The 118,665-nt window shown below is 36.2% G+C and overlaps 1 protein-coding gene and 1 pseudogene across 8 annotated transcripts; both read right to left on the bottom strand.

Annotated features, from left to right (window-relative positions):
* Positions 1-6,424: 6,424 nt before the first annotated feature.
* On the bottom strand, positions 6,425-113,938 carry PALS2 (protein associated with LIN7 2, MAGUK p55 family member). 8 transcript variants are annotated; one of them, XM_023250444.2, is made up of 13 exons: positions 113,821-113,938; positions 67,196-67,314; positions 47,443-47,595; positions 43,706-43,858; positions 42,707-42,934; positions 32,180-32,221; positions 30,546-30,677; positions 28,384-28,483; positions 27,993-28,061; positions 26,074-26,235; positions 14,692-14,894; positions 13,575-13,703; positions 6,425-6,646 (listed from the first exon to the last, which is right to left on the bottom strand). In XM_023250444.2, exons 2-13 carry the CDS (start codon positions 67,310-67,312, stop codon positions 6,470-6,472), a joined length of 1,665 nt encoding a protein of 554 aa, XP_023106212.2. In that variant the 5' UTR covers positions 67,313-67,314; positions 113,821-113,938; the 3' UTR covers positions 6,425-6,469. The 8 variants fall into 8 exon arrangements, with proteins under 8 accessions (XP_023106212.2, XP_023106213.2, XP_023106214.2 ...); XM_023250445.2 differs by lacking the exon at positions 113,821-113,938 and adding an exon at positions 113,121-113,246; XM_023250446.2 differs by lacking the exon at positions 113,821-113,938 and adding an exon at positions 112,642-112,865.
* LOC102900271 lies at positions 6,654-7,444 on the bottom strand (annotated as a pseudogene).
* Positions 113,939-118,665: the final 4,727 nt, after the last annotated feature.

Genomic DNA, 118,665 nt, shown 5'->3' with positions numbered 1-118,665 from the left:
AATATTTATTTTTATATATACAAAAATAGTTTACCTGGAATATACAATCTCCCATGTTTGGACAGGATATGGAAATATGCAAAAAAATTTATAGGGACAGTTTCTGAAAACTCAATACTTAATTGTACTGCAGGAAAATTTTATTTATACAAGGACAGCAGTAATGTTTCTTTTATACAGGAATAATACAATTACTTGGAAAGCAGCAGCAATCAAATTTTATTTTTAAACTTTTTCATTAGAAAACTTAAGCAGCTTGTTCAGCTTTTATTTTTAGGTTGCTAACAAGCATTTTGTCTTCTGTTAAAAAAAAAAAAAAAGCTCTACAACCATTTCAAAGACTAGAGGTTAAAAACAGCATGCATTTGTGTTCAAAATAGAGATATACCAAACTGAAATGGGGAGGGGGGGCCCCAAAGCAAGGTTTTCACATCAAATACTCACCATGGGCTCTAACAGAACTCAACATGCAGAAAACTACACTTGTTTTGCTGAACCCTAGTGCTCATTCTTCTCCAGCAAAACCCTAGATCCCACTTCCTTAAAAGTCAACATTACCAAAGAAACAGCAGTTGGTTGTTCTTTTTCAAAGAGGACACACAACCAAAAGGAATATTTATCTTATATTTCAATTACAGATGAGATGAGCTATTCTTCAAATTTGGTTCTACCTGAAAAGATGAAGGCATTCCTCATTTGGACCACGTTTACCAGAACAAGCTTTATGTCTTCAAAGCAACATTATTTGTCCCACTGCCCGTCTCTCCTATTTAAGAATAAGACAAAACCCACATATGTTAACTGGTGATGACTTCTGGTTTAATAGTGGTAATTTATAGCTGAGGAGTTTTGAGTGCTCTGCTTTTTTCCACTTCCTCCAAGCTCTCAGGCCACCTTGACTGATAGGAGGAAAGCTAAATTTCAGGTATGGCCTGCCATATTTGTAGGTTTCTGCCCCCAGAGTTTGCTGTGGCTAAAGTACAACAAAAATATCCAGTCCAACTTTTAAGATCAGACCTTTTAGCTTCTGCTTTGTGGCAACAACAATACCTATTCAGTAGGATTCAAGACAGGTTTACAAGCATGGAGTCAATTGCTCTCCCAAGTATTAAGTGGCATTTACATTAACTGTAGCTGTGTTCATTCAGTTTGTGCTAGAAATTAGAAAACAGTAAAAACTAGTAGGGGAAAAAAGGGAAGGAACTGTCACTTCTGGCTGACTGGCATGTGGAGGCAAGTCACATTCATCACAGCACAGCATTATCAGCCAACAGTCACGAAGCTAGGAGAAAGAATGCAACTAAGATATCTTCATATCGGATTCAAGGTCCACTAAGTGGGTCTAGCCAAACATTTCTCCCTATAAATAAACAGAGGCCTTTTAAACTTAATACTATGGGCTAAACAATAGGGCCGCAGTGATAAATTTCAGCCATAAGAATTAAGGTAGGGCAGCTTTAAGGGGGGCAAAGATTAGAATGTGGTTGGATGTAAGAGAGTACTGGATTGCTTAAATTTTCTGAGTAACAGCAAGAATTCGCTAAAGGTTAGGACTTAGAGGTGGCATTCTAAACTAAATGACTCTCCTGACCAACGCCACTGAGAAGAGAAAAGGCCCTCTTCCAAGGCTGGAACTACAACCTCAGAGCTGTTTTAAAACTGGAGGTAAGATTCTTGAATGGTATGTACCATTCATTATGTAACCTCTGAAAGAGATGCACTTTTAAAAAAAACTAAATGGTAAACAACCTCAATATAAGTGAATACATAAAATAAATGGATAAAGCAGCCTAATAAGGATTTCCCAGTCTAGCATTTACTATATCAGAGATACAAATTGCTTCTTGTAATTTAAGGTGAAGACAAATATTAAGCTAGCCTTATTTAACTAGTGGAATATTAAAAGTAAAGGGAGATATAAATTTTATCAAAGGTCAGGTGGTCAAGAATCAGAATTAGGATCTCAGCTAGAAGTACACCATCTCTATTTTTAACAAAAGAGATTATTTTAAAGAAAGTACTGCCATGTACTGCAGGAGTGGTAGAGAACCATGCTTTAAAATTCTTACCTTGGAAATGAGATATCGTTCCTTCACTTTTTACTGTGTTAAAGACTCATTTTTGATTCTGTGCACTAAATAATTCCAGGAACACAAAAAAGTAACATAATGGATGGGCAATATTTAAAAAGGAATAAAACTTGAAGCTAACAAAAAATTTAAAAATCTTACCTTAAAGAATTAAAGAGTTATCTCCTTTAGATATGCAATGTATACTCAAAAACTCATTGCTGAATTATTAGTTGTATTCTTAAAAGTTTGTGAATAGGGGCACCTGGGTGGCTCAGTCAGTTAAGCGTCTGACTTCGGCTCAGGTCATGATCTCACGGTTTGTGAGTTCAAGGCCTGTGTCAGGCTCTGTGCTGAGAGATCAGAGCCTGGAGCCTGCTTTGGATTCTGTGTCTCCCTCTCTCTCTGCTCTTCCCCTGCTCATGCGCTCTCTCTCTCAAAAATAAATAAACATTAAAAAAGTTTGTGAATATTCACATGTACTATATACAATGCCATTATTTAAAATACTGAATTTCTCCCAAAACTCAAAATGCAGATATTATTACACAGATATTTTCACAGCAAATCCATTGGAAGAGGAGGGCAGTTACCCCAATCTCTAAATCTGAGTCATATCACAAATTCATTTGAAAGCTTAAATAAGTATTTCCCAAGACAATGCCATTTAGAACTCTGTCCTTTTTCCTTAAGGAAATTGTTATAGTGATAATTTTCTGATCTGAATTTCATCATACATTTTTTTCAAAAAGGAGATTAGTATCTGCCTCAAGGTAAAACCAGAGTCTTATAAAACAACATCAAAAAAAAATTTTTTTTCAGAAGGTCTAAGAATTTGGGAGTAAACATTTAAGAACACTAGCTATAATTACATGGGTAAACACATTTAGTTTTATTATTCATGTAGTTTGGGAGAGTTTTACATATTATACATATGGCTGTATATATATTATATATGGTGACTGAGACATTTAAAAAATGACCTATATATGTACATAAAAGTTCAGGATTTCTTTTTTCATATTTAGTATAAAGATTCATTACTACAAAATTATTGGCTCCCTATCCTGTGATTTCTGGAAAATGGAGTGTTGTTTCAGAAGTCATAAAAGTACAATGTTAAGTAGATCGCTATTTTGACCAATTTTTAGAACTTGATGTTCAATATTTACCAGTTTAAAGTAATTGTACCTAACTCCATGGCTATCCATCTTGAAAATCAACTCCAATTACTAGATTATGACACTTGTTGTTTTACCTAACAATAAGTAGCAATTTAATGAATTGTTAAAGCAAAGATCATCTTTTATTGTCATTGAGAAAGTATGGTCAAAGCAGTTAGTATCTGGCCATAATCTATAATGCTACCCTATTGTATTTTATTGCTAATTTGCATTATTTTCTAAATTTGTGTTAATCAATTTGCTCTTTTAAAGAAAAGTTGTCCTTATAAGTTACTATAAGTAAATTTACTAGATTCTAGAATCTAGATCCAGGCTACTATTGCTGTAGTCGTTCATGGGCTTATGATTTCTATTTTAAAAAGCTGTGTTCAGCAATTGTATAGTTAGAATTAATAAAAGTAAACAAAGTCCTGATGTATTGGATTGATATTATCCAAATACCAAACAGAAATAGAGACTGCATAATCAAGGCATGGCTAGAACAAAAGTGAAACTCTACTTGCAATGCATCGCATGTATTCCACTAGTTACAGTGTTATATGGCTTACCCAGGAACATCAATTCTATGGGTATTTGTACATTTGAAAATAAAATATATATATATATACACATAATATTTAGTTGTATGGAAATAGTCATGCCCTGAATGCTGAATGTGGACATTCATCTGTCTACAAAGAATGCTCATGTGCATTAACGTATTGGCACGTTTCCCAAAAGCATATGCAGGTGCATGTGTATTTTAACTATTATCAGTTGTTCAACATCACTTTAAACCATTTCTCTTCTGTAAAGCTCATTATTTTGTATATTTCCCACAAGAGAGATTCACATTTCCTTGATTACAACTATACTCTTGTTGCCTTGGGAGACTACTGGGGCCCTTGGGACTCCTTGCCCCAGCAGAGATCTGCCAGGTCCTGCAGACTCAGATGAGACTTCAGTTTCAAGTTCAATGACTCTATTGAGATACAATGAACTTCTCTGAATTTATTCTCTTCAGCTCTGGCATCTGGACTGAAATAACTTCTCTGAATTTATTCTCTTCAGCTCTGGCATCTTGACTGAAATTAACTAAAGAGCGTTATTTCATTTTATATTATGGGGAATCAAGTGTGTATTAATTAGTCATGAATACAATTTATAATAGAAATAATTCCTTTAAGTATAGACTATTTTCTAATATGCATTTTATGCTGGATGATAAAGCTAAAAATATATATGATGTAAAAATCATCTCTATCATGTCAAGACAGTTGAAATATTTTTGTGGATAAACTTGTGCTGTTACGATGATCGTACAGTTGTTCACAGAGGCTCCATGCAGCAGCATGAAGGCATACCATAGAAGACAGCACATTTCCTGAGAACATGAAAATGAAAATTCTCTTAAAATTTATAGTATGTTGAAACATTAAGTCATAAGATATTACCTTGACACTGTGCTTTGATTCAGGTTGCTTTGAGAAGCCAGAATTCTGATGTAAATATACGTCGTTTAAAAGTTACCAAAGTTATTAAAAGGGTATGATCCATTTTGCCACTGATGTCCTATGCTAGGACAAAGAACATTAATTTGTGTTCTGGATATGAAATTCTAGAAAAAAATACCTATAGATTTCCACTCTTAACCATACAGCAACTTGGGCGTTGTTTCATTATTAAAAAGATTTAAAGCAATGTGTGCATACTGCTAATTGCCTTGTATTTTCTCTTCCCTCTAAGTGCTCCTGGCTGGCATTCCATGTGACAGCTTTGTTGAGAAGAAAACAAATTCAACAGCCAGGTGTCTAATGCCTACCACTGACAAAGATGACCACTAATATTTAAGCACCTAACCTTTTAAGTGTGAATACTGTCCCTGTGAAAAGTTGGCAGCAATATAAAACATGGCTAACTTAGTTTAATGATGAGCTACATCTCTAAATATGTTTGAGGAAGAATATATACCATGTAAGAATCCTAAAGGGAGATACAAATGGAGATGAATCTTAAAAATCTGAGTATGTTAACGCATCTAAAGGAGGGGAGCTGTTTTGTTTTCCTAACCATTAAACAAAAAAGTACATTTCCTAACAGAAACGTAAAAACAATATATGAAACCTTTTTTAATATATATTATATAATACATACAATGTACATATTATATAATGTATATATTACATATGGATGAAACGGCTTACAGTTATTTGCAAATCTTATAAATTGTTCAATGGATTTGGTTCTCAACACAACAGATTTAACAAATATTCTAACAATCACATCCCACTTCAAAAAAAGCACACTGATTGTTCACCAAATCCCCCACTTGCAAACTTAGAGGCATTTTAAAGCATCAAAAAAATTTGCAGAGGCATAATACATTTGCTTACCGTATCCTAATGAAAACCTATTGAAAGCAGTAGGCTCATTTTTGTCAAATTTCTACATGTGAAAATATATCAACTTTGTGTCAGTTTACATGTTACAGGATAAGGCACTCTCTCAGCCTGCATGGCCTAGCTTGCTGGGGACACATTCACTCAAGCATCAGCCTGTCATGGCAACAAATGAGAGTGCCAACTATTGCTCTTCACTTTTCCCCTCAAGATAGAAATGAAGGGAAAAGAAACCAATATATTTGTTTAAATTAGAATGGATAGCCATCTATCTTTGAAATAATGAAGCCATGTAGTGTTGAGCAGACTTTCAATGTCAGCCTTGGATGGCACTGACGTTACAGTCCTGCTTCTGTAAGAACTTGTATTAGGAAAGAAGGCCAATAACTACAATTTTTTCCTAAGAGTAACTGACCCTTCACTAGTTGATACTGAACCAAAGGACAGCTTTACAAAACTATTTCAAGTATTCATTATCACAGTGAAAATGGGAGACCAATATGAGAATGAAGGATTTGAAAATTCCTTTGATGAAAAAGGCAAGGGTACTAAATCAAAACATATACAAAATGCTTCAACGCATTTCTTTATGTGGTATGAATAGAAATATTATCCATAAAAAGTTAGAAAAATTAAGATAAATTATATATTAGTACACCTTCCCAACCACATTTTATATAAAAATTCAGAATAGTGTACTGGTATTTCAATCTACACAATAAAAATGCCTAAACTTGGCAGATATTGTCTATCTGTGCATGTATTTTCTCAGTAGAAGGCTTATTTGTTGCAGTCACTTTTAAAAAGTTTTATTTCCATTCTGAACCTTAGTGAATCATCAGTAAACCCAGCTGATTGGGACCCACTGTGGCTCCATTCTCAGCTTCTCTATGGCAGTTTGTAGTTTTTCAAAGGCTTTGTCTAGATTGTCGTTTACGATGATCAAATCAAAATAGTGGTTGTATGCTCTCTGAATTCGTGCACTTTCATCCACGGTTTTCTTCAAGTCAGAGTCCTGTCAAAGAGTGTTAAAAGGAAATGTTTCTATCATAAGGTGTATTTACTTGCTCAAACACCAAAGTGAATGTCAGAACTAAGTACATTGGACTTTTATTTATGGTGATTAATATTAATTCTCAAAATCTAATTTATATAGTGTTGAAAAAAACATTACCATATGTTCATACCCTAGTCTTTACAGCAGAGTTCATGTTTGCTTTATGAGTATTCTCTATCTTCTATTTCATTGATCTTAGGAAAATATTCCTAATTAAACAACTGCTGATAATAAACTCAGGGTGAAATCTAAGGTAATAAAAGAATTATTTTAGGTTTCTAGCACAACTATAGCATCCTCTTCAAATGATTTTTTTTTTAATTTGAATATATGTATGACATCCTAGAAAAAGAATCCTAGAATTTTCCCTTTGTGTTTTTGTCTTGCTTCTTCATGATCCTGCATGCCAGCTGAGGTGGTCAGTACAATGAAACCAAACTGGTGGGACAGGAGATTATTCTGCCATTTTTCTAGATCTTTGAGTTGTACATAATATCTGGGGCTGATAACTCCACAGTTGTTTAACCTGCTTATGAGGTTTGTAACAATTTTCCCAGCTCTGTGATCATGAATGATTTCAAATTTGCCAGTGTAACCACGTTTCATCATCACAGTTTAGAAACTGGATAATGACTTTGGAGCATGGCCTAGTAAGAACCTGGCATTTGCCTCTCTTTTCAGCATTGTTAATGCTCTTAAGAGCATCTGCCAGGGCATTCATGTATACCAATATGGCGGCACAGAAAGATGGTGGAAAGAGTTCAAAAGATTTTTATCTTACAGGTTCTGTAGATCATGGAAACCATTCTGCAGTGACTTTTAAGCTCAAAGCCAAATCTGCTGCCTAATTCTAGGAAAGAGAATCTTAGAAATGTATTTTGAAGACTAACCACATGTTTCCCACCTCCAACAACATATACTCACACACACATTTATTTCTGTAGCTAGCATTGTTTATATTTTGTAAAATATTTTGGAATAATGTGGAGAATAAATAAGTAATGGGTTCTGCATGAGCAAGTGAAGCTTTTCATTAAATTGCAACTTTAAAAATGAAATTTCACATTTTTTCTATATGTTCTTCAAATATTTATTGAGTTCCTATTAAGGTGTCTACTATGTCTACTCCTCCAGTGGAGGAGAAAGATAAAGGGCAAATAAACACAAAAACTTCCAAGTTGTAATGAGTACTATAAAAGAAACCAACCAAGAACAAAGAATTTTGAGAATTCTACTTTAGAAAGAGTGATTACAAAGACACTGAGTAAATGACATTTAGCCTAAGAACTATAGTGGGGGGAAAGAGCATTCCAAGCAGAGGAAACACCAATGAAAAACCCAGGAGGGAAATGACCCTGATGTGTTTTAAGATACTGAAAGGTCAGGATGGACAGAGGGACTAAGGGTGGGGGTAACATGGAGATGAGTACAGGCTAGGTCCTGGAGGACCCACATGCAATGGAAAGGCATCTCTGGCTTGTGATGGAGAAAGAGGAGATGGAAATGACACCGGACTGGAAATATATTTTGGTGATAAAATCATCAATATTAGCTATGAATGTGAAAAGTGAGGAAAATGAATCAAGATGTGGAAGAAGTAATTGTAGAAAATGCAAAGTTGGGGGTGGGAGTAGGGAGAGCATAATTTTGGGGGGAAAATGTTCTACTTTGTGTATGTTAAGTTTAAGATGTCTTGGGTAACATCTAAGTGCTAAGTAGTGATAGGTTATGCAAGTCAGAGCTCGGCGGCCTGGATTACCTGTACATGAACTAGGAATCATCAATGTAACAATGGTACATAAAACCATTTTACCAATGGTAAAAACACCTAAAGGGAAGTGTAGAGAGACAAATGGGTTCCAAACTAGGCCTTAGGGACACTACTACTTATATTTTAGTTAACATCACTGACATCTCTAAATCAGTTTGAAACAACTAAAATATCTTTTATGATAGATGTACAGCCACAACTCACCTTGAAAATAATTTTTACCTATTACTGTCACTAGCAATCTGGTTCATTAAAAAAAAAAAAAAAAAAAAAAAAGGTTGTTTTGGGAAATAACAATCACATAACAATAGCAGAGTACAACATACAGATGGATCTCTAGACTATATTGGTAGGTGGAAAATGCAGGCAGACTACCGTATATAATAAGAGACTTTTTATGTAAGAAATAGGGGAGAAAGGATACACACATATACATACTTGCTTATATTAAAAACAAATAGTGAAAATGGCTACCTTTGTAGGTGGGTGTGTAGAGGACAGAGAAAAGCTAGATTTTTCTGTTAAGATTTACTTTAGAACTATTAAATGTATAGAATGATACAACAGAATTAAATTCACATGAAAAAAAGAACAATACCTGAAAATAAAAAGCAAAATGAAATAAACCAGTGTTTTAAGTTGATGGTTTAACTACACAGAAAGGAATTATTTCAGTAACATTAAAATTAAATAATACCCACTGGAAGAGATCTTAGGAAAAACTTTTTTAAAAGCCCAAAACTTAAAAGTTTTCAATAATCATACTATTGACATTAATACTGTTACTCAGAAATCATATACATAGTAGGTTCTCAGTTTATATGTAAAGTAAGAAATTATGTTATCAGGAACCAATATTTTCAGCATAAGAAAAATGACAAATACAGAGAAGTAAAATAATGTAAAGTTTAAATTGGAACCATCAAATTGAACTAATGATGTGTGTTTTCTGAAAAAGGAAAATATATTTCCTATATCTGGCTACCGAAAAGGCCTAGAAATAATGAGTAACTAAGTTGAATGCACAACTTTAGTACCTATATCGTCTCTAAATACCATTTCCCACTAAAAGGAACCAGGGATTTTGGATGGCTGGTTCCAGGTCTGGGCCAATAAATGTGTAAGAAACCTGGAACAGTTTGTTGTACTAGAAAGAAAAGAGTCGTCAAAGATTATTGGGGTTGTGTTAAAAAGACTCAGAAGACAAACTGAATATTCCCATGAGCTAAACATAGGCCAATTTAAACATCAAAACGAATGGTAAGTAGAGGCACCTAGGTGGCTCTGTCAGTTAAGTGCCTGACTAGATTTCAGCTCAGGTCATGATCTTATAGTTGTGAGATCAAACCTAGTGTCAGGCTTCTGTTAAGCATGGAGCCTCCTTAGGATTCTCTTTTTCCCTCTCTCTCAAAATATATAAACATTAAAAAAAAGAGTAATAACTAAGTACACAGAGAGGAAGTATTTCAAGGGACTTTAAACACAGTGATTTGACTGTATGTATTCAGGGGATAAACCCTAAGGACCAAAAAAAAAAAACCAAAAACAAAACAGTTCATGGTAATCATACCCCGTAGTGTCAGTATACTTATTCTCACACTGCTGTGTGTATACTGTGTGATTAAGTAAATGAGCAATTATATGATTATTTTAGGTCTAACATTCCCAGTGTTTCTGAGAACTGGGATACTCAGGGTAGGGGAATGGAGATATACATATAAAAGAGGTTAAATAAAAACCTTGTAATTCTGAATTTGAATGGGAAGTTTCAGTATGAATTTGACATAGTTTGCTTCAGACATACAACAGAAAAACATATAACCTACCTCTGTCTACCTGAAAGGTATAGCTAGAAACAATGATCAATCTTGTGACAATGTACACCCCTAGTATTATTATCTTAAAACACCATTTACCCTAAAAGGAACCAGAGCTTCTTGAAGAAACAGCTGATGCCTGGCCTAGAAAAGGAAATGTACAAGAGGAGCCTGGAATATCTGTCATACCAGATAGCAAGGAAGATATCAGAGACTATTGGGCTCATGAAATAAGGTCTCAAGGGCCAACTTGAATAAGCTCCTATTGGTCAAAGATGGGGCAATTTGAGCATCAGTAAGAACAATAACTGCGATAGAGTAACCATATCAAAAACTCATATCATGTGCTCATAATCAAACTAAAAAAAACAAAAAAAAAACCCTTATTTGATCGCCTGTTGCCTCTGGGTGCTCTTAAGGAACAAATCCATTATTCTGAAAAGTGACCCATAAAAAGGAAAGTATCAACATATACCCTGACCTTCCTATTTGAACTCTATTTCAGAGTAATCAACTAGTTGATAAGGAAAAGTTATTTCTTAGAAGAGCTCTAGTTTATAAATTCATAAAGAATGACAAACTTTGAATACTACCATTTTACAATCCCTGAAATAAGTGATCCAGGCAAAGATGAATAAAACTTGCTGAAATCATTAGGTAAAAAGCTACTACTTTATAGACTGGGCTAAGGACATTTGAACACACTGAGCATTCTTATCACAAAAAGAGCACCTTTAATATGCCTCATAATGTAACAAAACAAGAAGTATCACTTATTAATTATTCTTAAGAAATAAAAGTGAACCTATATCTGATCCATCAGTTCACAGGAAATACAAGGAATAGAGGGAAATGACACAATGGGGACAGAACTGGTGAAAATCTAGACTCTGGAGCACTCTATAGAATAACTGACTTCATTTTTTGAACAACTAAATTAGAAGGTTACAAGAGAGGAGAGGGAGGGAAGCAGTGAGAATTTACAGATTAGAACGGAATAAAGTGATGTCTACTGCCAGCTAAGATGTAGTAACAGATATTTGACTAACCCTCTTGTCTCACAATGAAAACAGACAGAATGTACAGAAAAAGTTTTTAAGACCTCATGCATGAGGCAACAAAAGACTGATATTTCAGAGAAGCAGAAAACAAATGAAGTGAGCCCTATGACCACCCCAGCTTACTGTCTTGAAAGACTTTCTAGGCTGCAGCACACAAGGTAGAACCCAGGAGGAGCCTACCCAACATTCTGAGTTGGGACAGAGCTGAGAGCCCAGGGAAACCAAGGGGGCAAGGGTTCTCAGGACAGAATACCTGAACAGAACAGCAGCATGGAGAGAGAACTTCAGAGACTTGCAAAGACCCATCCCCTTCCGGCATTCAGCTATATACCAATTAGGGCAGTGTAAACCTACCTGAGGCCGCCAAAGAACCACCAGAAAAAATGAGAGGTACTCAAGTTGAGCCAGGAACAGGACCTCTTCTCATCAGGCAGCACAGAAAACCTCGATGCAGAAGCCACTCAGAAGAGCCCTCAAATGGTCTTGCCTCACAGGTGAACAATAACTGCCCGTAAATCAAGAACTATTCTGGTCCTACCTAACACATTTTAAAAGCAAGACCTGAAAGGAACAAACTGTTTCCCAACAAGTGCATCTCAGAACAAAGCTCACAATGCCTGAAAGCAGCAGGAAAATAGGACCAATGTGAGAAGAAAAGTCATTCAAGTCAAAACTGATCCAGAACTGACATAAATGTCAGAATTAGTAAACAAGGACATGAAAACACTTATTATATTTCAGATATTCAAAAAGTGAAGCAGAAACATAGAGAAGCCTGAAAAAGAACAAAGCAGAGTAACACTACATGATTTCAAGGCTTATCAGCAACAGCGTGGGAAGAGAGAGATGCAGTGGAAAGGAAGGATTCTGAAGGGGCACAAGGGCATCTTTGGAGGTAATGGACATGTCTATTATCCTGACTGTGATGGCTTTATGGGTATATACATATGCCCAGACTTACCAAGTGGTACACTTTTAGTACGTAAAGTTTATTGTAAGTCAGTTATCTTTTGATTAAACCGCAGGGGTGGGTGGGGGGAAGAAGTTTAGAAGACATCAAGTAAATGAAATGTGTTGATCTTGTTTGGATCTGATTTGAATAAATCAACTGTAAAAAAATTCTAACTCTTGGAGAAATTCAAATATGGATGGTATATTTGATGATGTTAAAAGTTGCTCTCAGGGCTCCTGGGTGGCTCAGTCGGTTGAGCATCCAACTTCAGCTCAGGTCATGATCTCATGGTTTGAGGGTTCAAGCCCCACATCAGGCTTTGCGCTGACAGTATGGACCCTGCTTCGGATTCTTGGTCTCCCTCTCTCTCTCTCTGTCCCTCTCCCACTCGTACTCTCTCTCAAAAACAAATAACCATTAAAAAAAAAGAAGTTGCTCTTATTAATTTTTTTGTGTTAATGGTGTTACAGTTAGGTTTAAAAAAACCTTTATGTTTTAGAGATAGATACTGAAATATTTACTGCTGACATATCAAAGATTTGCTTTAAAATAATCCAAGTAAGGGAGGAAATGAAGAGAGGTCTAATTAAAACACAAATGGCATGTATTATTGAAGCTAGGTGATGGGCATATGGGAGTTCATTTTTTTTCCTCTTCTGTATATATTTTAAGTTTCCTATAATATGAAGAGAGAGAGTAGGAAAACAAAAGAAAACATGCAACAAAAACTAAAAGTCAGAACCTACTACCAGTAGTAAACCTTATGATGAATATGCTTGTTAATGGTCTTGGAGCCTTTTGCTCATTGGTAAAATGAGAGACGGATTAATATGCATATTTTAGTACTGTTCCCTTTCACTTACATAGAGGAAACAAACTTGTGTTTTATGTATGTATGTATGTATGTATGTATGTAAAGCTTATTTATTTATTTAGAAAGAACCAGTGGGGGAGGGGCATGAGGGGCACGGGGTGTGTGTGAGGGCGCAGACAGAGGATCCAAAGCAGGTTCTGTGCCATCAGCCAAGAAAGAGCCTGATGGGGGGCTCAAACACACAAACCGTGAGATCATGACCTGAGCTGAAGTCAGATGCTTAACCGACTGAACCACCCAGGAGCCCCTAAAGCCACACTGTCCCAGATCCTAGTGACATCTCATGAATGAATTTTTATTCTGTAATATATATTTATTTCGTGAATATTATTGGAATAAAACGTGTCCAAAATAAAACAGAAAAAATCTTAGGAAGACAATAATATTGTTAGCCTGAAAAGAACTGCTCACCGTCAAAAGCTTAGTAGTGATGCCAGCATCCACCACTGCCTTGTGCATGGCACGTAACGTCTCTAGTTCTGGAGCAGCAATAAATACAACATAGGGCATGAACTCGGATGTCCTCAGCACTTTCAAGGCCTGTGTAGAAGAACAATTACAAACCAACTTAGATGGGATTAGAATTTATGTTATCCTTTAATTTATACTAAATGCTAAATAATCAGTCTATCTGCCCTCTCACTAAGAATTAGGGCTGTAAATTAATACTTGCCCCCTTCTATCTTTTTGATTCCATACAGTACTTTCTCAGTGATCCAGTAACTATGTTCTGACCTCAGTCACATTACTCTTTAATCCTTTTGAACAAAGTAATTAAAAAAATCATCAAGAATGATGTAAATGCTTTATATGTTATTTGTAGAATTCTGTTAATATTGAAAAAGCAGAAATAATCTCAGTGTCTATTGAGAGTGGTATATAAATTAATATACATTTGTACTATGCAGCAATTACAAACAACTAAAAACAAAAGCTCTACAGTAACTCATGAAAACATTTTCAAGAGATACTGTTTAATGAAAAAAACTAAAGAATCTGTATAGAATTTCCTATTTATATAAAAAAATAGCCCATTAAAATTATAGATATATCTGTATTTAAGGTATATAAAATGACAAAGATATACACTGAACTAAATAATTATCTCTGAGTAGGGAAGTTAGGTGGAGTTGAATGTGGAGGGGTGGGAAGGGGTCGGTGAGAAAGACAGGGAATGAGAATGAAGAGATTGTTGTGTGTGAGTATGTGTGTTGGGTGGGAAGGGGTGTGACTTTAATCTTTTATTCTTTGTGTTGCAGCTTTGTTGAAAATTTAAAATTAACATTTCCTAACACATGCATTATATATTACTTGAGCAAGTAAGTAAATACTAAACTATCAAGTTCTATTGCTATCCAAGCCTCTATTGGCGAATTGATCAGAAATTATCATGTGGATGCATGATAAAGTTCTCTATCACCACCCTCACAATTTGAAACAAAACAAAACAAAACAAAAAACCCCAACAAACAAAAAACTCCACAGAAATCAAAATTTTAAAAACAGTTTTGGAATCCATGCAGCTTACTTGTGGGTTGACATCCAAGATGCAAGTTCGTCCAGTTTGGACAACTTCAAGAATAGAATCAATTTTGGTTCCATAGAGATTTCCTTCATATTCCCCATGTTCCAAATATTTTCCAGCTTTAATATCTGCTTCCATCTCAGAACGTGACACAAATTTATATGCCTGACCATCTTTTTCATCTTCCCTTGGTTTCCGTGAAGTAACTAAAATAATGTTGAGAATTTATACAAAGATGCAAATTGAGACTAAAATGCACAGGTAGCTTAGGATTTTTACATTTAGTGCAGGGTTTGGCAAATTATGGCCTATGGCCAAATCTGTTCTGCTTCTTATTTTTGTGAATAAAATTTGATTAGACCACAGCTATGGCTCATTTATTACCTAGGGTTTCATTCATTTCACAATTGTGTAGCAGTTTGTGACAGAGAATAGACGGCCTGCCAGGCCTAAAATATTTACTATGTGGCCTTGAATTAAAAAGTTTGCTGACCCATGGGGTACCTGGGTGGCTCAGTGGGTTAAGTGTCCAACTTCTGCTCAGGTCATGATCTTGTGGTTAATGGGTTCAAGCCCTGCAGCAGGCTCTGCACTGACAATGTGGAGTCTGCTTGGGATTCTCTGTCTCTCCCTCTCGCTCTGCCCCACCCCTGCTCTCACTCTCTCTCAAAATAAATAAATGTAAAAAAAAAAAAAAAAAAAAAAAAGTTTGCTGCCCCTTGACCTACAAGACTGTTTAAAGAGGTAGTCCCCCATACACAATTTATATTAAAAAAAAATGTGCTTTATAAAGTCAGCTTGAAACTCAAAATTATTTCCTAGAAGCAGAGCCCTAAATTTAAATTCTTAATTATAATGAATCCTACTAACTATGAGGTATATTGTAGGCGAATATCTTTTCCAGCTGCCACCAGCACTCCCCTTCTTCTTAAGGAATATCAATTATATTCTTTCTTTACGCTTGAACATTTCCTAATTGAGTGCCCAACAAGTGAGCAAAATTCTATTTTTAGTTCGTATTATCAATCTTCTGAAATGCAGTTTTACCCACAAATTATCTATCCTCTTTCTCACCCTAATACCAAACCTTTCTTTGGGCTTCCTGCTTACTGATAATCTGAAATGTTAATTGTTTGTTTTGTACCTTGGTGGTGGATCTAGCCAACACTTGATATTATTATGTTCTATTAACTTACTCTACTTTAACCTAAAGTGTTTTCTTCTGAGAGAATAACAGTGGATAGACCAAGTCAAAATTTAGAGGATGCTTTTGCTTGATATTTTAGGGTTCTGAATACTTCCAGGGATACAAACTCCTTTGCAACTTGGGCTAGCCTAGGAAAGGATATTCTCTTTAAAACTATTGCAAAGATGCAGAGTTAGTGTGTGTATGTGATTTTTCCAGTTTAGCCTTCACCTAGTTTTGGCTAGATTATATATAAAAAGTACTCTTTTACTAATCAAGTACTTACATGTAGATTATCTGATGAGATCATCAAGCACATGTAATTAAAAAGTAATCCAGATTAAAAGTTGACAGTACTTTGACTACTTATAATACCCATAGCACATCAAGAAAACTTTGATAAGAACAGAATGAAATTCAAATATAAGCTCAATAATAAGGGTCTAATTCATAAATGAGGTCATTAAGTACAACAGGACTCCCTTTCTTCTCCCGTTGTTTTCTGGCTCAGCCTTGAAGGTGATGATCCCAGACAACTGTGGAGAGCATTTATAAAGTAACTTAAAGATCTTCAAGATGCTATGATGGCATTTCATATTAAAAAATATGTGACGCCTAAGGTTTCTGAAATTATTCACCAAAGGTAGTATGAAAAAACTTCTAAAGCAATTTTAAACTCCCCAAATAAATACATACTAGGACTTAGCTCAATATTTGTGAATGTAATTTTAGAAGAGTACTATTTTTGGGTGAAACTCTACAGTGAAACCGTATACGGGAATGTACTACTTGAAATAAATATGTATAGGTGCATATATTGCCCCCATTGCCACCTCCAATGTGTTGAGGGAATCTTAATTCTTGGCAAAATGTTTTTAGTTTACAAGCAAATATTAACTATAATCCCATTCTCTAGTGAAAACTAGAAACAAAAATCTAACAAAACCCAGCAACAATACTGCCACATATTTAAGTCCCTTTCCATTCCCAGGACAGAGAAATTAGAATGGGGTGACTTTACTACAAATGATTCCTTAGGCTTATATACTAAGCAAACAAGTAATGTGATTTCTTAGAATTTAATTGTATGGCAAAATTCTAAATTTTTACAGCTCTTCAAATGAGAGAACAATCAACAAAGTAACATTTTTGGTGTTGTTAAACTCAAGATGTCAATGTTAAAGAGCAAACTTGATTCAGAAGGTAGCCCATCCCCCTGGATTAATAATTTTTTCTATTTTATTTTAGGATCATTTAATATATAAAGAAAAATCAACTTAATATAATGCCAGCGTTTACCTCCTTCCCTATGAGACTTTCTCGTCCATACCACCTGACAATATGCAGCACAATACTATATACCAGGAATTAGGCAAACTTGTCATAATTTTTTGGTGTTTCTTTTTTGTGTGGATTGTGAGATATAAAAAGAAAAACAAAAAACAAAGCAAAAAAACAAAACTAAGCTAGATGCTATATAAACGTGAATGATTTTAAGAGAAAACACACCTACATTATATGAAGAAGTGAGAGTTAACTTAACGTATGGATATATTTAAATCTTTCTATATAAAAATTCAGATTTGAAACTTTACTAAAGTAACAGTCTGAAGAAAGGTAAAATAAGTACATCTTTCTGGAAATTAATTTGGCACTAAGAAATCAAGAAATTAAAATTATCCATCTATCTAATAACTTTAAATTTTAGATTTATGTATACACATTTTATCATCTCTTGTAACAAAAATAACTACTCAAACTATATAAATGGGCAATAACAGTATACTTCTTTGCTGGAATATTAAGAAGCTGTTAAGATTTCTTTTAGGTTTACCAGGGTAAAGTAGACATAACATAAAATTGATCATTTTAACCATTTTTAAGTGTGCAATTTAGTGGCATTAATTATATTCACATTATTGTACAACCATCATCACCACTACCCATTTCCAGAACATCTTCATCATCTCAAACTGAAATTCTGTGTCCATTAAACGCTGACTTCCCATTATGCTCTCCCCTAGGCTCTGGTAATTACTACTCCACTTTCTGTCTCTATGAATTTGATTATTCTAGGTATCTCATACAAATGGAACTGTACAATATCTGTCCTTCTGTGTCTGGCTTATTTCAGCATAATGTTTTCAAGGTTCACCCATATGATAGCATGGATCAGAATTTCATTCTTTTTTAAGGCTGAATAATATTCCACTGTCCGTATATACCACTTAGTTTACTCATTCATGCACTGATGGACATCTACACTATTGCTATCTTTTGGTTATTGTAAATAATGCTATGAACACTCATGTACAAATATCTTACTCCCTGCTTTCAATTCCTTTGGGTATATTCCCACAAGCTGAATTGCTAGATCATATGGTAATTCTATGTTTATTTTTCTGAGGAACTGCTATACTGTTTTCCACAGCAGATAACACTATTTTACAGTCTCCTCAGTAACAAACACACGTTCTCATATCTCTACATCTTTGCCAGTACTTATTATTATCTGTTTTTTTAAAAATACATAATTCCATCCCCTAATGAGTATAAAGTGGTATATCATTGGGGTTTTGATTTGCATTTCCCTAATAATTAGTGATGTTCAGCATCTTTTTCCTGTGTTTACTGGCCATTTGTGTATCTTCTTTGGAGACATTTCTATTCGGATTCTTTGCCCATTTCTGAACTGGTTTATTTTGTTGTTGTTGTTGTAGGATTAATGTTTACTATATATATACACACACACACACACACACACACACACACACATAATACATACATATAATGACTTGTGGGGAAAAGCTCATGATATAATTTCATTCATCAAATACTTGTTGGGTGTATACTATGTGCTAGATCCTATTCTAGGGTCTACAGCAGTACAAAAGACAGAGCAGCTCTCTGTTCTCATGGGACATATTCTTGAATGTGGAGACAGTGAGCAGTCAAATGAGAATTTAAGTGTAAAACACAACCACTAAGTACTGGGGAGGCTATTTTAGATTGAATGGTCAGTAAAGGCCTCTGAGAAGGTGAGATCTGAATAAAAACTAAAATTCAAGCATTTGAAGATCTGGGAGGCAGTGTTCCACGCTAAGGGATCAACAAGAACAAAAAGTTGTGAATGATAAGTTTAAGTAAGGAGTTTGAAGAAAAGAAAGAAGTGTGTTAAGTAGGGAAAAAAGTAGGTGAATTTTATATGAATAATATAGTCACAATTCTGTGGTTAGTAGTTAGTTTAACTGTGTTCTCTATACTTATAAGCAAAATGCTGAATAAGACTTTTTTTTTTTTGGTAGTCTTACAGTATCCCTCAAGTCCCAAGTAGATGCTACAATGCCAAGGATCTACAGCTTCCTCTTTCAGGGTTTACCAAAAAGTGGCCAACATGGTCCTAGGACCGTCTGCTCACCTGCCTCTGTCTAATATATACTCAGAAAGAAGTCACTGACATTATGAATCATAGGTTCAGGGCAGAACGCTTTATTTTCTTCTCCTTTACCCCACAGTAAAATGATTCTCCCTGGGGAATTGTGAAAGCCCATGAGACATATCGTAGCAGTGGAGCGACTTGTACTCCCACTGTCTGGCAAAGCAGAAAGGCACTTCCTGTGGGCTGTGTGTGTAGGGATGTGTGTGTATTCAAAAGATAGCCTGGCCTGAACTTTTCTGAAGGTATCCTGCACAGAAAGACAAAATGAAAGGCAGAGAACCAAGCAAAAGAGAATATGAGATACAGGAATGGAGCTTGGCATGGGTCTCAAGGGGACAGCTGGAGATCATAATAGCCTGGCCAGGGAATTGCAAAGTAGAGAGGTCTTTACAGAGTCTCCAAAGAACCTAGCTACAAACAGGCCTCAAGGAAGAAAAGAGTATTCAGACATTTGTGACATAAAGAACTCTAGTCCCCAAAAGGCAAGATTTTACAGGACAGGCCTTTTATCCTCACTTCTTCTGCCCTGACCCTGAAAACCAGACACAGCAGAGCAGGATATGAAGGGAGAATAATAGAACAAACTATACCCTTCCCTTCCCAATGTAGGTCCTAAGCCAAGAGTCAGGAATGAGCTGTAAGGAAGGGAAAAATAGTGAATTGGATGCAACACTGAAGTTTTGAATTGGAGTAGCCTTATTTTTTTTCCATACCCAAAATAAAATCTTATTTGACAAAATGACATAATTCTCATAACTACAAGTGACTAGAAAGTTATAGAATCTCCCAGGGGACTGAAGGAAAAGAAGAGAGAAAGAAGATCTGATAGTGCATGTATGAAGTCAGTGACTGGATGAAAATAAAGCTCTTTCCCATTTGTGCTCCCAAAGAGCTCAGCCATCCAACAAACCAGTTAGTTATATGCTTGCCAGAAAAAATTAGTCGGGTGACCTAACTTCCTAAAGGTATTAGGAAATGAATGTGTATTCAAACCATGTGAGAAGGGATTTTAGTGGACTGATAGCTGTTTCCCCAAATTCAGGAAAAGATTTTAAATTAATGAATTATTGATGGATGCTAAAACAATTGGGTAAAAGTTTGCTGAGGAGAATACTTACACAGTTTCAAAGTATTTTTGAACACATTACTTATCAACAACAAATGGGAGAAAAATTATCTTTTACAGTGAAGAAATCTATCAGACATCACCTAAATCAATAATCAAAGTTAACATCATCAGTAATGGGACATATTGACAAGATGTACCTCCAGATGTGATGTTCAGAGAAGGATAAAACATGACTTCTGTTTTTCTAGTAACAATAATGCATGACCAGAACCTAATCACAGGGAAACAATCAGGTGAACTCCTAGTGGAGATCATTTACATTAAATGGATAAAAGACTCCAAATAAAAGGCAGAGGCTGGCAGAATGCATTAAAACAAATAAACAAAACAAAAACCATAATCCAACTATATGCTGTCTCCAAAAGACACACTTTAGATTCAAAGACACAAATAGGTTGAAAGTTAAAAAAAAAAAAAAAAAAAAAAAAAAGGAAAAATACCCCATACAAACAATAACACAAATAGACCTGGAATGCCTATACGTATGCCACACAAAATAAACCTAAAGACAAAGACTGTTACTAGAGACAAAGAAGAACATTTTATAATGATAAAAGTGTGAATCCATCAAAAGAATTTAAAAATTACAAACATATATGCATCTAACAACAGACTTCCCAAAACACATGCTGCAAAAACTGACAGAATTGAAGGGAGAAATAGTTAAGTCAATAATATTTGGAGACTTCAACACCACACTTTGAATAATGGATAGAACAAATAGGGAAGAAGATCAACAAGGAAATAAAAGGCTTAAATAATACTATAAACCAACTAAACATAACAGACATCTGTAGAACACTCTACCCAAAGATAGCAGAATACACATTGTTCCCAAGAGTACCTGGAACATTCTTCAAAACAGACTGTACCTGAGGTTATAAAGCCAGTCTCAATGAATTTAAAAAAAGTGAAATCATACACTATTTTCTCACCACAGTGGCATGAATTGGAATTCAGTAACAGAAGAAATTCAGGAAATTAACAAATACATGGAAATTAAACAATATGCTCCTTAACAACCAATGGGTCAAATAGGAAATCACACGTGTAAATAGAAAATACTTTGAGATAACTGAAAACAAAAACACAACACCAAATATTGGGAGATGCAGCAAAGCAGCTGCTTCTAGGAAACTTTACAGCTGCAAATGCCTACTTCAAAAGAGCTCAACCCAATAACCTAACCTCTACCCAAAGAAAATGAAAAAATAGCAAACTAAACCCAAAATAAGAAGGAAAGAATAAGGGCTATAACAAAAACTAATGAAATAGAGGATAGAAAATCAATACAGAAAATCAACAAAAGCAAATGTTGGTTTTATGAAAAGAACACCAAAAGTGATAAGCCTTTAGAAAAACTAAGAAAAGAAGAGAGAGGAATCAAATTACTGAAATCAGGAATAAAAGAGGGGGTATTACCATGAATGCTGCAGAAATTCTGAAACTGATTAAAAAGAAATAGAAAATCTCAGTAGACCTACAACATAGAACAAGACTGAATCAGTAGTCAAAATCTATAAAAATAACCCCAGGATAGCTTCAAGGGTAAAGTCTATGAAACATTTAAACAAGAATTAACATCAATCCCTTACAAACTCTTCCAAAAACAAAAAACAAACAAACAAACAAAAAAAACCAGAAGAAAAAGGAACACTTCCCAACTCAGCATATGAGTCCAGCATTAGCACAATTATCAACATTAGCCAATGTCATGAGAAATGAAATCTAGAGACTAGTACCTCTTATGAATATAGGTGCACAAATACTCAACAAAATACTAGCAAACTGATTCTAGAAGCATATAAAAAGGATTATACACTACAACTAATTGGGATTTACCACAGGAACACAATGTAAAAGACTAAAAAACAAAACTCATATTATTGTCTCAATAAACAAAGAATAAACATTTGGTAAAATCCAGTACTTTCTCATGATAAAAAAAAAAAAATCAATAAACTAGGAATAGAAGAGAATTTCTCCAACCTGAAGAAGGTTATCTACAAAAAACCCAGAGCTAACATCATACTTAGTGATGAAAGAGGTATCCCTCTAAGATCATGAATAAAATAAGGATGTCCATTTTTGCCACCTCTATTCCATACTGCACTGGAGATTCTAATCAGGGCAATTAGACAAGAAAAAAAAAATAATTGACAGCCAGTTTAGAGTAATAAGGAACACTATATTTGCAGATGACATAATCTTGTGTACAGAAAATCCCGAGAAATTTGCAAAAAAATAATTATAATAAATGAATTCAGCAAGGTTGAGGGATACAAAACTAATGCACAAAAATCAGCTGCATTTCTATACACTTGAAATAAACAATTTGAAAAGGAAATTAGGAAAATGGCTTTTATTATAGAGTCAAAAAGATTAATATACTTAGGAATAATCTGACAAAAGCAGCATAAGACTTGTTCACTGAAAATTACTGATATTATTGAAAGAAATTAAAGAAGAATAAACTAAAGTGTTTACAGAGCTATCCCCAGAACGCTGAAGACATTGAGGACTTTGAAGCAAGAAGCTAAAAATTTGAGTTGGGGGTATAATTGTGCATTTGGAGCAGGTCAATCCATATCCTCTCCCTCTTCTTGTGAAAGAACACTCTCAGCAGAGGGATATCTGAAAACTCTTCCCTGGAGAAATCTAACAGCTCCCTCCAAAAATATCTTATGCCCACTTTTTGACTCCCCAAACAAAACAGTTGTCTCCTTGCCCATCTCATAAATAAAGCTCAGCCATTTGTCAAGACTTGCTCAAGTATACAGAGCTTCCAATCAGTTTTAACACTTACTTTTAAGTATGGATGTACATCCAAGGATCAGTACCTAAAAGAAAAAATCCTCTAGCATAAAAGGGAAAACACACACAAACATAACACAAGCAGAAAAAGTAACCTGGAGGAAAGCAGAGATAATTTAGCCTATAGAAAAAAAAAAAAAAAACCTAAAAAAAGAATACACTATTTACTATTCTTAGAGATACACAAGATATACAAACAGACAATGCTGTGGAAAAAACAACCACCAAGAAATAGAAAATCCTAAAATGAAAAATATGATTACTTGTGATAAAACACTGAGGGAACAGAACAAAGAACTCACGGTAATCTTTTAAAGAGTAGAATAAAAAGATAAAGGGATAGACAACATGATATAAAAGAGATTGAGAAGATGAATCCAGGATGTTCAACATTCAACTAACAGAAATTCTAGAAAACATGAACAGAGAAAATATGGAGAAATCATCCAAGAAATAATAATTTCCCAGAATTGAGGGACATGAGTCTCTAGTCTGAAGAACCCACTAATCATCAGCACAATGAATAAAAAAAGATGCACACAGGGGCGCCTGTGTGGCTCAGTTGGTTGAGCGTCCGACTTGGGCTCAGGTCATGATCTCGCGGTTCATGAGTTTGAGCTTGGCATTGGGCTCTGTGCTGACAGCTCAGAGCCTGGAGCCTGCTTCGGATTCTGTGTCTCCCTCTCTCTCTGACCCTCCCCTGCTCAACTCTCTCTCTCTCCCTCAAAATAAGTAAACATTTAAAAAAATTATAAAAAAAAAAAAGATGCACACAAAGGCACAGCATTATTAAATTTCAAAATACTGAAAAACAACAGAATGAAACAAACAAAAGACCCTGAATATCTGTGAAAGAAGAATCAGGTCATGTATGAAAGAACAAGAATTACGATGGCACTGGACTTAATAGAACTGGATTCAAGAGTAATGTCTTTTGAGTTTTATAATCTAAAATTTCTATTCTCAGCTAAACAATCAATAGAGGGCAGAAAATATACATCTTTAAATACAAAGAGAAATTATACCTCATACACATTTCTTGTAAAGTAACAAGAGGATGTGTTCCAGCAAAACAAGGTTGCTGTCAACCCAGGACAGCAACAAAGGGAAGCTCTCCTGTGTTAACAGTGGGGCAGCCGGAATGGAGAGTGCGTAGTCCTCATTGAAGCAGGAAGACCTATGGTCCTGAGACAGGAAGCTCCAGGAAAATAAACATGACCTACTGGATGAATCTTTGGTTTAAAACAAATTTATACACATACATGCAAAAAAATCAAGGTAAAGACAGGAAGGAAAAAGGAATTCCAGCAACTGTTAGATGGAAGGAGAGAAAATCTGTTCAAAAAAGTAAAATGCAATGAACTGAAACTAGACCTATTTTTATATTGGGAAGAGTCAGCAAGTCAATAGATAAGGCCTACACTGGATAATGCAAGATATTACAGAATGGTGACATTATTAAGAAATGTGGAAGACTAACAAAATAAATAGCAACAAACATGAAAAGCAACTGTTTCCGGTAAGTAGGTTAAAGGTGGAATACAGCAAGACTGGAAGTTAATTTATCTATCACGTATCTTTAAGAACTACTTGATTAAAATACTGTACATGTATTAACTTGACAAACATGAAAAATAAAACACTTTAAAATACTTAAAATACTTTGGTCACAGCGAAGTTTTTATTTTCTTAACTATTTAACCAGTATTTGTCTGAATTTAGTGATATAAAGTGCTTACAATGGAATCCAAAGCCTTACCCCAAAGGGATTACAAATAGTACATGATTACTCCCCCAACCAATCCCTAAAAGTTTTAGCATTAAGACCACTCACTGAAAATTAAACCTCAAAACATACTAGATGCAAGAAGAGAAACTAGAAAATTCATCGACAAGAGATGGAGTGACATGAGGCTAAGAATTAGCTCAGAACAGCTTAATGGCATTAATATACCTAAAGAAATACTGTTAATCAAAAGGGGGCTTGGTCAGCAAAAGCAGCACAGAAAGGGGAGTTATAGAAGGTGAGGCTGGCTTGTCTCCTGCGTTGTTCAGGGGAAAGAGCGTGTAAATTCCCACATGTAAAGGCCCACACATATCCAAAATAAAGACAAATGTATACTAGTTCTTATAATAAGACTATGATATCATCTAACTCCTTAATGTGATTCCATTCTTATCAAGCATACTTCTGACATTATTTAACTTTCCATATAAATATGCAAATAGGGAAAAAATGCAAAGATGATAAAATGAATGTCGGGCTCATTTAATGGTTATACTTCTCCTATCAGTATTTTCATTTTATATGTCAACCTTTATAATCTTAATTAATGCTGCCTGCTCTGAAGATTCTCACTGTTGATGTGCTATCAAAAAATCAGGTTTACGACCTTGAAGGACAGAGCTACAAGAGAAAACGTACAAAATTCACAAAGGAATTGCCACACTGGAAGTGTCTGAGGATCCAGCAGATTTCCCTCTTTTCTTTACGCTAATGTGGGTAAAAAACACAACTTTTCAGATAGACATCAGTGGTACAAGAAAATACAAAGTGAATGCTGATTTTGCCACAACTCCTAGTACTTGCATTTAACTGACATCTCTGGACTCAGGAGCTTGGAGACACAAGGGCTGCAAGGCAGCAAGCCAACATGGCTACAGCATTATTTCAAGACCTCTGTAGAGTCATCGAGTTTTCCAGTATCTTCTATTTGCTTTCATATCAAAAATTATTAAGAAATAAAAAAAATAATAATCTGGCCCACCTACTCTTTGATGCCAATTAAACAGCAAAGAAAAGGGAGAAAAACTTACATGGCACTGTAGTTCCAAATCTAGTGGGATTCAACACTATGAACCTGTTTTTCAAGCTTCTTCGTCCCACACCTTGAGCACCTATCAATACTAAAGTCTTTCTCTGGAAGGGAGGCATTTTGGCTACTTCCTCATATATCTGGATTTCATGACGATCAAATTCTAAATGCAAAAGGAAATGCAAAATCATCATATTCACTTACCTTTTAGATGGATGAAAAACGTCTGCAATTCTGTTCAATAAGGGCTTCGTTGTCCTGACAAGTAAATATCACTTGAACTGTACTTAGTATAGATTTATTTTTTACAAATTTGGTAAAGTACAATAAATTATTTTTGATCTTGATTTAAACATCTGTTTTCAACCATTTGCCCTTAAAAATTTGGCTAAGGAAGCTAGAAAAACGCCATGTTTTATCTTCACCATATATTCTATCCATTAAAATGTTTCTTATCAATTTGTTATAGAAATAATTCTTTTAATATATACAATCAAACTGCAAATTATCTTTTATAATTTGTTCAGCCAAAAAGTGTATATCAGATATAAAGGACAGAAGTATAACTAGTGTGACTGCTTAAATAAGCCCCATAGAATGAGTATGGCCTTCCAAAAATATCAAAGAACAAATACCATGTGCTGACTTAGCAAATGCCAGTTGGATTAACAAAATGCAGACAAACATATTGATAATTAAACATTAAGATTCTGAATTTATGTACAAAATGAAATTTTGGATCCAAACTATTTTCAGTGAAAATATACTCCAAAATTAAATCTTAGTCAACGAGAAAATTGCAAGTTTTCTATTTTGCAAGAAAGCTTTAAGGACACACATTTAATGAATAATAAAGCCAAAGTGGATTTAAACTAGTATATTACCTGTCATTAGTATTATAACTCTCAATCTGTAGTGATAACACTTCTTCCTTAGGTTATTATCTTAACAGCAACTCTTTATTTGCACAATTTCTCCACCGATTAAACCAATATTGAGAGACTCTCTTTTCCCCTTTTATTATTATTATTATTATTATTATTATTATTATTATTCCCTTCAGAGTGTGCTATTTAGTTTAGTACCAGAAGAGAAGCAGCTCTGATGTCTAGCAAGTACTTTAAAAAATTATCAATTTCTTTCAGAAAGCCTTTTCATTCAAAGAGCTGCATTTCACTCCTATCTGCCTCTATAACTGAAAAGAATAACTATGGTAACTGGGATATTCACGTTTAAGTCTAAAAGATTTAAGAGAGAATCCTACTATATCAGACTAAGATTTGTTTGGTCTACTACTGTTTTCCCAAAAGTATCATGGACAATGCGATGACAGAATAGAGTTGCCCTGAATCATAACTCTTTTAATATCTTCATAAAGGCATTTCTTTAGAAATGACACACAGGGGCACCTGGGTGGCTCAGTTAGTTAAGCATCCGACTTTGGCTCAGGTCATGATCTCACTGTTTGTGGTTCGAGCCCCACATCCAGCTCTGTGCTGACAGCTCGGGAGCCTGGAGCCTGCTTCAGATTCTATGTCTTCCTCTCTTTCTCTGCCCCACCCTCCCCCACTGTCAAAAATAAACATTAAAAAAAAATTAAAAAAAAAGAAAAAAAATGACACATAGTATCAAAGTTCTTTGAAGAAAGTTTTAATAAGATTGTTCCTTCACTAATATAATCATAAATCCTAACCAATTCATTTTATTGTAAATTATAGAATAAAACTCACTGGTGACATATTGAGATTTAAATAATGTCTCCCTATTATACTGGGCCATGTGTTCAAGTGACAGCCCCTTAAAACTGGGTATTCATCTGAATTAGCTTCTTTTAAAATTATTTGTTTAGAGTTTATGCCATATTAATTAATGATATAAAGCTATCTCACTCAGACTTCTCAAAAAGTATTTAAAACATACCTGCATTTCTGGTTGTGAGATACATCATCTTTTTCTTTTTTTTGCTACTTATGGTTCCACAAAAAGGTCCTGAAGGATGACAAGACAAATATAACTTAAAACAGTGTGCTGGAATAGGATAAAACTGCCCTGTGGTATTCTAGAGGTGGGAGTGTTGTGTCCTACACAGCAGAAGGGGGCAGAAGTGAGTTGAGCCACTGAATTCTGATACTATACCGGCAGGTGGCAGAAAGGGATCAAAGAGTTTACTTTTGAGGGCGTTAAAATAAAGTACAGGGGCTGGATTATTTTAGATGCATTTTAAATAAATTCATTTGCTGACTCAGAGGAAAGAGGCAAAGAAAGGTAACCACAAAGGACTACTTGTTACACATTGTGTTAAGCTCATCACCTGAATTGTCCCAGTCTCTTCTAACAAATGCCTTTCTCTTCTCTTCCAGGAACTGGCTTGGAATGAGTCCAGCACTTCCTCCCTCTTTTACATGGCTAGCCTAGAATCAAATGAATGAATTGTATATCTCAGTGACCAAAATTTGAGACCATATTCTAATAAGTAGGACAATCAATAGTCAGTAACAATATACCACATTTGCTCTTAAAGGCTGACCTTGAGATTTAAATCCATGGCACTGTCAGTAAAGATATTTAAACACTTAGCACTAAGGAATCAATTGGCACCTAATCGATCTGCCATCTTGTGTTGAAATTTGGGGACCAAAATACAAAGGTACATAGGATCTTTAAATTATGTCAACTTTTAATTTATAATGCTTAGTCAAAGAATGGACAGGATAAACACTATTTTTAACAGGACATTTCATTTGCATTCTTAGTAAGGTATCACTACCAACCATAATCCCACGAGAGAGAGAGAGAGAGAGAGAGAGAGAGAGAGAGAGAGAGAGAGGGAGGGACGGAGGGAGGAAGGGAGGGTGGAGAGACAAAGAGAGAGAGGGAAGGAAGACCCGAATATCTTAAATTTAAAATAGGTAAAATTACACTGTCAAGAAACTAAGTTTTGAAATCCCCAAAAGTGCTATTTTAAAATAGCGGCTAAAGAACTGGCTGTTAGTGGCTTATCCCACAAAATTAGTGTCTTTATCTTTATAATTAGCATAGAAAAATTTGGTATCTTTTTTCACAATTAACATCCTAAAAAGTAGAATTAAAGTAATACATCACCAAGTGCAAGAAGGGACTGAAATAATGGTGACGGTATGAGAAGAGAGTAAAAGAGGACATTCCCCAAAAGGAGGACTCCTGCAAGAGTTCAATAAAGGAAACAACTACAGAAAGTTTTTTGATGAGAGTTCTAAAAAATTCAGTGGACACCTCTCAAGATTACAGACTCTGTTTATCTGTTTTTTGGTTCTCTCACCTCACAGTGCGCTTGCACATAATAATGTCTTAATTTAAATTTAAGGACACATTAGTAAGATTGGCCTCATTCTTATTATTCATTCCCCCTTAGAAGTCAATATAACTTTTCAGAGTTAATGTGAGTTACTACCATCTCCACTTAGAGTTTAGAGGTGGGTCTTGGGTCCCTTCCTCATACACCTTGCTTTTTAATGAGACAGTTTAAGGAATTTTAAGCTTTCTGATCTGTCAGTTTCTCCAGCTCTGAATACTGTGGTTGTTAGCTGGGGTCAGCAATTACAAAAACAGACTTATTACTCCTGCTAGAGATTTCTGAAAGCTGTATTAGGGGAAAGGAAAAAGAACATGATCACACAGATCTTTAGAAAATGAAGCAGAGGTGGGGTGCCTGCATGGCTCAGTGGGTTAAATGACTGACTCTTGATTTTTCAGCTCAGGTCATGATCTCAGGGTTCGTGAGACTGTGAGATCGAGCCCTGTGTCAGGCTCTGTTCTGAGAGCATGGAGCCTGCTTGGGATTCTCTCTCTCTCTCATTCTCTCTGCCCCTCCCCTGTTTGCACATACTCTCTCTCAAAACAAATAAACATTAAAAAGAAAAAAAGAAAAAAAGGAAATGAAGTGGGGAAAATATGGTGATAACACACATCCCTTTCCACATATACAGATTTCAATCCACGACCGACTAACACTGATCATAAAGCAAACCTTCATTTCACAGTAACTGAGAACAGGTGGGGAAACAGATTTAAGAGTTTAAGAAACTATGTTTTATTTGCCATGAATGTACATACAGAGAGAGGACATGAGAGAGATGCTACCATACACATAGTATAACACTTCTAGTTAAGACAAGCAAAAACAAACACTGAGAAGGGATGACCCCAATATCATATTTTACTGCAATTATTGATGTGGAAGAACCGTTCTGATCCCTAAACCAATGGAATATCTCCACAGGCTAATTAATTCTGCATTTATTAACAGCTACTCACAAATTCCCTCTCAATTTGATCTTCTGTCCACAAAATTAGCAGCCATGAAGCAGGAGCTGTTCATGTGGGAAAAATCATTGGAACAAATGCTAATACCTTCTTCCTGAACATTCAGCTATTGGCCAGATCTAAGATTGAAAATAAAAAAGCAATTGAGGAAATTATGAGAAGCATACTAACCTGCCACCAGTTTGGATCTTCTCTGTTTACAATTTGAAGAATTTCTCCTTTTGAAAACTTCAATCCTGCTTCTTTGCAGGGTATCAGGTTATCATTGTATGGATTATAATCAAAATGACATTTCACAAATACCTAAAACACATAGCACAATTTAAGATAGTAGAGGTGTATCATTTGTCACTAGATTTTTGAAATCTTTTTCAAATAACTGTGATTTAATTGTAATTGACAATGCATTTAGTACTTCAACTAAGGAACTGGTTTCATTCAGATAGAAATCAATTTCTAGACATTAATACTTAGGTATCAGAAAAGAAAAAAATAAACATTAGTACTACAATTAACATTTTGTTTCTATTTTAGCTTCTAATTTTAAATCAACAGAGTTTGACAATCATTTTACTCCACCATTCTTACACTTTCCCTCAATCTTTTCACATGATTTTCTAAATAATGTTGCATAATTTTGAATACAATTAAATGCTACTTTCTGATTAATGTCCAGAAACAATATATGCAGCTGATTTAAGGCATATATTTCAGGTACATTAGGACCTTTTTTTTTTTTTTTTTTTTTTTAGGACTGACTTTATGAAAGAGCCCTGAAACCAAAGTTAAACAATGAAAGTGAATGTTGAAGTCAGACCTGAAATACAGTTAGTAACTTAAAAAAAAAAAAAAAAAAATTAAAAAACCAACTTTCATCACTGGTAATATATAGTTTTTAATCACACAGATTTACACTGGCCAAAACAAGGGTGGAAAATATTTTTTTTTGAAATCATCTTGCTCTAATTTAAATACTTAGCATTAAATTAATTGTAAGAAAAATACTGAAAAAGACTTGAAACTACTTCCCAATTTAAATTCATTGAAATATTCATTGAATATTTCTTTAAAATATATTTTATTAATAAAAGTATGCCAGTTACCACTATTAGTTATTATCTCCAATCACAGGAATATTTTGCTTATTCACTTGAAATTCTATTAAGCATTTTCAGTATTTGATGGCAATTTCAGAATGATTATATTCTTAAAACTTTTCATGCATATTTATAAAAATTCAAATGTTATTTACTGAAGAAATGACCTGGCATTAATCAGGTAAACTGTAACAAGCAGAAAAGCACAAAATTAGTAAAAATGGCAATGTTATCATACTTCTACAAATGTAACCAAACCAGATATTCAGGTAACACAAGCAGATACATAATATTAGTGGGGTAAAATGCAATGTGATGGATGCATATTAAAATCATTTAGAAGTAACTAAGTCTGGGTACATGTGACAAAATTTTAGTTATTTACAATTAGATGATTTTGAGAGAACGCATTCAGAACATTTTCAATAACTCTGTAAAGTCTAAATATTGTTTAACAACTCAGAAAGCCAATAATTCTTTTGATACACAATTTTAGAAATATTGAAGAAGCAAGCATACAAACAATATTAAGATTGCTAAAATGTGACAACTGGCTAAATTGACAATGGCATGCAGCTCAATGTTTTGGCAATGGAAAAAAAAAAAAAAAAGCCCAAAATTTTAAGTTTATTTAATCAAGGTAAATTTAGTTGGCTGATAAGACAGAAAAACTGGAGTACCAGAGAATGTCCTGGAATGACATCATACCTGACGGACGTGTGCTGGATGCCTCTCCATATTGATGCAACTCTAAAAATATATTTTTCATTGCATAAATAAAGCCAGACTTTAAACTAAATTAATTAACAAAACATAAACAAACTACTGGACCATTTTATTACCTCACTCTTTGGTAAAGTAACTACTCCCCTAATTAATTGTCCATAGGGTATAATCCCTGAAAATTATAAATGACAGAAGCAAAAAGATAGAGGCGCTTGAGATGAGGCAGAGCAAAAGGATGGGTATGCAAAGTGTAAAAATACTTGGATACTCCTTATTTCTCAAGAAAGCTACACCAAATGAATAGTAAGAGCATGCTGCCATCTAACCAGGAATTTCATTCTTATCTGTGGGAAAACATACATTTTGTAACCATAAATTCAGACTTTCTGAGATAGCCCAAATTTCAAGTATCTATTCCCCTATTCCCAAATTGTTCTGGAAATGTCATTATTTGTGGAACAAAACACACACTCAGATGTAAAAAGGTTTCTAAAAGAGAACAATTCTTATTTTTTCATTTATTAAACTAATTTTAGAACATTACTTTCATGCTCAAAATCTCAGATTAACCTGGTTTTACTTTGAATTTTAAAAATCTATCTGAAAAATTAACCCAGGTTTTTATCTAAACATTTTGTAATGACCTTAAAAGTCATCAGAGATTTAACTAGATTTAGTATAATTACATTTTATTAAGTACACTGTAAAGTGTTTTACTATAGACCATACATTAATGGTTCATTCATTACTAAGTTACTAAACACAACCTACTAAAATATGTGAATCTCATATTCTTATCACCAAAGAAAACACTGAATGACCAATAATCTAAAGTAGATGAAACAGAGAACAGGAAGTACAAATAGCTTTTAAACACAAGAGAACTGTATTTTAATAACATTTTCTTCCTGTCAGATTAGCAGAAATCCAAATACTTGATAACATTCTGTAGATAGGACTATGGTCCAACAGGCATTTTCCTAACAGGCTGATGGAAGATCTGGTTTAATCCGTTGGGAGAACAATTTGACAAAAGCTATCAGAATTACAAATGCAAAAATCCTCTGACCTAGTAATCCACCTCTGGGAATGTATTAAACAGCAATGTTGCTCAGACATATGCAAAATGACCTCCATACAAGACTATTAACTACTAAATTATTCCTAATAGCCAAAGATTAGAAGCAACCTAATTGTTTAACAACAGGTAAGTGGCTAAAACTCTAGAAAGACTAAAAAGCATGGTTTCTTTTTTTAAAAAAAAATTTATTTATTTCGGGGGGAGGGGAGGACAGTATGAGTAGGGGAGGGGCAGAGAGAGAAGGAGAGAGAGAATCCCAAGCGGTCTGCACTGACAATGCAGGGCTTGACCCCACGAACCATGAGATCATGACCTGAGCTGAAATCAAGAGTCTGATGCTTAACCAATGAAGTCACCCAGGTGCCCCATAATAGCATGGTTTCTTATGGGGAGTAAGGACTAGGTTGACAGTGGATTTTTTGAAAGAGAGATTTCAATTGAATACCTACATATATTTCTTGAATTTTGAAACATGGGAATGATTCACCTATTTAAAAATTTCTTATTGTAATACAAGATAAAAGAGGACTCTCACTTGTGACTAAGATGAAGGAATAAAGGCCCCTCCAGCCTGAAACAACTAAAATATCAGATAAAATTTTACAAACCACTTTTTAATACATCAGACAATGAAGTCAGCAATCCCTAAAAAAATGGAAACAAGTTGAACTATTCAGATGCCCTAGCTAACGGCATAAAAAAAATTTTCCAGGTTGCAAGTCAGGAAGGAAGAATCTAGGTGGAGCCTGGCAGTCTCCAAGTTGAGGAGATGAGCTGGGTGACCAGGGAGATCGGGTGGCTACAGTGTACAGAACCGAGTAATCAGTGAGGAAAGGGTTGCACAGAGAAAGGACTCAAGAACTGCAAAGTGCTTCCTTCAGTCTTCAGCAGAGCACTGATCTGCGCATGGGTATAAGGGAACTACTCAAATTCACGTAAAGAACCAGCACAATAGGTAGCAATATCAGCAGGTCATACAGGGTCAGGAATAGTTTCTGTTCTCATCAAGGTGAGTGGAAAAGTCTCATAATTCATGAGGCATTGAGTAATCAGAAGGATTATGCCCTAGACTTAATCCTGCTCTGGCTGCACCTAAAGCTTAAAAAGCAAGATCTGAAAGGATTAAACTGCTCTTAAGTAACTTAAATACCCTAGAAGAGTTTAAGAAAAATTCTAAGATACAAAAATATTCAGCATTTAATAAGGTAAAATTTGTGATGTCTGACAGCCAATCAAAAATAACCAGGCATGCAAATAAGCAGGAAAACATAATCTAAAATGTAGAGAAAAATCAATTAATGATACAGAAGAAAAAAGTGATCCATGAATGATAAATATGATAGAATTAGTAGAAAAGGACATTAAAATAGTTATTTTTAACTTTACATATTATATTCTTATGTTCAAGAAACTAGAGGAAGGACTGGGCATGTTGGGTAGAAACATGGCAGATATAAAGACGACTCAATTTAGATTTCTGGAGATGAAACCCAAAATATCTCAGATGAAAAAGTATACCAGAAGTGATTAACAGATTGAAGACATTGAAGAAAACAAGATTAGTAAACTTGAAGGCATAGCAATTAGAAATTAAGATTAAAAAAAAAAAAAAACAGGGAAGAAACAAGACTGAAATAAATGAACAGAGTATCACTGAGCAAGGGGATAACTTCAAGGAGCCTAATATATGTGGAAGTGATGGCATCAAAGGGCAAGAGAAACAGGAATAGAAAAATAAGCTGAAGAGATAATAGTCAAAATTTTTCCAAATCTGATGAAAGAAACTGTCTCTTCAACAAATGGAACTGGAAAACTGGGTATCTGTATGCATTTCCCACTTTCATCCAGATCTTACACCATATACAAAAGCTCGTAGAGTAAATGGATCCTAGGACTAGATGTAAAGCATAAAACTATACAACTTTTAGAAAAAAATACAGAAGAAAACCTTTATGACCTATGGTTCTACAAAAATATTCTACACAGAATACAAGCATGATCTATAAAAGAAAACTGGACTTCATCAGAATTGAGAACTGCTACTCTTTATATTACACCATTAAGAGAATGAAAAGATAAGCCTTTTCACTGTGAGAAAATCCTTGTAAATCATAATTCAGATAAAATACTTACATTAAAAAAAACATAAAGAACTCTCAAAACTAAATGAAAAACAACTCGGCAAAAAATGGATGAGATCTGAAAACAACCAAAACAGACATTAAAAAATAAGCACATGAAAAGATGCTCAAAATTAGGTAGTCTGTAAGGAAATGCAATCATATTGAGATCCCACTACACAGCTATTTGAGTGTCTAAAATTGTAAGGACTGACCACACCAAATGTTGGTGAAGATGTACAGTATGCTGATGAGAATGTATACGGGTGCAACCACTTTTGAAAGTAGTTTGGACACTTCTTTAAAAGTTCAACATGAAAAATAAATAAAAGTTCAATATGGACCTACCATGACCTAATCCTTCAATTCCTAGGTATTCACCCAAGGAACTTACATGTAAATGTCCACAGCATCTTTTATTTATAATAGCCTTGAACTGGAAACAATTAAAGTGTTCATCAGCCAGTTAATGGATAAACTGGTATAGCCAAGCAATGGAATACCACTCATCAACAGAAAGGAATCAACTGCTAATACACATAAAAAGATTGATGAATCCCAAAAGAATTATGTGAAAGACGACATATTTTAAAAAAACACAGCAAATAAAAGATTCATGTGCATGCTTTCATTTATATAAAAATAAGGAAAAAGTAAACTAAGCTATAGAAACAGAATGCAAAGCAGTGCTTGCCTGGAATGCAGGGGAGGAGGGAAGGATTATAAATGGATACAAAGAAACTTCTGGACATGATAGATATTAACATATATATATATATATGTTGTCTTGATTGTGTTAATGGTTTCACAGGTATGTATGTGTATGTGTCTACATTTATCAAACTGTACACTTTAAATATATGCTATTTATAGAAGCTTTATCTCAAAGATATTTTTTTAAAGTTTATTTATTTTGAGAGATAGATGAGAGTTGCGTGAGCAAGGAAGGGGCAGAGAGAGAGAGAGAGAGAGAGAGAGAGAGAGAGAGAGAGAGACACACACACACACACACACACAGACAGACAGACAGACAGACAGACAAACCCAAGCAGGCTTCACGCTCAGCATGGAGTTTGACATGAGGCTTGGTCTCCCAACTGTGAGGTCATGATCTGAGCCAATATCAAGAGTCAGACACTTAACCAACAGAGCCGCCCAGGCGCACCTCAAAGATATTTTTTAAAAGGAAAGATAAAAACTGTAAAAGTATGGGGCACCTGGGTTGCTCAGTCAGGTAAGTATCTGACTATTGGTTTCGGCTCAGGTCATGATCTCACAATTTGTGAGCTCGAGGGTTGTGTCAGGCTCTGCACTGATGGTGTGACACCTGCTTGGGATTCTCTCTTCCTCTCTCTGTCCCTCCACCCCCTAAAAAATAAACAAACATTTTTTAAAAACTGTAAAAGTACTGAAAAAATAAGATATCGCACAGGATTATGCTGGGCCTATGCAAATGACAATAATTAACTGGAGAAAATAATTGTATGAAATGGCTGGAGAAACAGCTCTACCATGACTCTTATGTTAAGCCAGAAGGTGGCTGGTAATTTGTTTGGGAATATGTTGTCTGAACATAGAGCAAGAGTTTCTCACACACCCTCAGTCTCAACACATATTTTCAGGTCCATATGAATTTGCAATCAGAATGAGTTACAAGGTGGTGAATGCAGCAATCATAGTTGCTATGAAGTTCACTATGACAATATCAGGATGATTAAGGATGTTATTTTTCTAAAGATTTTCCAAGTACATGACCTCATCTTATTCAGTTACATGATGCCACACACATATTTTGAAACGAGCAGGGAGGCTGGAATATATGTTTGGTTACAAAAGCTTTGAGGGACAATTCACACTCCTATTTGGTAACTATCCATCTGTGGGCCACACACTTAAGCTTCCGTCAAAAAATTTGTTTAAAAAAATCTATTAAACTACACTGTTCAGGTTAATTATTCTTAATTTACATCACACTTGATTCACTGGTTCACGCAAAACCTACTTTTGGTTATTTTATTTCTTTTAATAATGTGAAAAATAGCCTTAACTTATACTCAAAACAGAGGCTACAACCCTAAGTGGGGCTCCTGCTCTCATTCCATCCATTTGATCACTTTGGCTTGCCAGCTAGGGTAACCCTTATCCTGAATCTTGTGCTCATTAACACCTTGCTTTCCTTTTGTATAGTTTTATTGTACATATATAGGCGTTCCTTAAACTATGCAGCTATTTTAAACATAAAAAATAGCATCACACTATAGCATAAAATCTTTTGATATTTCCAGGCTTAAGATGTTTCCAGCCGTACATACATATGAATTGCTCTAGGAATTCGTTTTGATATATGTGAACACTCAACTCTGATAATGCTGAACTTTCCCCTACCCAGAGTGCTTATACCAATTTACACTGCCACTAGCAGTGCAGAAGAGATACTGTAGAATCACATGTATGTTCTTGCCAACTGAATGGTATAAAATGGTATTTTACACTGTGATTTTTAGTATCTCTTCATATGTTCACCGATACTGTGTCCTTTTACTTGATTTGTGTATGTAAATTGACAGGAACACAACTTGATACATTATCCACATTTAATAACCAGTTTCATCCACTGAATAGTCTCTCCTCACTGAAAGATACATCATCAAAGTAGTACATGTGTTACCTCTCTTTCTGAACTCTTTATTCCAGTGATCATTCTATCTGTTCCTATGCCAATAATACAATGGTACTTAATTTCTACATATGAGTAAATGCTACATTCCTGCTTTTCTGCCTCACAAGTGTCTTGGCTATTCATCTTACTAAATACCAAGAACAAGCTTATTGGAATTTGTATTGAATTTCACTGAATCTAAAAGATTTTGAGAAAAACTGCTATGTTCACAATACTGTATTCCTGCCCATGAACAGGATATATTTATTTAGGATGATATAATTCATCACAATTTGTGTGTGTGTGTGTGTGTGTGTGTGTGTGTGTGTGTGTGTAGGGGCCTTGAATATTTTTGTTAGATTTATTCCTAGACATAAATGTGACATTCTATGACTCTGCTGTAAACGATGTTTGTCTTAGTTACATTTCTTGATGTTTGTTGATGACATACAGAAATAGAGGTGACTTGTGCATATTAATCTTATTTTCAAATATTTTGCTAAACTCTCTTATTTCTAATAATTTATAGTCTTGGGGTGTTCTTTGCAAAAAAAAAAATCATGCTACTTAAAAATACGAAGTTTTATTTTCTCCTTTCCAAATTTCTTGCTTCTATAATTTGCCTTTTTGTGCTTATGAAACTCTCAATAAAATATTAAATAGAAGTAGTGTTAGTGAACATCCTTCTCCTAGTTCTTACTTTTTTAACTAGGTAAAGACTTTATTAATCATTCTTTTAAACTTCATATTCTGGCTTCTTTGGCTTAACTAACTACAAACAAATAATGGCGTATAAGCAATAACTAAAAAGCAGAATTTAAAATACTATAGGTTTCTATACTTCAACATTATATATATTCATCCTAAACAAAAATTTTTAAAGCAGTCAAAATTATTGAAGCTTTATTATTATTTTTTAAACAAATTTAGTCAATTGTTTGCCTAATTATTGGAAGCCTCATCAAAATCCTGAACAAGATCACCCTTCTCCCCAATAGCAAGTGGTGCTTTTCCATCTAGCCACTGCGGTGTCCTTAAGCTTTGCAATACCACACTGGTCTAAGAAGCTGGGTGGCATTTCTGTCAGCTGCTATGTCTTGACACGGCTGGTAATGGTAAAAATGTTTGCTTCTAGAAATGTCTGAACATTAGGATTATTAAAGTAGATAACCATTCCCTAGTCTGCAAATATACTTACCTCCTTAATATCAGAGATACTGTTTATTCTTAGTTTCTTTAAGAAGAACTGAAAAATGATATCACTTATTATAACAGATATTTGTTATGTCATCTGTTACTCTGTATACCATCTCAGGGCAGTTCTTTTTTTACCACTGCATAATAATGTCTGAAGTCTGCAAGCTTCTCTTAGTTTATGATAGGTTCTTACATCTTGTTGGAGTAGAAATGAGGCTTTGTGGGGGAATGGGGTTGCACCCAAATGGTCTTAGGCAGACCAGCTGAGATTTCAGTTCCTGATATTAAAGAGAATGATTCTAATATTTACCTATCCAGAATAGTATTTTATCTAGTGTATTTTAAAAATTAAGATTAAGGAACTTCCCTCTTGTTCTCAATTTACTTATCCTTTTAAAAAACATCATGAATATGTATTAAATTTTATCAAATTCTGCACTGAGGTTTTTCTCTTTAAATCTGCTAATGTGCTTGGTTACACATATTGATTTCCAGTATGAAACCATCCTACCACACATGGGACAAATCCAACTTGGACATATCCTGTTATCTTTTTATACATCATGAAATTTCGTTTGCTAATATTTTGTTGAAAAATTTTACATGCATATCCTTGAGTGAAATGGAACCATAATTTATTTTCTTATATTTTTGGCACCTAGCTCATGGTGGCCTCAAAGATGAATAAGAGAATTCCTATCAGTTTGGCTTTAATGAACAAATGGAATTATGAACAGCCTTTCGGAACAAACCCATTTTACATAAGTCGAAGAACTTCAGAATTAGCTACAACTTCTAATTCACCTTGGTCTCAAATTTAAAATTATAGATCCTCAGGCCTAATGAAAAATTTTGGATTTTTAATAAGCACCTCAAATGATTCTGATAAAAATGATCTACTGCTCATGCTTTGAAACACACCACCAGGGAGAGGGAGCTCCTGGCTTCCCTTTGCTCTCCCAGCAGTTCAGAGGAAGAGTTAAGATAGGCCCACCAGGACTACATGATGAAGCTTCTATTGAAAGAGTTGAAGAGGCTAAATTCTCTTGCCTCTCCATAACTTTTCTTAGGAAAGATGACCATGGTTTGCTCAGGAGAGGCACTGGTAATGCCTTTTGTTCCAACATAATTAGTAATCATTTCCTTACTCACTTTAAACATGTTCTATTTAGCTCTCCTTTGGAAGCCTTCATATTATATATAGTCTCTTTTCTTTTTTATCCTAGGATAGGCCCAAGAACTGCCTCAGGCTTGGATGACCTCTCCTAACCCATTAAATCTTTTCTCCCAGTTCTAAAGGCTAGTAAAAGAGTTTGAGAAGGCATGGGATGGGGATAAATTTATGCCTAAGACAGGACTAAATATACTGGCACTTCACACTATTCAGATCAGTTCACAAGGTGCAGAATCTACAAAGGAATTTGAGCCAAAGTGCTAACATGTAACAATATTATAAAAATTTATCTTGCCTGTAAAAATCCAGGACGGCCTTGGTAAACTGGGAAGATTCCTGGTTTAAACCACAGGGAGGGAAAGATAATATTCCTATCACAACATAATAAAAATAATAAATAAATCTTAGATTCTACTTTTCCATACTACTCAGGTCCAAAAGGAAATGTGCCAGTTGAGAAATGCAGGTGGTCTGAGAGGTACTACTGATGTGAAATGTCTAATTTCAAATACCCATTTCTTTTCATGATTCTTTTCTCTGAAGGCAAGATCTCTACCTTCACCTCAACCAAAGTTCATGACAAACCTATTTATTTTCAGAAGTCAAATATACATAATAAAATCCATGACTAAATATTCTATCCTATTGAAGGAGGATGGTGGAGGAGTAGGAGGTCCCTAGGCTTGCCTTATCCTACGAATACAACTACATAACTATCAAATCATCCTAAATACACCAGAAATCTACCTGAAGAGTGGCAGAACAAATTCCACAACTAAAGGTACAGAAGAGGCCACAGTAAAGAAGGTAGGAAGTATGGAGACAAGACCTGGAGAGAAAAGGATCCTGGCCACTGCGATGGGGAGGGAGCCGTGGTCATGGAGGAGGGAAGAGACAGACATGCACACAGGGAAGCACATGGGGAAAATGAATCCCTGCAGCAACTGGCTTGGAAAGGGAGAGCATCCAAAGTTCATGAGTTCTTGCAACCAGTGAGGCCTAAATAAAGCCTGGAGTTGTAAAGGTTAGCATGCTTACCTCTGGGAGAACTCAGAGCTATCCTATCCTTCAATGAACAATGTACAACAGGTATTTAACATGTTATCCATATATTTCAAAGAATTATATAGACTTTTAAATTCTCATATTGAAAATAAGACCATTGGCAGTATCTTACGTAAAAACTTACAACTTCACTTACTCATGAAACAATAAATTTGTGGAATAAAGTTGAAAAATTAAAGGCATCAATCTGAAACATGGATAGATATTTCCTATGTCTATATTATCTAGGTTTGAAAATCTCCTCAGTTCCAACACCCCACCATGACTGCCAAATATTTTTCTGCAATCACATTTTTACTTTTCTTTCTTTACAATTCTATTACACCACCACTACCTCATCATCACCATCACAACAATAGCAGCAGCTATGTGTTGAGCGCTATGTGCCAGGCACAGCTATGAGAGTATGAAGTATGAATTAACTCATTTAATCCTAATATCTTTTGAGAAAATAAATATTATCCCTAACTACATACATGAGACAACCAAGCATGAGAGAGGCTAAGCTAGTAAGTGGCAGCATTGGTATTTGAACTCAGTATTAACTTTCCATTAGAGTTGTCTCTCACAAATCACCTCCTCACATCTCTAAAATTCTGCTTCTGGGTTACACAGTATCATTTCTCTCTGTTTGGAAGTTCACTTAACATGATGAAGTTAGATGAAAAGTGTCATTAAAACGTTCCCCTGTTCAATAATCTACTTTACCTAAAAGTTAGTTATAAAAATCAGGTCAAATGTGTACAAACCACGTATTCAAGGTTTTTCTCAATCTATACCCATCCTCTCTTTCTGGCCACATTCCCAATTTAGCCCATCACATGAATACTAAGCAAGAGCTAATTGGAGCTATATCTTATCCTCTCACAGGGCCTAATACAATGCCCAGAACATGACAGGTATCAAAAATGTTCGCTAGATTAATGACTAAAAGGCTTCATGATTTTTCTGATACCGAGCCATAGATTTTATAATACTAAGGTTCATAGTGCTCACAAAGACATTTCTTTATCCTTCCTTTATAATAAGATCGTGTTAACTGTTTAAAAATTTAAAAATTCAAAAATTCACTCCTGACAAAATAAGGCAATTCAGAACATGGAAATCATTGTTTTCTCTTTAGCAAAAAAAAGTATCAAGTGGCAGTTATACCCAACAGTGTGATTAAAGAAATGAAAGTATTCTTAATATTACCAAGAATTTTATTGCTAACCTGTTGAGGAGTTATGGTATCTCTATAGCTTGGTAAAATTTTTAGGGTGACACTTCCACTAATATTTTTCAATAATTCTTGTAATTCCTTTGGATTGTTTCCAACCTCATGGCCATTGACTTCTTTAATGATGTCTCCCACATGAAGCAGACCTTGTCGATCTATCATTCCCCCATGAAGGATTCGGGCAATTACCAGGTCATTATTTTCGACCCTAAATGTTACACCCTAAAGGAAATAAAAAACAGAATTATCACTGATTTTATATTATCAGGAAGAAATCTTAAATATTCATGAATATGTATATAAAAAACTAATACTAAAAGTAGGTGAATTGTTCCCATTTTTTCCCATGTTCTCTCCTCTCCCAATATAATATTTTCTTAAATATTTTTTTAATGTTTACTTATTTTTGAGAGAGAGAGAGAGAGAGAGAGAGCGTGAGAGAGCATGAGCGCATGAGTGGAGGAGGGGCAAAGAGAGAGGGAGACACAGAAGCCAAAGCAGGCTCCAGGCTATGAGCTGTCAGCACAGAGCCAGATGTGGGGTTTGAACTCACGAACTGTGAGATCATGACCTGAGCTCAAGTCAAACACTTAACCGACTGAGCCACCCAGGTGCCCCAATGCCTTCACTTTTTAATAACTTTCTTCTGTATTTTGATACTATAATTAGCAAGCAACTTGAGTTCATTTCTTCAAAGGGTATAGGAAGAAATGGAGTATCGTTATCTCCTGTAATTTTTGCTGCCCATTAGCAAACTTCTGGCCTCTATTCAGTTTAACTTTTTTTTTTTTGCTTAATTTTGTATGCTATATTAAGTTGAGAGAGCATCAGTTGTGTATTTATATACAAGCCAAAAAACACTGATAAAACAGATAAACATGAATTAAAATTTTCATAGTAATACAAATTAGGAAAAAGAAAAAAATGAGATAGTGAATAAGCCACAAATATGTCAGATTTCAAATTTTAAAAGGCATTGATATATTTACTCACCAATGGCTCCCCAGCTCTTTTGTGAATACCAAGAATACGAATGGCATCTACTGGTAATAACTGATTATTGATAGAAGAATTATTCATTTCTGGGCTTGATGGAGGTGAATCATAACATTTTGATGCCACAATATCATGGGCCTCCAAGAGTGACTATAAGGATTCAAAATAGCCTGTGGTTATTGGTTATTGATGGAATAAGTTATTAAAAAATAAAGGGTTAATTATCCCAGTGGAGTGCTAAAATATTCCAAGGCACACATTAAATTCTAAAATATGAGTTAAATCAAAGGCAACAGAACCTTTTAAATAAATATAAATAGTTTCAGTAACGTAAATAGTATTATATTCCTTGTTTTAAAAGATTTGGAGAGATTGACAGAGTTTTATGATTTTTAAAAAAAAAAATGTTCAGAGGAAACTGAACCTAGTCTTCAAAGTGAGGTGCACTGAAGGCACTGGCTTTCACTGCTGCCATTGTCATCAGCAATATCATCATTATTTATCATCAATCCCTGTTTATTAGGTATCATACAAATTCAAATGGTACAGACCCTCATTTTTACTCTAAAATTGTTATATTAATTCTTTACATGTACAAAATGTCTGCTAAAAAGATATCCAATAGAAAATGGATAAATATTTGCATATCAGTGATAAGAGATTTTCTATTACTGAGAAAGGCTTAGTCTGTAAAACATATATTTTAAGGGAAAAAAAAAACTAATGAGCTAGTAATGGTCCTGAATATAATTTTACCTCCTACATTTACTATGTGGTATCATAAAGGATGACTTTGATCTAGCTTTCTAGGAATTTCTTACAAGTTTTTGTGTATTTATTTTAGTTTTTCATTTATACTATAATTGTGTATACCCAACATAAAACTGAGCTAAAAAGTTATTTTTGTGAGTGGATGCAATGCAAGTTCAAAGACAAATCAAAATAGAAAGAAGGAAGAAAATGTCAACAGATTCAGAATAGAAGCAATCAGGATATGAGTTTAATTGGTAATTTCTGGTCATTTCATGAAAATATGCTGTAAGTGACTAAAGAAAATTTCCAAAAGAAAAATTCACTAATCCACATGTAAAGATTATTCTTATAAAAGCTAGAAGGTGCTGAAACCTCTAACCTGGGCTGTTTAGTTTTCATCCTTTGCCCTCTTCTTAGGTAATATTATCTACTCCTGTGACTGCACCACTACTTACACATTGATAACTTCCAGAACTCTCATGAGCTTCAGATTCATAGACTAAAAATTTGTCCACAACTAGCCAAAGTCATGATAACCTCAAAATCAAAAAGAGTAAGGACTGTAGCATATTGAAACATACTGAATTGATGAAAAATCCATAATTGCACAATTCTATTTCAAAAACAGAAGGACTGAAAAACTCATCTGTTACCATTTGAGACTGCTATTTTAAACAATTCTTTACTTTGAAAATTGGTGAAGGGAAGGATCAGGCACTTCTCTTTTATGAAATGCATTATGTGATAAGTAAATAACCCAGTTGAAAAGGAAACACTCTACTCTTTATACAAGAATACCAGCTATAAAATATAAAATGAGTGAAACAGAAAAATGTCATTTTGAAGCCTCTAATGAAAATACTGATTCAGGCAAGCATTAATTTGTGTTGATAAGTAGATAAATGGTTGGACAAGAAAAAGCATTTGTATAATGCTAGAATAATAACACACTAGATTATGTCCTAGTGAAGAATATTTCAAAAGAAGGATTAGACTGTCTTTGCCTTTAATCAAGGGACCAATCTCAGCGTTAATAATGGTGGGCTAACTAGGTGTCACACATCTTCTGATGTAGTTTAATTCATGTTGCATCACATCACTAATGATGCATTCTAATTCCAAATAATTAACTTGAATCATCAACCTTTTAGAACTTCTATTTACAGAAAATAGAAGGGATAACTAAGCAACACAGCAAAGAGACTACCAGACTCATCCGGAGAGTGGGATATTCTGGAGGGCAGTGGCCTGGTCTCTTAAGAGGTCAACATCATAATCAAGGGAGAATAGATGGTCCAATCAAATGCCAAACATGGGTCTAGGTTGGAAACCCATAAGTACAAACCAGCTGTAAAGAATATTTTGTTGTCAAATGGAGATGAATAGAATATGCATATTACATGAGATAAAGATTCACTGAAATGGAAAAGTGGAAATTAATGACTGGAAAAAAAAAGGTAAGTTACAAAATACCTTGTGCAAAAGGATCTCAATCACTAAAGAAAAAAATACATATGTATATGCACAGAAAAAGTATGGAGGAATATGCACTAGAATAGGACAGTAGTGTTCTGGGTACTAAGAATGCAATGTCTTAATTTAAAAATTTTTGTTTGTATTTTCTAATTATATTTATTGAACTTTATATAAATTCATATACTTATTAAATTTTATATATTTATGAAAAATATATAGCATGCCTGAAAGCTTTACCAGATGCTTGAGATATCACAAACTTAACATGGCCAGTTACCTTAACATTAACATATCAGTTTCTTCTAGAGTGTTCCTCATCTCAGTGAGGGCCACCAATTATTTTTCAGAAATCTTACCCTTGTCAACTTCCCACATCCCTCTTCTGCAACTACACCACATGTAACCAATCACCAAGTCCTGTTGATTTTATGGGTTAAAACTTGAAAATCCTTACATACTCCTCTTTTTTCCCCTCTCATGGTTTCCCACTGTTCTCAGTATCGATAAGGTCCAAATAGTTCACTCTGACTTATAAAACCTTAATCAACTAGTACCAACATAAGATGTCTCCAAAAACTGTCCTTTTTTTTTTTTTTGTACTTAATATCCTGATTCATGGAGAAATCATTTCACTATCAACCTTCATATTTTGCAGCCACATTGTTGAAGGGTCATAGAAAGTTCCGGAGAAAAACCAAAGGGGTTTTGCCATTTGATTTTCAATGTTAAGATTTGCAGTGAAAGCAGGTGACACTTTATTCTTCTATCCCAGCACCACTTATTGAACGGTCCATTCTTTATCCCCTAAAATGCAGTATCTCTGTCATAAATCAAGCTGCCGTATGTATGTGGATATATTTCTGGGATTTTTATTCTCTTCTATTCATTTATTTTTCGAACACTGTCTCAATACCACACTTAATTATGGGTTTATAAGAAACCTCCCCACCCCCTTCCCTTTCTCTTCTGAAACTGACTCTTTGTTAAACAGGTTAACTCTTCACTGATACAGGCCAATGCTTCAATTGTATTTATTTTTTTGCACCTGTGGAGGATATGCTATGGATAAGTTTCTATTCTTACACAGTCCTCTCTTATTCCAAGGTCATCGATTGCATTTCAGTCTCAGAAGCAATACTGCAACAGCTTTAACAAGGAAGGCTGTGAAACTGGTAGTGAGGAATAAAAATCCATTATCACAGTAAGAAAAACATCTTTAGCATGCGTTCTGATGGTGAATCAAGGCTGGTTTCAATTACACAAAGGAAAATCCATTCTGATGTCTTTTTGCTATACATTTATGTACTGTGTTTTAGTTATGTGTGTATGTTTTTGTATCCTCAGTATATCAGGGTAGTAAAATACCTAAGTTGGAATTCACATATTTACAAAATATGGCTCTAAAAAATCTTAAATATATCACCTTAAGCTGAACCTTAACTATTAAAAGAGAATACTTTGGGAATACAGGGGACTTGGGAAGAAGAATAATAGGCAAAGTTTACCTGGAAGTGAGGCTCTTTGAGTATACCAACCAGTTCTGCCACATTTTCATCCACATTTATTAAAGGAGTGATATCTTCAAGAATTTCATTGACTAATTCTAAGTTATTGTCACTGACAGCTTCTAGTTTTGAATCTTCTAGCCTCTCATGAGCCTGAAAAGATAACCGTATATTAAAGTCATAACACACATTGTCTTGCTCCAGACCATGGTTTTCTTCTTGATTTCTTTTTCAAAAAGAATGTTTTAAAAAATGTTATTCCAAGGTTTGGTTCATTGAAACCAAATTTAATAGTCCAATCAGAGGCAATATATAGATTCTGTAGTAAATGTTATCATGCAGTATAATAAATCTTGGCTTCTATTCCTAACCTAAAAGTCATGGAAAACTTTTTTTAATTAAACCATGAAAAACTGAGCAGGTATGGGGAGCCTGGGTGGCTCAATCCATTGAGCGTCCACCTGTGGCTCAGGTCACGATCTCATGGTTCATGAGTTCCAGCCATGTGTCGGGCTCTGTGCTGAAAGCTCAAAGCCTGGAGCCTGCCTCAGATTCTGTGTCTCCCTCTCTCTCTGCCCCTCCCCCACTCATGTTTTCTTTCTTTCTCTCTCTCAAATAAACATTAAAAAATGTTTTGTTTTTTTTTTAAATTTTTTAAAAAAAGGAAAAAGAAAAAACTGAATAGGTCAAATGACAATTTAAAAAACATTTTCTAGCCAATATAAATTCCTCATGACTTTCTTATCTAGGCTCAAACTCTAGATGATACTGCATATGCTTCATGAAAATAAACGATTATAAATAAAAACAAAAAATAGGAATATAATCATTATATGGACTGCCATTAAAAAATAATAAAAACCATTCTGGGAGCACCAGAATCCTAAAGCTACCATTTTCCAACTTTGAAAATCAGCAAAATAGTGTCAATTCAGGGAAGGTAGCTCTTGAACTGGACCTTGAAAGACTGTATGATTTTGTTAGGGGAGTGACCCTCTCGCATTTCTGTATTAAGTTGCCTTTTTTTTTAATTTAATCTCACAATCTTTTCCATGCAAAATGGACTGTGAATCGCACTGTCACAGAAAATAAGTAGGTTTCAAAAGTGAGGGTAAAGCAGAGTTTTAAATTCAAACTGGAGGGGCACCTGGAATGCTCAGTCAGATGAGCCTCTGACTCTTTATTTCAGCTCAGGACACGATCCCAGGGTCTTGGGATCAAGCCCTCGCTGGGCTCCACACTAAGCCTGGAGCCTGCTTAAGATTCTCTCATCGTCTCTCCCTCCTTCCCTAACCTTACTCCCTCTGACCCCCTCCCCTGCTTGCACGCTTACAAAATCGCTTTCTAAAAAAAAAAAAAAATTCAAACTGGAAATGAATGCTAAATATTCTCTATTTTTTAAAAATGTTTATTTATTTATTTTGAGACAGAAAGAGTGAGTAGGGGAGGTGCAGAGAGAAGGAGAGAGAAAGCATCCCAAACAGGCTCTGTGTCATCAACACAGAGCCCAGTGTAGGGCTCAAACCCACAAACTGTGAAATCATGACCTGAGCCGAAACCAAGAGTCAGATGCTCAACAGACTGAGCCACCCAGGTGCCCGGCATTCTCTCTCTTTTAATTGCTCTCTGTTTTTCTGATAAATGGTTGCTGTCTGATTTTGAAGACAAAGCAGAGCATAACTGTTAAGATTTAATGTATAAATGAAACGATGTAAGATCACAAACCTTATATTTAATATTTTAAGATCAATTTCTCTACTCAGGAAAAATCCAAGTTTCAAGTGGTAACAGTATCAGTTAAACTTTATCTGCACCTATAATACTTCAGCTGTTATTTTTACCACAGAGTGGATCCTTCAAAGACAAATACAGATTCTAATTTTTAAAATGCAATTTTTTTCATTTAAATGTATTTCCTCTAAGTGACTCACAAGAGTGAAGTAAGAGCTTAAGTAGAAGAGGCGGACATATATTAAGCAACATTTCTAAGAAATACCTCAAAGAAATTTAAGTCATATGAAGACAGAAGAAATTATAACTGTTATTAAACGAAGAAAAATGTCAAAAGACCAAATGTAATTTAGAGAAAGCAGTTTCTATTACATTTGGATAAGAAAAAAATAGATAAAAAAATTAAGATTAGAAAACGTCACAGGGGCGCCTGGGTGGCGCAGTCGGTTAAGCGTCCGACTTCAGCCAGGTCACGATCTCGCGGTCTGTGAGTTCGAGCCCCGCGTCGGGCTCTGGGCTGATGGCTCAGAGCCTGGAGCCTGTTTCCAATTCTGTGTCTCCCTCTCTCTCTGCCCCTCCCCCGTTCATGCTCTGTCTCTCTCTGTCCCAAAAATAAATAAAGGCTGAAAAAAAAAAAAATTAAAAAAAAAAAAAAAAAAAAAGAAAACGTCACAAAGAACGAAACGGATAAATTTGTAATTTTCTGAAAGCATAACACAAGCCTAATAAGGATAAGATGATGAGGACACTCAATATGTATCATAAAATGATTATCACCATTGGAAAAAAACTAAAATAACAGACATAAGTAGCTAACTCTTACAAAACAAACTAGACTTGCTTATTACTTTAATACAAATATTCGCTGTTAACAAATACTGAATTTAGCATCATTAACCTTGCTAACCTTGTTTAACCTCTTATGGTAGTATAAGAAAGTTTAAGCAAAAAAAAGGAAAGAAGCTTAACATTTATTGAGGGCTGTGTATGTGTGTGAGGGAGGGAGGGAGGGAGAAAGAGAGACACCATGTTCTCAGTGCTGTGTGAGTGAATGAGTGTGTGTATATGTGTATATCAAACAAAGATAGATGTGTTATTATCTTCACCTTATAAACACTCATGCAAAGTAAGATAAAGTGATTTGCTTGAATTCATACTACTGATAAGTGGCAGTCAGGTAGTCTAATATCAAGGCATATCTGACTTGATCACTACATAGACAGCCACTGTGGTTAATTATTCCATCTACTATATGATGTATCATTCTAACTCATTTTAACTGTGTGAGATATGCTCTCATTGACTGCTAGTTGAGTTGCTGCTTCTTAGCATGTTTTTCTAGTCCAGATGTGGTGTTAATTATGTTCTACTACATCTGTCCTCATAGTTGTTTTATACTCCTATGGTTCAGAATAAAACCCACCCCTTCAACCTGTACCCTTTGTGCTCCAAATAAGAGGTATAAAAACACCACCTATTTCTCCAGGAAAACAGATAATGACTGGCTTACAGTTTTCAGGTAGTAAGTCAGTATATTTTCTATAACATCCTATGATTATGTAACATTATCAATTCAAGACACTGGGACAAGTAAAGAAACCAAAATGATCATTGACTTGAGAACTCTAATAAACCCTTCGTTTCTATGTTCATCTACCTTACTGCTCCCAAATTGGGTGAGGACACATGGGAATGTGGAAAGACCCACAAAAAAGAGGAAGTAAGTAGGAGGACAGAATTATGTTATAAAAACAAACATACCTGAAGGTTTTTTCTCATGAACTGCACAGACTGGTTCCGTAGTAGGAGAAGAATATCACCACACAATAAAGAAATTCTCAGAAAAAAGCTTTTTAGTGAAACTGTAGCTGTAATTATATTAACACAGAAAGCCAATTTCTTAAAAAATATTTTCATAATGTTTATTTTTGAGAGAGAGCGCAAGTGGTGGAGGGGCAGAGAGAGAGGTGGACAGAGATGTGAAGCGGTTCTCCGCTGACAGCAGTGAGCACAGTGCAGAGCTTGAACCCATGAACTGCAAGACCATGACCTGAGCCGAACTCGGATGCTCAACCAACTAAGCCACCCAGGCACCCCGGAAAGCTCATTCCTGAAATACAGTTGGGGCTATCAAGATCAACTTTAGTTATTCCAGAAAGCAAGTGTAGGTCCATATTTGTTAACTACGTAGATGTTTAAGCTCTAAGATACTGTGAAAGAAGAAGCTGGGACCTCTATTCATTTTAAAGTCAGAATATATTTACTAGCTTTTTTTTTTTTTTAATTTTTTTTTCAACGTTTATTTATTTTTGGGACAGAGAGAGACAGAGCATGAACGGGGGAGGGGCAGAGAGAGAGGGAGACACAGAATCGGAAACAGGCTCCAGGCTCTGAGCCATCAGCCCAGAGCCTGACGCAGGGCTCGAACTCACGGACCGCGAGATCGTGACCTGGCTGAAGTCGGACGCTTAACCGACTGCGCCACCCAGGCGCCCCTATATTTACTAGCTTTTAAGAGGCAAGTACCAACTTGAATTTAACTAATCCAACCAAAAAAAAAAAAAAAAAAAGGAAATACTAAAAACTGACCAGAAGGACAGATGAATCATTAGCTATTTGAATAAATGGGTCTTGTTTCCTTTAAGAAAAAGCATTATTAGAAAGCTAGCATAATTGGGGCACCCAGGTGGCTCAGGTCATGATCTCACTGTTCGTGGGTTCAAGCCCCACGATGGGCTCTGTGCTGACAGCTCAGAGCCTGGAGCCTGCTTTGGATTCTGTGTCTCCCTCTCTCTCTGTTTCCCTCTGCTTGCGTTCTCAAAAATAAAGACTGAAGGGGTGCCTGGGTGCCTCAGTCGGTTAAGCGTCTGACTTCAGCTCGGATCATGATCTTGCAGTTCTCGGGTTGGAGCCCCAAGAGGGGCTCTGTGCTGACAGTTCAGGGCCTACAGCCTGCTTCGGATTCTGTGTCTCCCTCTCTCTCTGCCCCTCACTGCTCGCTCACACACACACACACACACACACACACACACACTCTCTCTCTCTCTCTCTCTCAAAAATAAACATTAAAAATTTAAAAAGATTAAAAAAAAGAAAAAAAACGAGCATAACTTAATAAAAATATATTCCACTTGCCACAAGGGTTGAAAGAACATGCCACAACTGGCTTTGTAGAACACCTGGAGCTGACACAAATATGGCCTAATCTACCTGGTAGGTCCAGTTCTGAGAAACCTATTCACCACTGCATCTTAGAAAAATGACCTACAGAGAGGAAAAAGTTCTTTCAGGACTTTTAGGTATTTTATATTGGCATAGTCTAACCATGCTTGCAAGCAAATAATAATAATAATAATAATAATAATAATAATAATAAAAAGTCTAACAGAAGCTGTGGGCTATAATAAAGAGATAAATATTACTATTTATTACATTGTATCTAATACTATTATCATTTTGTGTAGTAACCTTTTCTCCCTTAAAAGCAAGGACCAAAATACCACAAAATTTTTAAAATATTTGTATTTTTAGGAGAGAGAGAGAGAGAGCACGTGCACATGCATACACAAGGTGGGGGAGAGACAGAGAGAGAGGAAGACAGAGGATCTGGAGCAGGCTCCATGCTGTGAGCGCAGAGCCCAAAACAAGGCTTGAAAAGCTAAGTACATGAGAAATAAGCTTGGCTGTGGTCAAAGAGTTATCCTCTTCTATTCTAGACATTTAGGACAAGAAAGATCAAGAGAAGCAGCCCACAAATGGTCTAAAATAAATAAGAATTTGAGCAGAAAGTAGAAATGAGAATAGAAAGCAATTTCTAATTTGCTTCTGCATACATTATATCAAAGAGAATGAGATTTGTTTTGAACTACAAAGATGAAATAAGTATAAATAAATTAGAACTGAATTCTCTAATGAGTAAAGAACTTGTCAGAAATTTAGTTAACCAAAGAGGTCAAATTCTTACGTTAGATAAATTGTATATCAAAGTACTCAGGGAACTTCTAAATAACGTTGCTAAGCCATTCTTAGAGGTATCTGTAGAATCAGGAGAACCACACAGATGTCAAAAAACTAGAAATGGGAATCTGTTATGCTTTTAAAAATGAGAAAAACCGTTTTTTTTTTTTTAAAGCTTGGCTTTAACAGTATTCAGAGAAAATATAAAAGATACTTTTTATAATCTTTGAGTGGGAAAGACCTTTCTAACTTATGTTGCAAAATCTGGAAAAGCCATAATTTAAGCAAAAAAGGCCCAATAAAATTAACATTTAAAATTTCAAATTTCTTGTTAAAAATTAGCAAAGTCAAAAAACAAGTGAAAAACTAGGGTTAAAATACTTACAAATCATAATATAGACAAAGGGTTAATTTCCTTATATATAAAGGACTTCTACAAACCAATAAGAAAAAGATCAACACATTAAGAGAAATAAGCAAATAATATGAAAAATTCACAGAAAAGGAAATTCAAACTCTTAAACATATGAAAAGATGCACAGCCACATTCATGAGAAGTATAAGCAAATTATAATATTCTTTTTTTTTATCAGATTGCCAAAGATAAAAATTCTGGTAACATACCATGTTAGTGAGAATAGGGTAGAAGACAGACACTCTGATACATTTTTTCCCCCCCTGGTGGGAACATACTAGTGCGCAGAGTACACATTTATCTCAAGCTCACATGGATCATTTCCCAAGACAGACCACAGTAAGGGCCATAAAACACATCTTAAAAAGTTTGTAAGAATAAAAATTATATAGAGTATGCTCTCAGACCACAATGGGATTAAATCGAAACTCAGTAATAGAAAAACAGCCAGAAACCCATGAAACACTTGGAGACAAAGCAACACATTTTTTTTTTTTAATGTTTATTCATTTTTAAGAGACAGAGACAGAGCGCAATTGGGGGTGGGGCAGAAAGGGAGGGAGACACAGAATCTGAAGCAGCCTCCAGTCTCTGAGCTGTCAGTACAGAGCCTGATGTGGGGCTCGAACTCACAAACCGTGAGATCATGATCTGAGCTGAGATCAGATGCTTAACCGACTGAGCCACCCAGGTCCCCCAAAGCAACACATTTCTGACAATACACAGGTCCAAGAAGTCTTAAGAAAAATTTACAAATATATCAACCAAGTGAAAATAAAACTTACCAAATTTGGGGGGATGCAGCAAAGGCCATATTTAAAGAGAAATTTATAGCAGTGAATGCATAGTTAGGAAAGAAAAAAGACCTAAAATCAATAATCTAAACATCCACCTTACAATATAACTCAAAAAAGAGCAAATTAAATACAAAGTAGAAGAAAAGAAAAATTTAAAGCACAAATCAATCAACTGAAAAGAGAAAATCAATAAAAGTTAATGAAACCAAAAGCTGGTTCTTTGAAAAGATTAAAATTCCAGCTTAACTAAGAAAAAAGAGAGAAGACAGAGATTTACTAATAACAGAAATGAAAGGGGGGGCCATTACTACTGACGCTATCAATAAAGGAATAATATGAACAATTGTAAGCCCAGAAATTTGATAACCTACATGAAATGGATCGATTCCTTTAAATACACAATCCAACAAAACACACAAAAGGAAGTATAGATAACTTGAATAGTCCTATATCTGTTAAAAAATTATATCAATAATTAATAACCTTCCCAAACAGAAAGCACCAGGCCCACATGGGTTTGCTGGTAAATTCTACCACACATTTAAGGAAGAAATTATACTGATTCTCTACAATCTCTTCCAGGAAGCTGAAGAAAAATTTAATTCATTCTATAAGGAGAGCATTACTCTAATACCAAAACTGGACAAAACTTTAATTTGTCATTATACAGTTATTAAAACCCAGACAGACATATTCAACACAAAGTATGAACACTAATGTACACTATGCACTTTAGCTAATAAAGTTTTAAATAGAAAAACTGAAAAGAAAGTACAGAGAATTTCCATGTATCTGCCTCATCCTAGTTTCCCTTATTCACACCTCGCATTAGTGTGATATGTTTGTTATAAGTCAATTTGATATACTATTACTAACTAAAGCCTATAGTTTACATTGAGATCCATTCTTAATGTTGTATAGTTCCATGGTTTTTGACAAATGCATAATGTCATCTATGCACGTTTACAGTATCATATAGAATAACAGTTCCACTGCCCTAAAAATGCTCCATGCTCCACCTACTCACCCTCTCTTGTACTTTCCCAAACCCTGGCAACTATGGATTGTTTTGTATTGTCTCTATAACTTTTGCTTTTTCCAGAATGTAATATAGTTGGAATCATATAGTATATACTCTTCTAAGACTGGCTTCTTTCATCTAGCAACATGTATTTAAGGTTCCTCTGTAGTTTTTTTGAAGCTTGATAGTTCAATTCTTTTTACTGCTTAATAATATTCCATTGTATGGATACATCACACTTTATGCTATTAAAGACATCATGGTTTGCTTTCAAGTTTTGATAATTATGAATAAAGACACTATAAACATTCACATGTAGATTTCTATGTATACATAAATTATCAACTCACTTGGGTAACTATCAAGGAGTGCAACTGGGGCACCTGGGTGGCTCAGTTGGTTAAGCGTCTGAATTCGGCTCAGGTCATGATCTCACAGTTTGTGGGTTCAAGCCCTGCATCAGGCTCTGTGCTGACGGCTCAGAACCTGGAGCCTGCTTCAGATTCTGTGTGTGTGTCTCTCTCTCTCTGCTCCTCCTCCCCTCACACACACACACACACTCTCAAAAATAAACACTAATTTTTTTTTTTTTAATTAAAGGAGTGCAGCTGCTGGATTGTATGGTAATACCATGTTAGCTTTCTAAGAAACTGCCAAAGCATCTTCCAAAGTAGTTGTGCTATTTGCAATACTAACAGCAATGAACAAATAGCTTCCTTTTTATAATATAGGCCTACTTCAGAGATACTGTGGGTTTGGTTCCAGACTAACACAATAAAGATAACATTGCAATAAAGAGAATATCGCAGTAAAGCCAGTCAAATGAATTTTTTGGTGTTCCAGTGCTTATAAAGTTACTATAGTCTATTAAGTGTGCAATAGCATTGTGTCTGAAAAAAAATGTGTACACCAACTTAATTAAAAGTTACCTTATCACTAAAAACTGCTAACCATCATCTGAGCTTTTGATGAGTCATAATATTTTTGCTGAGAGACTCACACCTCGATGCTGATGGCTGCTAACTGCTCAGTGTGGTATTCCTGAAGGTCTGGGTAGCTGTGGCAATTTCTTAAAATAAGACAAAATGAAGTCTACTGCATTGATGGACTCTTCCTTTTACAAATGATTTTTTTTTTTTTTTGTAACAGGAGATTCTGTTTGCCAGTTTTTCCCCTACAGTAGAACTTCTTACAAAATTTAGAGTTAATCCTCTCACACCCACCATTGCATTATCATCTGTTGCTGTCATTTGAACAATCTTCACAGCATCTTCATCAGTAGACCCCATCTCAAGAAACCACTTTCTTTGCTCACCCATAAGAAGCAACACCTCATCCATTAAAAAGTTTATCATGAGACTGCAGCAATTCAAATATTATAATGAAAAAGTGCAAATATCTTGAGAATTACCAAAATGTGATACAGAGACATGAAACAAATGCTGTTGGAAAAATGATACAAATAGATATGCTTAATGCAGTGTTGCCACAAAGCTTCATTTTTTTTTTTTTTTTTTTTAGAAAACCCACAGTATCTGTGAAGGGCAACAAAAAGAAGCACAAGAAAATGAGGTATGCCCGTGTACATTTTGCAAATATTTCCCCCCAATCAGTAGCTAGCCGTTTCATTCTCTTAAAGAGGAAATTTTAAAATTTTGATAAAATCTAATTAATTTTTCATTATGCTTCATGCTTTTTTTTTTTTTCAACGTTTATTTATTTTTGGGACAGAGAGAGACAGAGCTCGAACGGGGGAGGGGCAGAGAGAGAGGGAGACACAGAATCGGAAACAGGCTCCAGGCTCTGAGCCATCAGCCCAGAGCCTGACGCGAGGCTCGAACTCATGGACCGCGAGATCGTGACCTGGCTGAAGTCGGACGCTTAACCGACTGCGCCACCCAGGCGCCCCTGCTTCATGCTTTTTATGTTTTACCTATGAAGTCTTTCTCTAACCCAAAGTTGCTAAGTTTTTATGTATTCTTTTAGATGTTTTAAAATCTTAGTTCTTACTTTTAGATCTATGATTTGTTTTGAGGTAATTGTTGTATATAATGTGAGGAATAAGATATTGTTGATTTTTTTGCATATAAATATTCTATTGTTCCAGCAACACTTAAAGAACTATCATTTCTTCATTGAATTACCATGGTATTATTAATAAAAACCAGTTGACCATACATGTGTTGGTCTCTATCTGGGCTCTAACCTGTGCCACTGATCTATACCAACATTACACTGTTTTCTTTACTGTAGGGTAACAGTAATCCTGGACATCATGTTGTAGAGAACATCAAATTTTGTTCTTTTTTAAAACTGTTTTTGTTAGAGTAGGTCCTTGATAAATTTCACTATCATCATGTCAGCCTGAAATTTTGACTGCTATTATAGGGATTCTATAGATCAGTTTGGGGAGAACTGACATGTTAAAGACAAATGAACCTTCCAAACCCTGTATGTATATATGTATGTATGCCTTTAATTTCAGCATTTTTTTAATAGTTTCCAGTGTACAGGTCTAGCACACATTATTACATTTACTATTTCTTTAATTTACAATTTGATTCATTGCTAGTATATAAAAATACAATTGATTTATGTAGATCAATCTTGTATCCTGTGACCTTGCTAAACTCACTTGTTAGTTCTAGAAGGTGTGTTTCCCCTCGCGCCCCCCCCCCCCCTTCTGGTAGATTCTTAGGGTTTCAACAGAGACAATGATGTCATCCTTGAATAAAGATAGTTTATTTTTTCCTCTTTAATCTGTATGCCTGTTCCTTCCACTGGCTAGTACCTCCAGGTATAGAAGTGAATGGAAGTAATGAAGGCTGAACAGGAGTGATCACAGAAAGACAGCATTCTATGTTCCACCAAGAATTATGATGTTAACTATGGTTCTTTTTTAATAGATGTCCTTTATCAGGTTGAGGCAATTTCCTTTTAAATTTACCAAGTTTTATCAGGAATGAATAACGTTCAATTTTGTAAGATGCTTTTCCTGTGACATAATCACATGATTTTTTTTTTATGTTATCATTAAAATGCTGACATTTATTGGTTTTCAAATGTTAAGGCAGTCTTGAATTTTTGAGCCAAAACTCACTTAATGGAGTATTTCCTTTCTTGAAATGTCTTTAGCTGGCTTTGCTATTAGCGTAACAATAAGCCTCATAAAAGTAAATGTTCCTTTCTCTTCCTTTGAGGAAGAAATCAAGTAGAATTGGTATTACTTCTTCCTTAAAAGTTTGACAGAATATTACTGGGAAGCGATTTAGGCTGGAGCTTCGAGAAAGGTTTCAAACTGAAAATATTCAGTTCAAAAAAATAAATACAAGGCTATTCAGGTTGTCTATTCTTACATAGGTTTTAGTTGTATCTTTTAAGGAAGTAGTCAATTTCACCTAAGTTGTCAGATCTATTGTCATAAAGTTCTTCATAATATTATTCTTGCAATATCTGTTGGATTTGTACTGATGTCCTTTTTCATTTCTGATACTATAATGTGTGCCTAGCTAGAGGTTTACTTATTTTACAGTTATATTCAAAGTTATATTGACTTTTTCTATTTTTGTCTTTTATAGGTTCAAACTTATTTTCATTATGTACTTCTTTGTCCCTATTTTGAATTTGTTCTTTTTCTATTTTTTGGAGGTGACTTATCACTTAGATGACGGACTTATATATTCTCTTCTAACTAGACATTTTCCTCCAAGCATTGCTTTGACATGTATTTTCATTTTCATTCAATTCAAAATAGTTTTTTTTAATGTTTCTTTGTGATTTCTGCTTTGACCCAAGGCTATTTAAAAGTATGCTGTTTAATTTCCAGATATTTGGTAATTTTTCAGATAACTCTGCTACTGAATTTTAGTTTAATTTTGCTTTAGTTTCATAGGTCTGCTACAACAAACTGGGGTGAATTCTGCCCAATGTACTGTGTAGTATGAGGACTCTCCACTCAGGCTGGTGAGAACGCAAACTATTCTCCATCCTTTGTGATCTCTGGAAATTGTTTGGCCTACTGTGCTTTCCAGGGGATCTTCCTTCGAACTCTAGAGGCTTACTTCATATATATACAGGTCAGTACTCAGCCAAAGATTTGAGGGCAGATTCTAGAGCCCTTTTTGTGTTCAGCTTCCTCCTCCCTGATTCCAGTCAGTCACTTCAATCTCCCCAGATTCTGACCTCTCTGAAGACTACTGGCTGGTTGTGTTTCCTCTTGCTGTACTGCAGCCTGAAAACTATACTCAACTCAGTTTCAAAATGCTCACTTCATTTGTTTCCTTTCTGTCAGGCATCATGGTCCTATGCTGCCTGCTGTCCCATGTCTAAAGACAGTCTGTCTCCTCATCCCATATTTTGCTAACTTGTGAGGGTAATTCAAGAGTATTTTTTTTTCTTCCTTATGGCTGGAGTGAACTTTATTCATCCTTATAACTTTACTTTTGGTGGTTACCCTAGAGATTTCAGCATGCATCCCTTTTTATATATCATAACCCATTACTTTTATCACTTCCTGAACAACAAAAGAATCTTACAGTTGACTCATTAAGTCTCTCCTTCCTTTTAGGCTATCTATCATCTTAGCATACTTCACTTATATACAGGTTATAAATGCCCCCAAGACAAGGTTATTATCTCATCTTAAAAGTCAATATTATTTTATATTTACCATTAATATTCTCTTTCATTTGTCATTCTGTCAGAAAAACTCTTTTTTTGCATTTCTTATAGAGTAAATGGAGATTATTTCTTTCAGATGTTGTCTAAACTAATCTTTATTTTGCTTTCATTTTTGGAGCTACTTTTGCTGGAAAGGAATTTAAGGTTGGCAGTGTTTTTCCTTCAAAATTTTAGTGATCTTCAACGTTTATTTATTTTTGGGACAGAGAGAGACAGAGCATGAACGAGGGAGGGGCAGAGAGAGAGGGAGACACAGAATCGGAAACAGGCTCCAGGCTCTGAGCCATCAGCCCAGAGCCTGACGCGGGGCTCGAACTCACGGACCGCGAGATCGTGACCTGGCTGAAGTCGGACGCTTAACCAACTGCGCCACCCAGGCGCCCCCAAAATTTTAGTGATCTTAATGTACTCTGTTTTCACATTCATAGTCCCTGTTTTATTGCTATTAGTCTTATTGTTTCTCTTTAAAGATAATGTGTATTTCTTCTCTGATTGCTTTACAAATATTCACTCTGTTTTTGATTTTCAGGAATTTAACTATGACGTTCCAAAAAATGTTTTTCTATATACTGAGGGTTCACTTTGCTTCTTGAATCATCACTCAATGTTGTTCACTAATTTTGAAAATTCTTGGCCACTGCATCTTCAACTATTTCTTTTGCCCCATTTTCCCTCCCCTCTTTCTGGGATACCAGTTACATGTGTATCAGATCTTCTGAGTATGGCTTACACATTCTCTCTTTTCTTTTTCCATACTTACACTCAGCATTTCAGTTTGCATGCTTTCCGCTAACTGTATTTAAATTCATGAATCCCCTTTTCTGCAATGTTTTATCTATTCACCTCATCAAATGGGCTTTTAATTTCAGATATATTTTTGAGTACTTGAATGTCCATTTGATGGTTAATTAACACATGCTATATTTGTTTCAAGTGTACATTTGACAAATTTACACATTCCTCAGCACACACCATGGTAAGTATAGCCACCACTTGTCACCATACAATATTATTTCCATATCACTGACTATATTTCCTATGTTGTACTTTTAATCTCCATGACTTATTTTTTAAAACTGGAAGTTTGTGCCTCTTAATCCCCTTTACCCGTTTCACCCATCTCCCACCCTCCTCCCCTCTAGCAACCACCAGTTTGTTCTCTGTATTTGAGACCTATTTACAACAGCCAAGCTATGGAAGCAACGCAAGTGTCCATCGATAGATGAATGGATAAAGATGATGTGGTATACTGGGACTACGCCAAAATAAGAAGCTTTTGCAGCAAAGGAAACCATCAACCAAATGACAAGGAATCCTATTGAATGGGAGATGTTTGTAAAATGGGCAGAGGACCTGAAGGGACATTTTTCCAGAGAAGACATACAGACGGCCAACCGACACATGAAAAGATGTTCAACTTCATTAATAACAAGGAAAATGCAAATCAAAACCATAATGAGATATCACCTTACACCTATCAGAATGGCTAGAAGCAAAAAGACAAGATATAACAAGTGTTGGCAAAGATGTGGAGAAAAAGGAACCTTGTACGCTGCTGGTAGGAATGCAATCTGATGCAGCCACTGTGGAAAACAGTATGGAGGTTCCTCATAAAATAAATAATAGAAGTACCACATGATCTAGTAGTTCCACTACTGGGTATTTCCTGAAAGAAAACAAGCATGGTAATTTGAAGATACTGGCACCCTTGTTTATTCCAGCATTATTTACAACAGCTAAGATATGGAAGCAGCCCAAGCATCATTGACACATGAATTGATAAAGATGTGTGTGTGTGTATATATACACACACACACACAACAAAATATCACTCAGACATTAAAAAGAATGAGATCTTCCCATTTGTAAAATACGGATGCACCTAAAAGGTATTACACTAACTGAAATAAGTCAGACAAAGAAAGACAAATACCATATGATTTCATTTACGTGTGGAATCTAAAAAACAAACAAAAAGCACAAACAGACTCATAAATACAGAATACAAACTGATGACTGCCAGAGGGGAAGTAGGTGGAAGGATGGGCAAAATATGTGAAACGGAGTGGGAGATAACAGACTTCCAGTTATGGAATGCATAAGTCACGTGAACAAAAGGTACAACATAGGAAAGCAGTCAATGGTATTGTAATAGTGTTGTATGGTGACAGACGGTAGCTGCACTGGTGGTGAGCACAGCATAATGTATAGACTTGTCAAATCACTATGGTGTACACCTGAAACTAAAATAACACTGTGTCAACCCTATTTTAAAAGGAAAAAAAAATTTTAATGTTTATTTTTGAGAGAGACACACAGAGGGGAGAGGCAGAGAGAGGGTGAGACACAGAATCTGAAGTGGGCACCAGGCTTTGAGCTGTCAGTATGCACAGAGCCTGACACAGGGCTCAAACTCACGAACAGTGAGATCATGACCCTAGCAGAAGTTGGACACTTAACTGACTGAGCCACACAGGCACCCCTCAAAAGAAAAAAAAATTTTTAAAGATTACATAGTGTGTGTATATATATGTATATATGTGTATATATATACACACATTGATATCCATACAACAATGGAAAACTACTCAGCCATAAAAAAGAATGAGATCTTGCCATCTGCAAAATATGGATGGACCTAAAGGGTATTATGCTAAGTTTAAATAAATCAAAGACAAATGCCAAATGATTTCATTTATATGTAGAATCTAAAAGACAGAACAAGGGCGCCTGGGTGGCTCAGGCGGTTAAGTGTCTGACGTTGGCTCAGGTCATGTTCTCGTGATTTGTGGCTTCGAGACCCAAGTTGGGCTCTGTGCTGATAGCTCAGAGCCTGGAGCCTGCTTCAGATTCTGTGTCTCCCTCTCTCTCTGCCCTTCCCCTGCTCACACTCTGTCTCTGTCTCTGTCTCTCTCTCAAAAATAAACATTAAAAAAGTAAAAAGTAAATTAGAAAAAATAAAAGAACAAATGACCTTTTGATTGCTTTTTATTCTAATTTTCTAGTTATATTTTAAATGTCTTCACTTTCTCTTTTCTTCTATTAAAAAGATATTAATAAATTATTTAAAAATATTTGTTTATAAACTCTAATAAAAGCATCATCTATGGAACTGCTTCCATTATTTTTCTCGTGATTATTAGTCACATATTCCTGTCTCTCCATGTGTCTAGCAACATATGCCTCTCTGTTTCTTCAGCAGCTTAACCATTTTTCCTCTACTTGTACCGGGATTATTGGCCGGCTGTGACTTAATATCTCTTTCTTGGAAGTAGATGTCTTCCCTTCCTCCTAGAATTTTTTTTCTTTCATTGTAGGAATACCAAGTTATCATTGCTCCCATTTATTGAGAAACTGCTTGAATGTTGGATACTATTGGTTATTCTGTTCTTAATTTCATTTTTATCATAAGATTACATTACACTAGTACCTGAGCTGCTCCAAAGCCATCCAGCCATTTCCTTTATTGAAAATAGTGATCAAGATGATCCTCCATAAGGCCAGTATCAATGGCACCAAAGCCACATTAAAAATAATTTTTTACCAGAAATTCTTAAGAATACACATGCACACAAAAACCTATGCTGTAGTAGAAAGAGCACAGAATTTAAAGAAAGAAAACCTGGTCTACACCTCATCTCTGTCACTTACTAGGACAGTGACCTTAGACAAATAATTTTTGTACTTTGAATCATGATTTTCAATTCATTAAGTTGCTGTGAAGACAAAACAATGTATTTTGTTCTTTTAATGTTTATTTTTGAGAGAGAGAGAGAGCGCGCATAAGTGGGGGAAGAGCAGAGAAAGAAGGAGACACAGAATCCAAATCAGGCTCCAGGCTCTGAGCTATCAACATAGAGCCTAACATGGGGCTCGAACCCACAAATTGTGAGATCATGACCTGAGCCAAAGTCAGACGCTTAACTGAGCCACCCAGGTGACCTCAAAACAATATATTTTAAAGACCTCTGTAAATTATAAACACATTTTAAGATGTCTTACATAATATTATTATCTAGTTTCTAAATCTACAGATCAAAAGCTATAAATTAAACAAATACAGAGACACAGGTATAATAGATATATTGGTAATAAAAACTGACAACTAACACCAAAGGAAGAGTCAAAAACTATTTTAAAAGTACCAATTAGAACTAAGGGTGAGTTAGTCAATATAGCCTAAGTAGCCCCTACATATTTCAATGGACCCTGAAGCTATTAGTCTATCTTGACCTGGTACAGTAATTGGTATTTATGATAAGAAGCTTGAATTTTAAAGTAAATCATATCCTGGGCACCTGGATGGCTCAGTCGGTTAAGTGTCCAACTCTTGATCTTGGCTAAGGTCCTGATCTCATGGTTCATGAGTTTAAGCCCTGCATCAGGCTCTATGCTGACAGCCTGGAGTCTGCTTGGGATTCTGTCTTTCCTTCTCTCTGTCCCTTCCCCACTTGTACTTTCTCTCTCTCAAAATAAATAAACTTAAAAAAAAAAAAGTAATCATATCCTTTATTATTACTATTAAAATAAAGTATTATCTAATAAACTTTAGAAAGACTGCAATCAAAAATTACTAGAGTCTCTCCTAGGAACTTCCACTACTAGTAGACTCCCACTAAGTTACAGCACATTTGAATGGTTTATTTCAACAATATTTGCTTATGGAAATAAAAGGGAGTGATGGGGGAGGGGGAGGGGTGGAGGAGGGACTTGAGAAAGAGGGAGGCTAGACCACAGCATCAGTAACCTTGTGTGATGTGATCATTAACCTTTCTGGTAAATGCAGCTGGCAGTTCTCTGAGGTTCCTCATTAGAATATGAGGAAAGCCACACAGATATTGCACAGACTATTCAAAGATTATTTCATTTACACTGAGAGCTATTACTCTGCTTCCACGTAGCAGAAAAATGAGGTTACAACAATTCTTTTTTGTATTTTTTATTTTTGTGATAAGTCATCTTATCAACGGACAGAGACCAGCTAATTTGGCAATGAGAAGAAAATCAAAGCAGATATAAGCCTCTCCATTCACAGGTGCCCTTCCCCTGGAGATCTTCTCTAGCTAACCTCACCTGGTCTGCCAGAAGAGGAGTGAAGGAAAGATATTCACCATAGTGTGACTGCTTAGAAGTTCCTGTATGAAAAGGAATAATTTGAAAGCACTTGTGATGGTTTATTAGTTTTACAGGATTCTCTTTTTCCTGGTTTCTCTTTAGAGGGGAAAATAACATGAATTCAAAAGCAATTCCAGTCTGAAGCACAAGTATTTGCTTGCATAACAAAAATCTCTCCTCTTTTTCTACATATAAATAGTCTTAAATGAGTTAAAAAGAAAAATACTTTTTAATGTTTTAGAACTCTCTAGTAATAAAAAATACAAGAAATAAAATTTTTCTTTCATATTCCTATAATTCTCCAAAGTATTAAAATAAGTATTTAGATGTTTGAGTCATTTTTTTTTCAAAAATGCTAAATCTGAAATCAAATGCATTGACCATTTAGTTTTACAGAATAGGGATAAATTAATTGGTTCATCAATTATTTATATAGACAGACTAAGGAAGAAGCTATTAACTGCTACCAATTTTATATTATAGGCATTAATGTTTATGAAAGTATTTTTTAAATTTTAAATAATATCCATAAAGTTGTAAAAGCAAGTTTGAAATACTAACTGAAATGATCATTTCTGAATCTATCTCTCGTTGTGTAATTATAAGAAACCAATGTTTGATCTCCTCTGAAGTCCTGTTATATCTTCCCAAGTTGTTAAATACACTCTTAATTTGTATTTATTGAAAGACAGCTCAATGTGATAAAGTTTTTATTTTCCTTTAAGTTAATTCCAGGTATGAACTTTACAAATTCTTTTCCTATTTAGAAATTTTGCTTTGTAAACATTATAGAGTTGGAGAAGCCATAACTCATTAACCCTTATTTTGTTAGAATAAAAGGTTGGGATTGGTATACTATAAAAAAAATTACTAAATTTAAATTCCAGTTGGGTAATATACACATGGATTAGTTTGTACTGAGGAGCCAAAGCCTTTCTATCATGGGATCTTAGAATGGGTAAGGTTCTGAATACAATGAGGATCTGCATCATTAATTCACTTTTACAAATGGAAAATTTTGTAAAAGTATCATTTTATACAAGTTAGAAGAAAAAAAGATGGCACCTGGGTGGCTCAGTCGTTTAGGCATCCGACTTCGGCTCAGGTCATGATCTCACGGTGTGAGAGTTTGAGCCTCACACTGGGGCTCCTCTGCTGTCAGCATGGAGCTTGTTTTGAATTCTCTGTACCCTTCTCTCTCCGCCCCTCCCCTGTTTGTGCTCTGTCTCTCTCAAAGATAAAACAAACATTAAACAAAAAATTATAAAAAAAAAAAAAGAATAGAAGAGACTGTGGTTAAAAAATGATTATGGGAGGGGGTGAAATCAACATACTAGGTAGGAGTGCAAGAGGCAAAGGGAGAGACAAGATGACTACATGGAGGACAGGTCAAAGAGCACATGTGGCACAGAGTTCCCAAGAGCAAGAATCATTTGAGGGAATGCTAAAGAATGGGAGAGCTGGGCTGTGAAGTAGTTAATACACCACGCTTTAGTGATATTTATAAAAATTAATACAGGAAATAGTATAAATGAAATAAAACTGGATGAAAAATACTTGTAAAAGTGTATTTATGGATGAGTTAAGGACATAACTACAGAGTTCATTACAAAAAATACTCAGAATATCAGGGTTACCCATGAAAAGACAAGATTTCAAAAAGTACTAGATATAGGAAGTCAAGAACCAGAATGAAAAACAGGTACATGTTCTAATGTAAAAGAAGAAAATCAGTATCTTGCTATTGTTGAAATGGAGATAGTACCAGGATCTTTTTCACAGGTTCTGTTACCATTTCCCTAAAACTTTAAATGTGTTAGGTTAAAACTAAGAGTCATTTTATCTTGTATTAAAAGTCTGCACAGGCGAGGCAAAAGTGGTCTAATTTTTGTGTGCATGATTTCATTATGTGATAAGTGTTACTATTTGCTAAGCAAAAGGTATATCAACCAAGTCCTAAATTAGTAATATCTAAAAAGACTTCTGAAAAGACAATTTTAAAACTAATTGAGTAATCTTATGAATAAACCACTATACCTTAGCAAGTGATTTTACAATAGGATTCTCCATAATCCCCTTGAGGAAAATAAGGTCTATTTCTTCTGCTCCTGTAGATGAGGGCAGCTCTGTAAGGTTATCCAACACTTGCTGCATTGCTGCTAAGATAAAAGCAAAAAACAAAACAAAACCAAAAAAACTTAAATTACAAGCCATTATGAAATATAATTATAAAATAAGATATATTTTATATATGTAATTTAAATAAAAAGACATTAACAATTAACACTCTTTTGAAAAGTTATGTTTTAATAAAATGAGTTGTTAAATGCTGTAAGTTTCAAGTTGAAATCCCATGAGGACAGTTTTTTGTATGCCATTTGGGCTTTATCAGACTACCTTATACATACTTACCACTTTGCAGTTGCTTTATATATTTTTTTAATTTAAAACTTACTCAAGAAGAAATACAAAATTTTAATAGATCTATAAAAAAGTAAAGAGATGGAATTACTAATACAAACTTTCCATAAGCCCAGAATTAGATGGTTTCACTGGTAAATTCTATCAGACTTTAAAGAGGAATTTAAAACAATACTTCACAAACTCTTCAAAAAAAAAAAAAAATAGAGGGAATACTTCCCAATTATTCTATAAGATCTTGATACTAAATCCACAAAAAAGTATCACAAGAAAATTACAGTCAATATCCTTTATAAATATAGATGCACAAATCTTTAATATAATACTGGCAAACTAAATCCAGTCACATATGAAAAGGACTGTACACCATGACCAAGTACAACTTATCCCAGGAATACAAGAGTGGTTCATCAACAAATAAAAGTCAATCAGTGTAATACACTGTATTAACAGAACAACAAAAAAACAAAAAAACAAAAAAAACATGGTATCTCAAGAGGCACAGAAAAAGCATTTGACAAAATCCAAACCCTTTTCATGATAAAAATACTCAACAAACCAGGAACAGAAGGGAAATTTCCAAACTTCATGAAAGGTGTCTATGAAGAATCTATAACTAACATGATACTTAATGGTGAAAGACTGGATGCCTTCCCATAAGATCAGGAACAAGGCAAGTGTGTCTACTCTTGCCACTTCTATTCAACATTATAGTGGAGATTCCAGCCAGGGCACTTAGGCAAGAAATAAAAGGCATCCACACTGGAAAGAAATAAGTAAAACTATCTATTGTTGCAGATGATAATACCTGGTATATAGGAAATCCTAAACTATACACACAAAAAATTATTGAGTTCAGCAAGGTTGCAGGATACAACCCGAAAATACAAAAATCAATTGTATTTCTAAATATTAACAATGAATAATCTGAAAATGACATTATGAAAACATTCTTTTTACAAGAGCACTAAAACAATAATTACAAATAAATGCAACAAAGGAAATGCAAGATTTATACACTGTAACTATAAAACATCATTGAAAGAATTAAAGAAGACTAAAATAAATAGAAAGATACCTTATTTCCATGGATTGGAAGTCTTAATGTTGCTAAATTGGCAAACTGATCTACAGACTTAATGCAATCCATGTCAAAATCTCTACTGCCCCCTTCCCTTTTATCGCAGAAACTGATAAGCTGAATGTTATAAAGTTGTCAAACATTCCCAAACTAATTTGTACATTTAATGGAGTTCTAATCAAAATGCAACAGACCCTCCCACATGTTTTCAGGCCAGGTCTGGCTTGTTCCCCACCTCCCCCCCCCCCCCCCCCCCCCCCCAATAAGGAAATGGCCAGGGAGTTCCAGGAAACCTGGGCTGATGAGGCAGGGAAGTGGGAAAAACCAATGCAGTTCTCCACAGGTTGGGGAGGCCACAGTGTTCAGCAGTAACTGGTTGTCCTGGGGCAATGTTGTGCTAGTGAATGTCTACAGGAACCTGGTATACATTGTTAGTTTTAGCAAAAAGCAAATCATGTGCTTTACAAGGAAATCTTGAAAAGGACCTCAAGTCCCTTTGGGACCCATGCTCCTACCTGATATTCCACTATTCAGACTTCATGATATGCAGTATGAACCCTAGCTCCTTGGGAATGATGATGTAAGGCTGGTACAATGGAAACCCAAGGAAATCAGAATTGTTACAACTATCTAACCAGGATGAAAGCTCTGGATGCCATCCATGCCTATGAGATCCCGTTTCAAGCTGAGGCTGGTATCCCCCTTCCATTATGGGTGAGAACTCCACCCCCCCACCTGCTAGAACTTTGAATCAGTAGTACTCCTTTCATGGAGTACTTGAAGCCCTCAGTGGTACCCTGTTCCTGCTGGATGGCTAGATGGCCCACTATGGGATATGGGTCTGTAGCAAGTACTGAGAGAGTACTTGCTCTAACAGGACACCCTGACCAAGATGGCCACCATGGTCAAGGCACAAATTGGGAGCTGTCTGCAACACCAACAGTCAGCAGCTAGAGACCTAACTAAAGTCTCCCCAACAGCCATCATGTACAAAACCTCCTCTCCAGTTAGAAGAGTCAACATGCCAAGCACTTCCTTGAATTACAGAACTTTGAGGACAATGTAACACACTGGGGAGTACTCTGATAGAGCTGAAGGACTCTCATTGAAGACTGAGCCAAACGGACTGCAGTGTGCTTGCTGGGCAGGTTCAGACTGGAAGCCAAAGCCTCACTGAGTCCCAAGCTCCTAGAGATCATTCTCCAACCCTTTCTTATAGGCAGTTTCAGAACATCCACTAACACTTTGTTTTCCCTTGGTAACACTTTTCTCTGGAGTTGAATTCAGATGTTATTTTTAACATTCCTGTCAAGGCTTCCTTAAAAGTCCTCACTTTTTTTCTTGTTCCTTTTTTTTTCCCCCTTCTTGGTTTTGATCATAGTTTGTCTGCCTTGTTCCAGGCTATCTAATCCCAAAGGTGAGAATTGAGATCAAGGGACTTGGTCTCTTCCATGGATTCCCCTTTTTACGTGACTGAATGAGAACCATCTGGGTTTTGGGCATCTTGGAGTAGATTAGTAGGGTAGGCATACAGAAACTGGTGAAGAAACTGGTGAGGCAGTAGGTGTATATGGAACAACCTACCCTGGTGTTCCAGTTAAACCAGGATGTGGAAACACTAACACAACTTCCCTGACATGCAAGGATTTGCTCTGACACTTTCATTTCATACTATCATGAATAAAATGAATAATGTTCTGACCTGGCATAATCCCTTTCTCCCTCATGTATTGGGATGCTATGGGATGGTGTGACGGAATGGTTTCCTCTAAATCAATTCATTGGTCTGACTTTATAAATTAGTTATCTAATAACATGACCTATTCAAAAAATGCCATTGTTCTTTTTAACAAAATTATCCTCAAAGCATATGAAAAAAATGAGGAACTGTGAGAAAATTGTAACAAAAAGTAATGAAAATTAACCCTATAAAATATTAAAACATAAATTAAACCTATCAAATCTAATGTATGTAAAACCTTAACACATAAAAGAGGAAGCTCTCTATAGTGGGGACCTAGCAAAGTTAAGTGGGAGCCAGGGAAGTAAAGTGTCCTCCTTTACTCAGAGATTCCAGGGATAAAAGAAAACCCCAAAACTCAAAAGTTTCCTACAAGTTCCACTCCTCCTCCATAATCACTATAGGATGGACCCTTTATTCAGAAGCTACATTCAATGAAAAATATAAATGGAATTCTTATTTAAGAGAAAAATATGACATATATAAATGGAATTCTTATTTATGACATATATATGGCATATATATTCAATGACACATATAAATGGAATTCTTATTTAAAAATATATTTAATCCAGATCATCCCATTACAAAAATGAACAAATCAAGAATCATCAAACACTTACGAAAGCTAGCGGCATGAATATGACTCACCAAATTCAACAAACAGAAACATTAACTGCCAAAGAAACAGAATTACTGGGGTGGGGAGCGGGGAGGAGAAAGAGTAAAAGAAAGAAAAAAAGATGAAATTATAATGTGTAGGGAGATCAAACTGAAAAATTCTCCCACTAAAAATTTTCTTTATGAGAAGAAAAACATAAAAAAAAACTGCTGTGGATCACAAAGACCAAAATTTACAAGATGATGGGAAATTCATTAATAGACAGAAGGAATTAATAAAAGGGAAAGCAGCAATCGATAAAAAACAAAACATAATTTGATCAATAAGCTGGCTCTTTCAAAAGACCTATAAAAATAGATAAATGCTTGGCTAGTCTGATTAAGAAAAGACATAAGTAACACTAGGGATGCAATGAGAAAGTAACTGCAGGCAAAAAGAAGATTAAAAAGAGAATGTAATAAACAACTTTATTTTAAAATCTAGTCAAGTAGAGATTTTTCCTGGAAAATGTCAACGACAGAAGTGTAGGAGAAAAAGATAAAAATAGAAATAGATTATAATAGAAGAAACTGAAAAGGTTTTCAAAGATCTACCTTCTCAAAAAGACACAGGCCAGGAGAGAGATAAGAATAAATTCTATCAAACCTTCAAGAAAGAGCTACTTCACATTTTTAAAAGAAAGTATAGAAAGGACTGAAAGCATTCCAACTTCAATGCAGATTTCAAAACTGAAAAAAAAATGATATATTAAACTAACGAGCATATATGCAAATACCTTAAACAACGTACTAGCAAATTTAATCTAACAAGGTCTTAAAAAGTAACAATAGCCAAGTAGACTTTATCCTAGTAATATAAAGATGACTTACCATTAAGAAAAATATAATGTAATTTGTCACAGTATAAGAAAACCCTATCATCTCAATGTTTTGAATACAGCACATCAAATAAAATTAAAAACCTAATCCTGATGGAAAACTGCTACCATAATAAGAATAGAAGAAAGTCATTTTATACCAGAATCTATATGAACTATCATACTTAATGGAGAAATGGCAAAGGCTTTACCATTAAAGTCAAAGATAAGACCAGAATGCCCACTCAGGCCAGTACTTTTCAAAGCTATATTGTAAGTTTTAACCAAGGTATTAAGACATGACATTTTAAAAAACTACAGATGTTAACTATCTACTTGGAAAAGTCTCAAGGAACCAGCTAAAAAATTATTTAAGTCAGGAGTTTTAAGTTAAAGGAGTTTTGCTAAGTGACTAGACATAAGAGCAATAAAGAAAAAAAAAAAAAAACACCTTTCCTAATAGTAATAACCAACTAGAAAACATCATTGCAGGGAAAAAAGAGATCCCATTCACAGTAGCAACAAAATCTATTTTGCAAAAATAGTAAAAAATGCTAAAATAAAAATATTCATCCAGACAGGTATGAGAAAAACTATAAAATACAATGAAGAATGTTTAAAATAAATAAATGAAGAGACCGTGTCCTGGGATAGGAAGATTTAGTACTATAAAAATGTCAATTCTCTCCAAATTTTTCTTTTAAAAAATCAATAAATCCTAATAGAAATCCCAACAGGATTTTTTTAATAAAATTATTCCAAAATTTATTTGAAAGAGAAAATGGGTAAAAGTAGCCAATAATTTTAGAAAACAAAAGCATAAATATAAAGGAGTAACCTGCATTATCAAGTATAAAAACAGTATAAATTAAAATAGTGCAGTATTGACACAGCAATGGCAACAAACAAATCTTGAAAGAAATGAGCTTGGGAATGTAAACTGGTTGCAGCCACTCTGGAAAACAGTATGGAGGTTCCTCATAAAATTAAAAATTGAATTACCCTATGACCCAGCAATTGCACTACTAGGTATTTATCCAAGGGATACAGGTGTGCTGTTCTGAAGGGACACATGTACCCCAATGTTTATAGCAGCATTATCAACAATAGCCAAAGGATGGAAAGAGCCCAAATGTCCATTGATGGATAAACAGATAAAGAAGAGGTGGTGTGTGTGTGTGTGTGTGTGTGTGTGTGTGTGTGTACAACAGAGTATGACTCAGCAATCAAAAAGAATGAAATCTTGCCATTTGCAACTACGTGGATGGAACTAGAGTTTATTATGCTAAGCGAAATTAGAGAAAGACAAGTATCATACGACTTCACTCATATGAGGACTTTAAGATACAAAACAGATGAACATAAGGGAAGGGAAGCAAAAATAATATAAAAACATTATAAAATAATATAAAAACATAAAAGACTTAAATATGGAGAACAGAGGGTTATTGGAGGGGTTGTGGGAGGGAGGATGGGCTAAATGGGTAAGGGGCATTAAGGAATCTACTCCTGAAATCACTGTTGCACTATATGGTAATTAACCTCGATGTAAATTTAAAAAATAAATTAAATTTTAAAAAATAAAGTAAAAAAAAGGAGATAAAATCTTTTAAAAAATTAAAAATGAAAGAAAAGAAAAAAAAAGGAAAGAGATGAGCTAACCAGGATTTAATATGCTAAAGGTGACATTTCAAATCAGTGTGGGTAGGGTTCAGTTAAATATGGTAGAATAACTACTTGAGTTTATATTCTTTCCCTTCAGAACTTCTATTAAAATAGTAGCAAAGTATTAATAAAGGTAAAGCCCTACAAAAATAAAGAGAAAAAAAAAGGACAAAAAATAGCAAAAAAATATTGGAATAATACAAAAAGAAACTAACTTAGAGCAAAGGTAGACTCTACCTCCTAAATACTTGTGGAATATAACAACTTCTTTCCATCACCCCCTCATGAGTCCTAGCCATCATCATTTCTTGTCCAGACTACGAGAGCCTCTCTTGTGTATATGTGTGTGTTTGTGTGTAATTAACTGAAACCTAGATTTTATGGCCTGTAATACATTGCTAGATTCAATCTGCACCATCCTTTATAGCTTTAGCTATATCAATCCTATCCCTGTCCTGATGCAAAGTCCTCCTTCCACTTACCACCCCATATTCACAACCACTTTTGTGTATTTAATTCATACTCACCCTTTAGGAGCAGGATTTCTATGTCCCTGGCTGCCCCAATTAGGATAAATTCTCCTAACATATATTTTCACAGTATTCTATACATTATAACTCTGATAAACCTATAATTAAGTACTTTGATATTTCTTTAATGTACAATTTCTTTTCTAAACTCTAATTTAGCATAGAAATTGTATCTGTTTTGTTCAAACCCATATTCCCAGCAGCCCACAGTCTGGTACATCCTACGTTCTTCATAATACAGTTTCAGTCACAAAAATGTACCATTTTTCTCCTACTAAAATCAAGAATAGGGGGTGCCTGTATGGTTCAGTTGGTTAAGCATTTGACTCTTGATTTCAGCTCAGGCCATGATCCCGGGGTTGTGGAATCAGGCCCGCACTGGGCTCACCACTGACAACACAGAGCCTGCTTGGGATTCTCTCCCTCTCTCTCTCTCTGCCCCTCCCCAGCTCATGCTCTCTCTCTCGCTCTCAAAATAAACACCGAAAGAAAAAAAAAATCAAGAATGGTTTTAAATTATGTGTTGTTATGTATAAACAAAATATCTGCCTACTGCTAGGAATTGGCAAAATGTGGTGTAGTTTACAAAGCAGTAACCTTAAAACTACTAACTTTCCACAAATTGTATAATAAGCCATAAAGATAGAAATGGTATCTTTCAATGCTTAGTCTACTTAAAATGGCTTTTTCAGTAATCCTTCTCTATATTTCTAACTTCCTAGAATATAATTCAGTATGTAAGGTAAATATAAAAAATAAGTTTACCCACCTATATTGTTTCAAAAACTCTTTAGAATTGTTTTATGTAAGCATTTCTAACTAGTTTTAGAACTATAATTAAATGAGCTATCCTTAATAAATTAGGATTAGAGTCTTAAGATAAAAAATCCTTTTGTAACCACACTTGGTGGTATATTCACTCCCATTCAACTCAACAAACTAGATTTCCCATTGAAAATTTGACAGGTAAGGGGTGTTTGGGTGGCTCAGTCGGCTAAGCATCCAACTTTGGCTCAGATCATGATCTTATGGGTCATGAGTTTGAGCTCCACATCAGACTCCGTACTGATAGTGTGGGGCCTGCTTGGGATTCTCTCTCTCTCTCTCTCTCTCTCCTCTCTCTGGCCCTCCCCCACTCACACTTGTGCGCGCTCTCTCTCTCAAAATAAATAAAAGTTAAAAAAATATGACACATAAGTTTTCATACCATGTTAAAATTTATTTCTGTTGTTATATTTTATAGATAAAACAACAATTATTTCAGCAGAACCACCCTGGATAATTTACAGAATTCCTGAAATGAAAAACAAAATCTCCTCCTATGTGCTTTTGGAAAGGTTTAATCAAAATTTTAAAGGAGGTATCTAAAAAGTCATTTGGACTACTTCTCATGTAGTTGCAACAGAGCATCAAAATTCTTTCTAAAAATATATTTCTAAGACAAATTTCTACTGAGGTTTGGACCAAGTCAGGTTTCTTTACAACTAAATTGTGACACAGTATTTCCACACAACTAATTTAACCATCACAGCAGAGTTCATGCAAATCATTAATGTTAAGTCAGTAACAATTGTTTTCCATAAAATGATAATATGCTGTCAATATTTTAGCTCTCAAACTAATATCTTGAAATTCTAATTTAGTTACAGTTATACCAAATCAAAGAAAAAAAACTTTGAACGTGCTCAGCTAATTTAATCAAAATTAGCTAAAGGCTTATAGGCTAGGTATGATGTTACATGTTGAAGCGACTACAAACATACTATTTTTGCTCCAAAAACTGAAAACTAGTAAACCAAAATGTGTAAACATGTGTACAAAGCACAATAGTGATAAGAACACTTTGAAGGAATCACAGTTCCGACTCTTGATTTTGGCTCAGGTCATGATCCCAGGGTCATGGGATCAAGCCCCACATTAGGTTCCATGCTGAGCATGGAGCCTGCTTAAGATTTTCTCTCTCTCCCTCCCCCTGCCCCTCTCCCCAACTTGTGCTCTCTCTCTAAACAAACAAACAAACAAACAAACAAACAAAAAATGGGGTGACTGGGTGGCTCAGTCAGTTAAGCATCTGACTTCGGCTCAGGTCACGATCTCACAGTTCATGAGTTCGAGACCCACATCGGGCTCTATGCAGATAGCTCAGAGCCTCGAGCCTGCTTCTGATTCTGTCTCCCTCTCTCTCTCTGCCCTCCCCCACTCATGCTCACTCTCTTTCTCTCTCTCAAAAATAAACATTAATTTTTTAAAATCTATTATCTACCTATTTATCTATATGAAGCTGTATTTCCTAAAGTATTCCTAGAGAAAATCTAAGCTTGAAGTCAACAAAAGCACAGGCACAGTGGAGGGGCAACCATACAGGGTAAATAAGGAATCCCATACACAAGAGCATAGATTTTAACCTAAGTACCCACACATTTCTTCACAGAGACAGTGGGTAGGTGTTCCGCATGGGAAGGGTTCCTAACACAAATGTTGGGACCTGAACAAAGAAGCACAGAGGCCAAGGTAAATCTGGTTCTTCATAATGGACACTAAAGAAGAAGGGGTGGAGGCAAGGCTACGATATAGGAGGGAATACACAAATACACAGTGTTTCAGGAAACAGGAAACTATTAGCATTTCAGGAACAAAAAATACTTTTGGCACAGGATTGTTCTCTGCCAAATGCCTATAGTGTTCTACAATTATGACAACCTAAAGTTCCCCTTACTGCATTTTCTAACACATCTATAGGTGGTACCATCTTCTCCCCTTCTGTTCTTCCAACAGAAAGGCTTGCACTAATATGTTTTATCTCCAGGGTAAATTCTTCCCTCTCAATTTAGCTATCCGAGGGTTCCTAGCTTGTTCACCTGCTCTTTGCCTTCAAATCTCAAGAAGAAGCCTGCCTAAGGCTCGCCACTCAGCCCCTGCTCAAGCCCTCTCATTCCAGAGAGAGCGGGGCAGGTTCAGGGGACAGCCTATACACTATAGAGGTTATCCTCAGTAGATACATATTCTGGATTAATCAACCTAGTCCTTCATTTATCAATATAAACCAACTGCTAAGATCACCAGACATCTAAAGAAAACATCAGTGACAGTGGACAAAGCTGAACAAACTCAACTAAGGAGAAACAGATGGTGCTGAGAATACAGTTTAAAATTTTAATTTTTATTAGCATTCTCAGAGATACATGAGAGACTACTGCATTCATAAAGGAACAGGCAACTAAGAAGGAGAAAACGGGGCATCTAGAGAATAAGAAAAAGTTCCTGGCAATTAAAAATATTGTCAAGTTTAGAAAACTCAAACAGTAGACTAAATGATAAGACTGTTAAGGTCAAAAGTGCTAATCTGGAAAATCAAGTGAAGATAAAGTCCTAAATGCAGAAGATGAAAACATGAGAAAAAACACATAAGCAAGTCCAATAGTGCCTATTAGGAGTTTCATAAGACAAGATCAAAGACAAGGATGAGGAAATAGCTGTCAAACAATAGGAAAAAACGTCCCTGAGTTTAAATGACATGCAAACCTTCAGAATGAAAGGCTTTCCAAGAACAGAGCAGATTGTATGAAAAAGATCCAGATCTGGCCACATCTAAGTGACATCTCACAATGCCGAGGATTAAAAATGGGGGGTAAGTGGGTATTTCTCAAAAGAAGAGTTGTGTAAAAGGAACAATAATCAGACTTCCATGCCATTTATTACTGGTAATATTGAATGCCAAAAGATAACAGAATAAGAATGTCAAAGTTTTGATGCAAAATAAGTTTAAAGAAACATTACATACATTCACACACATATATACATAAAATACGTTCATGTATGTGTACATACGTATGTGGTAAAAGTTTAGTTATGTTGAAATATTTAACACAATAATCTCTTCCAAAGAGCTTTCTAGCCTTCTAGACAAAATTTATGCCTGTATTTAAATATATCCTTTATTTATACAAATGTGACTGTTTTATTAATATCTTTGTGATCTTTCCATATTGGAGCTCACCCTTTCCAATATATCTAGTACTTCACTATATAGATGCATCAACATCTATTTAGTCTGTCCTCTCCTGAAAGATATACAGGTTGCTTCCACTTTCTGCAGTTATCATTTATAATCAGCATCTACAGATCTATATCCATACACATATACATATACACATAAATGTATGTACCATAAGTGAGTAAATACTAAGAGTAGAATTGCTAGTTCAGAAGATATGTGATTTTTTCAATTGTCAGATATTGTGAAACTGTTTTTTAAACAGGGTGCATCAATTACATTTCCATCAGGAGATCCTCATTTCATTATCTTTACAATAATAATGAATTGCTTCATAAAGACATATCAGTACAAATGCATAGAACTTGTGCAGCAAAAGGAGTGGTTTTAGAGAGAACCAAATTCTGAACTCTAATCTCATTTTTCCTCCAACGTGGCATCAAAATAAACCTAACAGCACCTTTATTTCCTTATCTGCAAAAAATAAATGACAATGATCCAGCTCATATGGTTATTCAACAAAATTAAATGACTCACCTACTAAAAACATGTAAACGCTAAATATTCTGCTCAGGCTAATATTCTGTAACTCAGTCTCTTCATCTCTCATTGTGACTATTGCTAATTATTCAAAGTGTCAATGAAAAACAAATCCCAATAACAGCAATTTAAATATATTTTTTCCTACCTTGAAAACATGGTTTAAAAAAATAGTTGAGGGTTCCCCTAATTTCATTATCTTAACTGACCACTTTGCACCTTGTCATCATCTGATAAATTTAATTCAGAAATGAAAGTGAACTACCATTTGTAAAGAACTTATCAATATTCCTATTATAAATCAAGTGTCTTATAAAAGCAGCTAGTGTAACTTTCTGGCATTCTTAGTTAGAAAAGACTTTTTTCCTCCAAATTTTTATTTAAATTCCAGTTAGTTAACATGCAGTGTAATATTAGCTTCAGGTGTAGAATTTAGTGATTCATCACTTCCATACAACACCCAGTGCTCATCACAAGTGCCCTCCTTGATCTCCATCACCTATTTAACCCATCCTCCAGCCCATCTCCCCTCCAGTGACCATCAGTTTGTTCTCTATAGTTAAGAGTCTGTTTCTTGGTTTGCCTCTCTATTCCCTACCCCTCCCCCCCAACTATGGTCACTGGTTTCTTAAATTGCACATGAGTGAAATCATATGGTATTTGTCTTTCTCTGATTGACTTATTTCACTTAGCATAACACTCTCTAGCTCCACCAACACTCTTGCTAGAAACAATTTCCTACTATGGGCAATGCTTTAAGAAAAAAGTCCTCTTCAAAAACAAAAAAGATAAGAAACAGGCAGCATCTAGATATTTTCACTAAATAAGGAATTCTGGACTGATATATCCCCTCCCTACCACCATGCTTAAAACTGTTTTACTTCCTTCTGGTCTTTATAATCTCTGATGAGAAATTCCCATTAATTTAAATCATTCATCTATTAGTGGTTTTTGCTTTCAGTATTTTTTTTTGGTCTTGTTCCCAGCAGTTTGATGATGTGACTGGGCATGTATTTCATAGAACTTATCGATAACTGAAGTTTGTTGAACCTCTTGAGTCTATAGATTTATGCCTTTCACCAAATTTGGGAAGTTTTCAGCAACCATTCAAATAGTTTTTTCTGCACCATATTTTCTTCTTTTCTTCTGGGTGTCTGATGAAACAAAATGTTAGATTTTCTGCTATTACCCCACAGATCCCTGAAGCTCTGCTCATTATTTTTTTCAAACTTTTTTCTCTCTTGTTCAGAGGTTGGATAGATTTCTATTGATCTCTAAGTTTACGGATTCTTTGTCATTTCCATTTTGCTATTGTACTTGTCCAATGAGTTGTTATTGTGTTTTTCAGTTCAAATTTTCCATTGTTTTCTATTTCTTTACTGAGACATTCTATATTTCCATTCGCTTCGAGAGAGCTCACCGCTGTCATAGCATATTTATAATAACTGCTTTAAATCTTTCTCAAATGATTCCCACATCTGTGTCATCTCAGTGTTGTGTCTGTTATCTTTGCACATGTGAGTTGAACATTTTCCTGGTTGTCAACATGCCAAATAATTTTGGAATGTATGCTGTATATTTTAACATATGAGACTGAATCTTGCTGAAAACTTATGGAGAGTGTTGATATTTTTGTTTTAGCAAGCAATTTAGTCAGTTGAGGGCAGGCCTCTGATTCTGACCTTTTGAGGTACTATGGCCATTTTAGTTTAGTCTTCCATGCTTGTTTATGAATTTAAGTTTTCATTTCTCCCCAGTAAATATCTAGGAGATTGCTGGGTCACATGATCAGTATATTTTTAACATCATCAGAAACTACGAAACTGTTCAAAACTTTCACAATATTATCTGGATCTGTCCCACATATGCATCATGGGACTTAGGTGGTAGTCTATCAGCGTTTCAGTACTCAACATCTATGTTAGGGTCAGATTGAAACATGCACAGTTCAAGGGCGAGTCCAGGAGTGCATAAACAACTTTAAGGGGTCCCTTTCTAGACTACTTCCTCTCCATAAATATGCCTGGTACTTCTAGTTCTCTGGGATGCTCTTTACCAATGCTCCAGCCAAAAATCAGGGGCTCTGTTTAACCTACTCTGCCATGTACTTACTAAAATCACAACTCATTCAGCAGAAGAGGAAGGTTTCCTTCCTTGGAGTTAGTCTTCTTGGCTGTTGCAGCTGCTTCAACAGTGCTACCAAAGGATTTCCTGGGGACTGGGGAGCAAGAGAACTCAGAATAAGAAAAAAGAGATTTCTGCACTCTGAGTATCTTGTTCTTTAAGCCAGAACTAGAAGGTTTTGAAAGTTCTCACTGTTCATTCTGATGCCAACTTTTGGGTTTGGGGCTAGTTCAGGAGACACCAAAAGTAAACTCAACATAAATTCAGTGGTATTTAAATACCTGGTTGTCTTCTCAAACTGCCTGGTACTATCGCCCTTTAATCTATAAATAGATACTCCTATATTCAGTTCTGTTTTTATAGATGCATTCACTGGGAGAGACAGGATATAGCATGTTTATTCTACCATACTGGAACCCTTTGTGAGTTATATTTTCCACCTAATTTGGGGTGGTTTCGTGCCTTTATTTCTTCAAAAAAATTTTTTTTAATGTTTATTTCTGGGAGAATCTGGGGGAGGGGCAGAGAGAGAGGGAGACACAGAATCTGAAGCAGGCTCCAGGCTCTGAGCTGTCAGCACAGAGATCGACGAGGGGCTTGAACTCACTGACAATGAGATTATGACCTGAGCCAAAGTCATACACTCAACCAACTGACCCACCCTGGTGCCCCTTTTTCTTTCTTTTAAAGTTTATTTATTTTGAGGGAGACATAGAGAATGCGGGAGGGGCAGAGAGAGAGGAGGAGAAAGACAGAATCCCAAGCAAGCTCCACACTGTCCGTGCAGAACCCGATGTGGGGCTCGAACTCATGAACCATGAGATCATGACCTGAGCCAAAACCAATAGTCAGACGCTTAACTGACAGAGCCACCCAAGCACCCCCAAATATTTTTCCTGTCCCTTTGTCCTCCTCCTGTCTGGAAATCACATTACATGCATGTTGAAATGCTTGACATTGTCCCAAAGGTCTCTGAAGCTCTGTTTACTTTTCTTAACATCTTTTTCTCTTTCTCCTTTGGGTTGAATACCTTTTACTTATCTTCATGTTTTTTCTGCTACCTCAAATCTGCTGTTGAGCCCATCTAATTAATTTTTTAATTACTGTACTTTTCAAATCTAAATTCCTATTTGGTTATTTTCTAAATTCTCTATTGAGATTATTGAAAATTAACAAACTGTCCTATAATTCTCTGAACCTGTTTAAAATAGCCAATTTGAAGTCTTTGTTAAATCCAACATCAAGCTCAGAGTGCGTTTTCCATTGACTATTTTTCCTGATTATGGGTCATATTTTCCTGGCTTTTCTTTCTTGCCTTTATTTTTCCATGTCCAGAAGTTTCTGCTTGAAAACTGAATCTTTAATATATTACAGTAACTGGGCATTCATTTTATTTTTCAGAGTCGTCGAGTCTTTTTTAACATCTCAAGCCTGTACAATTTCCACCATCTGCCAGTTGATTGTATATAGAGTGGGGAATGGATTCAAACCTAGACTCTAGTCTCCCTTGCTTTGAACTTTTTGCCAGACTCCCTCGGTCTCCCCTCCACATATGTAGTTTCCCAGGCAACCAGAGCTATATGGAGAGCTTATCTCAGCCCTTTTGTGGCTCTCTCATTTCTAGGATTTCTCTGGGAAATTTCTATTGGTCCACTGCTCACTCCAAACCATTGTCAGCAAGGCAGCAGGTTTTCTTTGTTTCTAACCAAAGCTACCACTTTTCACCAGCAAAGCCACAGGTTTCTGTATTCCCTCTTAGTCCCCCATTCCCTAAGTCACATCACCCCTAGTTCTGGAAGCAAAGCTGCTAGTTTTCTGTCAGACCCAATCTGGTAAAGCTTCAGTTCTCACCAAATGAAGGGACAGAGGGGTGCTAGGAAGGTATCTATCTGGGAAGGTATCTATCTGGGAAGGTATCTATCTGGGAAGATATCAGGCATGAAGGCCATAGACTCACACTATTCTCACCCCAAGCCCTAACAGTTGTGCAAGATCAATTTTTTAACTGCCTTTGGTCAATTTCCAGTACTCCTAAATGGCTGTTTTTGATGATTTTGTCCAGTTTTGTATTTACTTTTTGCACAGGGGAACTGCCAGCCTCTTCATGCCATTATTATTAGAATTCAAGTAATGTTTTTAATAAAGATTTTCAAAGTTTAAACCTTCACTGTCACAAGTGAAAAAGATAATCATAATTGGTAATGCTGCTTCTAATGAGGCAATTTTTTAGGATGCGCATGGTGATATTATTCAAAAACATAGGAAGAAAACAGAAACAACCTTTAATGTTACTTCGGAAGAGAATGGGTAAATATCCATCCTATATGAATAATGTGCAAACATTTAAAAGAACATGGTTTTTCACGTACTAACATGAAAATGCTCTCCAAAACACATTTTTCTGTGGGAAAAAAACAAGTGTGGTATTTACAGAAATGGAGTACACAAAACTGTGTATTTTCCATAGGTACAAATATGTTTATAGGAATAAGTCTGAAAGATATAAAACAAAGTGTAACAGGTGTTACCCCTTAGGAAAGAGCAGAAAGATTGAAAGAAGGGTTGGTTAAAAGGCTCTCGGCTCTATCTGGTAATAATTAAAATTGTTACAAAATTAACATATTTACATATACATGTTTAAAAAAACAATAACTTAATAGGTTGCTCTAGCTATGAATTGTATATTTGGTAAATCATTATCAAGAGGATTCCTAGAGATTTCCGTACAGACCCATAAGGATTAAAGAAAATCACTTCACCTAATAAAATTAAGTACTACCATCTACAAGATTTTATTAGGGAAAAATGCTTAGCCTCATTCCTCAGGTCATGAATTTGCCAAAGATAATCTCCTTATAGAGAATACTGCAACCCTTAAATATCCTATTCCTTATGTATTAGTTTGTACTTTTTATCATGGATTTCTTTCTGAGTAAGCCATTTCCGGCTATGTCACACTAAATAATACCTTTTAAAAACTTTAGCAGGTTGGCTTTAAATTAAAAGATTTCTTTAAGGCCTATAGTAAACAATTAGAGTAAATGAAACTCATTAACAAATCCTACAAATCAGGTATTTTTCCCATTTTTGCCCTAATCAAAGCCTTTACAGATTTCAAAAAGAAAACGGAGGCTTCAAGACACTGTGGGTATAAATGAAAACAACTTATCTTTCACTTTTACTCACACACACTGTAGTTCCCACATGTAGCTCTAAGGGTATTTGATTTGAGACTGCTAAAAATTAAGTTCTATATTGATTCTTGATAAATATTGATTTATCAAGATATCTTGATATTGGTTCTTGATTTATCAGGCCAGAGAACTTACTCTCCTATAATATTATATTACTCTCTCACAATTATAAAATGATAAAACAATCTTTTGTATTTATACTAAGTGACTTGGGAAGAACTTCTTACTATTGTTGCTTTAAACAGTCCTCTTATAAGAGCTCTTTTAGACCTTTCTAATATAAACATGCACCTACACATGCTAATTTAACCAAAATCATCAAGTGGTATTGGTGGCAGAAGTCTTAACAATGTGTATTCTTCACAACTCCACCACCTTTGAATCTTGCCTAAATAACACTATAGATACAGAGACTATCTTATTTCCATTTCATTTCTCGGTCAATTGTCCATTGCCTCCCAACCACATTAGTCAATTCAATAAATATCTTTGCATTTTCCCTAAGTTGGTGAATCCCTAACCACCTTATGTGTAGATTATTATCCCTTCCTACATTTTCTAACCCATTTTAGTCTTTTAAAAATGCTGTGGGGGGGCTTGGGTGGTTCAGTTGGTTGAGTGTTAGACTCTTGATTTTGGGTCAGGTCCTAATTCCAGGGTTGTGGGATTGAGTCCCATGTAAATTTTCTCTCTCTCTCTCCCTCTGCCCCTCTCCCCCACTCACGTGCATCATCTCTCTAAAATAAATAAAAAGTAAATAAAATATTTAAATAAATGCTGTAAGCTGGATGGGTTAGGTATTATCTCCACTTTATAAATGAAAAAAATGAAGCCCCAAAACTAAGTGACATGCCAGAAACAGATCAACAGGAGAAAAAAAATTGAGAGTTCAGTTCAACTGACTGGTCTCAAACCATGCTTAACTTTTGCAGCTGTAATCATAGGTTATAAGCAACCTTCCTTGCAAGGAACTGACCATAAGCATAAGGATATGATAAGCTCATTTCTATCACTGAGGGTCTGCATTTTAACAAGTGGCAGGTATGAAGAAAAATCATGCAACAATCTAGTTTGGGTAGTGGAGAGGGCACTGGGTATGAGAAAATGGCAGTTTCTAGTTCTAGTCTTGCCATTGTGCAATATGACTTTATTATGATTTTAGCCCTGAAAGAGTAGACACACAAATTTCCACAGGTCAACATCTCTCAACATTCCTACTGCCATGCCAAGTGTTTGGACATGCTAATGGAATTAGAAATAACCTGCAAAAACTTGGAGGCAGTTACAAAGTTTAGTAAGATGGAAGAAAATGAGTTGCCAGTAATAATGTGCTCAGAAGCAGCAGGTGACGGAAACAAATGCTTGCAAGAACAGTAGATGACTGAAATAAAGGTTAATGGTCAGAAATGGCCATTAAAAACTATTTGCAGTCAAAAGGATCCAGAGATGCTGGATGCGACAATTAACATTGAGTTAAGACACTTATCACCATTCTATTTTATTATCTGTCTCCCTGGATTGTAATAGATAAATAGCCACTGAATCAAATGTATTTACTGAAAGAAAAGGATTAAATATAAAACGTCTGCTTTTTAAAAAAAAAAATGCCTTTCTTCTCTCATATTCTTCACTTGCAGTAATTTCCTAGGATTAAAGGAAATTATCAAGTGCAAGAAATACTGAAGGAAGAGTGATAATGGTTAAAGATTCAAATTATGTCACTGTACATGACATAATTCCAAAAAGGACTATTATAATAATTAATAATTGAAGCTAAGCTAAGATCCAAAGGGAAAACATACATACATAATTTCTTTTTTTTTTTTTTAATTTTTTTAAACATTTATTTATTATTAAGAGATGGAGAGAGACAGAGAATGAGCATGGGAGGGGCAGAGAGAGGAGGAGACACAGAATCCGAAACAGGCTCCAGTCTCAGAGCTGTCAGCACAGAGCCTGATGCAGGGCTCAAACTCACAAACCACAAGATCATGACCTGGGCTGAAGTCAGTTGCTTAACCGACTGAGCCACCCAGGCGCCCCTACATTCATAATTTATTTCCCCAGATTTTTTTTTTATTTTTTAAATGTTTATGTATTTTGAGAGAGAGAGAGAGAGAGAGAGAGAGAGAGAAAGAGAAAGAGAAAGAGAGAGAGAGAATCCCAAGCAGCCTCTGCACTGTCAGCACGCAGCCCCACACGGGGCTCGAACTCCCAAACCGTGAGATGACTGAGCTTAGATGAAGAGTGGGACACTTAAACCATTAAGTCACCGAAGTGCCCCTCCCCAAATGTTTTAAAATATCTGGTAAAATGAGAGGAAATAATGGTTTTTCAGCATTCACTAGGTGTTTCCTGTGTGCTCCCTATTCTCTTATAACCTCTCAAAGAACAAGAGCATTCTCTTCTACATAGCCCAGTATATTACCTTGTATACAATAGGTACTCAAAAAATGCTCAACTAATGCTCTGAATTATTTTTCCTTCCGTTACCCAGCTTTCAGCCCAAATTGGAGATAAAATTTTGTACAATCATCTGATACATGCCAAAGTAAAATATGAAGTTATTTTGGAATTACCTTGAGTTTGTAATAATACCAGCATGTCAAAGGAGCCAATTCATAGGTCATATTAACACTCAAGAAATCTAAATAAAAGTTCAAATTGAAGCAAAGCGTAGATACCTGCAGTGACTCTTAGAGAAAAAAAATATTTTGGGAGAGAAAGCTGAAGGGTGCTCTTTATCAAAGATCTTCGTACCTAAAGCATAATTAAAAAAACAAAATTAAAGGGCTCCTGGGTGGCTGAGTCAGTTAAGCAGCCGACTTCCGTTCAGGTCATGATCTACCAGTTCATGAGTTCAAGCCCTGTGTCAGGCTCTGTGCTGACAGCTTAGAGCCTGGAGCCTGCTTCGAATTCTCGTCTCCCTCTCTCTCTGCCCCTCCCCTGCTCACACTCTGTCTCTCTCTCTCTCTCAAAAATAAACATTAAAAAAAATAAAAAATGAAAATTAAATTAAATTAAATTAAATTAAATTAAGGGGTACCTGGTGGCTCAGTCAGTTAAGTGTCCAACTCTTAATCTTAGCTCAGGTCATGATCTCATGGTTCATGAGTTTGAGCCCCACTTTGGGCTCTGTGCTGACAGCATGGAGTCTGTTTGGGATTCTCTCTCTTCCCTCTCTCTCTCTCTCTGCCCCTCCCTTGCTCATGCTCTCATGCTCTCTCTTCTCTCAAAATAAATGAAATGAAATGAAATGAAATGAAATAAAATAAAATAAAATAAAATAAAATAAAATAAAATAAAATAACGAATGGCTTTTTAGCAGCTCTTCCGTTTGACAGGCTCCAAACTTGGTGTGCTTGGATTTGACAAAATCAAGTGTCAAGCTTGAAAGAAAAGTAAACAGAAATACACAAGTAAATAAAAAAAAAATTTTTTTATTCAAGAGGACAAATGTCAATATTTTCAGGGAAAGGTAAATTGAACATATCTAATTTTGTTCTCTCCCCTCTAAAATGTAATAAACGTGTATCTATAATTTTATTTTACTTTTAACAGCTTAAGTTTACAAAAATGGAAAGAATGAGAGAAAAGTTGATTTTGGAAGCTATAAAACCTGTGAGCAAAGGAGTGAATGGATTGAGCAATTCCAAAGAGGCTAAAGTTTAAACAAACTATGGGTAAAGCAAAAAAAAAATCATCTCAATTGTCCAAAGGCCCAGGGATTAGCAGAACAAGGTACCTGAGTTGAGGGGGGCTATAATAAGGAGACTTAGAAAATATTAGTTCAGGATTTGTTAGATGATTCATTAATAAACTGTAGCTGCCTTTCTCCATTCCTGAATTTTGTTTTCTTAGAGTTATATTTATTTTCATACACTACTTATCAATAATTCAACTTCACCCTCCTTGCAGGGTGTTTGCCCCTTACCCTCCACCATGGAGGACCAAAAACTAGAGGTTTATTTTCTAGAGACACTAAGGTAAGAACTGTCTCTGGACAAAGGGGATTGAAATCATATCGAAAACGGAATTACTGAATAATGAAACAACCCCTCCATCTGCTTCTCCCTTTTGACTATCAGAAGACTTTATTTTAGCCTATACTTGACCTTCTAGGCAGATGTGAAGGGTTTTCTCTCAAGATATGGCCAACCTAACAGGAAAGACATAGACATCAAGCTCACGTATTAAACCCCCAATCAAGTCATACAATGTCTACAGAGAAGCTCAAAATGCAAAATGTGCTTTATGTTTTTAGTTTTCCACTCTTAACAATGAACCAATAACCTTGGGATATTAGATGCTGAGAAAAGCCTATAACATGAAAGATACAGACCAGAATAAACAATCAAACAGGTAAAGTTGACTTGGAATAATGAAACTATTCAGGGCAAAGAAAATAAACATCAACATTCTCAGAGAAAGAAGAGAATATTGCATTCATGAGATCAGAATAAGATTGCTCTAGGAGAGGAACATCCAGAGGAAACAAAAGAACTCTTAGACAACAAAAATGCAAAAGTAGAAATAAAAAATTCAGTAGAAATCATGGAAGATAAATTCAGGGAAAAACCAAAGAAGTAGAAAAGCACAGAGGCAGGAAAAATAGAAGAGAATTACACGACCTGATAGAGGGCATCTAAGAGGAGTTACATAAAGAAGAATAAATTTTCCTCCTGGAGGGGAGGAAAATGTTATTGAAATACTTACTCCTTCTGGTTCTGGAAAACATTATGTTGCTAGACTAAATGGGGCATATAACTCCCAGTGAAACAGATGAAAATAGACTTATAGCACGAGACATCACTGTGAGATTTCACAACACTAGGGACAAAGGAAAAACAAAAACCACACTCACATGTCAAGAATCAAGAATCAAAGTGCTTTTAAACTTTTCAATAATGACATCTAAAGATAGAAGATAATTAAGTGATGCATTTAAAAACATTCCCATCCTAAAAGTCTTTACCTTGACAAACTATCAATCAAGTGTGGGGATAGTTAAAAATTATTTTCAGACTTGCTTATACGGTTTCACAAAATTAATCTACCACAACACTTTTTCTACGATTTAAAAACAAACAAACAAAGGTGTGCTGCTCTGTAAGCATGAAACAAAGGAGCAACATAGAAAAGGAAAGACATTAGATACCAGGAGATACTAGAAGACGCAAACTAGGAGAAAGGCAAAAGTAATTCTCAGGAGAAGATGACAAGTGTGTATCAGGTATAGAGAATAATGAGTCCATATTCAACAGGTCAGAAGCCTCCAGGAGTGACATCTTCAAGAAAATAAAATTGATAAATTTGAATGAACATACTGAAAGGTGATTTAGAAAACTAGCAGAGATTTGGGGATTGGATTATTGATAAGTAGTATATATACAGAACTAAGCAAATAATAACGAATAAAAATATAAGAATGGAGAAAGGTAACTATAGTTTACTAATGGATCAGTTAATAAATCCTGATCTAATAAAAATTACTAATATAATTACACTGGGAGAATTGAGGAATCAAAAGTGTGTATAGACAGAGAGAGTAGGAGGAGAGTGGGAAAGAACTAAATCCTCATCTTCAATAATGGTTAAAATCAACAAATCAAGAAGCAGCAGCATAAACATGACATCTTAAAAAATTCAAGTAGTAGCCTCTGGGGAGCAAGAAATAGAGATAAAATTGAGAAGTACTGTCAGTCTTTCATCTATATGTACACTAACAATTTTAATTTTTAAAAAGTACAAAAAAATACAACTCTCATGTATAAGTCGTAATGCCAGTTTGAGTCTAGAAAAATCAGAGAATTATAACCATTCTTTCAGAGTTAAAAACAAATAGGGCTTTTTCTTTGAAGGCAAGGATGACCAAGTTGTCCTTGGAAAATAAGCTTCATTAAACATATTTAACATATTTAAATATATTTTAGTAAAATATTCCACTCAACCTAACAATAAAATAAAACCAACATTTAAAAGCCTACAAAGAATATTTTCAATTTTCAAAAGGTATGAATATTCTTTACATCTGTAAGTATAAAGATTTAACCTAAATAAAAGGGAATTTTTTAGTCAATCTTATTTGACTCATCATAAAACTGCTTCTACTTACTGCCATGTGTATCTAATGTCAACCTAAATCATTAAAAAAAAATTTTTTTTTATGTTTATTTTTGAGAGAGAGAGCAAGCGAGCGAGAGGGAGCAGGGGAGGGACAGAGAGAGTGGGAGACACAGAATCCGAAGCAGGCTCCAGGCTCTGGGCTGTCAGCACAGAGCCTGACGCAGGGCTCAAATGAACCAAATGCAAGATCATGACCTGAGCCAAAATCGAGCGCTTAACTGACTGAGCCACCCAGGTGCCCCTCAAATCATTTTCTTTAACTTGTACCTACCAATTCCACTCTAACAAAAAACTGGGACTTAAAAATCATTGACCTGTACTCAAATACAATTCAGATTATAATATTATAATAAAATGACACAGATCTCTCTATGCAAAGATATTTTACAAGCTACTAGAATTAGCCATCAATTTGGAGTATTTTTGTGTCTTAGCACTCTCAGATTGTGTCCATTTGTACTTACACCAGCCTTTAAAAGCACTGAGCAAAACATTACAAGGCACTGCATTAAAGCACAAAACTTTATTTTTGATGGTGAAAAAAAGTGGGAAATATTCTCAGATATAATGTCACTCAGTCATGTCCTCTGGGCAGGAATGCTCATGTGAAAAGACAGAGGGACACCAGCTCCCCACATGGGGAGTCCTAGCAACAGGAATGTCAAAACATAGTTCAAATATTAGAAGATTTTGATTTTACAGGTCCAGAAGAAAACCTTGCGTAGCCTTAGCTTTACTAATTATTTAACAAAATTTTAGAAATTTACAAAGTCCAAAGAGGTCCTACCTTGGTAAGAGGAGCAAATTATATCCCATCCAAAATGAAAATATTATTTTAGGTTGTTACCTCACATTTATTATCTGGAAGACTTTCTGGTTATAAGAAACTTAAAGAACATGCAATATATTTAAAGTGGTGAAAGAGTACTCCAAACAGATGAAATAACAATTGAACACTGTTACTATTTAAATCTTATTGTGTATTTCCCTATGGCAAGCATAAACACTGGACACAACTGGATATCCTTACCAGACTTCATTTCTTAGCAGCTAAGGATTGAGCTACATACCACATTTTGAGAATACTGGTAACAAAATGAACTAAAAATATGGTAATTTAGTCTTTCATAATTTTTTTTAAAGGTTACATAATAGTTTCAAATATTGCAGGATATTTTACAAGTCCTTTTCTGTAATGATAGTTTTCTGCTTTAACAAAACTTCCCTCATATGCTCTGATTTGATAAAATGCTATTAATGATGTAGTTTACATTTAGACTTAGTGAAAAGAGTCACCCAGTGTTCTGGCAAGCTTGCCGTCATTCATTTCAAAATAGGTAGCCCTAGACAAAATCATCAGGGAATCAAATTTCTCTTCCTCTCTCTTCACTTCTGATGTCCACAGCTCTTTCCCCCATTTTAGTGTCCTCTTATGTATTCTTCTCCCCAGGTTTTCAAACTTCCCTGCTTCTCCAAAAATCAGCAAGTTCCCAAATACTGCTGCACAATTCCATTATTTTGCCCCTTCTTGGGTTCTCCCATACTCCCATTTCAAACATTCACTACACTAAATTGCCAACAGATGATTTTTTTAGAAGACAAAAGGAAAAAAAAATGGTATCATTTATGATTTATTGAAATTTCCCTCCACTTCTAAAATCAGATATGTCAGCACCATTCTTTCCTTCCTTTTCTCCAAGGTCAGAAGAAAATATGCCCCTCCTCTCCTACAAGGCTGCAGTGAATCAAATCCTTCTCGCCCACTGTGGGACCATGAAACAAAGGTCATTTCTCTCCTACACTGTCACTAATTTTTCCTCACTTTATACTTAAACATTTTGTAAATGTGCTAACATCTACCTCATCCTTCAGTAATAATTCTTTTAAATAACTATTTGGAACCCCACTTCCCTCTTCCCTAAATCATACCCTCTCCTTTTCCTACCCCACCAAGCTCCTCTAAAGAGTAGTTCAGTTCTCTACCCTTCCCATCTCAGCCACTGCTTTCTGGCTTCCCCAGCCACTATTCTCTCCAAACTTTGTAAATAAATTTAGGAATGACTTGACTGATAAATCAGTTACATAATCTGTCCTCATCCTGTTTGAGGACAACCATCACTGCTTTTAACGTCCTTCGGGTTTTCATTCTTTTCTTGAGTGATCTCATTCACTTCCAGAACTGTAACTAGTTTCTATATGAACATGATTTTCAAATCTTAGTGACAGCACTCACCTTTTTCTGACTGCCTTAACATACTTTCTTTGGGCGTCCCAAAGATGGTGCTTTCAATTTACCATTTTCAAAACTACTCACTCACCTAACTGAGCCTACTCTTCCTACTATATATTCTATTATGACATCACCATCCACCCATTCTCCAAAGCTTAAAATCTCAAAGCCATTGGATTTTCTTTCTTCTCCCTAACTTCTAAATATCTGATTCTCTTTCAAATATTTTTATTCTGCTTCATCAAAGTCTCAAATTCATCATCTTCAAATTTTCCACTCTCAGACCTTTGGTTTAAAGTTTTTATCTTCTTTTGCAGAGACTATTTTAAAATTCTCTTAACTAGTCTACCAACCCCCAATCTTTCCCCACCCTGGCTCCTGCTCCAGACTATGTCTAGAAGTATCTGGTTAAAGTGCAGAGCTCATCCAGAGAAAAGCTAGATCTACAGAGATTTATTTTTTAAACAGCTCAAGTAAATAGCGCTGTCCCTAATTTACTCTCACAGTGTAGTAGTCCTGTTTTGAATATTTTTACTGACCTCACCACTAATTAACAAAGCAGGTCAAAGTTTCATTACTTATTGTAAGAAAATATGTAGTTGTTATAACTAAACTAGTGGAACTATCTGAAAATGTTTTTATACAATAAGCACTAATAAACCTGAAATATGACTGACTATAGGATCACTGCTCAATCTTATTAAATATGCAAATTTGAGTATTTTTTAGTATCTGAAAACTAGGTTATTTTATGGTAATAAATTTCGAGTTTCTTTTTTCAAGATAATACACTTACAAAAATACCTAGAATTCATAACAGAACCAGTAATAAAATGGTTTTTAAATTCAGCCATGACGGAGGTGATTGAAGAAAAGTAATCTTAAGTAATGGACTTAAAACCTGACCTTCTCACAGCTCCACTGCCATCACTACTCTAACCACCATCACCTCTTGCTTATTTACTTCAGCAGCCATTCAACTGGTCACTTACTTTCACTCTAGTTCTCAACAGTATTTTCCAGAGGGGCTAGAAACATTATTTAAAACATAAAAAAGATTTTGTTATTGTTCTGCCAAAACTGTCCAATGGTTTCTCACTGCACTTATAAAATGCTCTAAATCCTGACCATGGCCTACACCAGCCTTCACGGGTTGGCACTCTGTGTGCCCCGCTGAGTTCCCCCTTGACAATCTCTCCCCAATCTGCTTATCCTCAGTCGCACTGGCCTGCTTTCTGTACTTCAAACAGGCCTAGTTAATTTCCCATTTCTCATCTTTACCATTTTCTGTTCTCTCTGCTTGAAATAATTCCCAGATAGCCACACATATATCCTTCCTCTCTCATTTGTCTCAGTATGTTACCTCCCCAGAAACAACCTAAACACTCAATCCTAACTAGCCTTTTCCACACACACACACACACACACACACACACACACACACACACTTAGGCACTCTCCCTCCTACTAGGTTTGTATCCAGAGTGCTCATCTGAAGTACCTTTGCTTATTGTCTGTCTCCCTTCACTAAAAATTCAGTCATTTTATCTCCTCTGGCGCTAGGGCAATAATTTGACACACAGTAGGCACTCAGATATTTATCAACCAATTCAGAAATATGTGCTAATGCCATTCAAAGTTCTATTTCTTGAGTTTCAGACTCCTGTCTCCTTGCCTACCTCTCTGTAAAGATGTTCTATGAGTACTATAAACTCAATGTACCCATGTATTGCATTACTTCCTAAATCTGGTTTGCTTCCTATATTTCCTATCTCAGGTAATGGCACCCAGGTACACCTTGTCAATCTCCTTTATTGTCTCTAGCTAACCTGCTGCCAAGACCTTTCAGTGTAGTATCTTTCATATATATCCCTTTATCTCCACAGTCACTGCCTTAGTTCATTCTCTCATCTCTCACCTTAACTTCCACAACATTCTATTTATTTTCCTTCATCTATCCCCCCATATCACCATTAGAGTGAGCTTTCCAAAAATATAAACATAAGGGGCACCTGGGTGACTCAGCTGGGCGAGTGTTCAACTCTTGGTTTCAGCTCAGGTCATGATCTCACAGTTTGTGGGTTCAAGCCCCTCTTTGGGGCCTGCTTGGGATTCTCTATCTCCCTCCCTCTGCTCCTCCCCCATAATAAATAAATTTTAAAAAATACAAATATGACCATGTTTATCCCCAGGTTAATATCACTCACTGGTTCCCTATCATCTATAAAATACAAATTCCTTAACATGGCACAAAGCCCTCACATTTTCCCCTGTAACTGTTCAAACATGCTCTCCTGCTCCCCCTTGGAGGGGCCCTTTTAATTCTGGCCACACTAGGCCATTTGCTAGTCCCTAAATCCACTGCTTCATTTTGCTGTAACTTCATCTTAATTGTCTCAAATGGAGCCTTTTCTGACCCATCCTAGCAGATTTAGAATTACAACACTTACTGTATAAGTATAGTCAATCCTCATTATTCATGAATTCTGTATTTATGAATTTGCCTATTTGCTGAAATTTATTTTTAACCCTAAAATCAATACTTGGAGTGCTTTTGTGGTTACCTGCAGACAGGCACAGAGGCAAAAAATGTGTCCAGTGTATGCATCCCCAGCATAGGTCCAACAAGGCAACACTCTGCCCTTTTGTTTCAGCTCTCACACTAAAAACAAGGATCCTTTTCACAGTTTATTTAGTGCCATGTTTTTCACATTTTTGTGCTTTTTCTTCGTGTGTGTGGTGATTCTGCTGCTAAAATGTCCCCCAAGCATAATGCTTAAGTGCTGTTTAGTGTTCCTAAGGACAAGAAGCCTGATGCTGTGCCTTGCACAGAAAATACATGTGTTCAATGAGCTTCCTTTAAGCATGAGTTATTGCTGTTGACCATTCAATGTTAATGAATCAACAACACATGTTAAGGTGTCTTTAAACAAAAAAACACAACACGGTTATGCACTGACCAGTTAATAAAAATGTGATCAGAGGCTCATAAGAATCTAACCCTGAATTTTCCCCTAAAAGCAATGACTATTTTCTAATTCAATGTTCACAAAGAATTTCTAAAACATAACTACCATGAATAATGAAAATTGACTGTATTTTCATTTACGTGTCTCCACCACAAAATTAGTGGGCTGAGGGCAGAAATGCATCTTACTTGTCTTTGAACTCTAATTCTTAGTATTATGCCAGACATACATACTGAAGTTACCATTTATTGCACATAATTTTACAACTATGGTTTCTCATTTTTGTAATGTGGATATGCCGTGTACGTTTAGACATTATAGTAGGATCCTCAACTGTTCCCCAGCCCAGGAAGACCTTGCTCAACTTGGACAGTGAATGGTCTGAACTTTATCTTCCATCCCTGCCCCTTCACCTCTTTTATAACCAAAGATCATGCTCTTCAAGTTCAAACTTAAAAAATCAAAGTTAAGTGAAAAGGCATTTATAGAGATTTACTTTTCATCAGTTAGCCCTAATGAGCTTAGATCTAAAAACAGAGAAGCTGCCAGCCAAAATGGAAGACTGAGCACACATGCCCACATTTTCTCCTCCTGAGGTCACAGTGAAATGACAGGAAAAACACTTTTTAAAAAGAATAAAATGCCAAGAGGGGCTTCTGGGTGGCTCAGTTGGTTAAGCATCCCACTTCAGCTCAGGTCATGATCTCACAGTTCTTGGGTTCAAGCCCTGCATCGAGCTCTGTGCTGACAGACGGTGTGTCTCCCTCTCTCTCTGCCCCTCCCTCCCTCTCTCTCAAAAATGAACATTAAAGAAAAAAAAAAAAAAGAATAAAATGCCAAGAATACTGGAGGTGAGGTGGGAAAGAAATCAAAGAGATTAGCCAAACCAGAAATTTTAGGAAATTCCCGGAAGTTAGAAAACAGATAAATGAGGCCTGGAGGTCCAGCAAAAAATTAGGCTTGATAATCTGAAAATAATTCCTTCATTTACAAAACAGCTAGAAATGCTAAATACCAAAAACATCCTCTCGGATACAAAACAAATCCCCAAGAAAATCTCCATGAGCCCACATGAAGAGGATAAAAGACCGGTTGGCTCCTCTAGGGTTTGCAGATGTTAGTACCTAGAACTTCAGAGGCAGCAGCTTAGGCCTTAGTTTGCTCAAAATGGAGAATTGCATATGAGACCCTCCATATAAGGCTGGGACCTTACAGGGTTAACCCCCACCTTGTAAAAGAGTGGCCTCGCAAAGACGTGCCTGCTGGTCACAAAAGACAATGAAGGCATTAGCTTGTCTTAGCTTGGATTCCATATTAGGGGAAAATATTGCCTGAGAATTTGTAACCACAGCCTACTCTCAAGGATTCAGGGTTCCAATACACCTACCAAGTTCAGAAAACCATGAGCAGAGAATTTACAAAGATGCCAAAGAAAAGCCTTAGCAAATCTTCCTTGGAGGAATGTGCTTTTTAATCAGGCTGTACAGAAACCTTTCAATAAAACCCAGCCAAGCATGAGCTCACAACTCAAAAACCACAGAACACTCAAGAAAAAAAAAAAAAAAAAAAAAAAAAAAAAAAGGTAATTGAAAACACAAGACAGTAACACTGTCATAAAGGAAAGCAGATAAGATTGAATAAACATTGTAATCTAAGACATTCAGTTCTTCCCAAGAAAAAGCCTCCCTTGAGAAGTACATGTGTGCTCAAATATTCTTCTTTTATACTGGAGTCAATATAATTACTGTGTAAAATGGAAAAAAAGACATGTTTTCTAAGACACGTGGAATAATTTTAATAATGACAATACTCTCATCCAGGGTAAGTTCCACCCCCTTTCCAAGGAGCATTTGGAGGTACGTGAGGGCATTTTTGATGCCCCAATGGCTGTGGCAGAGAAACAGGGGCACTAAGCATTAAGATGTGTTCAGGACAACACCATACAAAACAGTACTGCCAAAATGCCAATTATGAATTGTTGAGAAACACTTTACTAACTAAATCTAAAACTGTTATCAATGATTAACTCTATGAAGTAAGACCGGGAACAGAAATTTTTAGCTTTCACTACACATTCATTTTTCTGTATTATTTTAACTCTTTACCATGTAACAGTATTTTTCAAAAGTTAATTAAAACAAGTTTATCATAAATTACTAGGGAGGAAAAGCTGTCCTGTTCATTGGCCAACATAAAATCCTTCCCTCCATATAAACTGGATTGATCAGAACATGAACACTGTGTACTCGACTACCCTAGAATTCCTAGACTCAGAAGGGAAATCTCTTTAAATACTTAAATGTTTCTTAGCTAACACATCTCCACAATTAAAATAAGCTTACTGATGAGGGTTGTGTGCTCATGCAGTGAGGACATGATGCCTGTTCTGTGAGACAGCAGCTCCAACAGTTGACAAGAAGCCCAAGGAAGGAGTCAAGACTAAGACACATAACCGTATATATTTGAAGTGGTAAGGCAGGACGGTTCTGTGGCGCGGTTCATGAATGGATCACTTAGTAAACTAATGAAAGCCGATTGTTAATAACTGATATACGAACAGGAAGATCAGTTTTAGATTTTATAAAGGCCAATTAATGAAACACTTGCACAGATGAAAATGGAAGATGAAAATATAATTTATATGTACTAGAAGCAGACAAAAAGTTGTCTACTAAAAAGAAAACCTGCACGTACTCCACAACTTTGAGAATTTGTCATCTTTGAGGGGCAATGTTCTCTCACTCACTCTTCTCTCTTTCTCCCTTTTTATCACCACACCCTGACCACTACAGAATAGTTTTCTTTATACTTTTGCTTTTCCTCTCAATTTCTTTATTTTACATAGAGTAGCTTGTATACAAGGTATACTTCACTTATATTTTACTAAAAGACCAATGTTTAGATCAACACCAAACTAAGATGGGTTAAGGTTCTTTCAAAGTATCTTTCTCCATCAGTGATATGTTCATTCAACTTTTATCTTTATATTCCAATGAATTATTTTGCACTGTTTAACAATAACACCAAATAAAAAACTTTGCATACCTTCACTCTAGAATTTCAATGTTTTCCACTTATCATTATAAAACTATCCTAAAACCTTTTCATATATAGCTGTTTGTATGTAGGGCAATCTTTACCTCTAAGCAAGGATAAAATTATTCTAAAAGAAATAACTCCTAAGTGACTTTTTCTTTGCAGCTAAGAATTTTATTTAAACAAACTTCTTGCATATAGAAAAATTAGAAAAGGCTCAAATGCTGCCAGAAAAAAAAAAATCCTGCATAAAAAAGTTAGAACAGATGCAAACACTATCAGAGAAAACCTAGACTCAAGAACTAGCTCAGCCCAAACCTGGGACATAAAGCATCTTAAAGCACATAAAAATCCCTGTTAAAAGAAAGTACTTAGGAAATCACATCAAGAGGCTCTCACAATTTGGAAACAGTGATCCCTCAAGAATTAAATTAATGAGAGGAAACAAAAGATACACAAGGTTAGTAGAAAAAAACTACCCTAAGAGGGGTAGAACTACTGGAAATATTTGTCTAATTAAAGTGCTTAAGATATACCCTTAGGATAAGAACATAATAAGGAAAATAGTGACAACTGTACTATAAGCAGTTGAAAAAAAGTATGTTAACAGCAAGACAGTATCTGGTCAATCCTACAAAAAAAAAAAAAAAAAAAAAGAAATTGATAGGTTTCTAAAATTGCCCACAGGAGAATTTGCCTACTCTGTATTCCAGGATTTCTCAATCTTGTCACTACTGACATTTTGCAGTCAAATGCTCTACCACTGAGCTATACCCGACACTACTGACATTCTGATATTTCCTTGTTATGTGGGGTTGTCCTATAAATTATTTAGCAGCATCCCTGGCCTCTACCCACTAGACACTAACAAGCATCCCCACTCCCACCTCCACCCCAAATGTGACAATTAAAACTGTTTTCAGATATTACCAAATGTCCTGTGGGAGGCAAAATTGCCCCAGAATCAGTTGTATATTTTAAATAACGCAAATAGATGCACAAAGCTAATACAGTTTGATATTTCTAACATAAAAATCATCCAATTTTCTTGCTCACCTAGTAAATGTCTCATAATAATTTAGCTCTATACAGAAAATAAGTACTTGGTATACAGTGTTTAGTGAAATAAAAAAAAAAAAATGTCAGAGAGGAAAACCCATGACCATACTTTACATGTGTTATCTAATAGTAAAAATCAAGTCACATACTTCTCTCATTTGCCCACAACTTCTAACATTGTTTTAATGTTACATTGTTTAATGCATCTTTCAAGCATTTGAATACTTTTAAAATGTTTTAAAATTCTTGAATATTCTTATAATTTTCCTATCAGTATCTTGATTTCCTTTTTAACTTTTAAAGCCTATTTATTATTGAGAGACAGAGACAGAAATGTGAGCGAGGCAAGAGCAGAGAGAGAGGCAGACACAGAATCTGAAGCAGGCTCCAGGCTTTGAGCTGTCAGCACTGAGCCTGACACAGGACTCGAACCCATGAACCGCGAGATCATGACCTGAGCTGAAATCACGAGTCGGCCGCTTAACCAACTTAGCCACCCAGGCACCCCTAAGCATCTTGATTTTCTACGTTTCCCTTTTCCCTAATATTTACAGTTCCTTTGCCCCTCCCTTCCATGACAACCACATAGCTCACCCATCATCCTTACTGTAAATATCTTTCCTTTGAACTTAACAGTATTTTATGCAGGGATAAATGAAATGTGACTAATACCCAGGTAAGTGATTGCAAAAGACATCTCCATCCTTTAATAATAATAAAGCGGTCAAATATAGTTAAGAATAAATTGCTTAAATCTAAGGAGTACAAAAAGTTATTTAAAAAATAAGAACCTAAATGAACCTTTAAACAAGATCAGGGCTTACCTTGGGAAAAGATCCCCAAACCCTGAAGATCCAGGGACTGTCCTTTGCCTAGGAATTCCTTGCAAACTTCAAGACACCCCTTTATGTCATTTGGACACAGGGAACTCATAATTTCCCTGTATCCAACTCTCATTCCTCATTCCTTCTGCCACCACTTTCAAGCTCTTATTTCCTTTAAATTATCAGTCCAAGAGGGGTGCCTCAGTGGCTCAGTCGGTTAAGCGTCCGACCTCCACTCAAGTCATGATCTCACGGTTCGGTTCGTGGGTTTGAGCTCCTGGTCAGGCTCTGTGCTGACAGCTCAGAGCCTGGAGTCTGCTTCAGATTCTGTGTTTCCCTCTCTCTCTGCTCCTTCCCCACTTGCTCGCTCTCTCTCTCAAAAATGAATAAACATTAAAAAAAAGTTTTGTTTTTTAATTATAACTGCAAGTCTCTTTCCACTATTCTCTTCTTCACTGTAACTCACCCAGCACAAAACTATCACACAGATCATGTAAAAATGTCATTTTTTTTTAACGTTTATTTATTTTGGGGACAGAGAGAGACAGAGCATGAACGAGGGAGGGGCAGAGAGAGAGGGAGACACAGAATCGGAAACAGGCTCCAGGCTCTGAGCCATCAGCCCAGAGCCTGACGCGGGGCTCGAACTCACAGACCGCGAGATCGTGACCTGGCTGAAGTCGGACACTTAACCGACTGTGTCACCCAGGCGCCCCTAAAAATGTCATTTTAACGACAATACTAGATTAGAAAATTTTATTATTATCTGGGAATGTTTAAATTTTTCTTTTAAAAATCTAGCTTTTTATCTATTCAGCCTAATTCCTCTATTCTCTAATATAAACTATTCTAACCATTGTTCTTTTTTACTTTGTATATGCACAAACACATCTCTTCCTACTTAAATGCCTTCACTGATGTTACCCCACCCAACAGTGTTCTTTTTTTCTTAGCTATTCAATACCTAATCAATTTATAACACACTTCTTGCTCTTTTAGAATCAAAGGTTCAGAGCTGAAAGGACTCATCTCAAAATTAATTCAATTAAGTGAGTAGCAAAGTCCCTCCCTACAGATGAGAATTTCTTTTCCTAAACTTCAAACTCTTTCAGAACTTAGCTGCACATGATAAAATGCTATTTATATGGTAATTTGTGCTTCCTAATTTCAGTAATAAATATTAAACACAGCCTATGAGCATGGGACAATGTTTGGCTGAGCGGATGCAAAGACAGTTTCTTTCTTCACATAAACCATATACAGTAACCTTTTTATTGTGTGAAATTCCAGTATATACATATATACACACATTTACTTTCAGTGAAAATTTCTACTTGACTGTAATGAGTTCTAAGGTGCTCTTTTTGGAGGTATTTTGGGAAAAGGGGGAACTGCAGGTTTGGAAGATAAAAGAGAAGGGAAATAAAGAGACGACAGAGTAAGAGAAGGTATTTTCAGTGTGCTCTTAGAAGAGACAGAAGAAGGAGCAAAACAAATTTCCAGCCTTCAATCTGAAAAGTCTTTGGGGAAGGAGAGAAAGGATATGAGAATGAGAAGGACAAGCCAAGTCAGTGTTACATTATGTTATGTTCTGATGAGTGCTAGCATGAAATTATCATGGGTAGAACTATAAATACCCACTCAGCTCTAGCAAGCTGAGTTAAATAAAGGTTACTAAAAGCTTATTTTTTTAATTTAAATATCCAAGTTATGCTATCTCTAGAACAAACAGTTGGAACTACAAGTTGGAGTAACTTTTAAGTGAAAATAAGAAAGACACTTTTTTATAAGACACCCTAAAAAATGCTTAAAAATTTTAAGAACTGCCCAGCCCATTCCCCCTAGATTGGAAATCTGAAAAGTTTCTTTCAAGAAAGTAGGAGTAAATGGAAAATAACTATATAGTACGTGGTATTTCCAAATTTAATTGCATAAAATGTTGATAATCTGTTTGATATATTTTATTTAAGGTTTTAATTGGATGAACATTACAAGTCTATAAAGATTTTTAAAGGGTTCGTTCACAATCACAAACTCCTTAAACTTATTTCCCCCATAACATCTTAAATTCCTTCAGGGAGTATCTGTCTACCTTTGGATTTTCAAGAACCTAATGCTAAGAATGATGAGGGCATCCAGGGATGACTTTACCTACTTTTGCCTTAATAGGTGTTCCAACCTTAACACATTGTTTAAAGTTTTTTTCATTTATCCCCCATTCCAAAAGATTACTCATTTGAGAAAGAAAATGAAAAACATCTGAATCAACTTACATACAAATATGCATGACCATTGTTTAATTTCTGAAATAAGGAACTTGAATGAATTAAATTTCTTTAACTCAGTTACCTACATTTCTTACATCAAAGTCCCAAATAGAAGGGCATTTACCAGATGAATAAAAAGGTGTATAATTTTATGTAATGCTAAATTTGCCATAAAACATTTTATATGTACACGGACATATATATTCTAGGTAATACAAAAAGACAAATCCACCTGAAGACAGCCACATTCATACAAGACACTAAAAAATTCCTATTATGTGATAATGAACAATTAGGAACATATTACAAGCACGGTCATTCTCTTCGTTCAAAAAAAAAAAAAAAAAAAAAAAAAAAAAAAAAAAAAAACAGGCTACATTACCAAACACTATTTACTTCTGTAGACTTTTAGAGGGAAAGCAGGAGGAAAAATAAGGGCTATGTGAGTTTTATAAACTCTTCAGATTATGTTGGAAGGATCTTTGAGTTCATACCTTCATCTTGTAAACACACTTAAATGTCATGTAAAAATAAGACTTATTAACTTTAGTTAACAGCACATAATTCATTGGACTACTTTAAAAGCAAAGCTCTTTTAAAAAAATATTTACTGAATGAGACATAGCTCATAGCAGAGTGAAAAAAAAAAGTTATGAATCAGGCAAAGGCAACTGAAAACATTATTCAACAAAAATTTTTCAGTGTACATATAACACTGAACCTAATGGTAGGTGATGGAAAGGATACTGACATTTACTGAACACTTAAAATGTACCAGGCTCTGTGCTGGACACTTATATTATCTAATTAAAATCTTATAGTAACACTATAGATATTCTAACCTCTGTTTTAGAGACGAGGTATATTGAGTTCAGTGGTAACACGAGATATGTCTGCCAGCAAGCTTACTGTCTGGTACCAGGTAAAGCTCTGTGTCCTGAGCAAAGTAAAAGAGCTGGAAGTTAGAAAAACTGGGATTACAACCCATGTCTCAAGCTCTTTTGCCACGCTGATAATAAACTATATAAGCAGTGAAAATATTTCGCTAATAAGCAAAACTCCAAATAATAATGAAAAGCCAAAGTTTCCTTTAGTAAAAAAGTAACCCAAGCATTAGGTTGGTAATAACAATAAAGTATTTATAGTAACATCCTATAATTTATAAACTGTAATTACAGTATTAAAACAGAATTTTCTACAACTTCCAAAAATTTGGAAGCAACTAGGATATGAGTTCTCATCATACTGCCAGATTAGAAGCTATGCAAATAGCTGCAATGGAGAGTAGTATTCCCAGTATCTTGGGGAGCTGTTACTTAGACAAAACAGAATTTCTTTATATATAACATATTACACATAGTATTACTTCTATTACATATATATGTGCGTGTGTGTGTGTGTAAAATACATGCACACACACAATTGTATTTAATACAAGACCATGGAGTTATATTGTTCTTCATATGAAAATCAAGTTAAATGCTTTGGAGAGACCCGAAGAAAGCAAATGACCAAACAACAACAACAAGAAAACCAAGAGTGATCTGTATAATTAAACATAAAACAACTATAAACAACTGAGGAGTAATAAAACATACAAGGATCCTACACTCAGATTCTTTCATAAACTTTTAAGTTCTTGCTCCAAAGCTAGGAATTGGTGATAATGCACTAATCTATAGAAGAATGATGACCCAGGGCTCCAGGCAAAAGATACATACTCAAAGAAGACTGGCACATGAATGTATATTTATATTTTTTTTTTCAACGTTTATTTATTTTTGGGACAGAGAGAGACAGAGCATGAACGGGCGAGGGGCAGAGAGACAGGGAGACACAGAATCGGAAACAGGCTCCAGGCTCCGAGCCATCAGCCCAGAGCCCGACGCGGGGCTCGAACTCACGGACCGCGAGATCGTGACCTGGCTGAAGTCGGACGCTTAACCGACTGTGCCACCCAGGCGCCCTTGTATATTTATATTTTTAAGTAAAAATATATTAAACTACATGTGAATCATTTTTTAATGACCCCTCGCTTAAGTCAACTTTCAATCAACCACAACCACCACTAGTCATAATCAACTCAGATTAGGGGGTTTTACTCATAACATGTGCTGATACAAGTATATAGCTTTTTTCAAGAATGATAGATACACAAGAAAATCCTGGCAATAGTTAACTTTAAAATAGTGTCTCTCAATCTCAGCACTATGACATGTAGGGTTGGATAATTCTTTGCCATGGCAGTCTGTCCCATACACTGGTGGGCCAGGCCCATCCCTGGCGTCTGGTGAGTGGCCTCCCAGTTATAACAGCCAAACGTCCCTGGGGGAGTGAGAAGGCAGCAAAATCTATCCCTGGCTAAGAAATACTGACTTACAAAGAGAGGGATGGAATGGGGCATAAAGACTTTTACCAGCACTCCTTTTCTGGACTACTTAAATTATTACTATAGCAGGCTGAATAATGGTCCCCCAAAGATACTCAGGTCTTGGTCCCTGGAACCTGTGAAATGTTACCGTATTTGGAGAAAGAGTCTGCATATGTGATTGGAAATCCTGTGACATGGAGATTATTAAGGATCATTATGTGGGCCCTAAATGCCATTATATGGGTCTTTATAAAAGAAAGGCAAAGGGAGAGGTTTCCTTCTCTCATGCACACAGAAGGTGGTAAGAACGGAGCTAAGAGACTTGAAATACTGCCCTTGAAGACTAGAACAATGCAACCACAAGCTAAGGAATGCTGGTAGCCATCGGAAACATGACAGAGGCAAAGGACAGATTCTCCTCCTGAGCCTCTGAGGGAGCACAGCCCTGCTGACACACTGATTTTGGCCCAAGGATACTGATTTCAGACCTCTGGCCTCCAGAAGTGTGAGAGAATACATTTCTTTTGTTTTAAACTTATTAAGTTTATGGCAATTTCTTATAGCAGACACAGAAAACTGACACAATCATATATAAGAGTTTTATTTTGATTTTAAAAATCTGTTTCTGATGAGCAGATGAAATGTGTGGACAGCATTTAGCATAGTCTTAAAATATAATAAGCATTCAATAACATTGTTCATGCCACTGACACTATGACTAAGCTCCAAGCTCTTGGTACTAAGAAGAAAAATTAAGGATGTTCAAACAGTAAAACTGGGCATACATATGCACAAGGCTCATGTGAGTGAAAGCACATAAATCAGCCACTCATATGATGTGTTCTTGACAGTTATGTAAGTGTTGTGCTACAATCTGTCCTGTACTGTAAAGATAAGTTGTGCATGAGGCCAGCCAATGATAGCTTCTTGGGAGAGGCAAGCTTGAACATTTATTAGTAAAGAACAAACAAGGCTACAAAGGGAAGAGTATGAAAGTGAGCAAAGCAATGGAAACCAATTTGATGCTTGTAGAGATATCAATCTGACTAAAGTAGACATCATGGTAAGAGACCAAATTCTAGGGTTAGCGTTATGTAAATGGTATAGGACCCTAAAAGCTATGCTGATTTGGTTATTAAAGAGAATATTTTACAGAATGTATTATTTTACAAATATTGGCTTTCAGTGACTTTAAAAATATAAACATAATCTGGCCCTACACCAGACCTACTAAATTAGAATCCTTTGGTGTAGAATAACTCTAAAGGATTTGACGCCTGCTAAGGTGGAGAACCTCTGTACCAAAGTCAAATCATGATAAATGACCTACAGAATAAAAATATTATAAAGTATATATCATATCCTTGAAGTATGTACTCAGCTAAACTAGCTTAGCATTTTCCTAGGTGAAAATTCTTCCTAAGATGTAGCCCCTCTGGGTTCTACCACATACTTTCTCTAAACTAATCCCTCAACACTTTTCCTTTCCTAAGCATATGCCCTTGATCTGCTCAGTCATTTCCCTATTTTCTCACAATTTTTTCTAGAAAAATTCCATGCATCTTAAGCTGCCCTACCCACTTTTAATATCTAATCCAACTAAGATCTGACAATATTTTATAGAACAAAAGAACCATGTAAAAGTAAAGTTCCATTAATGTATTAGAAACAATTTATGAAACTGTCCTATTGACCATTTATTATAATAAAACCTTAAGTACATTTATCAAGTGAAATTCTAAATCACTTTTTACAAAAGATTTCCAAAAGCATAAAATTATGAAGGGAGTCTATGAAGAGCCACAGTTCACTTGAATCTACTTAAGTGTTTACTAAGTAGTTAACAAAGTGCTAGGCTCCGAAAGATACAAAGTATATGAAAATCTCAGTGATTTGGAAACAAACTTGAGCACTAGAGTAAAAGATAGGGGTGATCTGGAAATAGAAACTGAATATGATCCTAAAAGGAATCTCCTTTGTTGGTGGCGGGGAGAAGGGTAGTGATCTTGTTGGCTTTACCCTAGCCTGGGCTTGGTTTCATGACTAAAGCTAAATATAAAACAATGCAAGTTAGAGTGCAGATAATTAAGTTGTACATTCTTTCCTCTCCCATAAATACCTACATTAATTTATGCATATTTCCAGGTATTTCTATTTACCTCAGTACTCTTCAGAAAGTTCAATCACATCAAATTCTATTCATTTATATTTCCACCAGCAACAAAAGAGAGCACCTTTTAGTGTCTATCCTCCTCAAAAGTATTATCAAATTCTTTTGGTCTAATTTCTGAAAATTGTATCTCATAGTTTTAATTTAATTTATATTATGTATGAGTTTGAATATACAGTAAAACCTCGGTTTGTGGGGCGCCTGGGTGGCGCAGTCGGTTAAGTGTCCGACTTCAGCCAGGTCACGATCTCGCGGTCTGTGAGTTCGAGCCCCGCGTCGGGCTCTGGGCTGAGGCTCAGAGCCTGGAGCCTGTTTCCAATTCTGTGTCTCCCTCTCTCTCTGCCCCTCCCCCGTTCATGCTCTGTCTCTCTCTATCCCAAAAATAAATAAACGTTGAAAAAAAAAATTAAAAAAAAAAAAAAAAAACCTCGGTTTGTGAGCATAATTCGTTCTGGAAACATGCTTGTAATCCAAAGCACTTGTATATCAAAGCAAATTTCCCCATTAGAAATAATGGAAACTCACATGATTTGTTCCACAACCCAAAAATATTCACATAAAAATGATTACAATACTATAATACAAAATAATAAAGAAAATACAAAATATAAAGAAAAATAAAATACACTTCACTTACCTTTGACAACCTTTGTGGCTAGTGTGAGGGAGTCAGGCAGGATGACTTTCATTATTATGTATGGAATCACTGATGTCTATTAGCTCAAAGGAATCTTTTTCTTTTCATGCAGCTTTAACAAGGAACCTATCCCATGACACTTGCTTTTTGTCTCCTTTTGAAGATTTCGCAGAAACGAGACATTGTGTCGTCGTTAAACAGATTCATCACTTGTGCTGCTACAGCCTTATTGGAGTGATGCTTTTCTACAAAATTTTGCACTGTTTCCCACATTTTACACATCTCCCTAACCTCATTTGAAGTGAGGGATTCCACCACCTTCTTTTCCTCTACAGATGAGATGCAGACAGAAAATCTTCTTATAAAATCTTACAACTTCAGCCACTTGCATACCTCGTCCGTACTTCTTGATGATTTCCCTCTTAACTTCCATCGTAGTCATCTGCTTCTTCTCACCGGTAGCCTTTCTTATCAACCTTTTTCTGCATGGGGGCCATTTTATAGACTTGCACAGATGTTGACTACAGTAAAGTACTAATAAACTCTTGTCATTTACTCTATTTAATGAAACTGGCAATAAGGCAGCAAAGGGTCTATGCCTGCAGGCAGCCTGACCTAGAATGAAGGAGAAAGCTTCATTCCTAAGCTTACTCTTGTACGCAAAAGCAAATGACTGTCCATAGGTTCTGTGAAGTGACAAAAAATACACTACTGCCAGTTGAGGGCACCTTCCAATGTTCTGAAAAATCAATGATTTCTGCCAAACACCGCAGCCTGAGACCAAGTATCTGAGCATGGGAGATGATCACTCATAATCCCAAAGCGAGCGAGAGAAGAACCATTGGCTCAGTTGTGATCGTGTGACATTCGGTGTCACGTACTAGTAATGCAAGACATCACTAGTTTATCAAGTTAAAATTTATTAGAAATGTTTGCTGTCTTGTGGAATACTGGCAGAACAAGTTACTTCCAACCCAAGGTTTTACTGTCTGTGCTTAGGAATCATTCAGATTTCCTTTTCTGTGAATTATCTGTCTATAATCTTTGCCTAACTTTATGGTTGTTCTTTTTCTTATCGATTTACAGATATTCATTATATATTAAGGAAGTTTGCCTTTTGTCTGCAATACAAGTTGCAAATATCTTCCGCAGCTCCTATATTACCATCATGCTGTGTTTGATCACTCCTTTCCTTCACGTATATATATTGTCCTCAACCAAACTATAAATTCCTACCATGAAAGAAAGGACATTTCTTCTGAATATCCCCACAACAGTGCTTTTCAGATCTTCTAACTTTATATACCAGCAAAATTTAAAAGAAGGGAAACCAAACTTCTAGGGGTAGTAAAGGGTGAACATTAATTATCCTTGTGGCATCTACTTGGGCTGTCTCTCCAATCCCTTTTCACATGGTTACAGCAAATGCCACCAAGTTCTAATAGTACGACATAAGTCGTGGAACTGGGGAGAAATGTGTACTAGATGAATCTCTTTCCTGTCATCCGGGATGGTACTGAGAAAACTCAGGAGATGCTGCCAGCCACGTATTCCATTAAGAGGATGAAAAAGTGATCCTCCACAGCAAGAGAAGAAATGAAGCAAATGTGCATGAGGAATAAAGAGATGAAGTGTATCAGTCTGGCACCAGATGGAGTTCTTTGTCTCAACTTTTGGATTTCATCAGATACTCCCTGCATTTTTATAATAAATCTTACCCCTGTTTATACCAGTTAGATGAATTTCTATTACTTAGAGCCAAAAGTAGCCTACCATCTACTCAAATCATTCCATAAAGGGACATTTTAACACCAAAAGCTGAGTAAGGAGAGAACCTCAGATTCTTAAAGAGGGAATATTTATTTAATAGCAGCTGTGTGCCAGGAACAGGTTTAAGTCCTTGAAATATAGTTAAACAAAAGAGATACAATTAGTGTTTCCATGGGGCTTACAGTCTAGTGAGAGTAGACAGATAATATAAAAATACAATGTCAGATAGTGATAAGCAGTTGGCAGGAAAAAAAAATTTAAAGGTAATGAGATAGAAAGAAATAAGGATAGTGTTATTCTATGGGGTGGTTAGATAATACTGCTTAACTGAGAAGATAATATTTGAACTGAAACTTGAAATGATGAAAAGGAGCCAGTCATGTAATGTTTTAGGAAGAGAATTCCAGGCAGAGTGCAAAGTCCTAAGTTAGGAACAAACCATTACATTTCTGGGACAAAAAGTAGGGCTATGTAGATAGAATATAGTGAATAAGGAGGATGTTAAAGAAGTGGTAAAGGAGTAATCTAAGAAGAAGAGATATGAGATGGTGAAGTACATAGGGATGAGTTCATGTATAGGAACTAGTAGGCAGGAAAGGATTTGAAAATAACAAGCTTTATGAAAAACACACTGTATTTCTCATATTGTCTTGAATCATTGATAACTTTAACAAAACAGGCCTTTAGAAATCACCATCCCCAAGTACTCGACACAATCTTGAAGTTAGCTAGAAATGAACACTTCCTAAGCAGAAAATATCCTGTTGAACATTTTTTTTTTTAATTTAGGACAAAAGCAAAGCCATTTAAAAAGAAGAATCTAGGATGATAAAATTATAAAGACTACTCCACATTCTATCCTATTTACTATGATCAAGGATGTACAAAGGTCTTAGTTAAGGAAGAACATAAAAATTTAAGTTCTTTCTAAGCTACAATAAACATAACATCCTTCACTATTACTAAATTGGACATTGCCTAGGTTAAATACTATCGGAGGAGAAAAAGTAGACACCAGGCTTCTAAGAACAGCCACAGCATAATTTAACAAAGTCATCAAAGTTGTGAATTTTAATCTTATCTTTACTACTACAAAAAAAGGAAGAACTTCACCCTTTGTGGTGAAATTGGGTACAAGGGGTGCCTTAATATCTCTTCCTCTGAAAGCTTTTTAAAATAGAAGACCAACCTGTTTGAAGAGGTTCAGATATGGAACACCTCACAGAAAAGAGTTTTCTCTAGATCCTTCCAGACAACTTCTGTGTAAACTAGGCAAGTAATCAAGCCTACATGGCTACTAAGATTAACGTCAGTTAAGTCAGGCTTTGAAAGCTCTAATGTACTCATGAATCTCATCTTTCATGATGTTAGTTAGCCCACTTAACAACAGACCAAAAAGTAGACTGTTAATAACACAATCTATAAAGAGAGGTACTTTGCGAGTGTGGTGTGAGTTAAGAAAAAAAAAAAGTCATTAGACACCTTGATCAAGACTTGATTCTAAGCACATCCTCCTCAACACGTTGCCAGGAGTTTGGCAAAGTGCCCGAGATGATTAGCAGCCAGTGTACGTAAGGGAGTGATATGGTCAACCTAAAGTGTATAGTCTCCCCCCAGTGGTCATAGACAAATAAGAAGAGTGGAGAAATCATTGCAGCTTCTGTGAGAATGATCACAAGATTCACTATGCAGAAACTGGTTGCTACAAAAATGAAAGAAAATCTTTAATTCAAAACTAGCAACCTATCAGTAAAGAGATATTTTATGTTTATATGTTCTTATGATATTCATAAATGTGAAGCCTAGTTTTGGAAGTAAAGAACTGACAGGTAAAATAAAAGTAGCATCATTTTTCTCAGTATAATTTTTTAAGTAATAAACAGTATCTTCAGACAACCCAATATTTGTGTTATTTAAAAACAGGCAGGTGTTCATTCTTCCTGAAAAAAATAGCATATCCCTTGTAAGTCAACCACATTTACCCGAAGTAGAGTTCTGATATAATTTAGTCACTTACCAAATAAATTACCTTGGAAAAGAAAATTATCAGTGTTATATACCTAATGTCTACTCTGCAAAACACTCTTTCAAAAACCACCCAGAACTACTATAATTTATATAAAGTAAGTGATGTAAAACATACAAATGGGTCCTCTTGTTTCTTTGAATATTTATTTCCTTGGTGTTTTTACAATTAGATAGCCTTTGACTAGCACTTACCCTGTATTATTTGCAACTCTCAGTAATAATTTGCTGTTACTCCCTTTTAACAAAGCTTCGACGTCAAAAATGTCAAAGGTATTTAATTAAAGCATCTGCTGTCTTCTAACCATCAATTATTAAAATGGTAAAATATATCTTAAAAATATAGTAAATACTCAACTTCAATTTAAAAGGAGCCTTTTTAAAAGGTAACACAATTATGGTTGTCTTGGTTATCCCAAGCTAAAAAGAAGGGGAGTGGGGAAGGAGGGAGAGAAGCAGGCGGTGTAGTCTTCTGGAACAATTTCAGCCTGAAATGAGACTCAGGAAAAAAGCAAACTGCTCCCTCAAATGTTTAAGAAAAATATGATTCATTTCTAAAAAATCCAACAGTTGGCTCTGAGAACAAAAAAGGAGTCTGTCTTATATAGTGCTACCAGACTTGCTTAAGCACCTTAATTTTATTTAATCTAGAATGTAAAACAATTCATTAAAAAAAAATTCCAGGTGAAAAAGGAATTGAGTAGCATCAATGAGGACACACGGATGGACGGATGGACACACGCACACACCCGTGGTGTTTTTTTCATAAAGATATTTACTGTGTAACCCCAAAGGACAAAATAGAGCAATTAAAAGTGTTACCATTTGAATATTATGTAACCCTAGTCTAAAATAAAAGAAACATGGACCTTAAAAAGTAACATGTAGTGCAAACATATAAACAGGTATTTAAATATATGATAGATTTCCGATACAAATGACCTCAAAATGACACAACCCACAAAAGTTCTTTGTTTACTGTAAAAAGGCCTCAGAAGATATGACTACAATCAGGCCTCATACCTTACCACAACTCCACAGTAGATACCTAAAATAAGCATTTATTACCTGACGTCCGTTGTTATACGTATGTACCGCAACTATCTCTGCATTGATAGTTACCTTGCCTAATATATTCGACATACATAAGTTTCCAAACGACCATTTCAAAGATGCCAAGGATAGAAATGGCTGCTAAACCATACTCCAATTGAAGAGCATTTTTACACACCTCAAATGTTGTGAGCCAGATTACAAGAAGACTAATTCAGGAAGCATAAAGTAAAATTCCAACAATCCCCCAAGGCGTAGGAAAGAGTAAAACGTGGCTAGCTTCTTGACCTTAACAAGCTGTTTACAAGTAATGCGGAGAATTTTCTGAGCTTCCCCATCAGCCTTCAATTCCCTTCCTCGCCTGCCCCCAGCCCCCTTACATAAATGCATGCCCCAAGTGATGGAAGTTTAACGGCTATAATCTCCAACTGTAACCTCAGGAGCTGGTGAGATTGAGACTAAACTCCCAATAAAGTGTTAAAAAAGTCCTTCGGGGGGGGGGGGGAGGGAATTCACCAACCAATCCACATCCTGCCATCATACTGGCCTGTTTGAGCCCTCAATCGACTCCCTAGGGGCCCTTCACCCCGCCAAAAAAAAAAAAAAAAACCCAAAAACAAAAGACACCAGCACCTTTCTGGTTCCATATTAACGTACCGAGGATCGAAAAACACTGCCTCAGCAACGAACGCCTCCGGAGCAGCGTGTGCACGGCCCACAACCACTTTGACCAAAGGAGTCTCGTGCCACGGAAGTAGCAGCAGTAGTTGCAGAAAGCCTCCTCCCGCAAGAACTTGGGGCTCGGGAGCACGCCAGAAGCCGGCGGAATCGCCCCCTCTCGGCACTGACCCCGAAGGTGTCAGTCACAGCAACTACCGCCCCCGGCGCGGCTCTCCATTCATGCCTTAAACGCCACTCCCGCCGCAGAGGGTGTCGGCGCCCGCGCACCGCTTCCAGAGCCCGGAGGGGGCCCTGCGCACCCCCAGCCCCAGCCTTGCCCCAGGCGGGGCCGCGCCGGGGAGCGCGTGGAGAGAGCTGGGCGCCGCGCGCCGGCAGGCAGCATGGGCCAGACACGTTGCCGCGCTCCGGCCCGCCCGCCCGCAGCCCGGGAGCCAGGGGCCCGGCAAATCGCGCCCCTTCTGCGCCGGCCGGGCCGGGCCAGGCGCGCGAGCAGCCCTCCCCGCCCGCGCCGCCTCCGCCGCCCGGGCCCCCGGCGCGCCGAGCCCAGGTGCTGAGGGGGCGGGGCGGGCCAGGGTCCCCGCGTGGCGCACGGCGACGAGCAACAGGGCGCCCCCCGGCCGGCCGCGGCGCGCGACGAGACCGTTACCCCAGAGGCATGGGGGCCCCGGCAACTCACCGGCTCGCACCTCGGCCGCCTCCGCGACGCCGCCGCTCCCCTGCGCCCGCCGCCGCCGCTGCTCTCCCTCAGCCGCAGGCGCCGCCGAGCAGCCCCATCTACAAACTCGGGGCTCGTAGTTGGGAATTGGAAATGCTGCTCTCACTCCTCTCCGCCTCCCCTCCCTCCGCCCCCTCCCTCGCTCCCCACTCCGCCCCGGCTACGGTCGCCGGCGCCGCCACCGCCACCACCGCGCGCTCGGCCAACCTCCCCTCAGCCGCCCTCCTCCCCCTGCTCCTCGCGCCGCCGTTGCTGCCGCCGCCGCCGCCGCCGCCGCCGGGGCGCGCTCCTCCTCGGCCTCGCGCGTGCGCCGGACGCCGGGGAGCGCGCGCTCGGGCGCGAGGAGGCGTCGCCGCCTCCGGGAAGCCGGGCTCCGCCCCTCCGGCCGCGGCGCGGTGGCCAGGTGGAGCCCCCCTCCGAGCGCCGGCAGACAGCACCCGCGGCGTCGGGGCCTGACGGCGCCGCCTGCGCCCGGCCTCCTCTCCTGGGTCTCCTGGCCCCGGCCCGGAACCGCGCCCGCAAGAGGGTCGGTCAGATCCAGTCGGCGCTGTTCTTCCGGGCCGAAATCGCCGCTGTCATTCAGCATTTACTAACAGGCAAGGTACTTCATGGGACGTACAAGAGGCTCCTCCCTGTCCTTTCCAAGAGTTTACATGAAAAGAACCCAGTCTTGGGGCACAAAGGATAAACAGACTCCCGAAGGAAAGCCTCTGGAGAATCTCCTCCCTTCCCCTTCACACACCCACCCATGGTTCTGATGCGTATTTAGCAGAGTCTACAACGCTGATGGTGTCCTTCGTGAATTTTTCTCCCGAAGGCCCAGCCGGGGAGAGTGATTCACACCCGAGGAAATGGACTGGCACGAGCCCTTTTCATAGAACCGAGGGTCTGGTATCCCGTGATAACTCCCAGAGCTGGCTTTGCTGGACATTCCCAGTTCACCAGTTGTTCAGCTCCTCCCAAACATCTGGCTTCTCCAGACCTTGGAAGGGGCAGCTACGCCATCCTTGCCACCTCAACTCTGACTCTGCATGGAGGATGGTGAACTGAGATGAGTGTCCGGGGGTGAGATGACACATTTTGACAGGAGCGCAGACTGAATTTTTCAGTTGAAAGGAACTGAGCAATGCAGTGCAGCAGAGGCTCTGGCTAGAAAAACACAGCAAGGCAATCAGAGAACTTCTGATTCCTTTAACATCTAGCTCATCCCGAAAGATCTCTGTGAACCGTCAGACCTGTGATGGGGGCTTTTGAAAAGCTGTTAGCGTTTTTCCTAAAAAAAAAATTTTTTTACAACATATTTACCGCAGCCCTTTCAAACCGTGAATGTAGAAAGTGCAAGTAAAACTTGACATGTGAGGACTATCACATCAGGAGCCCTCCTCAATGCAGCCTTTCTTGGCTTCTCTTGGGCTCGTTGCACAGTCCCGCACGAAGCAGGATAATATGTAACAAATGTTTGCAGACTGAGTAAATGCATCATGGTCCTTCGGACTCAGAGATGGAGTTTCAAACTATATAGGTTCCCCCCCCCCCCCACCGTGAGTGTGGTTATTATGAAAGAGGGGGAGAGAATACTATGGGTGAGGTGTATTAAGAAGGCCTAGTTCCCTACACAGTGGTTTTTCTCCTTAGCCTCAACCAAGCACTCAAAGACTAATTTACTTTTCCAGTAGGATCATTAATTTTACAAACCAACATGCAAGGGGAGTTTGTCCAGTATTGAGAGCCTCCTTTCCTGGAACAGCAAATCCGACGAAGGGAAACTGGAAGCATCTAAGGGGACCTGAATGTACTAAAGGGTACAGAGTGGCTTTGGACACATGTTGTGTTCCCCTCCCTGTAATCAGGCCAGCTATATGAAATCAAGTAGAGTGGCTGGTGTGCCCAAGAGTGAGGCAAGGTGGAGGCGGAATGGAAGAATCAGGTGTCTCTTCTCAGAGACTCAGCATAACTTTCAAGTCTTCCTTTTCCCCCTCACTTGCTTCCCACAGGATACCTAATGGCTCATTCCTGCTGCACCCCACCCAGGCCTCTGAACTTTTATCCTCTTCTCCCTTCTGACCCCCAACTTCACCACATCCCCTCCTGCCCAGCCAGTGCCCTGGACTCCTCTGAGGGAAAGGGGGTGAATGTTATTTCGTGGTGTGTTTTTCATCCCTATAGTGCAATTTATTTCCTCAAGGGTCTTCTGGAAAAAGTGTCCTAATTTCGTACTCTACCTCCATTCCCTGCAAATAAGAGGAAGTTTTAGGGAGGGAGAAACAGGGGAGGCCCTGCCTCTCAAATCACATGTAGACTCCCCTGACTTGCAGCTAGGAACAGCCCTGGCCAGCCCCCTTATTTCTGCACATACCAGGGACCCAGCATTTGGGAGCAGGAATCAAGGAGCAATTACATTTCACTTACAATTCCAAGTTTCTTCTCTAAATAATGACAGCGGCTCTTAGATGTAGGCTTATCACGGTTGTAAGACAGCTTCATTCTCAGAGCTGGAAAAAAATGATTTTGCTCCACAACTATTGCTTCAATTGCTTCTCTTCAGGATTCTCTTGCCAATGAAGTTTTTCTTTCAGCATCTATATTTTATCAAATACTCATATACAGGTTATATTATGAAACACCACTTTTTTTTTTTTTAATAAATAATATGCCACTTTAGGACATTCTGCCCTTCCTCTAAACTTTAAAGGTGGGACATGCCAGAATAAATTTAAAGTGATCTAATAGGAACATCGGAACTCTCATCGTTGCTTGCCAGCCTACCTTTCTGAGAGGTCATAATTTCTGAGACACTACCCATCCATTTCCCGTATCTGTTACAACTTCTTCATTCCAGAAAGGTGAATGTTATGATTGAAAATGATGGGGAATCCTTCTCCTCGGTGTCCTTAATAGGCTGACTTTTCATTTCCTTCAAGGTTACTCTAGAGGGATAATTTTACCACAGCCCAAAATCTCCTAACCATAACTCAATCTGAAGTCTGAATTTTGATTCTTAATTCCGGAGCATCCGTCATTGGTTTTATTTCATCCTACCAATATAAACAAAAGCTTCCATACTTTTAACATGATTTTCTTTTCTCTTCTGACCCACTTTGCTACTTCAGAAACTGAGAATTTTACTAAAGAACAAGCCCCAAATTTTAGCAAAGCAAGTTACCTGCTCATTTTCCAACTAATCTATCATAATAAAGACCAGTGATGCTCCTGGAATATAGCTTTATGAAAAATTGCAACTGACATGCGTCACAAAGTCCAACGAATCTTTCCTCCAGAACACTTTATTTAGCTTCACCCCTTTTATCTCTGTTCACTAAGCTAGGTCAGACTCCAATTTCCAGCCTCCATGCTAACCTTTCTAATTTCAGTCTCTTGCTTGCTTGCAATTTTCCCTACTCTTAGAACAGTGCTTCTCACTTTTGGCTGTTTACTGGGATCATCCAGAGAGAGAACTTTTTAAAAAATGCTAATAGCTGGGTCCAACCTCTACATTTAATTGTTCTGGGGTGCAGCCTGGGCACCAGGATTTTTCAGAGCTCTGCAGGTAATTCTAATACGTAACTAGAGTTAAGAACTATTGAAATGAGTCATCTTCCAAACAACATTTATACCAAGTCTTCTCAGAACATTGGGGTGGCTCCAAATTACCTCAAGTAATCAAATTAAAATACCTAATCCTGTGCTTTAAGACTCTTTGCCAATTGACTAGAATAGTCCCCTTTCAAAACAGCTTAAATTTATCTCCTTCCTAAAGCTTCTCCAGATTAGTCTCACCTGGCTGCATAAAGATCGCTGTTCCCAATTCTCTGAGCATTCCATCTGGCACTGGTTTACAAGCCCTTGGACCACAGTTGATTGCGTATATTATTGTTTTAATCCAGCTTTCATAGATACCTGTCAGAGGCTTTTCTTGTCATCTAAATCTCTCTGAAGTCCCACTAGGTCAACAATCTCAAAATAAACAGAAATGTTATACTTAGCAGAACTTCCTCCTACCTATCTGAAGTCAGAACATTCCCTGACACAATGCAGTTCATTTTTCGATCACCACAATTAAAGCCGACACTTATAAAAATTTATGTGTTTGGGGTTGTTTCTTGTTTCTTACAAAATAAAAACTATATATCTCAGTATATCTCCCTGACTCTCCTTACCACAAGCAAATACAATTTGTTTCACACCCACCTCTCTATTGAAACTGTCACAACTGACATTTTCATTCATGTGTTTTCATTCATTTACTCATTTGTTAGTGATAAATGCTGGAAATAAAATAATAATATCAAATTACACCTACTTTATGGGGGAGAATAATAAGCAATTAAAATATAACATAAGGGGTGCCTGGTGGCTCAGTCGATTAAGCATCCAACTTCAGCTCAGGTCATGATCTCACTGTCTGTGGGTACGAGACCCACGTCAGGCTCTGTGCTGACAGCTCAGAGCCTGGAGCCTGCTTCAGATTCCGTGTTTCTCTCTCTCTCTCTCTCTCTCTCTCTCTCTCTCTCTCTCTCTTTCTTTCTGTCCCTCCCCTACACACTCTGTCTCTCTCTCAAAAATAAATAAACATTAAATATTTACAAAAATATATCACATGATAAGTGCTATGTCAGGAGTCTTAAACAGACACAATGGAATCGGGGGTAGGGGGTGGGGAGAGTCTTAGTGTTCAAACAATCCAGCTTCTCTGCAGTATTTGAGGAGGCTGACCACCACACCCCCACCTTTTAAACCTCTCCTTTCCTTTCATTCCCCTAATACTATTAACCCAGAAACGTCTCAGATTATTCCTTGTGTGACCTC

The sequence above is a fragment of the Felis catus genome, chromosome A2 (genome assembly GCF_018350175.1).
Source record: "Felis catus isolate Fca126 chromosome A2, F.catus_Fca126_mat1.0, whole genome shotgun sequence".
Classification (NCBI taxonomy): domain Eukaryota; kingdom Metazoa; phylum Chordata; class Mammalia; order Carnivora; family Felidae; genus Felis; species Felis catus.
This window is presented reverse-complemented; position numbering and strand designations above follow the sequence as displayed.

What these genes read in the sequence shown, in the direction of transcription:
- PALS2 (XM_006929252.4), bottom strand. Translation starts at nt 92,307, where the DNA reads ATGTTAAGGCAGTCAGAAAAAG. An exon ending in TCAAAGAGCCTCACTTCCAG is followed by an intron (nt 43,859 to 47,442) that starts GTAAACTTTGCC and finishes GAATCCTTATAG; the next exon opens with TCACTCTTGGAGGCCCATGA. An exon ending in ATACCATAACTCCTCAACAG is followed by an intron (nt 32,222 to 42,706) that starts GTTAGCAATAAA and finishes ATATATTTTTAG; the next exon opens with AGTTGCATCAATATGGAGAG.